Here is a 120,092-nt window from a genome sequence, read left to right as displayed (position 1 = left end):
TAAAATATATTTAAAAATAATAATAAGTTAAAGAAAACTAGGAAAATCTTCATATGTTCAACTAGAGGCCTGGTGCACAAAATTCATGCACGGGTATGTGTTTTCCTCAGCCCAGCCTGCACCTTCTCCACTCTGGGACTCCTCCAGGGATGTCCAACTGCCCATTTAGGCCCAGTTGGGGATATCCCTCTCGCAATCTAGGACTGCTAGCTCCCAACTGCTCTCCTGCCTGCTTTCTTGATTGCCTCTAACCACTTCTGCCTGCCAACCTGATCACCCCCTAACCACTCCCATGCCAGTTTGATTGATGTCTAACTGCTACCCTGCCAGCCTGTTTGCCCTCAACTTCCCTCCTCTGCCAGCTGGTCACCCCTAACTGCCCTCCTCTGCAGGGTTAATTGCCTCCCAACTGCCCTCCCCTGCTTGCCTGATCTCCCACAACTGCCCTCTTTTGCAGGGCTGGACCCTCCCAACTGCCTTCCCCTGCTGGCGATCTTGAGATGGCCATCTTGTGTCCACATTGGGGCAGGATCTTTGATCACATGGGGGCAGCCATCTTGTGTGTTGGAGTGATGGTCAATCTGCATATTACTCTCTTATTAGATAGGATAGAGGCCTGGTACATGGGTGGATGCTAGCTGGTTTGCCCTGAAGGATGTCCTGGATCAGGGTTGGGGTTCTCTTGGGGTGTGGGGTGGTCTGGACGAGGGGCCTGTGGTGGTTTGCAGGCCAGCCACAACCTCCAGAGACCCAAGTTGAGGCTCTGGTATCTGGAATTTATTTATCTTCTATAATTGAAACTTTGTAGCCTGGAGTGAAGGCCTGAGCTGGCTAAGGCTGCAGAAGCTTGGCTTCCTCTATCACCTGGGGCAATGCTAGCCTCCTGCTCTTCCAGCTCCTTGGCTGCTGCCATTTCTGTTGGAATTTACTTACCTTCTATAATTGAAACTTTGTACCCTTGAGTGGAGGCCTGGGCCTGCCAGGGTGTGTGGAAAGCTTGGCTTTCTCTATTGCCAGGGAAACCCAAGCCTCCCTCCTGCTCTTTGTAGCCACAACCATCTTGATTGGGGTTGATTTGCATGCTCACTCTGACTGGCTTGTGGACATGGCTTGTGGGCGTGGCTTTGGGTGTAGTGCAGTGATGGTTAATTTGCATATTACTATTTTATTAGATAGGATGACCCAGAAACACATTTTTAAGTACCTTGTAGGATAACAAAGACATATGAAAATGAGAAAATACTTCAAACTAAATAACTAATTTTTTATTATTATTGATTTTTTACAGAGAGGAAGGGAGAGGCATAGAGAGCTAGAAACATTGATGAGAGAGAAATACTGACCAGCTGCCTCCTGCACACCCCCTACTGGGGATGTGCCTGCAACCAATGTACATGCCCTTGACCAGAATCAAACCTGGGACCTTTCAGTCTGCAGGCTGACGCTCTATCCACTGAACCAAAGCGGTTTCGGATAAATAATTAAAATTTTAAGTGATATCATTATGACAGCATAAGATGTCCCCCTTTTTACCCCACTTTTTAAACAATGAATTAAATATCCATCCATGGACAAAATTGCCTTTGTGTGATTTGAAGTGTCCAGCACCACAGGGCATGGGAGGAGTCTTGCCCAACTTAGCTCTGCTACTAGATAGCCCTCAGTAATTCAGGATTGATTAAAGACATAAAAACATGACCTGGTACCATAATTCCTGGAAGCAAATTTAGGGAAGAAGCCCTTAACACTGGTCTCAGCAATGATTTTTTGGATGATACTAAAAGCAATAAAAGTAAAAATAACCTCAATCTATATTAAAATTTAAGGCTTCTTCACAGCAAAAAAATAAGCAACAAAATTAAAAAGCAATATTCAGGCCTCCCTGGCATGGCTCAGTGGTTGATCATCAACCTATGAAGTCACAGTTTGATTCCTGATTGGGACACATACCTGGGTTGTGGGCTCAGTCCCTAGTGTGGGGCTTGCAGGAGGTGGCCAATCAAGGATACTCTCTCATCATTGATATTTCTATCTCTCTCTCCCTCTCCCTTCTTCTCTGAAATCAATAAAATATATTTTTAAAAAGTAAAGTAGGAGTGGAGATCTAAAGAAAGATTATACCTAACTATACTCTGTTCTCCATGGAAATAGATTTCTGATATGTTTTCCTGCTATGCAATGTAAAGAATAAGAGTTATCTCACTGTGCTGCTTTATTGTGCAGCCTGTTTTCATTTTTGTTTTTATTAAGGTACATAGCTTTCCATTGCCCCCCCATGCCCATACATGCCCCCCCCATCAGAGTTTTTCGTCCATTGGTTTTGCTTATATGCATGCATACAAGTCCTTCGGCTGATCTCTTATATCCCCCATATCTCCCTATCCTCCCCGCTGTAATTTGACAGTCTGTTTGTGGCTTTACTGTCTCTGTATCTATCTTTTTGTTCATCAATTTATAATGTTCTTTATTATCCATAAATGAGTGAAGTTATGTGGTGTTTCTCTTTCATTGACTGGCTTATTTCACTCAGCAGGATGTTCTCCAATTCCATCCAGGTTGCTGCAAATAATAAGAATTCCTTCTTTTTGTGGCAGCATAGTATTCCATTGTGTAGATGTACCATAGTTTTTTTTATCCAATCATCTACTGACGCGCACCTAGGCTGTGCAGCCTGTTTTTAAAGTCACCTTTATTAAAGTATAATTTATGTACCACAAAACACACTCACCTTAACTGTACAGTTTAATGATCTTTGATAAATCTATACACCCATGTAACCAGCATTACAATCATGATATGGAAGATTTCTACCCCCCACCCAAAAAAAAAATTCCATGCCCTTTTACAGTCAATTCCCTTTGCATTGTCCCAGACATCCATCAATCTTCTCATCATAGGTTAATTTTGCCTATTTTAGAATTTCTGTAAGTGAAATTATGCAGTATGCATTCATTTATTTCTAGCTTGTTTTTGTTGTTCTAGTTTGTTTTTAAATACATTTTATTGATTTTTTACAGCCACGCCCACAAGCCATGTCCACAAGCCAATCAGAGTGAGCATGCAAATTAACCCCAATCAAGATGGCTGTGGCTATCTTGAGGAAGGGAGAGGCATAGAGAGCTAGAAACATTGATGAGAGAGAAACATCAATCGGCTGCCTCCTGCACACCTCCCACCGGGACATGCACTTGACCAGAATCGAACCTGGGACCCCTCAGTCCACAGACCAACACTTTACCCACTGAGCCAAACCAGTTTTGGTTCTCACTTGTTTTGATTGTCTATTTTATTTTCTGTAGAGTCTATTTATGTTTACATGTATGTACTGTTTTTACATTATGCTTTTTTGTTTGTTTTGTTAATCCTCACCAAGAGTATTTTTCCATTGATTTTTAAGGAGAGTGAAAGAGAGAGGAAAAGACAGAGAGAAACATCAATTTGAGAGAAACATATTGCCTCCTGCATGAGCCCCAGCCAAGGTCCAGGCCTGCAACCAAGGTACATGCCTTTGATCTGCAGGCTGGCGTTCTATCCACTGAGCAAAACCGGCTAGAGCTACTGAAAATAATAAAACAAATAGGACACATGAATAGTTCATACATTCCACTTATTATTACCTATTTCAGATGCAGTTAAACCATAAATGAGCTTAGTTTTTAATGTCTTTTTCCATATCTGAAAAAGCATAAAAACCCTCAGAATAACTTTTCATTATTGAGATGTATTTTTACAATTCACTGTGTCCCTTCAGAGAAGTTTCATTTCTAAAAGTAACTCCAGGAGGAACCTTGTTTACACTTTGACATCAGTTTGAATCATTTTTGTCACTTACACACAGCCCTTCTCTCCTCTTCTGAAAAAGTCCAATCTGTTTGTGTCTTATGGAACTCCAAAGTTCATCCCAAGCTGGAATGAAAAGTACCATGGAAATGTTTTGTCCTACAAGTGTAGGGAAACAGTGTTGAGAAGCCTGTCACACCAGATGTCCCCCCAGCTCAAAGTGTAGAGAATCAGGTTCCATAGGATTCAAGTCTCCTGCCACCTGATCATAGATTCCTCTTGGATCATCATATTTGTCCTCAGACCAGTGGAGGTCACAGGGGTCCTGACAAACAAAGGTGGAGTTAGAACCATTGAGAGATGCCTTATGGGTCATCATTGCAGCTCTGGAGGATACACTCATACTCAACTTCACAGAGAAAAAAAAAGTTTCACCTTCTAATTATGTGTGTGTGTGTGTGTGTGTGTGTGTGTGTGTGTTGGATTTAAACATAGAAAAAGATGAGAGTGATTATAATGAACTCCCACATACCATCACCTACCTTTGATAATATTAACCCTTTGTCAATCTTAATTTATCTATATCTCTATATTCTCATCCTCTACTCCCACTAACTGGATTATTTTTTAATATATTTTTTATTTATTTCAGAGAGGAAGAGAGAGATACAATAGAAACATCAATGATGAGAGAGAATCATGATTGGCTGCCTCCTGCATGCTCCACACTGGGGATTGAGTCCATAACCTGGGCATGTGCCCTGACCGGGAATTGAACCTCCTGGTTCATAGGTCTATGCTCGACCACTGAGCCACACCGGTGGACCTAACTGGATTATTTTTAAGCAAGACCATGATATGTCATGATTTCCAGTCAAAAAAAGTATTTTAATATAAGATTATGAAACTTTTAAAAGCCCATGATATTGGCTAAGGAAATTGTGAAGTGTGAGTCATGATTCTGTTAGTCCTATGAATTGCAAAACATTTCCTCACAAAATGGAAAAGAAAAAAGATCGTAAAGAGCTGTCCTTATGGGGGATGTGCTTTGCCCTAAGTTTGGGAGAAATGATTGTTTCAGCTCAGAAAACTTTACAGAAGATTTGCTAGGGGCCAAAGTATGGCCTCCTACCTGTTTTTGAACCATTCAAAAGCTAAGAACAGTTTTACATTTTTTGGTGGCTGGGAAAGTATCCAAGGAAGAATAATATTTATGACATATGAAATTCAAATTCAGTGTCCAAAAAAAGTTTTATTGGAACTTAGCTGCACTCATTTGTCTGTGTATTGTCTATGGATGATTTTACACTATAATGGCAGAGTTTCGTAGTTTTGAGGACAGAATGTCCTGCAAAGCCCAAAATATATATTATCAGGTCCTTTACTGAAAAAGTGATTCAGCACCATGGACAGCACTGTATACTAGTTTTATCCGCCCTGGTAGGGAGAACAGCGCCCATCTGGGACAATGCTACAGAGGGAGATCTTTGGCCCAGAGGTGCTGGGATTCACCAAGGCTACACCAAAAATCAGGTGTTCTGCCCCACCTCTTTTACTGTGAGGCAGTTAGTGGGGGTTAGTTGATGATAAAGTGCCTGTCTGTTGCTTTTGCCTGTCCTGCTACCATGCACACTTCTCCTGTTCCCTCTGCCACTCTCTCACTCTCAATCCAGTCCATTGAGTGGGGCTGGCTCCTACTCCCTAAAGCCATGCATTGATTCAGACCTGTCTAATTAGCATATTTCACCTCTTGCCTCTGTAGTTCAGTGATGAGTGTGTGACCCAGGCTAGATCAATGTCAGCATTGGGGCTTTGGAGCTAATGGAAAGAGGCATCCTTTTTCCTTGAAGGTTTCCGGTCTAATAGGATTCAAACCTGGATTTCTGGGGGACATGTTTAAGGAGGAAATTCTTGGTCCAGCTGTGTGGGTCTGAAGACAGTTCTATGCCTTGATATTTTGATTGAGTCAAATTTTTTCCCTCTGTATCTCTCTGATTAACCAGTGTAATGGTGATGGCTAACTATCCAACAAAATGCATACCTTTTTTCTTGCATAATAATATAACTGTAGTAAGACATAAAACTGCCAAGCTAGACTAGGTTTCTCAACCTCCTTTGTAGTTAGATTTAGCCATGTGACCATGTTTTCACCAGGGGAATGAGTAGAATGTGTAATTTCTGGGCCTGGACCATAAGGCATAGTTGATCCTCCATCACACTCTTTTCTTCTTCCACTGGTTGAAGCCCCCAGTGAACAGGCCCATCAATGCAAAGTTGGATGATGTGCTAGGGGATGGCAGAGGACCACAATGGAAAGAGCTTGGATTCTGTAACAGCCATGTGTAGTAGGGCCACTCATTTCTGACTACTGTGTAAGAAAAAAATAGACTGTCTTGTTTAGGGCACTGGGTTATTTCCAGGCCTGTTTGGTATAGCAGCTAGCTTACCCTAAGTAGCAGAATGTAAGTTTTGGGTACTAGCCAGGAAAGACTTCTGCAGCTACAAATCTCACCATCTGTACTTTATCGTACAGGGGTCCCCAGGCCCCAGAAGAGTCATACAGTCTTTCCACCTCATCATATAGGTGCCCAGGAAAAGCCATATTCTCCTCCTCAAGACCTGTGAAACCTGGAGTTGGAGTAGAAAGAAGGAATGTTCATGTACCCAGTCTAGATATCAGTGGTATCTATGAATGGAGGATTTCTGATGTGGTCATAACTCACCTCTGGGATAAGATACCTCCTCCAGTGTTGGTGGCAGCTGGGGATTGAAATCCTTCATGGAGTGATAATATGGCTCTACGTCTGTTGTGCTAACCTGTCAACACCACCAGTGCCCCACAAAAAAACAAAAAAACAAAAAACACAAGATAGTTTTTTTCATCCTTTGACTCCCTGGAAAGGTCAATAACTAAAGGTAATGGGATTTTAGTCACTGTCAGTGCCCTGTCACTGGGACTGTCAGGAGCATCCCCACTCACTGTGGAGCTTTGATTGTCTAGGTCTGTAGTCCGCTGGCTCTCTTCATATTCATTCCTGATTGGGCCCTCCTCCGACCTTCCAGGTTATAAGTACGGAGGGCAGTTGGGGGTTGACTCTTAGACACCCATCGCTCCCAAACCTCTTCCCTCAGAGCCTTTTTATAGAAAAACATTCCCACTTACTCTGCTTCTGTCTTTTCTGAGATGCCTGAGGGAAGTAAAAAAAAAGGGGGGGTTAGAGACACCCCCCTCCCTAAGCCCACCTGGCCCTGGAAGACCTTAAATATAGCTCCAGGGCTCCCCATCACCCTTGGGCCTCAATCCCAGCAGGGAAAGGGTCTCCTCACCCTCAGCAAGATGCCTCAGTCTCCGCTGCCAGAGAAATCCTCCCACACAGGAGGCATTAGAAAGCAACAGAAGACCCCCAACAGCAAACAGTACAGGCATCAGGGGCAGTTCTGTGGAGTCTGAGAGCAGAAGGGACCCCCCCTTAGTGAAATCAAAACAATGACTCTAAGTTCAGAGCAGAGTTCTCTGAGAAAAGCCATTCCTGACAAGGCAAAGCCCCTCTTCATAGGTCAGGGAAGCAGATGGACTGGGGTTTCCATGTCCTCTTCTTGCCACCCCAGGGCAGGTGGCTCCTTTCTCAAGTCAAACCATTAGCAGAGGGTCCTTTGTTTGCCTGAGCCCCATGTAGGAACTCAGACAAGAACTTCAGCTTCTTAGCTGGGGATTCAAGACCTTCTGTGATCTTGCCTCTTATAATATCTCCAGCCTTGTCGACCAACTATAAACCCTGGCATTAGACCCTCCAGCCACACAAACTAACCATGCTATTTCCATAAAAAACTTGAAATAGTCAATTGTCCATCATTAAATGTTCTTTCTTAACTTTTATTCACCCTTCCAACTCTATGCCAAATGACTTCCTCTTTGCACAAACTTACATCCTAGACACTATCAGACTCCTCTGCTATATCTCTGAGGACAAGACTAAGTCCTTCTAAGTAGGCATTTGTTCAGGATTCATTCCCCATCTTCTGCTAACAGCTCTCATTTTCCTTTGAGAAAATAGCCACTTCCCCGCTCTCATTTGGTATGGTTCTGTGGGACTTGTAGAGGACACATGGCCCAGCCTGGCCAAAAACAGTACTCATCCCTCTTTTCATAGTGATCAGTTCAGAGACCAGCATTTGACCCAAGGTAGATTTTTGCTCGAACATTTAGGACACTCCTCTGCAGACTGCTAAGAAGTAGAATGAAAGCCGGAGGAGTGAGACTTCTTTGTACCTGTGATGAAAGAACCTGAGAAGGAAGTCATCTTGAGATGAAGATAAAGTTGAGAGAGAGTGATAAATAGATTCTTGGTGAAAATTTTAAGGACCTGAATCCAGCCATACTTGGAATTTTTAACTTCATAAGCCAAGCAGTTCCTTTTATTACTGAGAACAGCCAAATTTCTGTCATTTGCAACCTTTTCCTCAAATTTTGAAGGGGATTATTTGCAAAATGGTCATAATTTTCCCTCTGTGTCCATACTCCTGAGTAGTCCCCTTTCACACTGATTTGGAGTTGAGCCAGGTCACTTGCTCAGCCACTGAGACAATACGAAATGTGATAGAATCAGAAACTTGAATCAGGTGCTTGTAAATCAGAGCTTGCCCTCTCTTGCTGTTCTTGAGACACCTGTGACCACCCCGTGTGAACAAACCAAGGAGAGATATGTGGCCCAGTTATCTCCATTGTCCCAACAAAGAACCATATTGTCAGATATGTGAAGAGGAGGTCATCCTGGACCAACCAGTCCCAGCTGCGCTGCCAACTGACTGAAGCCCAGACTACAACTGCTCAGCCACTCATAGAATCATGAGAAATGTTTGTTGCTCTAAGTGCCCATGTTTAGGGTCATTTTTTTATGCAGCAAAAGCCAACTGATATAGGTTATACATGGGGAATAAAATCAGGTAATTCTTTCAGGCAAGAATAAGAACTAAGGAAATGGTTTGGGGTCTCCTGAATAGCATTAAGAGACTGTATCTATAAGGCAGAGAAGACAGGGTTAGAGACCAGAAAGTTCTATTTTCAGGGGAGAGAGGGATTTGCAGGGGATTGAGGACTTACCTGCAGGCTGCTCTGTGGGCAGCTGGTAGTCAGGTTCTCCAGAAGGCTGGTCTAGACCTAGAGGGTGGATAAAAAGATTGTGAATTAACATTAAAAAATCTTGAATAAGCCTTAAATATCTCAGTTTCCTATTAAGCTTTTCATCCCATTTTGATACTCATGGGAACTGATGTATGGTTTCTCATGAATATTTCAATAAGAACTAAAAATTGCTGATAAGGATGATAATACTATTAATAACTATTCTAATGCCTACAATAATAATAATTGTTGCTTAGTGTTTTATGGTGTGCCAGGTTCTTTTAACATGAATTGACAGTTTTTCAGGTTAACTAAAAAACATGCTGGCTCTCAGGATCCCTTAATAGAGGTATAAATTCTAGATCAAGGGAGTTGAGTGCCATACTTTATGCTTTAGTTCTTAAAGGGAAGACTGGAATGGGGTGGGAGGCAGCAGAGAGAGCAGGGAGTATTTTAGAGATGGGAAAGGGTCCATACCTCTATGGGTAAAAGGCTGCTCTGTCAAAAAGGGGAAGACAGAAAGGGGGTGCTTTCATGGGGCAAGCACTTACTTTGTACAAGGCCTTGTTCTAAACACTTCAGATACATTTATTTATTTAATCCTCACAACTGTGTGAGATAAACCTTGCTTTCAGAACTAAGGCATACCTTATTTTGAGAAACTGTGGCTCAAAGAGGTTTAACTGAGGCTCAAAGAGGTAAAGTAACTTGCTTACGGTCTCACAACTAGGACTCAGCAGAGCTGGAGCTTGAACACAGGCTTGTCAGAATAAGACTGTGATTAGCCATTACACTACTGATTGGCCTTTCAGAGGCAAAAATGTTCTCATCAGTCATATTCAAAGAACTTGTCCATTTCATCAAAGTTGCTGAATTTATTGGACTAAATTTGTTCTCAACTAATACTTCCTTATTATTCCCTTAATGTAATGTCCTTTCTTTTATTCATGATATTGGTTAACTCATGTCTTTTCTCTTTTGCCTTGATTAACTTTATAAATGTTATTGACTTTTTCAAAGAAACAGCTTTTGGTTTCATTGATTTTCTTTTCTGTTTTTGAGTTCACAAATTTCTGTTCTTTTTAATATATATATATTTTATTGATTTTTTTACAGAGAGGAAGAGAGAGGGTTAGAGTTAGAAACATCAATCAGCTGCCTCTTGCACACCCCTACTGGGGATGTGCCTGCAACCAAGGTACATGCCCTTGACTGGAATCGAACCTGGGACCTTTCAGTCCGCAGGCCGAAGCTCTATCCACTGAGCCAAACCAGTTTCAGCAAATTTCTGTTCTTACCTTTATTATTTCATTCCTTTTGTTTACTCTTTGTTAATTCTGCTCTTCTTTTTCTAGTATTAATTTGAGACCATCTTTTTTTAAATCTAATATGAGCACTTAATGCTATAAATTTTCTGCAAAGCACTGATTTAACTGCATCTCACAATTTTCATTTTCATTCATTTCAAACTCTTTTCTAATTTTCTGGTGTCATTAGTTACATTCAGACAGTATAGTTCAGTAACTAAAATCTAGTCTCCGGAGATCATCTGCCTGAGTTTTAATTTCATCTCTACCTCATTCCAGCTGTGTGACTTTTTACAATATGCTAAGGTAGCTGTCAACATGCTCAGGTTAATCTCTCTGAGCCTCAGTTTCTTCATCTGTAAAAGGGCAATAATAGCACTGACTTCACTATGTCACCCTTTAAGTCCTCTGAAGAACTGCCCAAAACTGTCCCTTCTGACCTCGGGTGGTGATAGAGATCTGGGATCCTTTGTCAGTTAGTCCACTGTCTCCCAGCGCATTACTGGCCAGCAGCCAGATCTTGTATCGTGTAGAAGGCTGCAGCCCAGTCAGTGTGAAGGTGGTGGCCTGGGGTGGTAGGACATCTATGTAGAGGAACCCTGGGGTCTCCAGAGCCTCATACCTGCAAGAGGGAAAGAGGTCTGCTATTCAAGGGGGTGCCCCAGCTCTGTTGGCTGTCACCCATTCCTGTCTTTACAGGAACCAACCTGATTTGGAACCTCTGTGGCAAGCCCCCATCAAAGCCAGGCTTCCATTCCAGTCCCACCGAGTATGGGGTCATACTCACAACCTTTAATCCAGATGGAGGATCAGGGCGGCCTTTAAAGAAAAGGATGAGGAAAGTAGTCAGAGGATACAAAAGGATTCTGGAAGATTCCTTCCAGATTCTTCTTAAGAATTTTTTATTATTGATTTCAGGACAGGGAGAGAGAGATAGAAACATCAATGATGAGAGAGAATCATTGATTGGCTGCCTCCTGCATGCCCCCTCCTGGGGATCGAGCACAAAACCCTGGGCATGTGCCCTTGATGGGAATCAAACCTGGGACCGTTCAGTCCACAGGCCAATGTTCTATCCACTGAGCTAAACCAGCTAGGGCTTTCTAAGATATGTTCTATAAAGTTATTGTGGACACTGAATTAACAAATACCATATGATTGTTTCCAGGAGAAATGCAGGATTAGGTTCCTACAAAACTCTAGTCAAACATTTTTATTAAACAACCACAACATGATCTTGTTTGTGTTTTTCTGTTGAAAGACACCTTATTTAATATAGTTTGTTCTACCCATGCTTGAATGAAGCTTTTCCAACAGAAGTATTTTCTCCATATGGCACATCACAGCCTTCTTGCACTTATGAACAGCAGGTCGCAGTTTAACACTATGCTTGGAAGCTATTTTAAATAGCAAAGCCACTAATAAAGAGCACAAATAGACGTCAAAAAGGGCACTTATTTACATATGAAAGCTTAAACAAGAAGGAAGCCTGTGGCTTTGTTCTACCTGGCTGAGAATGTGCTCATTGGGTGACTCTTATTTCTGACCCATTCTGTACATGTCCCTGAATGACTGGATCAACTGTATAATATATATGTTTCTTGCAGTGGATTTTTTGTGTGTTTATCTCACATCCATTTCCCTTATTTCTTCTGGTTACAGAACCCTGAGTATCCTTTCGAGAAACATTTGCCCACATTCTCAGGCCATATGCTTCTGATAGAAGTGACTCCACTTATAGGATGGACATGTGACAGGGCCTGGACAAGAGTGTCACCTTCCCCAGATCACATGATTGGTTTATGGCTGGGAGCTCAGTAGAACCTATAAACCTTAATCCCAGTATTTTCAAACCACTATTCTCTTTGTTGTTGCTGTTTTTCATACACTATTAAGAGAAGAAAAAATTCTGTTTCCCTGGGAAATCTAACAGCCCACTATGAGAAGTCTTATAATAAAGCCAACAGAGAAAAGCAGTCCTGATAGACAGAGAGTTCCTGATGACAGCTGAACCTAGATTCAGTGACTCCTGAAAATTTACTTTTAAGTTACTTGGGCCAATAAGGCCCCTCCTTCTTTCTTTCTTTTCTTTTGGTTGTTGTGGGTTCCCTGCAGATCCAGTCTCTATTAGAATATTCAGGTCAGGCAAAAACTCCATTCTTACTAAAACACTGGTTTCAGAAACACTGCTAATATGGGACCAATTAGAGACTTGGGGTTTGACCCAAGAAGCACCTTCCCAAACCCTCACAGTCCTTTCCCAGCGTACTGATGCTGACGAGTTGAATGTTGGTGTGGTCTGAGCCAAGGGGGTTGGTGGCTGTGCATGTGAAGAGAGCATAATCCTGGGCTGCAGAAACGTTGGCAATCGTCAAGAGACTGCTATGGATTCCACCTTGGTGGTATGTGTGTTCTGTATACCTGGAGGGAGGTACAACAGAAACTCAGGGAGCGTGACTGGGGCTGGAGTGTTATCTGGCTGGGCCTGGGCTCACCTGGGATCCTGGAGATCCAGAGGGACCCCATTTTTAGTCCAAGTGAAGACAATGTTGGGGACACCTCGGGCACGACAGTGGAGGGTGGCGGAACTGGTGCTATCTCCAGCTGCAGCCACCTTAGTTAGAGGTGAGGGGTGTTCTACCTGGGGGGAAACTAGGAGAGGTTGGAGGTCAGCATGAAGTATTTGAAATACATGAGAGCTGTAGGTTTAGTGGCAGCCCTTGAAGTCAGAGTTATGGGTGTTACTTACATCTGACGATAAGTCGAACAAGCCCTCGGGCTGGAGGTGCCACACCATTGTCCACGATGCACTGGTAAGCACCTGCCTGGGCCAGCTTGGCATTGTGAATACGAAGATGCCCTGTGGACCCCTTTGATATCATCTCCATGTCATCTAGGCTCTGGTCCTCTTCCTCTTCTCCCTGGATGCCCAAGACTCAGAGAGATGGCCTCCAATCTTGCCCCAGTTCCATTATTCCCCAAACTGGGTCCCTTCTGTAGCCTCATTCTCTGAGCCACAATCATTTTTTATACAGATAGCAAAGAAAAAAATCCCCCTATCTACCATCCATCCATCCAACCATTCACTCATAGAGACATTTATCCACCTATCTATTGACTTAATCATGCACCTATTCATCCACTTGTCTACCAATCCATCCACCTTTCCTTCCACCCATTCATCCATTTGCCCATTCATTCATCTAACCATTTTTCCCCCTATATCTATTTATCTATTTGCCCTTTCATCTCTTCACCATTTGTTCTATCTATTCACTCATACATGCACACATTCATAAGTACATTCATCTGTTTATCAACACATCCATCTTTTCATCTCTTCATCCATTTATTTTATCATCCTTCCACAGACATATTTGTACAGATAGAGTATCCATCCATCTACTTTCTAATCTAATCCATTCATCTCCTCATTTCTCTGATTCGATTATCTAGCCATACATTTACCCTTTTATCCATCCATTCATTCACTTGTCCATTTATTTATCTGTTGTTCCATCACCTATTCAGCGACCCATTTACCTGTCAAACTACATATCCATCCACCTGCCCACCTGGTTATCTATCCGATTATCCATCATGCATATGCCATTCAACAGTTAGTTCTTGGAGAACACCTGCTCCCCCAAGAACTCTGGAGGGTTTGCAGAGGGAGGGGGCCATTGGGAGTCAAGATTGTTGTTAAGGTTTGGGACTGGGACAAATCTGAGGTCAAGTACAGGTGTACAGGTTTAAAATTGGGTTTGCAACTAGATTCAGTTGAACAAGTACAGAGTTAAGCTTGGAGATTAGTGGTTAGTCCCTGACATGTATACAGTCATTCAGGGTCATATAGATGTGATTCTTCTTCCCAAGGAGCTGACAGTTAAGAAACCACATTTCCCAGTCCCACCTCCATTTATCAAAGATTGGATCCTCACCAGTCTTTCCCAGTTGAACATCTCTGGAAGGATGGGATTGGCATCAGCGGTGCAGACTATATCTACAGAACCCCCAATATTCACCTCAGTGGGGTCCTGGAGAACTCGGATGGTGGGAGCATCTGGAAAAGGAGGCAGGAACTTGGGAAAAGCACTTGGACCCAGACAGGCCATGGCAGAAGAGGGTCCCAGGTGGGAGAGGTATCTTAGAGGTGTCAGTGGAAGTTATGGGTATGATACAATCTGCCTTTTATATGGAACACTTGGAGTAGTTCCCAGGATTAGTGAGGTTGTCCTGATTCTGTACTGTGCCTCTGTGGTGATGAGGGTGGACTTCCAGAATTGCATGGAGGTTGGGCTTCCACAATGGGCTTAACAGGTAGATCCATAATAGGTAGATCCCCTGTCTGGACAGAAATCGTATAGGATCTTTCTAGTGGGCAGTGTAGCCAAGGTGGGCATGGTCCCATTAAGGTTGGGGCTTTCAGAGTGAGAGGTTTCCAGGATGGGTGGATATCCCTGGGTGGGCAGAGCTTCCACAATAAGGAGACTCCACAGTGAGCAAGGTTCCTGGGTGGATGTCCTTTCCATAGTGGGTGGGGCTCCCTGAGCTGCCTATTTCCGAGGGTGATGGAGGAGGCTCACAGTGTACATCTAGCCGCACTAGAGCTTCAGCAGTGCCTTCCGAGTTCTGGCAGTGCAGCTGATAGAAGCCATCATCAGCACGGGTCACATTCCATAGCTGCAGAGCTCCACCAGGCAGGATGCGATGCCGGGGCCCACCAGCTGGGAGAGGTCAGGGTGAGGGGTTTGTCAGGTGGTCCCTTTCTGAAAACCTGTACCCCTTTTTGTGCCCATTCCTGCACCTGGGCTGAGGCGGTAACCACGGAAGGTCCAGTTGAAGGCTTCTGGGGCCGGGTTGGCAGACACTAACACAGGTAACAGTGCTTGGCCCTGCTCCACTGCAGTTACCACAAGCACCTGCTCCCCCAAGAACTCTGGAGGGTCTGCGGAGGGGGGACCATTGGGAGTCAAGATTGTTGTTAAGGTTTGGGACTGGGACAAATCTGAGGTCAGGTACAGGTGCACAGGTTTAAAATCGGGTTTGCAACTAGATTCAGTTGGACAAGTACAGAATTAAGCTTGGAGGTTAGTGGTTAGGATCCAGTTTAGGAAAGGGGTAGAGGGTAGTCAGGTTTAAGGATGGAGGGGGTGTTCAGAATGGGAATCACTGCCAGGAGTTATGAGAACAAAGGCAAGAGGGGTTTGGGCAGGAAAGGAGTTGATGCCTGGCTGTGATCAGGATAAAGGTCAGGAAAGTTTTAAGGTTCAGTATGGGGGACAAGGACAGTACCAAGGTGAAGACCTGAGTGATACGGGGTCAGGAGGGAATGGAGGGGTTCCAGGCCTTCAGGCCAGCACGCATACACAGCACGTTTAGTCGGTAGAAGGTGCTCAGGGTTTCCCGAAGCTGAATGCTGTGGGCACGACAGGTCATACGGTGGCCATGGTCACCGGATGACATCCTCAGAAGGATGCTCCTGGCGGCAGCAGAGCCTTTGAAAGGGGCGTTCCGGAGCGATGAGATCACGCCTTCCAGCCTGCGGACAGGGTGGGGCGGGGGTCACGTCAGGCAGGCGCGGGGGGAGGGGGGGGGGGAGGGGGGGGGGGGCGGGGGAAGAGCACAGGCAGAGGTGGGATGGCTACTGGGCAGGATGGCAGGCAGGCAGGAGCGGGACTCCGAAGGTACAGGGACTTGGCCAGAGTAAGGGAGGGGCGGGCCACTCGCACTCTCACTTCTCCCCTTCCTTGTCCCAGGACAAGTTGACCGGAGGGTTGCTGCTAACGCTGACGCACGTCAAATTCAAGGCATCCCCGGGGCGCAGCTCCGACGCGTTGGCCAGGATCGTCAGGTTAGTTGGGGGAACTTCGAGGACAGGTCAGAGGAGTGCGATTCAGGGGTAAAGAGGGGGCCCAGGCCCTGACACCAGGCTGAGCTCAGCCCTGCACCCCTCCTCCAGACCGGCTCTGGCCAAGCCCTCCCGATTAACCCGCCCCCTTACACTGCACCACAAGCTGCGTGGACGCGCTGAGCTGGCCCGCTTTGCACGTGAATTTGGCCTGGTTGTCCGACGGACCCGTGACGAGCACCAGCTCCCGGGAGAAGGTGCTCCCTGACTTCTCCACATTGCCCAGCTGCACCCGCCGCGGCTCCTGGGGCGGCCGCGGCTCGGTCACCGTGCGTGAGTCCTGAGGGCGGAGACTGACGGGAGGACCACGTAGTCCGGCCACTCCGCCCGGAACGCCCCACTGGGTTGGCAGCCACCAGCCCAGTAAAGCCTGTGTGAGGAGGAAAGGTGTGTGTGTGTCTCTCCCCCCCTTCCCCCCCCCCCCCCCCCCCCCCCCACCGCGGGCACCTTGCTAGGGCAGAGGAAGAGACTGGAGCTGATCACCCCCAAGCTGGAATCTCCCCTGACTAACCTGGGCCTCCCAAGCCCCGCTGTTTTGCGGTCCACCGCCTCGCCCATGTCCGCCTCCTCTTCTTCCCCGAGGCCTGCGATTGTTGGTGCCAACCCGTAGGCCTAGTCCTCAAAATCCACTCCAGCTACATTTACTAAACACCAAACTCCAGGAAACTCCCTTGGAATTCCCAAGCCTTTCCCAGAATTCCTTCATTTTTTCCTATCTTTGGTTCTTTTTCTTAGCATTCCCACTTACTCCCAAATTTCTTTTGATCATTCCCTTAATTCAATTGTCTTTCCACAGATTTCTGAATCCTTTCCCAATATTCTCTTATTATCCTCATCTTTTACTAAAATCCTTCGTGTGAACCAAAAGTCTTGGCATTTCCCCAAATTCCATCCAATTAAATGAAGTTACATTGCATTCCTATCATTTCTAGTTTTCCCCCTAGAATTTTCACTAGCTCCCTAAATTCCCAAGATCTTCCCAGAATTCTGTCAGACTTCCTTTTAATTTTACCAGAATTTTATTCACTTACCCCAAAATCCTAAGAATTTAATTTAATATTAATTTATGGACATTCAATGCTCTGTGGAATTACTTATCTTTCCCCAAATTTCTAGTCTTTAACCATCATTGTCTTTGTTCCTGGAATTTTTAGTCTTTCCCTAAAATTTCTGCCATTTCATCTGAATTCTGAGGTTTCACCAGATTTTCCTTGAATAAATTAATTGCCTTTTCTGTAGAATCCTGATCCAAAATTCCTTCATTTGAGATAAGATTCTCACTGATTTCCCAGAATTCCCAGGATTTCCCTTGGATTTAATTTAATTATTATGGTATTTGTCTGTGTCTTTTCCAATTCTCTGTCAAATCTCAAAATCTCCAGTATTTTTCAAGAAACTCAGTTTTTCCCCAAGATTTCCCAAAATTGAAGAGACAGGGCCTCATCCTTTCCCCACATTCCTGGCCACCTCAGCCCTTGCTTGGCACTGACCTTGTACCAGGTGAGGGAGGGGTCTGGGTTGCCTCCAATGGCCAAACACACCAGCTTCACCCGGGTTCCAGCCCGGAGGGCCTGCCCCTCTGGGGGCCCCTCGATCCACAGCTTCTGGGCAGGATCTGAGACAGAGAGAGTGGCTTTTCTCTTTGGGCTGAGGCCTGAGAGTAGGGTCTCTAAGCCAGGAGGCAGTCCCCTGCCTCCCCCTGGGTGAGGAGGGGCTCACATTTCACGTTCAGAGTGAGGGACTTTTTGAAGGTCTCCTTGGCGAAGGCCTCACTGAAGGCCTCGCAGGTGAGGGTCAGACCGTTGTCCTCCCGTCGTACCAGCAATGTCAGGTTGGACATGGAGATGTGGCCACCGTGAAGGCCCTGGCAGGGGAGAACTTCAAAACTAGGGACTAGAGCACCCTCATCAATGGACCAGAGGCCTGAGTCCACTCTATACCCTGGCAGTAACCCAGGAGGTCCAGGCCCCAGTCCATGTTCCCACGCCATTCTCTCCCAGATCCAAGAGATATGCCCTCAACTCCCTCCTCCCTCAGACCCAGGCCTGGCCCCTGCCTCACATCCATGACCGTCTCCTCTGTGGGCAGCAACTGCCGCCAGCCAAGCCACCACCGCAGCAGGACCCGTGGGCGACTGGACTTAGTGATGCAGGAGAGAGTCACATTCTTGTTCTCAGACTGGGATGCAGATCCCAGGATAGTAACAGCACTGGGAGGAACTGGAGGGAGAGAGACGCTAAGCAGAGCTGGATGCCTCACAGACAGCCCAGAAAGACAGGGAACTGGGTACAGGTGACAAGGTCTTTGGCATTAGACAGGCATGCTTTGGAGACACAAACAAATGGTTTCTCTGGTGCATGGACTGACAGATGGGCCCCTGGCACCAGGACTCACAGGTAACCTGCAGCGTGATCCCACGTTCCTGGATCTCTTTAGATACGCTGTTGTGGGCCTCACAGCTGAGCCTCACCCCATGATCTTCTGGCCGTATGACCATTACTAGCATGCTTCGGGCCACTGCCTGAGTATGCTCTGTGCCCCACGCTGTGGACATGGGCTGGCCATTCTGGAGACAGGTACAGACCTGGATCAGCTCAGGGCCAGCTCCTTATACCTGCCCTGCTCCCCACCCTCATGCCTGCTTCTGCCCTCACCTTCAGCCACTGCAGTGTAGCTGGTGGATTCCCTCCTCGGGCCATGCACAGCAGCTCCAAGCTCTGCCCTGCCCGCACATGCCCCTCTTCCAGACCTGGCCACTCAATCACAGGGGGTCCTGGGGGGACTGGAGAGCAGCAGTCACTTGGTGAGCCTGAGCAGCCCATCCACTCTTTCCAGACTCCCCAGTCTGAACCCTCATGTTTCTCTTTGAGAGTCAGAACCATTCATAATCCCTGTGTGCCCCCAGTACCTCCAATTCCTACTCCCTGTCCCCCGGCCACAGTCCACTCAGTTCCTCACTTACACAGAACATTCATGGTGATTGAAACCTTGATAGGGATATCCAAAGCTGGGCTGGACCCCTCACAGACCAGTAACTGCCCATTATCCGAGTTCTGGGGTGTCACCCTGGGGGGAGGGGGTTGGAGTTCTAAACTCAATCATTATCTTAAATCTGGGAACTTAGACCACACCTGGTCTAAGTCTCCATGCTGATTTCTTCTAGGATCTGGAGTTCCATGGAAGAGATTTGGGGGAATCAGGAATGAGAATTGGGTTCCCAGAGGCCCAAACATGGCCAAAATCTTTGTCCTTGATGCTCTGGGACTGAAATTCCCATGAAGAAGTTTTGTAGGGTCAGAGTGAAGAATTGGGTCCCAAATATTCACACCTGACCCAGGTTTCCATGCTTGAATCCCTGGGGCATGGGAATTTCATGGAGAAATTTGGGAGCCAGGCTAAGGGTAGGACATCCCAACTCCCATACCTGGCTGTGGCCTCTGTGATGAAGAGTTTCTCCTGGGATCCCTCATTCACGTCAGTAGTGATGTCGGAAATTATTTGTCCACCTTGGGGTAATAAGAAGGCAGAAGGGGTGCCAGGTTCTCCCCAAGGTGGGTCCTGGGGATCCTGGCCTGGAAGTCATAGGGTGGACATACTGCCCCCTCTCTCTCTTGGTTCTGGAGGAAAAACACTAGCTCCATTCCCTCCACATGTTCAGGACTTCCTGAATCCCAGAGTCCTCAGGGCTGGGCCCTGGGTCTCTTCCCTCTTTTCTCCTCCCTTCCCATTCCATCCTTGTTGGGTGTATCACCCACATCCATTACTCAGTTTTTCATTTTTGCACCAACGATGATACCACATCTCTATCTGGAGCCTCAACCTCTTCCCTGAGTCCCAGACCAGCAGCCCTGTGATCTCCTTGGTGCCTTTCCCTGGATTTCTCCTCCCATCCACCAGATTCAATGCTGGCCTCAGCATCTCCTCAAGCCAGTGTCCCCAACTCAGAAGTGTCATATTTTCTGGGGCCCCTATGAGGGCATGGGGTAGGCACACTACCTCCCAATTCTAGGGCCTCACACAATCCCTAGCAGTTCATCCACACTCACTTTGAAGGAAGGTGATGTCAGGTGCTGGCTTTGCATCCCCAGATACACAGCTGACCACGTACTCCTGCCCAGCTACCCACGTGACTGTGCTCCCTGCCTCAGGGGTCAGCTGAAGCGTCTTTGGGGGCACTGGTGAGAAAGGATCTGGGGTAAGCTGCCACCACCGAGAAGGATATGAAGGGTTTGGGCTTTTAGTCTCATTGCTCATGAAATCAGTTCTGCAACCTGGATCTGAGGAAGGAGAGGCTGGGAGCTTGTATTCTTGGGTCCTGGGGTAAGAGAGGACTAGAAGTCCAGACTCATGGGTTCTGGGGGAGGGGGTATCTCTCACACATACCCAGAATGGAGAGGATCACTCTGGGAGACACAAGCTCAGGCCCTGTCTCGGAGCGGCCAACCTGGCACTCATACTCTGCATCGTCACTGAGATCACATGCTTCGATATGCAGGTGGAATTCACCTGCAGGTAGGACCCAAGGTCAGGGCCACAGTCAGTCTCTGCTAACGGCTCAGGGTCTCAGGCTCTGATCCCTTACCTCTAGTAGGGTTGCCTTCCAGGTGGTAGCGCGGGAAGCCAGGGATCCTAGGGTCAGGACCTAGGAGCAGTCCATCTTTGGCCCATTGCACAACACTGCCAGGGGCACTGACCCCACATTGAAGCTCAGCGGCAGCCCCCTCCACCACCGTCGTGTTTTCAGGCAGAGCCCAGAAGCCTCTGGAGGCTGAGGCAGGGATCTGCACCTGGGCCAGGCCTGGGGACACAGAAATGTCAGCAGGAGAGGACAGAGGGTCTGTCTGGAGAACGTGAGTGGGAAATTAGGGCCTCTTAACACTAGATTATAAGGCCAGGATCCCACTTACCTGTGGCCAGCATTCCCATGAGGATCAAGGGAGCCCGGATGGGTATCCTCAGGGCCATTCCATGCCCTCTGTCTGTGGCTCCTGCAGTGCCCACTGCCTGCCTCCTGTGTCTGCCCCTGGCTTTCTCTGGGTCCCTCTTCCTATGTCTCTGTCTCTTGCTTTTCTCTTTGTCTCTCTTTTGCCATCTGTCTCCTTCTCTTTCTCTGTTTTTCCTTCTTCCCATGAGTCCATCTCTCCTTCTCATACTCTCTCCCTCTCTTTTCCTTTCTGTCTTTCTATCTCTCTCCATGCCCTGAGTACCTTCCCCTGTACCTTCTCCTGTCTTTCTCTCTATTTCTCTCTCCCTAAGATGCACACTCATTCTCTCTGAGCTTCTCTCCCCTTCCCCATAAGTCTCTATTTGTCTTTCTTATCTCCTGCCACCCCAATCCCTGCTTTCCTTTCACTACTCCCAGCCCTATAGAGAAGACCTGCTGTCAGAGTCCAGCAGGCCCTATGAGCCAAGGAGAGCAATGAGGCCGATAAGGTCAGTAGCAGAGCTGAGCCTTATTCTGGGAACCAGCCTGATCTTGTCCTTGCCTTGCTACCTTCCTGAGACACCCTCTCAAGTCTCCAGCTCCAGACCTATGTCCAGCAGGCTCCTCCCAGCCAGCTGGAGCATGAAATCCCCTGTCAGCACATGCCAGGCATATTCCTTGGTGCCTCCCCAGCCCCCATGACCCCATGAGGGAGTGCAAGTCAGACCCAGGCGTTCCCAGCTCAGCATGGAGAGCAGAGAGCTGGGCCTGGTTCTTCCCTGCCCTGGTACATGACCTTGGCAAATCCCTTCCTTCCCTGAGTAAACATTACCCCCTCAGTGATATTAGGGATGTCTGCTGGGGAGTGTGCAAGAGTGTATATATGAGAGACTGGGAGAGTGCAGATATCTTTCCCCTTTTGTGCACATGTATTGAAGTTCATTGTGAGTGAGCATTCGTGTGAATGTGGGGAAGGTGAGAATGAACTGTGATCTGTGAAAGCATGTGCAGAGTGTGTGAGTGTATATGAGTATCTAAGGTGCAAGTGTGCAGGGGACAAGGCAGCCAGAGTGGGTGGGAGTGAAGGGTAGTGTCTAAGATAACTAGCCCCAACTGTGGGCATAGCACTGAGCCCAGCTAGGGACCCTGTGGCAAGGGCCTTGTGAGTTATTTCTAGTTCACGTAACTTTCCTTTGCCTTTCCCTGTCTCTTCTGTGCTGTCTCTCTCCCTCCATCTATCCATCTCAATTTATCTTTCTATTTTTATTGATACTTTTTTTTAGAGAGAGAGAGAGAAACATCAATGTGAGAGTGAAACATCAGATTGGCTGCCTCCTGCACTGCCCCTACTAGGAATTGAGCCCACCACCTGTGCATATGCTTTGACTAGAAATTGAACTGGCAACAGTACAATATTGTGCACAGGACAATATACACCCAACTGAGCCACACTGGTCAGTGCTTGATTTATCTTTCTATCTTTCTCTCTCTGAGTTTCTTCTGTCTCCATGTCTTTCTCTATTCTCCTCTCTCTCCATTAGGTGGTTAATCTCAGTCAACCTTTAACTATGCCATAGTCTCTCTCTATATATGCCTCTATGTATCTCTACTTTTCTGTCTCTGATCTCATTTCTATTTCTCCCCTACCCCAACCTCATACTCTCTCTCACACACCAGGAGCTCAATAAATATTTGTTCTCAGTCATCCTTTCACTACACTTTGTTTCATTTGTTTCTCCTGATTGCCACATCTTTGAATTTTATAACCGGATGTTGGTTGGTCTGCCCTGCCCACTCCAGTGTGCTCATACATGCTCACATAGGATAAGCTTCTTCAGCCTGATTATCTCCTGCAGGAATTGGAACCCCGGCTGTGACTCCCTATGTGATCCTCCTCCAGGAACAAAATGAGGCATCTGGGCTGAACCCCTACAGTTTCGTCTTTCTTCTTCCCTCCCATATTAAATCTGTGCACTCCCACATTTTCTCTCCCCACTGCCCACACCCCTGGGAAATAAGCTGGATGCAGAGTGGGAGGTTCTGTCATAGGGCTCCTCACCAGATGGTGTTCATCGAGGCCAGGGTGTAGAGCTGTCAGTTGCTGGGGCCTTTAATTAGCACAAATCTTCCACACTCTACTTCAGCTGTTTTCCTTCTCTGCATGCTCCTGGGACCTCAGGCTCTCCATCTTTCCATGCCCTGTGCCCCAGAGAGTCAGGAAAGGGAAATGATATCAGATGTCTAGAAAAACAGCCTTACTGCCTGACTTCTTCCCTATGCTTTGAGAACGCTGGCTCCAAACTCATCCTGTTTTAAAATCCAGGTGCTGGATCCCCAAAACAGAAGCCAGGAGTTCAGGCCTCCAGACCCAGAGTCTGGGCCAGGACTCACAAGTCTGGGCCTCAAGGATCCAGGACTCAGGAGTTCAGGCCTAAAGTCCCTTCTCCCCACATTACCAAGAGGTAAATCCTCGCCCACCCCCCGAATTTAGAGCAGATGTTCACTGTCTATTGATTTTCAAGTCCTTCCCCTGGGTCTGTGTAGGGAGTAGGAGAGAAATAGTAGGTGCTTAAATCCACTGACTCTAAGACTTAAGACCAGATTTCTAACCCTGTCATCCTCTCCCAACTGCACCCTGCTGCAGGCAGAGGACCTAGTTGAGTCCCCAACTTCTCAGTCAACAGAGATCTGCACGGCCAGTCTTAGAATCCTGGAAGTCCAAGTCCCTGCTACTTAGGGGAAAACTCAATCTGAGCTCAGGAACAATACACAACCTGAATATGGGACCCCCACTCCCCCAGTCCCAACAGGCTCAGGAACGTCAGACCAAGCGTCCCAAGCCCACTGTCGCCCAGAAGCCGACTGGGGTCCCACCCCCCTTCGCGGTAGCTGCGAAGAGAACACCCCAGTGTGAGAACACCCCAGCTGGGCTGCAGGCAGCCGTCAGGACAAGCTGCGAGGTTCCCAGCCTCCCTGCCAGCCCCCACCAGGACCGCCGCCTCCCAGCTGTCGCCCAGCAACCACAGCTGAGTGGCGCGAAGGGCTGAGCCCGGACTGCAGGGTCTTGGGAAAGGAGGGGTTGTGAGCCTGGATTCCTAGATCTTAAGATGTGCTATGGTTTGTGGCAGTCACTAGGCAGGCAAAGGGTTATTTTGAATAGGGGGTTTGAGGCGGGGAGAGCAGAAGCCCCCTCTTCTAGGGGGTCCCAGCTGTCCCCCTCCTCCCCAGCCACGCTGGAGCCCTCTTTCTGACCTGTAGGCTCAGAGGAGCCCCAGCCCCGCCTCCCCAGGGCGCAGAAACTAGCGAGGCCCCAGGGGTTCCCATTTATAGCTCGATTTCCACTCAGCGCGGTCCCTCCAGGACCTGGGCTGAGCAACTTTCTTCCACTCCTCCCTCACTTCTCCTCACCCCCGCGGCCCTGCAACCCCGGCAGGTGCAGGTGTCCAACCTGGCCGACACCCCTCCCTCGGTCCAGGTTTTCCGGCTCCCAGAACCCAATAGGGGTGGGGCGCCCGCCCAAGAGGAAAGCCCTGTTCACCGGCTTCGGTCGCGGAGTTTCTTAATGGAAAGGGGGCGGGGCGTGCCGGTGCCCTGGCGAGTGAGATCAGCCCCAGGGTCTCAGAGAGGCAGCGAGCGGAATCCGCCTGTCTTTCAGAGCATCGGAGCCGGAGCCAGCGGCTGAGCAGATTTGGGACACTCCAGGCCAGGGACAAGGGTACGCCTCGCCTGGGGTGAATAAAGAGTCGGGCTCGAAGAAGGCTCCGCGCCTGAGTGGTGGGAGGTGTGCGGTCCGGGAAGCAGTTGGCAGGAAGTCTGCTGCATCTTGGGGACACACACTCAGTATGCTGGTCCCCGCCCTCCTCGTCCTCTTATTCTGCCTCAGAGGGCATGCAGGTACCTCCAAGGGCGGGGAAGGTGGTAAATATGGGGGTTGTTTGCCAGCCCCCGCTTTTACTAGGGTGAATGGGGCTGAGGGCCGGGACTCCTGGATCTGAGGGAGCAGAAGTCTGGGAGCCTGGGCTTCTGGGTCTGCGGGAAGAGGGGTTTGGGGACTGAAGTCCTAGGTTCTGAATGAGAGAACTCTTGAATTTGCTTTACTCAGCTCTGCTCCCTTCTTCATTCTCCTAGGCCTGTCACCCCACTTTCTGCAACAGCCCAAGGACCTGATGGTCCTGCTAGGGGACGAGGCCCGGCTGCCCTGTGCCCTGGGCACATACTCGGGAGTGGTCCAGTGGACTAAGGATGGGCTGGCTCTAGGGGGTGAGAGGGACCTGCCAGGTGAGGCTGTTCTCAGTACTGGGGGTGGGGTGGGGGGGGGGGGGGGGGGGCTGGCATCAGCTCCAGGAGATGCTGGGTGGAGGCTGTAACTGAAGTATCTATTCTGACATTTTTAAGTTTGGAAAATTAATGGGTTCAGGTAAACATTTGGGTGTCCTAAAAATTTTTGTTGTTGATCCTCACCAGAGGATACTTTTTCATTGATTTTTCGAGTGGAAGGGAGACAGGGACTGAGAGAGAGAGAAAAACAACAATTGGTTGTCTCTGGAGTTGCTCCCTGCTTGGGTGGGGGATCAAACCTACAACCAGGGTACATGCCCTTGACCAGGAGTTGAACCTGTGACCTTTTGGTTCAACACTAACCATGTCAGCCAGGGCTGTCTTGAATTTTTAGTTTATACTTTGGGGAAGATCCATGGGGTTTGAAGATTTTTATTTTTATTGTAAAATATTACTTAAAAACAGAAAAGTGTATAAAACATAAGTGGAAGATTTGCCAAGTAACTATAAAATAGATGCCCATGTAACCATTACTCAGGCCCAGAAGTCCTTCTTATTCCTTTCCCCTATCATAACTCCCTCCTCTTTACCCCAGAGATAGCATCTAATCTGACTTTTATGGCAATTGTTTTGTGGCTTTTTTCTCTCTGAATTTATCACCCCCCAAGTTTGAAGTGACTCTGGATTGGGAGAGGGTTAGTGTCTCTCAGCTCAGCACCCACTTTTGGGATTGGGACAGGAACTCAGAGCAGTGGTGTGACTGCCTCTTTCTTGATTCCAGGGTGGTCCAGGTACTGGATATCAGGGGATGCAGCCAGAGGCCAGCACGACCTCCACATTAGGCCTGTGGAACTAGAGGATCAAGCATCATATGAGTGTCAAGCTACACAGGCAGGCCTCCGCTCTCGACCAGCTCAGTTGCATGTGCTGGGTGAGGTTCCAGCCCACCTTCCCAGGGGTGCCCAGAGGGATAGCCAGTCCTAGCTTGTAGTATCAGAGTCCAGGGAGCACTGAGGAGTGGTCAAATAGAGCTGGGAAGATCTGGATCTCTGGGCCCAGAATCCAGCTCTGACCCCTGATCCATCCACAGTACCCCCAGAAGCCCCTCAGGTGCTGGGCAGCCCCTCTGTGTCTCTGGTTGCTGGGGTTCCTGCAAATCTGACCTGTCGGAGCCGTGGGGACGCCCGTCCCACCCCTGAGCTGCTGTGGTTTCGTGATGAGGTCCAGCTGGATGGGGCTACTTCCTATCAGGTCAGATGCAAGTCCCTGTGCCAGCCCTTATTTATTCAGGCAAATGTGGAGATTCACTAAGACCACAGGCTCATCTAGAGAAGAAAAGGGCATGGGATGGCAGGGGTTAAAGGGTTGGGACCTTTGGTGTATGATTAAGGGTGAGGACTCTAGGTCTGGATTACCTGGCTCAGTCACTCCTTAGTTGATTGGTCTTGGTAAATAACTTAACCTCTTATGTCCCTCAGCTTTCTTCTCTGTCCAATGAGGATAATAGTAGTATGTACCTCATAAAGTAATTGTGAGGATTAAATAAAGCAATACTTCTAAGTGCTTAGAAGAGAGCCTGACACATAGTAAGCACTGTATTAGGGGTAGATGAAATCATTATTATTATTCATAACCTCCAGACCCTGCTGAAGAAAGGGACCATTGAGTCCGTGGAGAGCATCTTATCCTTTACCCCTTCCAGCCATGATGATGGAGCCACCTTGGTCTGCCGGGCCCGAAGCCAGGCCTTGCCTGCAGGAAAGGACACAGCTATCACACTGAGCCTGCAGTGTAAGTGCAGTTGGATGCTGGTCCATGAGCCTGAAGTCCTTGGTGAAATGGGGGCCTGGGACCTGGACTCCAGGATATGAGGAAGGAGGGAGCTGTGGATCTGTGGTTTCTGAGGGAATACAGAACTGGACTCCTACTCAAAGGAAAGAGGGAACTGGAGATCCACACCTGGGGTGGAGGGGCTGGGAGTTGGACTCCTAGGTCATCCGTGGAGGTCCTTGACCATTCCTGATTATTGGCCCACCTCCACAGACTCTCCAGTGGTGACTCTGTCTGCAGAACCACAGACTGTGCAGGAGGGAGAGAAGGTCACTTTCCTATGCCAGGCCAGGGCCCAGCCTCCTGTTACAGGCTATCGGTGAGGATGATCACCTCTTCCAAGCCCAAAGCACTAGCTTGGGAAGGGTTGGAGCTGGGACATGAGTAGGTGTACCTGGGGAGCAGAGACAATACTAACAATCCCACCACATCCACAGGTGGGCAAAAGGGGGCTCCCCAGTGCCCGGGGCCCGAGGACCAATGTTGGAGGTGGTGGCCGACACCTCATTCCTAACTGCGCCAGTGTCCTGCGAAGTCAGCAACGCTGTGGGTAGTGCCAACTGCAGCACCGCACTGGATGTACAGTGTGAGCCAGGGCAGGACCATTATGTGGGCAAAGTGGGACCTGCTGAAATGGGCAGGTGGGGCGGGGGGTGGACTGAGTGGGGCATGGTTGCAATGGGCTGAGGAACGAGGAGGGGCATAAAATGTAGGCAGAGTTTGACTGTGCTGGGTGAATGCCAAATTGGAGCAGGGGCAGGTCAAGTAAGCAGAGTTATGGGCCAGGGGCCTAGACTTGGGCCCTTGAGGTTGCCATTTCTTTCTCTCTCTCTCTTTTTAAAAATAAGAATTCTTTTTTCTTTAAATATATTTTATTTTATTTAAAAGAGGAAGGGAGAGGGGAAGAGAGAAAGAAAGGACCATTAATAACAAAAGAGAATCATAAATTGATTACCTCCTGCACACCTCCCAGTGGGATTGAGCCCCGCAAACCAGGCATGTGCTCTAACCAGGAATCGAACTGTGACCTCTAGTCCATAGATCTACACTCAACTACTGAACCACGCAGGGCTGGTGAGGTTGCCAGATCTGAGTGGCTGACTCCAGGTCAGAAGGTGCAGCCCTCCCGGTCATGTGACCCTATCTTTCCTCTAGTCGGACCGATTCTACAGGCAAAGCCAGAGCCTATGTCTGTAGACCAGGGGGAAGAAGCTTCCTTTAGCTGTGCCTGGCACGGGAACCCGCTCCCACGGGTAACTTGGACACGCCACGGGGGTGCACAGGTAAGGCCCGTGTCTGGCTAGTACTGGTGGCAGGCAGCGGACGGAGCTTCCTCCCAAGGTTCTGCCCCTGACGCCCCTTCGTATCCCAGGTGCTGGGCTACGGGCCCACGCTGCGCCTTCCCTCGGTCGGGCCAGAGGATGCAGGCGACTATGTGTGCAGGGCTGAGACGGGGCCCTCTGGCCTAGGAGGCGGCGCTGCAGAGGTTAGGTTGACTGTGAACGGTGAGAAAACGGGACTTCTTAAAGGCCTGGGATGGGCAGAGCTATAAAGCTTTCTAGAAGCGGGGCCTGGGGGTACCAGTGGGAGGCAGCGAAGGCGAGTCTCCGAGAGGTTTGGGGTTTGTGGCCTGGTTGGTTGGGGTTAGTGAGGAGTTAGGCCCGGCCTTATGGAAACAGGCTTTGGTTGGGAGGGCGGGGCCTCTACTCTGATTGAACCACAATCTCCAAACAAGCTCCCCCAGTAGTGACCGCCCTGCATTCATCGACTGCCTTTCTGAGGGGTCCCGCCCGCCTCCAGTGTCTAGTCTTCGCCTCCCCCGCCCCAGAAGCCGTGGTAAGGAAATGTCCTTGCCTTCATGACCCACCCAGCTATGATCCCTGAATTCCCAGCCAAACTCCCTGAACTGCATGACTACCTCTGATTCTCCCAACACCCTGGCTGTTTCCCTCCCTCCTTCCCAGTCTCCTCTGATCTCCTTTTGTGCCCCAAGGTCTGGTCTTGGGATGAGGGCTTCCTGGAGAAGGGTTCCAGGGGTCGGTTCCTGGTGGAGACTTTCCCAGCCCCTGAGGGCCGAATTGGACAGGGTCCAGGCCTGATCTCCGTGCTACACATTTCGGGAACCCAGGAGTCTGACTTTAGCCGCGGCTTCAACTGCAGTGCTCGTAACCGGCTGGGCGAGGGAGACACCTGGATCAGCCTGGGCCGAAGAGGTGAGACCTGAAGCTTGAAGACCCACAAATCTGAGGGCCCCAACCCCCAAAGTCTACAATCCACAAACTGAGGGCCTCCAAATGCAAAGACCCCCTAAACCTTGAGAGCCTCAAAACTATAAGTCCATTGACTCCTGAGACACCCCCAAAATAAATTACATCAAATACAGAATCCTAAACAGAGACACCCCTCACATTCTGGTGCCCCCAAAATGGGACTCTCCAAAGTTAAATTTCTCAAATTCTAAGACTCCCTAAAGCCAGAGAGTTTACTTATGAAACCCCAATTTCATAAGCCCTTAACCCCCGGGTATTATGAACCTTGGGTATCTCTAAATTTGGCAACTTTTGAACCCAGAGACCCCAACCCAAGCCCTGATGCTGTTCCCCAGTTCCTCCTCAGACCATTCCTCTTCTCCTTGCAGAAGTGCTGCCTACTATACGAGTTGTGGCTGGGGTGGCCTCTTTGGCCACCTCTCTCATTATAGTCATCACTGGGGTGGCCCTCTGCTGCTGGTGCCAAGGCAAGGGTTAGTACCTGAGCTCTACTCCAATACCCTCCTTCCCCCTCCCAAAAAAAATCCCCCACACTTGCCCTGCTCACTGACAGGCCCTCAAATACAGAATCCTAAAAGCCTGGCCTTGGGACCTGGCCCAGTGCTGCCTCTCTATCCCCTGGTGGACATTGGCTCACCTTCAGGCCCTGGTGCCTTCCTGAAGCCTTAACTCCACTTCCTCAAGGTCAATACTACTTGTCCTCCCAGACCAGGACTCTCAGTGGTTCCTAACCTCGTATCCTAATCCTCCAAGTCCTCTACGTTCCTGCTCATTGGTCTCCACAAACTGTGACCCTACCCCATTGCTTAGCTCTGCCTCCGTCCTCCCACCCTCACCCACTGTTCTTGGCCTCAGCCTCTTTCTCCAAGCAAAAGAACCAGGTTCACATACCAGGAAGCAGCCATGGTTCCAGTTTGCGGGGCCCTGAGGAAGAGGAGACAGGCAGCAGTGAGAACCAGGTAGGAAGCCAGGGACCCCAGATCAAATTGTACCTCTAGACCCAAATTGTGACCTAGTGTTAACTGGGCCCCTAAACTCAAATTGGGCCCTAGTCCCAACATTGACCCCAGACCCAAATGTCCCTCAGATTCAAATATGCCCCTGACCAAGTTATTCCCTAGATCCAATATTTCCCCAGGGCCCTTTGTTTTCCTGAGCCTAGACCCCAGCTGGGATAGGAGGATCCTATGGCCACTCCTTCTCACTAAGCATCCTACTCCAGGGCTCCATCATGCACATGGACAGCAGTGACCTGGTTCTGGATGAAGAGGGAGCTCTGGAGACTAAGGTGAGTGTTGGAAGGGAAAGGACTCCCTTCTCTGTGTCTCCAACTCTTTCACTACTTCTGTCCCTTCCTTTATTATTCTGTTGCCCACAGCGCAGGGATCTAGCCCCCTGTCCTCCTTTTCATGCCTCCTGGTCTGTCTCACCCACCTTCACACTCTAGTTTGCATATCTGCTGTCTCTGCCCACATATGTGTCCTAGCCTTGCACTCCATCTTTAGCCCCAGGTCAAGGTTCACTCTGTCTGTGCTTTCCCTATCATACTCATGTTTCGGGCCTCCTGGTTGCCTCACCTTGGTTGCCTCCCTAGGCCCCTTTCACTTTCCAGGTCCCACACTTGCCTCACATCTCCCCAGACTTGCTCCACCTTTAGGTTCCCTTTTCTTTCTCCTCTGTACCTAGCACATGCTATTCTGCTATTCTTTTGGCCTAAACCCCTCATAACTTCCTTCCCATACCTACCTAATTCTCTCCTCCAATTCCTCTAGTCTCAATTCATACATTTCTGGTTCTAGAAAACCCATGCTTCCTTCCTCCCTCCCTCCCTCCCTCCCTCCTCTGGTCATTCTGTCCATGTTTCAATGCTCACAACCAGGACCACTCTGATCTTGGCTTCTCCTGATCTCTGTGCTTAAGGTTCCCCCATCACAACCTTAATCATCTTACCTGTGCTCCTCCATAAAGTTCCATAATCACAGTCCCAGCCACTCTGCCTTACTTCCCCCAGTACAGTGCTGACTCCTTTGGGCTCTGTCTGGTCATCTGTCACTTCTCCTTTGGCCTAGTATCTCCATGAGGACAGGGCCAGGTCTATCCAGCAGCTGCACAGGGCATGACACAAAATCAAAGCCATGGGGCTGATGGACAGATGTGTGAATAAATATCTTGGTCTCATTCTCTCTCTTGCTCCCTCTGTACCTTCTTCCATACCATCATCCTTCAGCAGGACTATATCCTTCTGTCTCTGCCCATATCTTTCTGTTCCTTTCTTTCTTGTCACTGTGTTTGTCTTATTTGGTCTTCCCACCAGTCTATATGTCTGTCTTTCTGTCTCTGCCTGCTCCTATTTTTATCTTTTGCCTCTCACTAGCTCTGACTCAATCTCCATCAGTGGTCCTCACCCCCCTATACATTCACATACTCACAAATCTCATTTGTCTCCTCAGGACCCAACCAATGGTTACTACAAGGTTCAAGGAGTCAGTGTGAGCCTGAGCATTGGCAAAACCCCTGGAGATGGCCTCTTCCTGCCACCCTCTTCTCCCCTTGGACCTCTGGGTACCCCTCCTTTCTATGACTTCAACTCACACCTAGGCATGCCTCGCCCCTGCAAACTATCTAGAGCCCAGGCAGGTTATCTCACCACACCCCATTCTCGAGCTTTTACCAGCTACATCAAACCCACATCCTTTGGGCCCCCAGATAGGGCCCCTAGGACTCCCCCGTTCCCATATGCTTCCTTCCCCACACCTAGCCACTGTCGTCTCCAAACACATGTGTAGCATCTCTCCAACTCAAAAATGCTGGGATCTTCAACTTGCCATACAGATTGTCCTGATTTCTAAAGAACCAGAACACGTTAGTGAACCTACTTCTCCAAAACTAAACATTGAGGAGAGTGATAGATCATTACTATTGCCTGGATTATTGATGGACAGTTTGCTCAGCTAAAAGGAATGCACTAAGTGGGAGCAAGATGGCCACTATGTCCACCTATTCCCCTGTATACAAGAGATTCAAGATGTCAAATGGTCCCTTCACAGAGGACTAGAGACAGGGAGTGATGGGAATTAGAGGCAGATGTAGAAGTTGTTTTCAGACACTGAAAGAAGATATTTCAAGATGACCACTTGCACTGAGAAGAAAAATAACATAGGGAAGATTAAGATAGAGCCCTAGCTGGTTTGGCTCAGTGGATAGTGTCAATCTGCAGTCTAAAGGGTCCCAGGTTCAATTTCAGTGAAGGGCACATGCCTGGGTTGTAGGCTTGATTTCCAGTAGGTGATATGCAGGAGGCAGCCAATCAATGATTCTCTCTTGTCATCTCTTTTCCCTTCCTCTTTCTTCCTTTCTGAAATCAATAAAGATAAATATATACCCTGTTTCCCCGAAAATAAGACAGTGTCTTATATTAATTTTTGCTCCCAAAGATGCGCTAGGTCTTATTTTCAGGGGATGTCTTATTTTTCCATGAAGAAGTATAAAGTACACATTTATTGTTAAATGAAAATAAAGGAAATTTATTACCTGTATATGGTACGGTAGTACGGTAGTTGTCAACACAAACCAAACAAACTGTGAATCCTACAGTATCAAGAATTTATTCATTTATTCAATGACAATCATGTCATCATCTTCTGGAACATCATAATAACAATCCAATTCCTGAATTTCCTGGTGAATTTCTTGTGACTCCATTTCTTTCAGAATCAGTGGACTAAATCTCTCATGTTTAGCAATAACACTGTCTTTTAAATGAGCAATTCTTGTCAAGGTAGCCTGCTCGCAGTACATTTGCAATGCAACTGTCAGTGATTTTCTCCCATGAATTTTTCACCCAAGTCACAACTTCTTGCAGTTTAGGTTTCACAAAGTTTCTGAGACAGAGCCTAGGGGGGGGCCTTATTTTCAGGGGGATGCCTTATATTTCACTCAGAAGGAAACCTGTAAGTAGGTCTTATTTTCAGAGGATGTCTTATTTTCGGGGAAACACAGTATAAAGATAGAGGCCCACTAGGCCCTGTCCTGGCTCTCCCTGAGGCACACTTTGCTTGGCTAATGGAAGTGAAGCCAAGATGGCAGTTCACTCCTTGGGAACCCAAGATAGCCACCATCTTGGTCCTTTCCACCTTCCTTAAAGGCCTGAAAGAATTGGGTCCAAGGAGTGAGGACAGGGTGAGATTGTCACTGGAGGGGGTGGGGGTGGAATCTGGGGATGAGAGATATATGTGTAATTTTAAAAATTAAAATTTGTCTTCAGGATTCTCTTGGCATTAAGGCCCTTCCTCTACCCTAGGCTCTGAAGTGACTCTAGGAGCAATCCAGGACCCACACCCAAGCCCCTTGATACCCGCTTAATGCTTTGGGCACTTTTAATATACATCTACACAAACATACATGCACAGATGCACACTCATGACATGGCTACTCCACTGGGCTTGGAAAAGACAGGATTCTACATGTCATTGCAGGAGACAACACAGTAAACCCTGAAGGGGAGGCTGGGAGGGAGCGGCTAGAGGTGAAGAAACAGAAATTCCCTGGCCCTGCGGTGCTGAGTACCTGACTTGTATCATATTTTAAAAAGGGGCCTGGGAACCTTGTGACATGGATCCTTGAGCAAGGAGTTCAAGTTCCAGACACCTGGGACCCTTGAGAAGCAGAGCAGAAGGTCTGGGACTCTTGGGTCTTAGGGGGAAAGGGCTGCTGTGCTCTTGATTGGGGAAATTTTGGAGGACTACATTCCTGGCAACTCAAGAAAAGAAATTTGGTTGGGGGCGGTAGGAGGGTGAGGAGATGTGTATTGTCTTCAAAGCTGATAATTCCTGGAAGCTGATTTTGAGTCCGAAGAAGGACACTAAATCCATAACCCCAGAGTCCATGACCCAGACCTCCGGCTGGATCCTGGCATGGGGTGGAACATCTGGAATCTTAAGGGAGTGGGGGCTTGACGCAGGCTCCCACGTGGCTTTCGGAGCTGCTCCCGCCAGCGCCGGGCGGGCATGCTATTGTCCTGGTAGGGAGGCGGGGCGGCGCGGGGCGGGGCTGGAGGAGCCGGCGCAGCCGAGGGGCGGCGGGAGGAGGTGGCCGTGGAGCTGGGAGCTCCTGTCACCGCTGGGGCCGGGCTGGGCGGGAGTGCTGGGGACGTGAGGGCGTGAGAGCCCAGACATGGGGCACATAAGCCCCACCGTTCGCGGTCTGGGCTGCCGCCGGGCCCCGCCACCACTGCCGCTGCTGCTGCCACTATTGCTGCTGCTTCTGCGCGCGCAGCTCGCCGTCGGGAGCCTGGCCGGTGGGAGCCCCGGCGCGGCGGAGGTGAGGACTGGGGGGTGGGGGAAGGGGCGGGACCCGACCTCGACCCAGCTCGGACGTGTCCGGGGCGGAAAGTGCCGTCTTTCCAGCCAGGTGGCCGCCCCCGGGTCCCCTAATGGCACCAGGCCCCAGCTCCTCATCTTGTGTCGTCCCGGCCACCTCCCACCCACCCACCCCCAGCATTGGAACTGACTTTTCCAGAGCGTCTGGTCCCAGAAATCCAGCCTCTCAGATCCTGTCGACCTAAATGATTCAGCCCAGTCCCTACCCACCTGAACATATGACCCACCAAGCAACAAGACCCTTAGATCCAAGAATCTGGGTCCCTTTCCATCCTCTGGGCCCATATGAGGGCTCCACAGCCTCCCAGGACCCAGGAGGTAGCTCTCTAGCCCTCAGGGGTCGGTGTCCAGGCCTGCAGGCCTGAAGCCAGGCCCTGTCTGTCATCTTTGTACCCAAGAATGGGAGCCTGAGCTGGGGATAGAGGGAGGAGGGGCCAGAACGTCGGGGTTCTGACCTCCTCCCCAGGGATTCAGGTTTAACCCCTTCCGCCTCTAGTACCGCTGCGCCGGGGTGGGCGAGAGTTTGCCTCGGCCACCGCCAAGCCCTGAGAATCCTGGGGGACCCGCGTCTCCATAGCAACAGGAGAGCTGGGATGCCCCGCCCAGTAGTAACTGTATCCCGGGAAACGGTACCTCTACCGAGGCGGTGCTTGGTGCTTGGTGTAGGGGCGGGTCTGGGATCTAAACATCTGAGTCCTAGAAAGCAAAGGACTAAGGGACCGTCCCCACTGACCCCTTCGCCCACATACCCAGGCCCCGGGGTCGGCTCAGGTGGCTGGACTATGCGGGCGCCCAACCCTGCATCGGGACCTGCGCACTGGCCGCTGGGAACCGGACGCACAGCTCTCCCGGCGCTGCCTCCGCGACCCGCAGCGCGCGCTGGAGTACTGCAGACAGGTGGGCGTGGCCTGGGGGAGGCAGGGTGGGCGGAGTCTAGCCAGACTGGCCCTTTGTTGTTGTTTGTTTCCAGCCAGACTCCTAAGGCAGTGGTTGGCAAGCTCATTAGTCAACAGAGCCAAATATCACCAAGTACAATGATTGAAATTTCTTTTGAGAGTTAAAATTTTTAAACCTAAACTTCTAACGCCACTTCTTCAAAATAGACTCGCCTAGGCCATGGTATTTTGTGGAAGAGCGACACTCAAGGGGCCAAAGAGCTGCATGTGGCTCTTGAGCCGCAGTTTGCCAACCATGGTCCTAAGGCCAGGAGACCTTGGATCTAAGGCCAGGAAGCCAGGGGGCGTGGCCAGAGGTGAAGTTAGGATAGGGCGGAACCTATTTTTGAGAAAAGGTCACAAAACAAAAAAGAAAAGAAAGAAAGAAAAAAGAAAGAAACTACGTCAGGAAAGAGGAGAACCGTGCAAAGACCGGCTAAGGAAGGTGACCCAGTGAGTGGTGGGCTCCTTAAAGAGTAGGTACATAGGAAGGCGTGGCCAAAGGAGAAGGTAGTCTGACAAAAAGTCCTTAGGGACCTAGAAGATAGGAAATCTCCCATCTTCTAGCTTTCCACTCTTTAGTGAATCCCAATTAAAGAGTGGAAAGCTAGGAGGCCTGGCTATGAAAAGGAAGGTCTATTACAAAGAGACACTGAGAAGACAAACAGGGAAAGAGGCGAGACTTAAGGGTTGGTGGAATCTATGGAGAGATGAACCTGATTGGGGAAGGGCGGCAAGGTGACCAGAAGAGAGGAGGGCGTAGAAGAATTGGTTTATGGGTTTATGGAGAGACCTTTGTAAAGGAACTGGCCAGGTAAAGGGGAGAGGCCTAAGGACAACGGGGGAGGAGAGAGGGAGGGGGAAGGGGAAGTTACTAGGGGCGTGGCCAATGGACTTAGGGGACTCAGGTACCTCTAAGACCGGTTTTATGAAGAAGCAGGGCCTAAGGAGAAGAATGCCTTATGAACGAACACTGGAGTCTTGAAAAGGGACATGGCCAGAAGAAAAGCATGACTACTTGGGTTCTAACAGTGGGTTGATTGCCCCACCCGGTGCCCACAGATGTACCCGGAGCTGCAGATTGCACGTGTGGAACAGGAGACACAGGCCATCCCCATGGAGCGCTGGTGCGGGGGTGCCCAAGGCGGCCGCTGTACTCACTCTCACCACCATGTTGTGCCTTTCCGATGCCTGCGTGAGTCATAAGCTGGGGGAGGGAAATGGAGGTAGGAGTCTGAGGGGTGAGATCCTGGGCTTTGGTCTCAAGGCTCACATTAGAGAGCTAGATGCTTGAGTCTTGAGGGGGGCAGAGAAACCTCTGAGGATAATAAACCTGGATTCTAAGGAGGGTAAGGCTAGTGGCTATGAGAGGATCTCACTCTGGTGCCCCCTTCCCCAGCGGGTGAATTCGTGAGTGAGGCCCTGCTGGTGCCTGAAGGCTGCCGGTTCTTGCATCAGGAGCGCATGGACCAGTGTGAGAGTTCAACCCTGAGGCATCAGGAAGCACAGGAGGTCAGGACCCTGGTACATCCATCCTCACACCCAGAACACCCCCCTCCTGCAACACCCAGGAGTCTGGGCCTCTGTCCCCTCTTCCCATCAGGACAGAACCCGGAATTCAAGCTCCCAGCCCCATCAGCCTCCAACACTCAGGCATGCAGGCCCCCCTCACTTACCCTCTCCCACCCCACAATCCTGGTATCTGGACCCATTTTTCCTACAGGCCTGTAGCTCCCAGGGCTTCATCCTGCATGGCTCCGGCATGCTTTTGCCCTGTGGCATGGATCGGTTCCGAGGTGTGGAGTATGTGTGCTGTCCCCCTCCAGTGACCCCTGACCCATCTAGGACAGAAGTTGGGTGAGTGAGAGAGAATCTTCCTTGCCCATCCCAAGGCTTCTTGAGGCAGGAGGTGGAAGACTGAGACCTGGGCCCAGGTTCTTATTGCCTTGTGTTTTCTGCTCCCTCAGCGACCCCTCCACCCGGTCCTGGCCCCTGAGGAGCAAAATAGAAGGGAATGAGGATGAGAAAGAGGAGGAATCCTTCCTACAGCCAGTAGACGATTACTTTGTGGAGCCCCCACAGGCTGAAGAGGAAGAAGAGGAGCAAAGAGTCCCACCTTCAAGCTCCCATCCTCCTGCAAGGGTCAGCAAAGGTGAGGCCATTTCTGAATTCCTAGTTTCCTCCACCCTGGAGGGAGGATGATTTGGGGAGTCTTGGTGTAGGAACATCTTTGGGAGGGACCTATAGGAGAGATGTTTGCTTGGGAGGAATGAAAGGGATGAGAGCAGTTTTGGATAAAGTAGAGGTGGCAGGACTTTCCTGTGAAGGATGAAAAGAATGGTTGGAGGTACCTGGAAGGGGAGGAGCCATTTGGTAAGCCCACATGGTTATTTTGGGTTAGACTCAGAGGATGGTGTAATGGATTCTTATGCTTTGCAAGAACATTTCAGAACTGTTGCCTAGTCTGAACTACATTTCCCATGATGCTAGGCAGAAGCTATGGCTAAAGTGGACATATGGTGGTTTCCAGTGCACTCTAGGAAATGTAGTTCTCTGAGTAGAAAAGGCGACCTGGAGATGGGGTTCAGGCTGACCATCTGATTCCTGACATTGCAGTGACTTCCACCCCGAGGCCCACAGATGGTGTGGATGTGTACTTTGGCATGCCTGGAGAAATCAGTGAGCATGAGGGTTTCCTGAGGGCCAAGATGGACCTGGAGGAGCGAAGGATGCGCCAGATTAATGAGGTAATGATAGTGGGGGTCCCAGAATCACCCATAACATAGAGCTCCATAAATATAAGGAAATTTCTTGGGAACAAGTTGGGACTATTTCCAAAAACTCCCAAGCCCCTGTCAATTCCTAGTCCTCAATGCCACCCCTAAAATGACCAGGTATCCCTAACCCATAGAATCCCATTGAGATGCCAACAGATTCTAAGGACTCTCTGGTGGATGGTATTCTTCCACCTTAAATTTCTTCTGAGTTTTTTCTCTTGGGAACCCAAGAACCAATGGGACTTAAGGGATCTATCTGGAGTCTCCGAAGTTTTGAAGAAGGATTGGGGAACTCACTGGGTGGAGCAGGGTGGATTCTAGAATCCTGAAGTTCCCCTGCTCTCAGGTGATGCGTGAATGGGCAATGGCGGACAACCAGTCCAAGAATCTGCCTAAAGCTGACAGACAGGCCCTGAATGAGGTAGGACAACTTCCAGTGGGTCCTACTCACTCATGTCTGTCCACTACCTGCGGTACATTCAGTCTCAGCCTGGCTTATGCCTTGTCCCACCAGCCTCATCCAGTTCCACCCCTTCCTACTTATATCAGCCTCTCTTTGCTCCACCCCTACATTTAGCTCCACCCCTCTTGCCTATGTTGGACCTGACATTGTTCTTCTCTGGCCGCATTTTGCCCTATTTTAATCTGATTTTTATCTCTGAGGACTGGCACTGGAGTCCTCTTCCATGCTGACCCCCTGCAGGTCCAACTAGATCCTTCTCAACCTCTCTTTGATGCATTCCTATCCCGATTAGACCAGGCCCTCTGACTTTGGTTCTGCCCCTCTAATCTCATTTTTACTCAGTCCCTCCTCAGTAGGCCCAGCCTCATGTTCTTCATCCCACCTCTTTCAACTTCACCTTGGTACAGACATACTTCCTATAGTCCCCACTCAGGCTCCATCCCCTGATTCTTGCTCCCTACACACATTAGTCTCATTTAGGCATAGTCTGTCTTTCATTTTACCTACCCAGGCCTAGAGCTCTACCTTTATTAAAAATACTTGCTCCCTTTGACCTTAACATAGGCAAACTCTGTTCCTAGATTGTTCATTCCCAGTACAGTTTATACCTCCAGTTTGGCTCCCTATATCCCCACCCTTTCCTGTGATCTAGTCCCAACTCCAGGTTGACTCTGCCCAGACCTACCGGTAGATCTACTGCACCCACACTGCTTGACCCTATAGCCCTGCCTTTCCAGAATGCCACTGACCTAGGCTTTCACCCATATTACCTCTGCTGACCTTGTGTCCACTCCTTTGATAGCACTTTCAGTCCATTCTGCAGACCCTGGAGGAACAGGTGTCTGGTGAGCGACAGCGCCTGGTGGAGACCCATGCCACCCGAGTCATCGCCCTAATCAACGACCAACGCCGGGCTGCCTTGGAAGGTTTCCTGGCAGCACTGCAGGGAGATCCGCCTCAGGTGTGGGAGCTGTGGGAGCAGAGGGCAGAGGATGGAAAGGGCTGGGGTGGGCGTAGGCAGCCTTCATCCCTTCCACAGCCAGAGCGTGTCCTGCTGGCCCTGCGGCGCTACCTGCGTGCAGAGCAGAAGGAGCAAAGGCACACATTGCGACACTACCAGCACGTGGCTGCCGTGGAGCCCGAGAAGGCCCAGCAGATGAGCCTCCAGGTGCCCAAATTCTTCTAGCTCTCTAATACCCTGCTATCTCTGAGACCCCATACTCAGGCTTTTTCTTGTCCCTCAGACCCTCTTTGGACCACTTCCTATCTCTGGAACCCCTCTTTTGTGCCTTGGGACATTTTCTGGTCCCTTGGATCCTGAATCTTTGACACTATTCTTATCCCTTGGATTTCTTCCTTTCCCAGAACCCCCTTCCTGTGCCTTGAACCCTGTTCCTGTCCTTTCATTCTTCTTTCTCCCTAACCCTACTTGTTTTCCCTGGAACCCCTGTTCTGTGCCTTCAGATTCTAATTTCTGTTTCTTGGATGTTCTCTTCCTGCTCCTGAGCTCCAATTCTTGCCCTTGAACCACATCATTTCTATATGACACTCCAATGCTACTTCCTTTTCTGCACCTCCCTCAAACCTCACTTTCTATTTTTCAGATCCTACTTTCTGCCTCTCCACTTGCCACCATTTCCTATCTTCTATACCATATTCATTGTTTCCTATTCTTACTGTGTCTCCTGTGCCCCATTTTCAACTACTCCTTTCCCTTCCACCTTAGTCCTTTTTCCAAGCCTCTCACTTCCTGTCTTCTCTACATCTTTTCATTTTCTTTGTATTCTGCTTCTCCTCCTTCAACTCCTTCTTCCTATGGTCCATTCCTGGTTCTTGTACACTACTTCTGTATATTGTATGTACTATTTTTTTTCCCTTTAATTCTACTGCTCTTCCTTCACCCTACCTCAGTTTCCCCATTTCTAGCCTACATTTCCCAGTTCATCCTTCATAATCACTCCCCCACAGGTGCAGACCCACCTTCAAGTAATTGAGGAAAGGATGAATCAGAGCCTGGGGCTGCTTGATCAGAACCCCCACCTGGCTCAGGAGCTGCGGCCCCAGATCCGTGAGTACATATGATCCCTGCTTCCCATTCCAGATCTCTAAGGGCAGATCCTAACCCCCAATCTTTGACAACTTCCCCCACCCCTCTGTCCCCACACACACTTTAGTTATCTCTTCCTGTGTGACAAAACACCAGAACTTAAATTAACCCTCTTCTTTATTCATGTTTCTGCCATCTGGTCTGGGTTCTACTGGGTGCTTCTTGTCAGTAGTCAAGCATGTAGCTTCATTCAGCTAGCAGATCAGCTAGGAGTTGGAACTTTGGCACAGTTGGGCCTCTCTTCTCCATGTAGGCTCAAAGCCTTTCTTCTCCAGAGAGACCCTCCATGTTGTCTGTACACAGGGTGCCTGAACTTTCTACGTGATGGTTCAGGCTCCCAAACATTAAAGTGGAAGCTTCCAAGTCATCTAAGACATGGACTCACATTCTCTTGGTTAAAACAAACTACAACCTCAGTCCAGATACAAGGGGAAGGGCCTACACAAGAGCGGGAATACCAGTATGACTTATCACACACCCCCAGATCTATTGTGACTTCCTTTGCTTGTCCCACATCGAACCATAATTTTTCTGCTCTTTAAGCCCATTGCACCTTCAGCCTCTATCCTGCCAGGGGTGCCTCTTACCAGCTCCCCTCTTTCCCAGATCACACTTGTGACAACCCCCAATCACTTTGTGTATGGTGTGTGTGTGTGTGTGTGTGTGTGTGTGTGTGTGTGATGTCCCTATGCTCACAACCTCAACCTCCTTTCTATGTGTTCCCCTCAGAGGAATTCCTCCACTCGGAACACCTGAGTCCCAGTGAATTGGAAGTCCCTGTCCTCGGGAATAGCAGTGAGGACAAGGGTGGGCTGCAGCCTCTGGATTCCAATGATGGTGAGATAACCCAACTGTAGATAACCTCAGACTTTGGGAAATAGGTCTTCAACCTAATTTCTAATTTCCCAAGTCTAGGGGTGTCTCAGCTACCACAGTAAGTGGGAGAGAATGGGGAGGAATGTCTAAGGTTGTGAAGGCCTCTGTAGAATCCCTAATTCTCCTGCCTTGGACCCTGGGAGGGTATTTCTCCATTCTTTCTTCAATGAAGCCCTCCCTCTCTTCACTGTTCCCTTTGCGTCCTCTGGCTGCCAACAGACATCCCCATGGCCCTTCCAAAAGGTATCTCACAGAGTAGACTCCTGCCACCAAATCCCACTAAGTCTCTGAGCCCAAAATGGAAAGGGTCCATATACTGGGAACCCCAAACTCCTGTGTGGAGTCCGGTATCCCTCTGACCTCTCCTCAGCGGGGAGGGACAACACCACTCTAGACTCTTAGGAATGAACTAAGAACTGGGGGGTAGGGTCCACAGAACAAGATGCTGCACCCCCTGGGAAAAAGAAGCTGTCCCCCCTGGAACAGTATGAGCGGAAGGTAAGTTAGCCCTGTGGGTTCTGAGGGAGGCCTGGGGGTGGGGCCTAGACTCAAAGGTCTGAAGGAGGAGGGTGCCATGGGGTTGGATTCCTTAACTAAGGGAAGAGGTAGCTGAGGACATGGACTTCAGGAATCTAGGGAAGTGGGGGGCTGGGAGATGCCCACTCTGGCACTAGGGGAACAGGAGGCCGGGGCCCATTTGCCTGGGTCCCTAACACCTCCTGCTCCCCCAGGTGAATGTGTCTGTTCCAAGGGGTTTTCCTTCCCACTCATCGGAGATTCAGAGAGATGAGCTGGTAAGAGGGGGGAAATTTTGGGTACCTATGGGGAAAGGTCAGAGGCCAGTGGCTAGGCTGTGACTTCCAAAGCTACACTGGCCTCTGGTGAGCCTCAAAGATGAGCCCTGCCCATCTCCTTCCCTACAGGTACCAGCTGGGACAGGAGTGTCTCGAGAGGCCGTGTCCGGTTTGCTGATCATGGGAGCAGGTGGGGGCTCCCTGATCGTCCTCTCCTTGCTGCTCTTGCGCAGGAAGAAACCCTACGGGGCTATCAGCCATGGAGTGGTGGAGGTGAGAGACTTAAAGACGTGGTAGGGGAGGAGTTCCAGAGCTTGGGCATGGAGGAGCTGTAAGATCAGGTCAGGTCACAATGCCCCACTCTCCCTCTACTGCCTTGCTGCAGGTGGACCCCATGCTGACCCTGGAGGAGCAGCAGCTGCGGGAACTGCAGCATCATGGCTATGAGAACCCCACTTACCGCTTTCTGGAGGAACGACCCTGAACCAGCCCCCTTCATCCCTTTGGCTGAACCCAGACCTTTTCTCTTCTTGGAATCCCAGAACCCCAGACTGGAGGAAGGGTTTTGAAAAAGTTAATTTCATACCCTGGTGAGAGGGCTGGAAATTCTTATTTCCCCTTTCCAATTACTAATGCCATCCCTTAGAAATCCCCAGGTATTCCCAGCTGCCTCTCTGCTTGGGACCTCCTCACCTTAATTTATTTTGTAAATTAATTTATTGTTCTTTAAGGTGACCACCAGCTTGGTCCCTGGAATTCACCCTCCCACGTGTTGGCCACTAACATCCCAATAAAGTTCTCTTCCCTACCCGGCCATCCTGCATCTCTGTGGGGGAATCAGTAAGTAATCATAACTTTGGACACTGCTTGAATCCCTGCCCAGGGATCTTCAAATCTCGGCGAAGCTCTTGTGCCCACCCTGGAGCTTTCCTGCGTGCTGAATGGCTGGTACTTCTAGACCTCTATCTGCTGGGTTCCAGGGTGAACTCTGGAGGCGGGGCTCTGAAAGTATCCCCTGCGTCCTGCTCTCCTACACAATCACTCACACACAGCCTTCAACCGCAGAGCCTGATGAGGAATCTTAAACCATTCTTCTCATTTCCAAGTCTTCATGTCTCCTTGGGGAGATAACAGGAATCCTCCTGGGCAAGGGAATTTTATTCACACATCCCAGAGAGGGTTTTGTGGTGTCTGCAAGTGCCTATTTTGTGACATGTTTTAGTTATACCTCTACATATGTGTTACCTGTCACAAGAGGGTTGCTATGAGAATTAAAAGAGCTAATATAGCCCCAGCCAGTTTGGCTCAGTGGATAGAGTGTCAGCCTGAAGACTGAAGGGTTCCGGGTTCAATTCTGATCAAGAGCATGTATCTCGGTTGCAGGCTCCAGGGTGACTGCAGGAGGCAACTAATCGATGTTTCTCTCACATTGATATTTCTCTCTCTCTTCCACTCTCTCTAAAAAGCAATGGAAAAATACCCTCAGGTGAGGATTTTAAAAAATGTTGAAAAACAAACATATAAATATTAAAATAATTTTTAAAAGGGTTAATATATTTGGAGACATTAGAACAGTGCCTGCTACTTCACAAATATTTGTTGAATAGATTTTAAAATATTATGGCAACAAACATTCATACGGCACTCGTGCCAGGCATTGCTCTAAGGAATTTATATGTATTGGCACACTTCATTATTACTTGTACCTATGAAGTAGGTATTATAATAATCCTCATTCATAAATAAGGAAATAGAAACAAGGAGAAGTTTTATCACTTTTCTAAGGTCACCGTCCAAGAAAGGTTGGAGCTAGGAATTCAACCTTGGCAACCTGGCTCCCACACCATATTCTTGGTCATTTTGATAATCTACTGTCTAATAATTTGTGGCAGTTCCACATGGTATTCAGGTTGTGCATTGCAAAATTCCAATTGATACTATTCACCTTCTGGACATTATAGTAGTATTTTAACCACAACTTACCAGTAGGTGACAGTAATGTGCCATGTTCTAATGTCAGCATAACACTCGACAGATGGCTTAGGGAGGGAGTAACTATTTCTATTTATCCCAAAGGTCCTCTATGAACTCACAGTGGCTCTTCATAATATACACATGTAAATGCGAGTCATATATATCCTATATAATAAAAGCCTAATATTCAAATTGTCCCCTTGACCGGGAGTTCAACCACAGGGCGGGGCCACTGGTGGTAGCAGGTGGCTGCGGTGGCATCGGCAGGTGGCAGAGGGAAGGGAGGCACCACCAGCCAGCAGCTGCTAGGGACTCTCTGTGCAAAAATTTCATGCACTGGGCCTCTAGTTAAATATATACCCTGTAGGTATTGGAAGAAAGATGCCTAAGTGATGCAAGTTGGATACAATACCACCACTTCATTAGCAAACCCAATTTGCAATATCATTCTGACACTGGTTATAACTTCTGTTATCATTAGCAACTCTAGCAGAAATCTGTAACTAGCACCACAAGTAAGGTGAAAGTGCCTTTATGGTTTGACAGACAAGGGTAAGCAATAGGCAAACAGCAAATAAGGAGCTCTAATTGGGTGGGATAGGAAATGAAAGGCCACCTTGCTCAATATGCTCAGAGCCTGATTCCTAATTGTGTTTAAATTTTAATGGCATTATTGTAATTCCTGTTATTATTGTAATTCCATCAGGAAAAATAATTTCATGTTCTTGTGCCTCTAAGCCACCCTTGTTTTCCTATTGAAAATAATACAATTCTGTTTTTTAATAAGGCAAGATTTCTTTGAGACATGTCAGTGGTATGTGTGTGTTCATACATGTCAGGCTATACATGTTATATGTCAACAGAATCTAAGGTGCTATTGATGATAGGAAATACCATTATTTCATGTAACACAAAGGGAAAATAATGAAGAAATTAAACTGCCACATGATTGATAGTAAGATGAATTCCAATTAAGTTTTTCTTAGAATCAATGAAATACAACATATTAGGAATTCATGGGTTAATTGTCAATATGTGAGTACTCAGAAGAGTATTTGTATGCTGGTACATGGGAGCTGATGTAGGAAACTTACACTGGCAGTCCCTGATTTCATCTCTCAATATTCATACCCTAGAGTAGTGCCTCCCTCCCAACTAATTCTGGGGCTGGTCATGTGACTGACTTTGACCAATAGGATGTCAGCATGCATGATGCAAGCAGGAGCTTCTTTTGGAACACTTCCTTTTGGAGCCACCTGGGCTCCAGCCATCTCAGCTAAGCTATCATACATGTAAGGGAAGTTGTCCAGCACATTTAGGCCTCCACCTGACTACAGCAAGATAATGGAACTGCCCAACTGAGCTCAGCCTAGATTTTGGAATCATGAATAAACGGTGGTTTTTTTTAAGCATCCAGTTTTGTGGTGGAGACATTGGCACATGTGTGCTTGGTTTATTGTCCATGAAAGACTCTGAACAGTGGGAGGCTATGGTGAGTCAAAAGGCTTTCTGGGGAGTGACATCAGCAGCATAGTGGCATGAGAGGATCTCCAGATCTCTCCCCTTGAAGTTTCAAGTGGAGAGCTGTAATTCAGCAAAGGGCTCCCTGCTGAACACACAAACATGTCTGAGAGTTCCATGCATTGAGACATCTGAGGGCAGGCATATGGAGTGAACAGGAGAGATAGGACAACGGAAGGACAGGAGTGAGCAGGGAAGACAGAACAAAAGGACAGAGACAGCTGCAGACAATTAAGCACTGGCTGCAGTCCCAGCAGATGTAAGAAGTGAAGCGGTGCAAACCTCACTGGGAAAACGGAAGAGGGGCAGGGGCAGAGAAGTAGTGCAAAGGGTGGCAGTATTCCACAACCTGCCATCACTGGACAATGGAAGTGGTAGACTTAGGAACCCACCCATCCTCCTATGGCCTGCCTGGCAGTAAAATTCTCACTCGGCTGATTGTGAAAGACACAGATGACTTGTTAGCATAAGTAGTCTGTACTATGTGGCTAAACCCACTAGAAAAATCAGAGCTGCAGACACGTGAACTGCTTCCCCCTGCCGGCCCCTCCTCTCCGCATCACAAGGGAGTTTGGTGGAACAGTTGTGTCACTTCAGACAGAGTAGCTCCGCCAGTGGCTTCGGACTACAGGAGGGCAGGGCCAGGAACACACAGGCCAGGAGATCCATATATGGCCATATCCCACTATAGAGGTGACAGGGTTGTGAAGGAGATACCCACCTCTCTTGGAGAGAGAGAGAGAGATATAAGAGGAAAACATTGATCAGTTGCTTCCCATATGCATCCCAACTGAGACTAAACCCACAACCTAGGTATGTGCCCTGACCAAGAATCAAACCTGCAACCTTTCAACTGTACAGGATGGTGTTCCAACCTGGTCAGGGCTATTGTTCTTTTTTTTTTTTTTTTTTTTTTTTTTTTAATCATTTTTTTTCTTCTTCTTAGAGGAGATTCTTTAACATTTCATAAAATACTGTTTGGTTATGATGAACTCCTTCAGCTTTCTCTTGTCTTGGAACTCTTTATCTGACCTTCAATTCTAAATGATAGCTTTGCTGGGTAGAGTAATCTTGGTTGTTGCTCCTTGTTTTTCATCACTTTGAATATTTTGTGCCAAATCTTTCTGGCATGTAATGTTTCTGTTGAGAAATCAGCTAACAGTCTATGGGAACTCCCTTACTGCTTTTAAGATTCTCTCATTGTCTTTAACCTTTACCATTTTAATTATGCTGTCTCTTGGTGTGGGCCTCTTTGGATTCATCTTGATTGGAATTTTCTGTGCTTCCTGGACTTGTATGTTTATTTCCTTCACCAGGTTCGGGAAGTTCTCCATCATTATTGTTTTACATAGGATTTCAATTTCTTGCTCTCTCCCTTCTTCTGGAACCCCATGATGTGAATGTTGGTATGCTTGAAGTTGTCCCAGAGATTCCTTACATTATCCTCATTTAAAAATATATATTTTTTTTATTTATTTTTTACAGAGAGGAAGGGAGAGAGATAGTTAGAAACATGGAAGAGAGAGAAACATCTGATCAGCTGCCTCCTGCACACCCCCTACTGGGGATGTGCCCGCAACCAAGGTACATGCCCTTGACCGGAATCGAACCTGGAACCCTTCAGTCCGCAGGCTGACACTCTATCCACTAGCAAAACCAGTTAGGGCTGTTTTCTGTTTTCTTATCTTCCAAGTCTTTGATTTGATGTTCTACTTCATCTACTCTACTGTTAATTCCTTGTAAAGTATTTTTCATATCAGTTAATGTGTTCTTCATTTCTGACTGGTTCTTTCTTATGTTCTTTTTTTAGTTTTATTTTTATTGAAGTCCTCACTAAGTTTATCTACTTTTCTCCTAAGTTCATTGAGTATCCTTATACCTAGTGTTTTGAACTCTACATCTGATAGATTGCTTATCTCCATTTTGTTTAGTTATTTTCGGGAGTTTTGTTTTATTCTTTCATTCGGGACACATTTCTTTGTCTCCTCATTTTGTCAGCCTCCTTGTGTTTCTTTCTGTGTATTAAATAGAGCTACTTCTGGGCTTGATAGAATGGCCTTATATAATAGCCGTGAGCGAAAAAGGGCCACATGCTAACCTGACTAGCTCAGGGAAGGCCTTGCAAATTCAGAGACCTAAAGCAACCACAAAGGATGGTCTAAAATGAAAACTTTATTTAAAAAACTTTAATATTATTATTGTAAGGTTTGAGGTGCAGGAAACTGACCGCCAAGATATTTTATTTTATTTTTTATTTTTTAAAATATATTTTATTGATTTTTTTACAGAGAGGAAGGGAGAGAGAGAGAGCTAGAAACATTGATGAGAGCGAAACATCGACCAGTTGCCTTTTGCACACCCCCTACCGGGGATGTGCCCGCAATCAATGTACATGCCCTTGACCGGAATCGAACCCGGAACCTTTCAGTCCACAGACCGAAGCTCAAACCGGCTTTGGCTCGCCAAGATATCAATATTTTAAAATAAAGTTTATTCCCTAGTAATGAGCGGGACTCATTACAGAAGTACCCGTGTTTCCCCCGAAAATAAGACCTAGCGCGTGGAAAGATAAGACATCCCCGGAAAATAAGACCTAGCACAACTTTGGGGGGGGAAAATTAAGACTCTGTCTTATTTTCAGGGAAACAGGGTAGAGAAATCAGAATTGAAGGAGTGGAAAGGGGGGATGGACCCAGCCGGGCTGCCGCCTGGGCAAGGGGGTCTTTTTAAGGGGAGGAACAGGAGAGGGCTGGACCCAGGGCAGAACAGGAAGGGGTGGGCTCCAGGACACTTTGGCAAGCACTGATTGGTGGCTCAATGTCTTGGGGATGTTTCTGTGACAGATGCCAGTAATGCCATAACTCCACCCATCAGTTGGGAGGAGGGAGAACCTTATAATTATTATTATTTTTAATCCTCACCTGAGGGTATTTTTCCATTGGTTTTTTAGAAAGAGCGGAAGAGATAGGGAAAGACAGAGAGAAATATCGATGTGAGAGAAACACGTCGATTGGTTGTCTCCTGCACCAGTCCTAACCAGGGCCTGGGCCGGGGAAGAGCCTGTAACCGAGGATGTGCCCTTGACCAGAATCAAACCTGGGGCCATTTGGTCTGCAGGCCAATATGCTATCCACTGAGCCAAATTGGCTTGGGCTGAACTGAAATTTTTAAAAAAATATATTTTATTGATTTTGTACAGAGAGGAAGGGAGAGAGATAGTTAGAAACATCAATGAGAGAGAGACATTGATCAGCTGCCTCTTGCACACCCCCTACTGAGGATATGCCCGCAACCAAGGTACATGCCCTTGACTGGAATTGAACCCGGGACCCTTCAGTCCCCAAGCCGACACTCTATCCGTTGAGCCAAACTGGTTTCGGCTGAACTGAAAAATTTTTAATTTATAAAGCAGTTTATAGAGGATGGTCATGTCCTAGACTATTGTTTTCCCTGTCAAAGGTCAATCTTTACCTTAACTGAGCCTATTATCTTTTTTGCATTTACAATAACATATATCATTGGAATGTTAAGGTAATTTTTCTTTTTCTAGACCTCTCAAAGCACAGACACTGCTATGCAGAGACCACAAATCCCATCATTGTTATTGAGTTAACTGTTACCTATCCTGCATCTACCTAAGTAAAAGATGTATTAACGAAAAAAATCATTGAAACCTGTAAAGAATTTTACTGAGTATATTTGAGCCAAACTGTTGAGATATGCCGGGAAGCAGAACCTCAACGGATTGAGATAATGCTCTGGAGAATGGCGGGTTACATTTCTATATTTATACATTGCAATTAAAGGAAAGGGACGTAGGTGAGTTACATGAAATTCATTGATGATAGATTAGGGAGGTGGGACAGAGCGAAGCTGGGAAACCTCTGGGATAGGGTAAAAGGTTAAATGATGGACATGAGCTTCTTTTACAGAGATGGATATAGGATACTCTAAACTAAGGTAATTAACAGTTGACAATTAACTTGATAACAATAACAATGAGGGAATGTCTTCAGGCCATTTGTTGTGCCCTGAGGGGGTCGGGGTAAAAAGGAAGTTACAAGTTACCTAGATATCTCACAGATAAGTTATCTTAGAGGCTGGAAGGCAGACGGGCTCAGGTGAAATATCTGGGACAAGACTACCCACTATAACCTGTTTGTAGTTAGATATTAAATTTTCAAACCATCTTTTGTGGTTATCTTAGGTCTCTGGGTTTGCAAGACTGCCACACAGGCCTTCCCTGAGCTTTCAGGTTAGCATGTGGCTCTTTTCTTTCACAGATGTGTCTATCATTGTACTTTTTATCTAGTCCCAGAGGTTTCCCCACTTTGCTTTCTCCCACCTCCCTAATCTATCACCAATGGATTTCATATAACCCACTTATATCTCCTCTTTTTATTGTAATGTATAGAACGGTGCAAAACTGCCATTCTCTGGAGCATTATCTCAATCCATCGAGATTTTGCTTCTCAGTAATTATTGACAATTTGGCTCAAATAAACTCACAAAAAAATTCTTCACAGCTTTGAATGTTTCTTACATTAACACAGGTATCTTGTAGAGTTCAGTGGCATAGCCTTCCCATTCAACTAAACTGAGCATGCCAGAGAGACCCCCACCCCCAACCCAATATGGGTTGTGTGCATGCTCCTGTTGTAGTTGAGCCTTGGTTGCTCTTGGCATATCAATGGGAGGAATTTACCCCCAGGCTGATTGCAAGAACTGGCTATGAATATGTGCAGAGGCCCTACCTTGAGTATGTTGCTTATAGAGTGTAAGGTATGAGGCACAGGAAACTGACCAAGGAGTTTTAAAGTAAAGTTTATTCCCCAGTAATGAGCGAGACTCATTATGGAGGTAGAGAAATCAGAATTGAAGGAGTTGGGAGGGCAGATGGACCAACCTGGGCTGCCACCTGGACATGGAGGATCAGCAGCACGTGGCTGGTCTGGGGGTCTTTTTAAGGGGAGGAACAGGAGAGGGTTGGACCCAGGGCAGAATAGGAAGGGGTGGGCTCCAGGACACTTTGGAAGGCGCTGATTGATGGCTCAATGTCTTGGAGATGTCTCTATGACAGGTGCCAGTAATGTCATAACTCCGCCCACCAGTTGGGAGGAGGGAGAACCTTATATAGAGGTTGTTGAATGGTGCTTTGATGTGGTTTGAAGGTGTCTACTGGGTGCACTGGTTCTGGGGCCTCCTGGGAGGTGTAGTCAAAAAATCAACTGCCACCTGTGTTCTGACCAAGGCCAACCAGCATGAGCCACAAAGTGATCTTCAAATGATTGCTATTTGTGCTGGGCTGGGAGGTGCCCAAGAGAGGCCAAGCTGCAAACTTAGGCCAGCTGCCACTAGTGCCAGCCTGGGGACACTTAGAAAGAGGTATGGGGTACACAAAGGCCAGGTGCTGTTTGTTTGAGAGATTTTAAAAAAGTCTGAAAGATGAGCCAAGATGGGCCAATTGTATGGAAAAGCCACTGGAAACAGCTTGGGTGGGCCCACAAGTTGGGTGAGGAGAGTCTCAGGGAATCACTAGGGAAGGGCAGTTAAGTGTGACAGTTGGCCCAGTCTGCCCAAGAGATAAGGACTCTGGAGACAGACCAGGCCAGGGGGGAAAAGTTTAAAAAAATAAAGTCAGTCGTAAAGCAGTGCTGGGAGTTCCTTTGGGGTGGGACATGCAGACCTCCCTCCGGATCTAGCTGGGAAATTGGGGTCATAAAAAACCGCAGCATCCTGCACTCCCGTTGGGAGTCAGAACAGACATTCTGTTTGAAGCAAAACAGGCCAGGTTGTGTAAATCACCTAAGGAACAGCTAAAGACAGGCCAGGTTGTGTAAATCACCTAAGGAACAGCTAAAGACAGCCAGTTCTTTGTCCTGAGGGGCCAATCAGAGAGTGACAGACCAACAGTGGGATGAGATGGAAAAAAGAGGTATAAGAGGAGGGACTGCCCCTCCATCGGGGCTCTCATCTGGGTGTTTGCCGGCTGCTGCGTCAGCCAAGGTTTGAGCCCAGATTCGAATCTGTAATAAACTCTAGCATGCTTAATCAAATTGGCTCCTGGTGGTTCATCTCTTAGGGACTCGCTTCGTAATAGTAAGAGCCAGGTTGATGGAGACTCAGATATGGTGCCTGCGTGCAGACTGTTGGGGGAGGGCTCAGAAAAGGAACAATGGCCTCTGCCAGCACTTCAGTCTGGGAGAAAGCTGCCCTCCAGCTCTTGCCATGATGCCAGGCAATTTAGTTCCTCCCTGTATGTCCCTGGTTCCTTTCAAGCTGCTGCCCCAGCGCTGGAGCTCAGAACAAGTGAGTCTGAGTAAGTCCGTATGCAGACCCATAAAGAAAACAAGAAAAAAAAAAAAAAGAAAAAAAAATATATATATAGTCTTAAAGAGAAACACCAGGGACTCCAGCAGTCCTGCCTCACACAGCCATAATCCCCACTGGTTTTTACAACCAGAAGTAATGAGGACTTCTATTCCTGGTACTGGAGCCTAAGGCTGGAGATCTGGTGTTGGGCTGGGACCTCTTGCTCCTCAAGGGTACCTCCACAGCTGAGATATCCCTCCCAATTCTTAATCACAATGTGGGTGTGGGACCAACCTGTTCTGGGTCTCAGCCCCTCCTACTAATCTTGAGGTGGCTTCTTCTTTATATCCTTAGCTATAGGACTGTTCAGCTAGATTTCAGGCAATTTTGAATGATAGTTTTTCTATAGTTTAGTTGTAAATTTGATGTGCATGTGAGAGGATGTGAATACCGCATTTACCTATGCCACCATCTTGCCTGGAAGCCCTGTATATGATTGTCTAACCACTATGCTATACACCTGAAACTAATACAAAATAATATTGTGTAAATTGTAATTTAGAAATAAAAATTTTAAAATAATAGTTATAACAGATGGAGAAGAGAGGGAGAAAGGAAGAGAGTGTCTATTCAAATAAATAATTGACATTAAACTCATCAAACTTATGGAAAGAACTGAACCTCAAGACAAAGAAGCTAACAGAACACCTAATTATCACAATATAAAAAGGCCTTCTGCAAAGCACATTATAGCAAAGCTGTCAAAAATTAATGACAAAGAAAGAATTCTCAAGGCAGTCAGAGAAAAGATGGAAACCTATAAAGGAAACCCAATTAGATTATCATCAAAATTTTCAGCAGAAACTCTACAAGCTAGGAGAGAATGGAATCAAATATTCAAAATATTGAAAGAGAAATCACCAGCCAAGAAAAATATATCTAGCAAATTATCCTTTAGATCTGAAGGAGAAATACTTTCCCAGACAAACAGAAGCTGAGGGAATTTACTTGCATTACAAGTAATGCTAAAAGGTGCTGATTTACCTGAAAACAAAAGGACAGAAGGACATAAAACTGTAAGATGACTAACAGACAGAAGCAGGAAACTGCAACTCTTGCTCACAATAGGATATTAAACTCTTAAATATAACATAAATGTTAAAAGAGGTAAAAGTATTAAAATAAAGGACAATTGCTACTGCAATTTGGAAATAAATGCACAGCATAAAAAAGGATAATTTATGGTAACAAAAACATGAAAGTCACTGGCTGAGGGCTGTTAAGAGTGGGAAGTTGCATGAATTCCCTGGCACTGAAGGCTTGCCATGTTCATATCTGGGGCATTGCAGGCACCAAGGGTCGGAGAATGCCCAGGCAAAGCTTCATGTGCTGGCACTGGTACTCAAACCACCATGTATTGACAGGGAGTGGGTGATGAGACATGGACTTGGCACCCACAGTATCTGCTACATGCAGCCACACAGGCACATTCACCCGAACACTACTTCTCAGCTAGGCACTCCCAACACCAGTGCCTCCGGAGATGAGATGACAACAGTTCTAGTCCAAATTGAGTTTAAATCTGTTTTTATTTAATTTTTAGAGAGGGAGACAGAGAGATAGAAACATCAATGATAAATATCATTCATCGGCTGCCTCCTACAGGCCCTCTACTGGGGACCCTGACCAGGAATCAAAGTGGTGACCTCTTGGTTCATAGGTCAAGGCTCAATCACTGAGCCAAACCAGCCGGGCCCAAATTGAGTTTAATAGGGAGTTTCATAAAGAGATTCATTGGAAATGCAAAGGTCTGAGATAGGGGTTTGGTTGAATTCTGAATTAGAAAGCAGTAGGACCTAAGGTTAAAGACCTGAAGAGGTTGGGGGTTCATCTTAAGAACTCTTTTGGGATAATACTGGGAGTTGTTTTGGGATGCCCCAAGTACCATGTAGGGGAATTGCATCTCAGGTTCCGGGTGTGAAGAGCTAAGTGAGGATAGGGGTAGGTGTTCAGGGTGTTTCACAGAAACAATCAAGGGGCTTCAATTTCACAGAAATCATCAAGGGGGCTCCTTATGGGTGGGAGAGGGATAGTACATCACCCCAAATATTGGGGACTGTTTACTCCCACCACAGCAGCCACTTTGAGGTTTTAATGTAAAACCCCAATGGCAGGACATTCCACATACATTATCATGGATTTGCAACATTAGCATACGCTGGCTGTCCCACAGGACGGTGGGGACTGGAAAATCAGTCCAGGTTCTGGGTTTTGAGTCCTAAGAGGACAGGCCTTGGGGTGCCACGCGGCTCCTCTTCAACAGCTGCCGGAGCTGTGAACAAGACAAGGCAGAAGGAGGTGACTTGGAGGTTGCAAGGGGGAGGCACAGCTGGTGAAGTTGGAGTGGGGTCATTTGGGTTTGACATTCAGAGGTTCAGTCAAGATTTGGAATTGAGGGTAAAAAGGCTCAGAGCCAGAGCTGGGGATAAAGGGAAGCTGTTGCTGATTGGACTTCCCTCCTTTGGGTTTGCATAGAGGGCTGGGAGTTGAAGGGTAGGGACATGGGGCCAGAGGTCCCATTTGGGGGTCAGGAGTCCCACTTTGATATCAGGATTCAGGATTATGGGCAAGGGATTGGAGGTCATACTTGCGAATCAAAGGTTATTCCCTGAGGTCAGCATTCAGGGTTATAAGTAGAAGTCATATTTTGAGGTCAGGGTTGGTTAAGATCACCTCTGAGATTTCCTCTAAGATCATGAATGTGTAGGGTCAGGGGTTACCCAGTTAGGTCAGAGGTCACTCAATGCTCACCCCCTCAGGGCCCGGCCCAGGCCGCAACAAGTGGATGGGCTGCTCATTCTCCAGGTTTCTCAATGCTGGATCTGCCCCGGCTGCCAACAGGTGACGCACTATGGCCTCCTGGTGTGGCCCAGGAGGCAGGGCAGCTGCCATGTGGAGGGCTGTGTTCCCATGGGCCTGGGGACAGTGAGGGGAGGACTAATAAGGATTCAGACTCAGCCAACCTGAGCCCTCAAAACCACATTCTGCAACATCCACAGTGCACATTTCTCCCTTCACATAGACATCCCAAACACCACTTTCACATTCCAGAACCTACAATGTTCCCCCTGCAGTCACAGCCCAGAGGACCCCCAACATCCCACTGCCGTCTCTGTCATTTCTTAATCTCCACATTCTTGACTAGAACCCTACCTTCATGTTGACAAAGGCCCTCAGGTCTCCTTGTGGCAGCTCCAGCAGCAGCTGAACTAGGATGGTGTTGGCAGCCTGCACAGCCAAATGCAGAACAGTCTTGTTGCTCTTGATCTCCTGTGGGGAGGGGTATAGGTGAGGTCAGTCCAGTCCTCACACTCAGGCCCCCTATCAGAGCCCAAGAGCCTGTAGACATCCTGCCTCTCCTCTGTATAAGGGCTGCCTTATACAGTTGTATGGACTGTGCACTATTTAAAAGTTTAAGGGAGTGCCATTCATATCACACAAATCACAGAACCTTACATTTATTAAGATAAATTTCCAACCCAAGTGTCTAACAAAAGGCTTCTTTCTAATCCTCCAAGGTGTTCTCTCGGCTAGCAGCTTTCTTGGCCACCCCACATTCTTTTAGGCATAGTAAATTGTACCTAAATCTTATATGGGTGGCACTTTATCTATTACAAGGATGGGAGTTGAGCAACATTACTTAGTGGACTAAACTAAGCCTTTACCCATTTCCATATTAAGCTATTCTCACTTTTGAAGTAAAGTAAGCCTTTTTCCACAAGAAACTTTAATATGTGCCTTTAAAGAGTGATAATAAACATTAAAAATGTTAGGTATTTATACAGAGCAAAACAACCTAGTTGGCTCACCAAATAAATTATGAAGAGAAAACAGAGATGGAGGGGGAAGCTCTCTATTAAGAGTGACTTAAAAGGCATTATCATTGCTTCCTGGCTGGTGTGACTCAGTTGGTTGAGCACCATCCTGTGCACCAAATGGTTGCCGGTTGCCCAGTGGGAGGCAACCAACTGATGTTTCTATCTTCCTTCCTTTCTCTAAAATCAATTAAAAATAAATTCAAACAAACATATTGCAATATGTGAGCTTTATTTTGATCTATGTGTCTTTTAATGAAAAAAAATGTATGTTACTTTAGAGACAAACGAAATTTGAATGAAGCTAGAATAATTGACATGAAATAAAAATAAAAATAATTGTTCATTATTTTTAAGGTGGAATAATGATTTTAAAGATACAAAAATATTTATAGATAAACTTGCTTGGATTTGCTTAAAAGTAATATAGCTAAGTGGAGGAATAGATGGGGCAGACTGGCTATGAGTTGCATATTACTGATGTTTGTTTGGTACTTTAAGTTCATTATATTATTTTCTGTATTTATCTATGTTAAAATTTAACAACAACAACAACAATAAAAAACAACTCCAAAAGTATATGTGGATGTTTAATTATCTCAGCTAGCTCATAAAGTGAGAGGATAATATAACAATTAAGAGCTCAATTCTGGGATCAGACTTCCTGGGTCTAATCTCTCTGACACTCACAAGCTATAAGATTTTTGACATCTTGCCGAAACCGGTTTGGCTCAGTGGTAGAGCGTCGGTCTGTGGACTGAAGGTTCCCGGGTTCGATTCCGGTCAAGGGCATGTACCTGAGTTGTGGGCACATCCCCAGTGGGGGGTGTGCAGGAGGCAGCTGGTTGATGTTTCTCTCTCACTGACGTTTCTAGCTCTCTATATCTCTCCCTTCCTCTCTGTAAAAAAATCAATAAAATATTTAAAAAGGAAAAAAAAAAAGATTCTTGACATCTTGTGCTTCAGTCTCTTTATCAGTAAAATAGAGAAATAACAGCACATGCATTAAACGGGGTTTGTGAGAATTCAATGCCCTATGAAATTCAGTGCATGATAAATATAAGCTCAGGTCAACATCACTTCCAGTTGACAACTGGGCGCAAAGAAATGAAGTAATGTGCTCCCAGACATGGACACGCAGCTGGGAAGAGATAACACCAGTGTTTGTTTGGAGCCCCTGGGCATCCAAATGCCCTCATCCCCCAAGTCCTCCTAGGGACTGGCTTCCCATAACCCAGCTCACCTGGCTGGTGTGGTCAGCACCCATATGCAGCAACATTTGGACGCAAGACAGCCGGTCTCGGGCCTGAATACTCAGCACCCGGGGACAGGGGTCAGGTGAGACCATAGCAACGTTGAGAGCCAGGATGGCTGTATGGAGGGGGGTGAGTCCTGTGGAATAGAGACAGTGAGGGCTTGGCATCTGGAGCACCCACCCTGCCCCAACTGCTGCACCCGCCCTGCCCACAACCCAACTTACCCTCAAAGTCTCTGGCTTCCAAGTCAACCCGAACCCCTGAGTTAATCACAGCCTGGGAAGAGAATGAGGAACTAGATTAGGATCTCCCCAGACCTCCCAGTCCTAGAAGCCATAATATGGGCAATCAATGACCCCATCCACCACAGCCATACCGAGAGGACTCCTGGGAGGCCATAGGTAGCAGCCACATGCAAGACAGAACGTCCCTGATGGTCAGTAGCATTAGGCTCCGCTCCCAGGTTCAGTAGATCCTCCACAATCAGAGGCTGGTTGGCAGCAGCAGCCACCAGGAGAGGAGTCTGCAAGTGAAATGAGATGTCAGACTGAGCCCGGCCCCTTCCAAAGGATCCAGGTCCCCGGACCCTCCGCCCTCAGATTCAGTAATCCAAGCCCTTGGCCCTCACCTTGCCCTTATGCTCACGAATGTCCAGATGTCTGTACTTTTGGAGCACCTCAGCTGCAGCGTATGCTGCCCAACGCAGCCCCCGAGCTGCGAACAGGTGCAGGAACCTGAGGACAGGTGGGAACAGTGGTTAGTACAGATGCCCAGCCAGGCCATGACCCACAGACTCTATCCTCTTATACTCACGTGTCTCCCTCCTCGTCTTGGGCCAGTAGCCGCTGTGGCCCCAAGGCCAGCATATGAGCACGAGCTGTGTCCAGGGATGGTCCAGTGACCAAAGAGGGTAACTGAGGGGGTCGCGAAGGGAGTCCAGAACCTTTCCAGGATCCCACCTGTGGCAGGGAAGGTTCTGCATAAAGCTGGGTATCCAGGGGGTCCTGAAGGGGGCAGGTGGTGAGGAGAGGCAGTCAGCTGAGGATTCCCTCTTCCCAACCCATCCCACCACACACAAACTCATTCAGAGAACCAGGTAAAGGGGCTGCGTGTCCCATCTGTGCCAAGTGAACTTAGACCTTTGGGCCTTAGTTTTGCCTATCTGAGGAACTGGATCTTAACCCAGGCCCAGACAACTCAGAATACTGCATGAAGGTAACCGGGAACTTTGGGGGCCCTTCAGCATTCTGTTCCCACTCTGTATCTCACCTCCATCCCCAGGAGAAATGGATATGGCTGCCCTGGGTCCGAGAATGGGCAGAAGTCAGAAGTCAGGAAACTTTCAGCAGCAGAAGTAGGATAAGAGTAGGCACTGTCTGTGTAGGCAGCATGGGTGTTGGGGCTCCAGTCTGGAAGGCCTGTGGTCGGGGCCAGGCTGCCAAGTCCAGAACCTACAGCCTCCTGGTGGCCTGGGAAGTGAGTATGGCCTGCAGGTGAGAGGAGGAGCAGGGGCGGGTCTGGTTACCAAAGTTAGGAAAGTCATAGCCAAGACTGGAGGACCTGTGTGAGGACCTGGAATCTCCCAAGGTACTGAAAGTACCTTGTACTTCTGGGCTTAGAATTCTGGGACACCAAGGGGTTGGAAGGCTGGACTTCTGGGACCTGGACTCCTAGGATGCTGAGGGGTTGAGCGTCTAGACTCCCAGAAAGGCTGGGAGGCCCCTGGGCACCAAAGGACTGTATGCTTAGACTACTGGGCTGCAGAAAATCTCTGGAAGATCAAACTTCCCCTGGGTCCTGGCAAGAATCAGGGCCTGACTCCTAAAGTTCCCCCAAGTTCTAAGAGTGGGGATGTGAGTCCCAGAAGAAGCTGGAGCTGGGAGCTGAAGGAAGCAGGTGAGTTTCCAGACTTACCAACCTCCCCCTCGTTCACAGATGGGATCAGGGGCTGGGCCAGGGGAGGGGGGAACTGTCCCTGTAGAGACATAAGGAAAAAGGAACATGGTTGAATTTCTCTGGAGATTCTTCAACATCTGCTCCCCAGCTCCAGAATGTCTAAGGCAGGACTGCATCTCATCATTCCTGAGGGCCCAGCAAGCCACAAGCCCCCGCCCAATAGGACAGGGCCTCCCGAGAGCAGTGGATAGGGCTTCATGGGCCTCACCGGTGCCCCACCGGCGTCAGGCTGCTGCTGGCGGCGCCTCTGTTCTTCCAGGAGCTTTTTCACCGTCTGCGATGGGCAGTGGCTGCGCTCATGACGGCTCACTGCGGGGAGGAGGGGAGGGTGAAGGGGTGTAGAGGGGAGAGAAGTCATCAGAACACAAGTTGGGGTCTGGGGATTTGAGCCGCTCCTCGCTGTCCCGCACGGGAGAACTGGCACACTGATGTCACCCGAGAACTCCAAAACCAATCTACGGTTTCGGGTGCGGCGCCCACCCCCGCTGTTTCCTTCCTTTTGCTCCGCACTTTCCCCTCTGAGCCAACTTTCCACCAGCGTCGTGGAAACTGAGGACGGGGGAGGAGGATGCCCTCTGCCACCCCCCCACGACTTCCGCAAAAAATTCCCCCCTCCAGACCTCCAGGTCCTGAGGCCTCGGGGGTTGTCTGGCATCACAGCCCGGGCCCAGGTTCCCAACGTCTCCTCCCAACAAGCCGCCCTGATCCTCCGCGGGAAACCAGGCCTCCCAGCGCTCTCCGGGGTCACCGCCAGCCACTGTCCCCAGCTCCTGGGAGGCCGAGGGGCAGGCCCGCCCCCTCAGCCTCGGGAAAACCCAGGAGTTCCGCACCCTCCCTCCGGGTTCCAGCCGAGGAAGGGTTAAGAGAGCGGGGGCGGCCGGACTCGGAAGCCGCTCGGGGGCGACGCTCTGACGCCGCGACGCGCTGACGCCACGGCGCACACGCAAGGGAACCTTCCGCTTCCCCTTCCCGCCGCGGAGCCAGGTGTCCGCTCGGAGGCGGGGCGGGCGGCCGAGCTTGGCGCCCGCGGAATCCCCACGCGAGGGGAATTCCCCTCCAGCCTCGGTGCCGGGACGGAGGGGGTAGGCCGACTGGGAAGTCTCGGGTGGGGGAGGGGGCGCAGGCATCGCCCGCACAGACCCTGCGGCCGGGCGCGACCTTTCCCACCGAGACCCGTGGCTGAATTAAACCACCACGCCCCCAGGCGCCCATTCCGCCAGGGATTTCTAGGGGAAGGAATCCGGCCGCCAGCCCCTCTCCCCCGGCGCCCAGAAGCCCTGATCCCGGTCCCCTCCCCCCGCGCCCAGGAGCCCTGATCCCGGTCCCCTCCCCCCGCGCCGAGGAGCCCTGATCCCGGTCCCCTCCCCCCGCGCCCAGGAGCCCTGATCCCAGTCCCCTCCCCCCGCGCCCAGGAGCCCTGATCCCAGTCCCCTCCCCCCGCGCCCAGGAGCCCTGATCCCGGTCCCCTCCCCCCGCGCCCAGGAGCCCTGATCCCGGTCCCCTTCCCCCGCGCCCAGGAGCCCTGATCCCAGTCCCCTCCCCCCGCGCCCAGGAGCCCTGATCCCGGTCCCCTTCCCCCGCGCCCAGGAGCCCTGATCCCAGTCCCCTCCCCCCGCGCGCTGGAGTCCAGAAGCGCAAGCGCTCCTCTAGCTCGACCCCGGAATGCCGGCCCAGTCTCCCCTCCAAACACCGGGCACCCTCAGTCTCAGGACCCAGGGTTTCGAGTCCGACTCCCAGCCCCTCACTCCTCCACCCTCCATTACCTCTGGGGTTCCGCTGGGCGGACTGCGGGCCCCCAGGGCCCCGGCCTCGGCGCTGCGCCAGCCTCGCTGTTACCCGCGCAGCCACCGCCGCTGGGTCCCCGATCCTGGGTCCCGCTAGCCTCGAGTGTTTAAATGGGGTCTGGCGCCGCCCGTCCTGGTGGCCCCGCCCACAGCCCGGGAGTCCCCGCGTCTCGCTCTGGCAAACACAGGCCCTGAAGGGGCTGTGCTGACCTTGAGCCCCGACCCCAACGTATCCAGAGAGTGGGGCTCCATACCCTGGTCTGAGGAAAAAAGGGGCTGGGATTTTGGACTCCTGACGGAGGGCCTTGGAGGCCTGGACTTCGTCTCTGACCTGGGGGTGCTGGAGACCGCGACTTTTAGGCTGGGCCGCGGTGGGGCTGTAGTACTGGGTCCTGGGGGAGGAGAGGCCTGGGGGTCCGGACTTCCTGGTCTCCAGGGAGGAAATGTCTGCAGGTAATAGTGATAAAGGTAGACTCAAATCCCCCCCCCCCCCCTCTTTTTCAGAGGTCAGTTCTCATACATTCATTTAAAATAACGTATTACCGCAGGGGAAGCACTTTGCCGGGTGCTGTGTTCAGCTGTGAACTAAGGCCGCAATTCCCCCGCGCAAGCTGACTGACTCCAGGGAGAGGCTTTCTCAGCTCCCAGCTTGGTGCTTGTTCACAGCACTGATGGACAATGTTAACTGCCTGGCTCCCCTGCTTTCATGCTCTGCTGGGGTTCTCCATTTGCTGCTCCTCAGTTTCCTTGGCTGTTTCTTCCTCTTTAGCATTTTTGGAGGGGTGGGGGAGATGTGTGAGTGTTGGGAGGTCTCCATCTGTACTCACTTCCTTGACAATCTTATCCAATCTGGTGACTTTAAAACCATTCATAAGCCATCAACCCCCAAATTTACATCTACAGGTGAGATTCAGCCCCTGAGGCATCTGTGGTCATTCAATTTCTCCACAGGAAGATCTATCAGGCATTTCCAACTCAGTGTACTCTAACCTCCAATACTTACCTTCCCCCTGCCCCCATAACTGCTTCCCCTCCCCCATCCTGTCAAAGGATGCTCCACCTTTTCAGTTGCTTAAGCCATAAGCTTTGGTCATCCTGGATATCTCTCTCTCTCTCTCTCTCTCTCTCTCTCTCTCTCTCTCTCTCTCTCTCTCTCTCTTTCTCTCTCTCTCTCTCACACACACACACAACCTTATCTACTCCATCTACAAGTTTTGTTGGCTCTACCTCCCAAATCTTTCCACAGTCCAGTGCCCACACCCTGGCCAACCTGTTACCTCCCACCTGGACAATCATAACTTCCCTAGTCTCTGTCTCTCCCCCCAGTTTGTCCCCAAAGGCAGTCAGAAGGACCCACCACTTCTTCCCTCCCTTCATTTCCCCCCTCCCCCGCCTGCCTCCACCCCCACAGGAAGCAGCAGTTGGCCTTGCTACCAGCAGGGTGACATCCGCTTTTGCTGTCTCTCTACTCCCCCACTCTTCCTCAGAACCTCTCTGGACCAAATCCCTTCCAGCCCCCAACCATGCTCCTTCCAGGCAACATCCTGCTCCTGCTTTTGCTCCCAGGTGAAGCCAGCAGTTATCGGTGGGGCTGGGGGTGGGGGTGGGGTGGGGGAGTGACTATTGGTGAAAGAAGTGGCTGGGGTGGCATCTGAAGGGAGGGGTGCTGAGAGCAGATCCTTCTCCCAGTGCCCCTTCTTTTCTGGGAGATCCATTTGGCTTCTGGGCTTGGTTCTTTGGGGAGGGAAGCTGAGTTCTGGAGTGCCTACCTATTAATCTCCCCCTCTCACTGCTGGATCTCTGCTTCTGATTTCCTGTCTCTGCTTTTCTGGGAGCTCCCCTACCATTTGGCCGCTCTTTCTCATTTGATCTTTTGGAGTGGAGCTTCTCAGCACATCACCTTTCCCTGCACTCTATTTTGGGGACCACCTCTCCCACCGATTATGTTCTCTCTCTTCCCACAGTGGCTGCAGCTCAGATAGCTCCAGGTGAGAAATCAAAACTCCTTCCCCTTTGCCATGCTACATCAGGTACTGTTTCCATCCCTAAATTATAGCTTGAGGATCCTGGAATACCCGCAGTGGCTCTCCAGATTCCCATCTCTGCAGCAATTCGAAGCCCCAGGGACTTGGCCAACCCCAGCCTCTCTTCGGGAGTGCCCACTATGCCCAAAGCCTCGCATATGTCTCAATATGCTTGAATACCCTCTCTCTGGATCTCCATCTCCCCCCCCCCCCCCATGTGCAACCCCAGGGAATTGGTCACCCATCAGGGGCTTCTGCCCATATGCCCACAGCATAGCCCTCAAAGCCTGGAATCCCCCTCAGCCACCTTATTTTGACCCCCACCCTCCAGGTTCCTGTTCCGGATGTGGTCCCCTCCCCCTGCCACTCCTGGCAGGCCTTGTGGCTGCTGATGCTGTGGTGTCTCTGCTAATCGTGGTGGTGGTGTTTATATGTGCCAGACCACGTGACAGGCCCACCCAAGGTGAGGGCAGGGCCTGGACTGGGGGTGGTGTCCCTAGGGAAGAGGTCCCCATTGAGGGGTCCCCTGGGGGAAGCCCTAGAGGTGCTGCTGGGGAAACCCTGGGGGCCCTGCTGGGGGAACTCCTGAGGAAACCCCTGAAGCAGGAGGTCCCCGAGGAGGTGGAGGTGTGGGTGGGTGGTGGGTGGTCAGGCCTCATGCTTTCTTTTCCCCACCTCCAGAAGATGGCAAAGTCTACATCAACATGCCTGGTAGGGGCTGACCTCCTGTAACTGGGACCTCTGACTTCTGGAATACCCGCAGTATTTTTCAGAGGTCCTGGATTGTGCGTGGTGGCACAGGAAACCTATTCAACGTCAATAAAGCAACCAAAATACCTCTACTTCTAATTCTTCCTCAAAGAACCCAGGATCCCCAAAGCCTCCCTCCCATTTAACTGTTTCTGGGTCCATGACCTACCCTCCCAGAACCAAATATCCCCATCCCCTCAGCCCAGAGAACTGCAATAACTCAATAGTGTTTTGTGTTCCATGTTTATTTGGGGGCAGGGGGTAGGGGACAGGGAAAGTCTGATATCTCAGAGAGGCTACTCTGTAGATTGGTACTTTGTGGGAGTAGGAATAGGGTGCTGAGCAGGCATCAGGAATGGCTGGATCCAGACATTGGGTTGTTGACTGCCATGGTTTGGGCTCATTTGTAATACTGCCTCTGTGTGTTGAGGTCACTGTAGACGTCTGACCTCTGACCTTGGAGCTCCTAAAGGTTTGGACAGGGTGGCAACCATTAGTGGAAGGGGTCTGCCAAATGAACTTAAAACAAAATCCAACCTTCTCCCAGTGGCCTGCAAGACCCCGGTGACTTCTTTAACCTTGCAGCCATGTTAGAAATCTAGGTTTTATTCAGATATCTTCAAAGTTCCCCTTTCCCCTCTGCCTCATCATTAGGCCCCAGCCTCAGAGCTATTGCACATACTGTTTCTCTGCTTAGAATACTGGTCCCCTAAGTATTCCCATGGATGATTCCATCCTCCCCTTCAAGTCTTAGCTCATAGCACTTCCTCAGAAAGGCATTTCTTGATTTCTTCATCTGTAGTTTCTTCCCCCCACACCCCAAGTGATCTTATTTATTTGCTTCAAGTCTGTTTCCCCAACTAGGATGTAAGCTCTGCAGCTATGTCTTCAGTATCTAATTCGTGTAGGCACTCAACAAATAAAGTGAAGCAATGCTTTGCCTAATATTTCACTGCTCCCAGTAACTGGAAAGCTCCTTCAGTCTTATGGACCTCACAGAGCGAGACTCAAGATCTTACACTTTACAAAGAGACTTTTTATCACAAGTGAGGCAAGGCAAAGCTGGTTGTAGACAAGTAAAAAATTTTACAGACTAGGGCTCACAGTTACTGAGGGAGGGTCTTTGGCCCCAAAAGGCAAGCATCATATCTGCATATGGCCAGTCTGGGTGTGCATCTTTCTGGAGAGGGGTATGTTTGGCTTCGTTAGATTCATAGAAGAGCTCATGACCCCTTAGAGGTTAAGAACGATGTTGAGAGGCAGGAATGGAAAGATGCCTCTATTTATATTACAGTTCTTAAAAAAAGGGTTTCAAGGATATGATCTTATTTGCACCACTCCTAGATTATATGCACAATTTTATATTTTTTTGTATGGATTATTCTAAAGAGTCTCCAAATTTCATTAGCTTTTCAAAGGGATGCAGGATCCCAACCCCCAAGCTCCCAACCCCAAAGTCTTTAGAGTTACCAAGCTAAGGCTGAATTATAAGCTTTGGTGAGAGCTTCTGCAAATTAGCCTGTCCTGGTCCAGGCTTTTCCAGAACAATTTGGAGACTGCCTTCTGGCTAAGGCCTGCATTTGCCTTTGCAGACAAACCATCCCTAGACGTTTCTCTCCACACATTTTAAGCTGAGCATAAAAGTTCATGATTGATCATTGAAATTAGTTTTGGACAGATGCCCCATTAGTCTTCAAGGGTTTGAGAAGCTGCTGAGAAACTGGCTTTAGGGTCTAGGTGCTAGAGGGACTTGGGTGGGAGTTGTTTACGACTGACATGCACAGGGCAGGAATGAGACAGAAGGAAGAGAAGCTGGTTTCCTCACCTGGTAAGGTGACTCTGTCTCAGTGATGCGCTGTTTCCGGTTCACTGCTGGGGGTGGAGAGTGGCACAGGTGCAGAGGCACACAAGGTGGTAAATTGGGATTATTTAGTTGATGTGAAACCATCACCATCCCCTTGGATAATTGTGACTTGGGAGCTTACCCCTCCCCTCCAGGCAAGTCCTCAGCATCCCATCCCCATCCAGTCCCACTCACCCTCCACAGCCCCTCGCCCCCGAGGGACCAGCCGGCCCAGAGAGTATACAGCCAGAGCGATGAGGAGGGTAAGTACCAGGTCCCCCAGCACAATACCAGCCAGCACACCAGGGCTCACCACAGAGCAGTTGCAATCTGGGGATGTATATGGACAGGAGTCAGAGGAGGTCAATGGGAGTAGGGAATTGGGAGGTGGTGTCAGGGGGAGTTGGAAGAGATTGGGAAGAAATGGGGAGCCTTTCAGAAATAGGAAGGGGTATTTCAGGGTCTAGGCCTACCGCTCTGGGACTGGACAGGGCTGAGACCTGAAGAAAGAAAAAGAAAGTAAACTGAGTTGTCATAGAAGCTGGGAGGGTGGGTCCTGACAGCCAGGGAGCTAGGGTAGAGAGCAACTTCTGGTAAGACCTGTGGCTGACTTATCCTTCTACACTGACTTATCCTTTTACACCACCCTCTGCGGCCCCTCTGCTGGCTTCTACTAGAAGCCAAATATTGGAGTTTCAGGTGCTTGGAGAGACCCATAGGGTTTTGGGAGCTGGGGACCACTCCTGTCCCTTCCCCTTTGGTTCTCTTTCCACCCTGTTCCCTGCCTTGCCCCAAGATGAGCCCAGGGGCTCAGAAGGCAGCTTCAGAAGCCCCCAACTCACCACCCACAGTCAGAAGGAGAGGCAGGATCAGAAGCCTGTTGAAGAGTCTAAGGCCACCCATGATGCAGGCGGCACTGCTGGATACTACAGTCTGAGGGTCAGTAGGATGTGGCCAACCAAGTGAAGGAGGAAGTCTGAGGTGGGTGGTGGCAGGAGGAGGAGGGGACAGTAGGGAGGGAGGGACAGAGATAGATAACACCGGAAAGAATCAGGCCCAGACATCCCAGGGGCAATGCTATAGCCCCCATTGGCTGGACATGAAGGGAAAGGGTACATACTAGTATATCAACTCAACCTCCTTCCCAGTCAAGGGTCAGACATTGTAACAGGAGGATCAGTGGCTGACTATGGTTGAAGCCAGTTCTGCCTCTTCCTGGCTGGGCAATCTTGAGCAAGTCATTCAGTCTCTCGGCCTGTTTCCTCATTTATACAAGTAAAATGGGGAGTATATAGTACCTACTTTGAGGGTAATTGTGGGATCAAATGAATTAATGTTTCTAGAACAGGGACTGACACTTGTCAGCATTTTATAAGCACCAGCTGTAATCATTAGACAATTCGAACCTTGTGATATTCAGAGCATATTAAAAAAGAGCCATCAGGACATGGGCACTAATGTGCAGGCACTCTGCCCAAGTGTTAACTCACTTAACCCCCACAATACCCTTCGGACATAGATGCTCTTATTATTCCCATTTTACGGAATAACCAAGATACTTGCCCAAGGTCACACAACAAAAAAAGGTGGAAATGGAACCCAGAAACCAAAGACAGATATTTGACCCACAGAGAGAAAGCAAAAAGAACCAAGATAAAAGATAGAGGACCCCTAGCCAGTTGGGCTCAGTGGATAGAGCATTGGCCTGTGGACCAAAGGGTCTTGGGTTCCATTCCGGTCAAGGCGCATGCCCAGGTTTCAGATTTGATCCCCAGTAGGAAGCAGCCGATCAATGATGCTCTCTCATTATTAATGTTTCTATCTCTCTCTTCCTCTCCCTTCTTCTCCGAAATCAATTATATATATTATATGATTGAGGAGAAAATGATGGTAAAAGAGAAAGAGGGAGAGGAACAGACAGTGAGACAGACACACACATCACAGACACAAGATTAGAGGTTGGGATGAGGCAGGCCCAATGGGCTGGGTTGGGCTGCTCTACCAAATAAGTAAGTGGCCAGAAGTGAAGACTGAGGTAGAAGACAAAAACTCTTATTTACTCACTAGAGGCCTGATGCAGGAGGGCTGGGGCTGGGGCTGGGGAAGGAGGAACCTGAGGTTAGGGCCTTGGGGGGATGGGCCAGCGGCAGGAAGCTCCCCTCCTCCATCACACCCCACAGCTCCTTGGGCTAAGGAGAGAAAAGGGGAACCTGGATGCTAGTCATGGGACAGACTCGGAGTGGCCTGTTGCTAGGGGTGGAGATGGTGGGGGGAGGGGGCAATTCCGAGTCTGGAGGAGAGAGTCTGGGCCCAGCCCAGACAGCACTGGCTGCTGATTAGGAGAAAATTCTGAGACATCCTAAATTAAATTCCAGCAGGCTTGTGGGTGGAAGGAAGAGACAAGAGAAGTTTATCAGTTAACTACTGAATGGCAAAGACAACGAAAGACTGCTCACATTCCTGAATGAATGTTGAATTACCTGGGCAGACTCTGCTGTCTTTTTATTTACTCACTAGAGGCCTGATGCAATAAATTCATGCAAGGGCCTTCATCCCACCACTGACTGCTGCCACCTATGCCTTGCCCTCTGCCCCCCCACTCCCCACTCACCAACCGCCTCAGCCCCTGCCCACCACCATCACAACTAAGGGGCTTCTGCCTCGGCTTTGTCTGGAAGGATGGGTCTAATTAGCATATTACACTTTTATTATTATAGATGAACTTTTTGAACTTTTGTCCACAACCAATCCAAAGGAGCAAATATTTCTTCCTTATGGACAATGCACCCATCCCAGAACTAGCCCTGCCTCAACTTCCCCCAAACTCTTCATCTGTGACTAATGTAAATTCTCTAAAAACAGCTTACATTTTTTCCCTCCAAACTCATTGTTTAAAAATTCCTGGCCAGAAATAAAGGGCCTGGAAGCCGGAGCCTAACCTGTGTTCTGGGGCCTGAGCAGCCCAGGGAGAGATGTACCAGTGGCTGTGGGAGCTTTAAGTCGCTAGTGAGGTCACCGCTCATGGCCCATCTAATGCTGGGGTTAGTAATTGAGATTATAACTTAAAACTGAGTCATTATAAGGTGATCCAGTTAAGGAACTTCGAAAATCTCTTGTGTTCCCAGAGAAGCAAGAAGGAAGTTGAAATGGATTATAAGGAAACATGTATTCAAGAACTTATACTAAGTATCAGTAAGAACAGCAGATCTGTGCCATCTGATCTACGCCCCCCACCCTCCATGCCCACCACCCACTCCAGCTCTGTATGAGGAAAGTAACATTATGAGTGGACCGAGCCAAAAAGATAGGTTCCCCTTCTCCCGGCTCCCAGTCAAGGACTATAGGGAGCATCACTTCCAGTGGGAAAGGCTGCCAGCCTTACTCAACCCCGCAGGTCCACGGGTCAGAGGGTAATTTCAGGGAGGTGTGATTGACAGGTTAGGGACTTTTCCCTCCATGTAGATGTCACACATCGGTTCCAGGCTCCCCCCAGCGATAACAGGCTCAGAATACTGGGCTCTCTGTCACTTTTGCCCCAGCTTGTTTGTAGTGAAGATTTTCCATGTTGGGAGAAGCAATTCATGAAGGCCAGGGTCTACTAACCCCTGCCCAGTGCCCTGTTTAGAAAGCAGAGGGGGCATTGTGAGGAAAGCCCTCCACTGTCCTTGCCTCCAGTTCTCAAGCTGGTGGCTCAGAGACAAGATAAGAACAGAGCTTTGCTTGGCCGGTGTGGTTCAGAGGTTGAATGGTGACCCATGCACCAGGAGGTCACCAGTTCCATTCCCAGTCAGGGCACATGCCTGGGTTTCAGGTTCTGTCCCCAGCAGAGGGTATGCAGGAGGCAGCTGATGTTGATGTTTCTCTCTCATTGATGTTCTACCTCTCTCCTTCTCCCTTCCTCCCTCTCTCTCTCTCTCTCTCAAAAAAAAAAAAAAAAAAATCAATCAATAAAAACACATTAAAAAGTGGGGAGGGGGTATAAAGGGTCCTAATATAAGGTGACGAGAAGATTTAACTTTGGATGGTGGGCACATGGTGCCATAGACAGATCTTGTAACATAGGAACCCACACCTAAAACCTATTATGTCATGTTGACCAATGTCACCCCAATCAATTTAATAAATATAAAAATATTTTTAAAAAGAAAAAATAATAATAAAAATAAAAATTCCTGGCCAACATGTCATCTCCTTCTCGCCCTGCCACTGGTGGCTTAGATTGCATGCCCCAGGACCTGGTTCTTTCTTGGCTAGCATTTGACTCAGCAAAATCTTTCAGAAGAGCTTTTGGCTGTAAAAGCTTTTTGTTAACACTGCTAATGGCTGCCATTGCCCAGGCTTGGCTGAGTCCTATCACTAAAGAACCATCTCCCCACCACCAGGTCTGGAGTGAACACGGTGAGAGCAGGCCCTATAGGCCCTGCTGGCACCTCAGATCTCTCAAGGTGGCTGCAGAAGAGTCATTCAGGGACAATCAGAGACCAGAGGAGACTCTGAGCCAGGAAGACCCTGATCTGATAACAGTGTTTATTGGCTCCCTCTAGCGTGACATGGGGAACAGACTTTGGGGTGCAGGAAGGGGAGAAGGAGGCTGCAACGGTCTCGTTTATTGTGAGGACTTGTGAGGTTTATCAGAATAATGCCTGCCTGGCATACTCTATATGCTCAATGAATGTTAATTATTATCATTACTAGAGGCCCAGTGCACAAAATTCATGCACGGGTGGGGTCTCTAGGCCCTGCTGGCAATCAGGGCCAGTCCAATCAGGGCCCAAAGGCCCTGGTGGGATCAGGAGAGGAGGCAACCATTGCTGGGCTGGGCGCAGAAGGAATGGACACCAGATGCTGATCCCGTTCAGCACCCCGCCATTATGTGGTTCCCCGCCTCACCCTCTCCTCCTCCCTTGCTGCAGCACTACCCCTGTGGCAGCCAGGCGGTGGGCCAATTGGGACCTGCTGGCTGGGGTGAGGAACAAGGCATGGGAGGTAGGCCGCTGGCCCCAAGGAGGGAGCTGGCCCTCAGCCCCCCTGAGAAAAGGGTCACATCTGCTACTAACCAATCCTGGTTCACTGTCCCAGCCTGGGGCCCAAAGGTGGAGTCAGGAGCCTGGTCATCGGGCCAGGCAAAAAAGGAATGGATGCCGACACCACATCAACACCCTGCCACCACTCTGTTTCCCCCCTCCCCCTCTCCTCCTTCCCTCTCTTAGCGACTGGTCAATTGGTTGTTCTGGTCATTCCAATTGTTTGGTCGTAACAGTCACTTGGCCTGGTGCACAAAATTTGTCCACAGGGGTGGGGGTGTCCCTCAGCCCGGCATGTGCCCTCTCCAATCTGGGATCCTTCTTGCAATCTGGGACCGTTGGCTCCTAACCTCTCACCTGCCTGCCTGCCTGATCGCTCCTAACACTCTGCCTGTCAGACTACTTGCCACCAACTGCCCCCCTGTCAGCCTTTTTGCCCCCCACTACCTCCCCACTGACCTGCTCACCCCCAGGCTCTTTCCTCCTGGCCTGATCACTCCTAACAGCCTCTGCCTCAGCTCCGCCACCATGGCTTTGTCCGGAAGGTCTCCGGGTCAATTAGCATATTATAATAGACTAGAGGCCCGGTGTAAAAAATTCATGCTAGGGGCTTGGCCCTCGCAGCTGCGGTGGCTTCCCTCAGCACTGCAGCTCCTCGGCTTTGTATGGAAGGTCATCCAGAAGGATGTCCTGAAGGTCTTTCAGCTATCTCGTCTAATTAGCATATTATTCTTTTATTATTATGGATAGATTGTTAGAATACTTCAAATCTCCAGCTCTGGGTCCACCTTGATGGAAATCCTTCCTCAATCCCTCAGCCTCAGCCTCAGCCTCAGCTTTAGCCTTCTGATCTGATCCTCCCAGCTCCAGCTAGTCTAGCTATACCCAGAATTCAGTCTAATAGCTGGCATACCAGGCACCACCCAATTAGAAGAGGTGTGGCTATAGGCCTGGATCAGAGACCTGAGGCCCCCACCCCTTTAGTTGCTGAGATGTGGGGAAGTCCAAGGTGTCCCAAGGGAATGGACTGAGGAGGTGACAGATATCTGTGGGAGGTTGGGTAAAGACTTTTTACCAACCAAAAGAGAAGTGTCTTAATATATTAGCAACCAGTTTAACTGTACTAGTGCAGACACAGAATGCTAGCCTGTGCAGATCTCTGCTCATGGTCTCCACTCCATCAGGTAAAGAAAGAGGCTGAGATGGAGGTGCACTCAGCAGACTGGGTGCCACCCACCCCACCAGCCTCCAGGAAGAAAGGCTATCTCCCCTCCCCACAGGAGATTTTGCAATCTCTCCTGGCAGCAGCCCAAGAGTTAGAAAAGGCCAAACCTGACTTTTCCAGAAAACAGACAATGTATTGAGCCCATGATAAACTTGCCTCTGTGTAAGTGACAGCCCTCCTTACTCTCCTTGCTTTTATGTTTGCCTCCTCAGCCCATCCTGCTCATAGTAACAAGAGGAAGCTTTCTGAAAAAAATCAGAGGAAGAATCCAATTTAAAAAATATATATATTTTATTGATTTTTTACAGAGAGGAATAGAGAGAGATAGAGAGTTAGAAACATCGATGAGAGACAATCATCAATCAGCTGCGTCTGGTACACCCCCTACTGGAGATGTGCCTGCAACCAAGATACATGCCCTTGACTGGAATCGAACTCGGGACCTTTCAGTCCTCAGACCAAACCGGTTTCGGCAAGAATCCAATTTTTTTAAGTGGCCAAAAGATTTAGCACACACCACAAAAGAAGAGATACCAATGGCAAATAAGCATGTGAAAGAGTACTCAACATCATTAGTTACTAGTGAAATACAAATTAAAACCACAATGGCTCTCTTCCTCTTCCCAAAAGCAGCCAGATGTGACCTCTGAAAAATAGTTCACTATACTTGACCCAGAAAACCCCACAAAATCATGCAAATCAAGAGGTTCAAACCTTCCTGCTCACTTTAAGAACACTCATGAAACTGCCCAGGCTGTCAGGGTATGCATAATCGAAAAGCCACCACCTATCTGAAGGATGTCACTTTACAGAAGCAGTGTGTGCCATTCTGTCATTACAATGGTGGAGTTGGTAGGTGTGCCCAGAGTAAACAGTGGCCCAAAAACAGTGCTCAATTTTTGCTGCAATGCTTAAAAATGCAGAGAGCAATGCAGAGAGCAGAGAACTCAAGGGTTTGGATGTACATCCTCTGGTTATTGACCACATCCAGGTGAACAAAGCTCCCAAGATACAGCGCAGTCCATACAGAGCTCATGGCAGATTAACCCACTCATGAGCTCTCCCTGGTCATGGAGATGATCTTTACTGGAAAAGAGCTGGTTGTTCCTAACCCAGAAGAGAAGTCTGCACAGAAGAAAAAGATATTCCAGAAGAAACTGAAGAAATAGCAACTATGGCATGGGGGTAAATTGACATAAAATAAATACTAATAAAAGCGAAAGTAGAAAACACACACACACACACACACACACACACACACACACACACACACACACAATGAAGTACCACTACACACCCACTAGAATTAAAGACGAATCCTATCAGCAGAAATGTGGAGCAACTGGAAATCTCATGCACTGCTGGTAGAAATGTAAACTAGAACCACCACTTTGAAAAAGAGTTTGGTAGTTCTTATAAAGATAAAGATTCAGCTCCGCAAAGATTCAGCCATTCTATAGAAGCAGGTTTTTTCACTCCCTGTAGGGGTGTCGAACTCAATCAGAGAAGGGGCCAAAATCTAAAATCCAGCCTAAATCGCGGGCCGAATGGTTTACTGAACAGTCATAAACTGTCATTGTGATGGAAACGCAGCGGAGTGCAGTGATGACAGCGCGGTGCGGGCCACATTGCAAGGCCTGGCGGGACGGATTTGGCCCGCAAGCCTTGTGTTTGACACATGTGCCCTAGAGAGTGAAGTTGCACAAAGAAGCCCTAGAGAATGAGACATGGTGTCGAAAGGAGTTTTTAGGGGTAAAACAGGCAGCTTTAGGGAGTTTAGAAATAAAGGAGGGTGCATGGGGGAGAACTGCAAAGCTGGGGGCTGGGAGCTGCCAAAGAGCATACATTCACAAAGAACTGAAGGTGCCACAGCCTAAAGGGAGAGAAAAATACCTCGTTCACAGAAGAAAAGAGGAAAGCCTGAGACCAGTAAAGAAATGTTCCTATGGTTGAGAGCAAACATGGGGTTGAGGGTCATTACCATGGTGGTAAGTATGATTAAACCCACCCAGCATCCTTATCTGCGACTGACCTTATGCAGTAAGGCAACCTCTCACTCCTGGCTTGCAAGTGAGAGCTCTCTGTGCCCTTGGCTGGGAAGGGGGTTGCCCCACCAGCAAGCCAGAGTCACAAAGGCATCTTGGCTGGAAGGAGGGACTTCCCCCTGGCAATGGAGAGTCACAAAGGATGCTAGACGTGCTTTCACATATCTTAAGAGGGGATGTTGGACATCCTTTCAGGTGTTCTCCTACAGATGGGAAGTGTGTCATCCACACTGAGTAAAGACAGCCCCCTAGGATGCATGCTTAAGAATTGGGATAATTTTGACCCACAAGCAATGAAGAAAAAATACCTGATTTAGTTTTGTAGCCTTGGGCCAATCTTAACTTGTCCCAAAGCAGATGGAGGGTCTGATCCTACTTTAGTACATCCCCTTCCTTCTCACTCTGGGACATGAGACAAATTAAAAGTAATTTAGGAAAGTTCTAGGAAGACTCTGACAAATATATTGAAGTCTTCCTGTTGTAGAAGACCAAAGAAACTCAAGCGACACTCAGAGAAATGGAGATACACAGCTTTATTACACCACCAGTCTCAGAGAAATTGCCTCCAAAGTCTGAGCAAACCAATATGGTGGAAGCCCTTCTTTTATCCCCTTTTGGTTTCTTTGTTCCCCAAATATGAATGGTGATGCCCGGACATTTTATGGGCTTTGCATAAAGCCCCGTGGGTTGGGATGGGAGTCTTAAGATCATACATAAGAGCCTGGCCTTGTGCCAGTGCTGATAACCCCCTCTGGGGGTTGTGTACTGCTCATGGTTCATGGCCTCTGTAAAAGGTGAGCATTTAGGTAACAGGTCTTACAAGACCAGGTTGTGGGAGAAAGAGGCAGTGACTTAATTATAGGTTATCAAGAATGTATATTTTTCTTGACCAGTTTGGCTCAGCATTGCCCTGTGAACTGGAGGGTCCCAGGTTCTATTCTGGTCAAGGACATGTACTTTGGTTGCAAGCATATCCCCAGTCTGGAGTGGGTGGGTAGGGGGGTGCTTGAGGCAGCAGCTGACCATGTTTCTCTCTCATTGATATTTCTAACTCTCTATCCCTCTCCCTTCCTCTCTGTAAAAAATCAATTATATATATATATATATATATATATATATATATATATATATATATATATATTTTTTTTTTTTTTTTTTTTTTTTTTTTTAAGAATGTACAATACATTAGGCCGAAACCAGTTTGATTCAGTGGATAGAACGTTGGCTTGTGGACTGAAAGGTCCCAAGTTCAATTCTGGTCAAGGGCATGTACCTTGGTTGTGGGCACATCCCTACTAGGGTGTGTGCAAGAGGAAGCTGATCAATGATTCTCTCTCATCGATGTTTCTAACTCTCTATCCCTCTTTCTTCCTATCTAAAAAAATCAATAAAATATATTTTTTAAAAACGAATGTACATTAGGTTACTGTACAGATTCAGATTACTAGCCCCCCCCCCCAAAAAAAAAAAAATCAGGGTTACATTGGAATTACCCCTTTAGCCTTCTCATTGCTCCTGCTTGTCCCCCAAGCTTCTCTTAGCCTCGTGGTACAATGACTACAGGATGTTGTGATGAACAGGGACAATGACTGCTCTTAGCTGCTTCCTGCTGATAAGGGGAATGATAACCAAGGGGTTAGTATCCCATTTCTTCATCTCAGAGGGGTTTGTAGGAAATTCTTCTGGTTTGTAGGACCATCTGAAGTTTAAAGGCATCTAGGTGAGATGAGATAACGTAAGTTAAGAAATTTAGAAGACATGGTCCTAGTGTTACAGCTATGAGTAGCATTAACAGTGCCAATGGGAGAAGCCTTTTACAGACACCCCCCTCCCCGAAACAGCCCAGGGGTTGGATAGCTCCTGTCTTTTTTTGTTGTTGTTGCTCGTTCAATTAGATCCTTAGCCTTATCCCTGACAATGCCTGACTGGTTGGGGTAAAGGCAGCACTTTTCTAAGAAGAGGCGGATTCCACCTTTCTCTGCTGTTAGTAAGTCTAATCCCCTTCTAGTCTATAGTACTACTGTGGCTATGGAATCAACTTGATCCTGTAAGGCAATTAGGGTCTCAGCTACTCTTTCTATGTCTTCTAAAAATTCTTGGGTCAAAACATGATAAGAGAAGACAAAATGAGCTATTCCTCCTATCCGGCTCCTATGCTACCCACAATTCTGAGCACTATTAGAAAGGGGATTACTTGCAGAGCTCTCTTATATCTAGTTACTGCTTTAAGGGGGTCTCAAGGGATTGGTTGTTGGGTATAATAGATATATCTGGGGTTAAGTAGGCAGGAGAGGTAGAGGTAAGCAGCAGTCCCACACACATAGAATGTTCCTGCTGGGAGGCACCAGGGGTAGGTGGTGTTTTCATCCTTGAGGGTAGAGTTGCATCTGGGAGGTGATCTATTGGGTGTTGGCCCTGGGTACTGTTGAAGCAAATAGGGACAACGTTAGTTAGCTGCACATTGGCCGTGATAGGTCCTATTATTTCTTCCTTTAAGTTCCCTGGTTTAATTATGTTTACTGGAGTAGTCATTAATAGGAGAGGTCCCAAGGGTAGAAAAAGCCAGCAGTCCTTAGCTAAATAAGCATTGGTAATATTGAGGAGGTGGTATAAAGCCAGGGGTCTAGATCATATTGCTTCTACAGCTGAGTCCTCAGCTTAGGTAATCTGGGTGCTTTATGTTCAAGCAGTTGCCTGGTAGTCTTTTTAATATCTGCCTCTTGGGCTTGGTCCTAGACCACCCACCCTCCACCCCAGCCCATCAGAATAGCCAACATGGGTATGGTGACTCCACTAAGTTACTGAGTCTGGCTTCCCTTGACAGATGCATCCTGCCCATTTTTGTCTGGGTTTAATTCTTCCCATCCTATACAATTCCTCCCCTGCCCCCACATGCATTTGGAAGTCATAACATGCCGCAGGCTGATAAATATACCCTGTTTCCCCGAAAATAAGACAGTGTCTTATATCAATTTTTGCTCCCAAAGATGTGCTAGATCTTATTTTCAGGGGAAGTCTTATTCTTCCATGTGCTAGGTCTTATTTTCGGAGGATGTCTTATTTTCCGGGAAACACGTAGTAACAAAAATCTGGCTTGATTGGGTTCTCCCATACACTACCTGGCCTAGCATATTTGGATAGCAAGTCTCTAAGCAAGGACACGTGGTAGTGGGATATGCCTCAGCCCAGCCTGAAAAGGTGCAAAGACTAGTAGGTATTTATTTCCTCAGCTAGGCCCTATTTCTGTAAAATCTACTTCGAAGTCCTCAAAGGGAGCTTGCCTACAGCGCTGAACTCCTATCGGTCCTGCAGGACCCTATTTGGCATTGTTCTCCACACAGAGGAGGCAACGCTGAGAGACTGAGGCACACAAGGAGGGAAGACAGGCAATTAGGTAGCTTCTAGGGCGTCTTCCCTAAGTGAGTGAGTTCATGCTGCTAGAGCACTACCTTATGGACTCACTGTTCTGAGACATAGACCCTATGATCTGGGAGTATCTCCTTCTTGCTGGGCACATTCCTCTTTCTGAGGAGTGTATTTCAGAGGTTCAAGTAATTGGGGGGCCAACATGATCCGTGACGGTGCCGCTTGTTCTTTAATAGCCAGCTTGGCTGTGGCATCAGCACATTGGGTTCCTTCTGACACTGAGTCTTTCCCCTTCTGGGAAATCTTTACAATGGACGGACGACGGCTATTACCTTGGGGTCCGAGATTGCTTCTAGTAACTTTAAGATCTCATTCTGATTTTTTATTTCTTTTCCTCCAGTCATCAGGAGCCCCCTTTCCTTGTATAAACCCCATGGATATGCAGGGTAGTGAAGACATAGCACGAGTCAGTGTAGATGTTGGCACGCTTATTCTCACTGAGTTCTAGGTCTCTGACTAGGGCCCAAAGTTCTGCCCTCTGTGCTGACCACCCTGTACCTCAATTGTCTCAAAGTCTGATACCACTGCATATCCAGCTCATCTTTTTTCTTCATCTAAGAAGCTACTGTCGTCCAGAATTGGATATTTCTTCATCTAAGAAGCTAGCAATACTAAGTCCGGATTCATAGGGGCCTGTCAGATCTCGTCAGCTGGAGGAAACCTCCTCTAGGACTTCTAGGCAATCATGCTCAGGGGCTCCCTCAGCAATGGGTAAAAAGGTGGCAGGATTAAGAGTTCTCACTGCTTCTATTGTAGTTGCACCCTTTGGATTTTCACATGGGAGCCCCAGATGCTGGGTCATCCAAGCAATGAGTCAGCCAGTGCTGCCCCCTAGCTTCCATTAGGGTAACAACAGAATGAGGTACTTTTACATTTAAGTTTTATCTCAGGGTAAGCTTTCTTTGACTAATAATGTCAAGGGCCCTGAGAGACGGGGACCACCCAGAGGCAACTGGGTCGATCCGCTTGGAAAGATAAGCTACTGGTCTCTGGCAGGGTCCAAACTCCTGGTTTTAGAACTCCTAGGGCTATCCCACTGTTCTCGTGAACAAAAAGATTAAAGTCTCATGTCACATCTGGTAGCCCCAGTGCTGAGGCCTCAGTGAGCTTTGCCTTTATGGTGATGAAGGCTTTCTCCTGTTCCGGATCCCAGTTGATGGGTGCCTTCTCTTCCCCTTTTAAAGCTTCATAGAGAGGCTTAGCCAGGTCTGAAAACGCTGGGATCCAAATTCAACAGAACCCTGCTGCTCCCAGGAATTCCCACATCTGCCGCCGGGTGCTAGGGACTGGGATGGCACATACTGACTGCTTTCTTTCAGTCCCCAGCCTTTGTTTCCCTTGGGTGATTCAGAAGCCTAGATAGATTACTTCTTTATGACAAATCTGTGCCTTTTCTTGAATACCCAGTAACCTGTTTTAGGTAAGAATCCCAGAAGGGCTTACATTCCTTCCCAGGACTGAATTGACATGGAGCTAGCCTGTAGGAGGCCATCTATATATTGAAATAGAATGCATCCCAAGTCCTGTCCTGAGAACTTAGATCAGATGCTAGTACTCCACTAAAAAGAATAGGGAAGTTCTTGAATCCTTCTGGCAGTCTGGTCCAGTGAACTGCTTCTTGGCCCCCATAGTTGGGTTTTCCCACTCAAAGGTGAATAGGGGCTGACTGGAGGGTGCCAGTTGAAGGCAGAAAAAGGCATCTTTCAGATCTAGATATGTAAACCATTCACCTCTGACGGAATGAGTCCCAGAAGAGGGTAGGGGTTTGGTAGCATTGAATGCAAGGTTATAACAGCCTCATTAACAGCCTGCAGGTCCTGCAGGTCCTGTAGTGTAGGTAATCACTAGTCCCATGGTTTTTAACAGGCAAGAGAGGAGTGTTCCATGGTGACTGGCATTGTTTAAGAAGTCCCCACTGGAGCAGCCAGTCTAAGTGGACCTGGATCCCTAGGCATGCTTCCCTTGGAATTGGATATTAGTGGATTTTAACATCTGTGCCCCAGGCTTTAAGTCGAATAGCATGGGGGCATGGTCCTTAGTCAGGCCTGGGAGATTCCCTTCTGCCCAGACGATCAGAAATTCTTTCTCTAATTCAGGTTCTAATGGTGAGGTCTTTGACTCGGGAGCATAAAGTCTCCATTCTTCCTCCCTCGGTACTGTGAAGGACAGGATCATTGGGGAGGTCTCCTTACTTAGGCGAAGCTGTGCTGAGCCATCTGGAGCAAAAGTGACCTCTGCCCCCATCTTGGCTAAAAGGTCTCCACCTATCAGAGGTACTGGACAATCTGGAAAGTACAGGAATTCATGAATTACTTGGTGGCCACCAAGTTGGCATTGATGAGGGCATAAGAATGGTCTATAGGTCTGGTTCTCAGTAGCTTTGATAATGGTGACCTTCTTTCCTGAGAGAGGTGCTACTTTTTGAGTGACTACTGAGTGCTCAGCTCCCATATCAACCATAAAGTTCATAGTTTGCCCCCCCTATTTTCATTCTGACCATGGGTTCGTGGGGGCCCAACTGAAAAGAGCCTGGTCTGTACTAATTGGAATCAGCCATTGCTAGCCCAATGAGATATGCTTCAGGTGGCTCTGGTTGACAGTGACTGAGTGGAAAAGGGGGCCCAGTCTTTTTACTTTGCCGTTTGGGACATTCATTCTTCCAGTGTCCTGTCTCTTTACAATAGGCACACTGGTCTCATTCAGGCTCCCCCCCATCCCCCAATCTGTATTCTTGCTTCCCTTTCTGATCTGTCTGAGAGCCTGAGCCTCTAAAAGCCACCACTATTATATTGGCCCTTCTTTGTATCCTCTTTTCTTCCTCCCTCCTTGCCATACTGTCTCAGTTGATGAAAACCTTGCTTGTGATTTCTAGCAGTTCAGTAGTGTTTTTGTGTGTGTTTTTCTGCAAATCCATCTAGCTTCTGTAGCTTTCTTCTTATGTCAGGCTGGACTTGGCCCACAAAGACCACATTTACCATAGTTTAATTTCCCAGGGCCTCAGGGTTAAAGGGGGTGTAGACCCGGTATGCCTCACATAGTCTCTCATAGAAAGCCGGTGGACTTTCATCAGGCTTCTAGAAGACGTTGGAGATTTTAGCCATATTGTTGGGCTTCTTGGCTTCAGTCCTGACCCCCTGGAGTAAGGCCAGCTCATATCTTTCTAGCCTGGCCCTTACATCTTCTGAGTTCAGGATCTAATTGGGTTTCTCATCTGAGAAGGCCTTCCTGGCCCACCTGTCTGTATCTAATATCCCTGCTTAGGGCCTGGGTCTGGAGCCTCTTCAGAGCCTCTGTTACTACTCTCATGTGCTCATCAGTGTTAAAGAATGTGAAAAGGAGCTGCTTGCAGTCCACCCAGGTGGGTTTCTGGGTCTGGAATATCATTTCTTGGTCGTCTATCATGGCCTGAAGTTTTTCAGAATAAGCTGGGTGTGATGTTTTCAATTCAGGATGTTACTTGTGGTAAAGGGCTGATAATAATATATGGGCCCTCCCTCCTACAAGGTCCCATCTTCATCAAGTACTTGGGCACCCCGAATCTCCCCGAGAGGCATCTGACATGCTGGTTGTGGTTTGGGCCCTTGGTCAGCTGAATGCAAGTGCCACCGAATGGCTCTGGAGAGCCCAGTTGAGGAGAGACAGAGGCAGGCAGTGTTTCTAAACCTTCCAGACCTTCCAGAATAGCTGGGAAAGCACTAGGTGCTGCCTGTGGCACATATAGAGGTGGTAAAACTGGCAGGGCTCCCACAGAAGGTTCTTGCAGAACAGAGGGTTATGTCCCCTTTTTCTCTGGTGCCTGTCCCCCTCTTACTATTACTAAAACCTTATACTGTCCATTTTTATTGACACAGAACCTGACCCAAGGCAGCAAGGTTTGAGCAATTTCTAACCAGTTGTCTAGGTAGGGAAGCTGATCTGGGTGTCCAGGGTCTCCCATGACTACATTCCAGACCACCCTGAACAGTCCTTCAACTAAAGAGTCTTCTGAGGGCCAGCCAACCCCTAAGGTTTGCCATTCTAATCCACAGAATTTTCTCAGTGTTCTGGGATCCATTTTAATACCATAATCTCCATTGAAACCCTTTTTAAAAATTTTCAACATGCAATTGAGGACAGTAGGTTTTCTTTGTCCTGACTGCATGATGATCGATGGCGAGAGACAGACAAGGGAGGGGATGACCTGTTTTCACAGATCCACTCAGATGCCCATCTGGCTGCATCCCTCGTGGGAGCTTTGATTCATCTTAGCTAAGCTACACCCATATAAACCCTGGGCCTGGTCTCCTCCAAAATGGGGGAGGGTTACCGTTATGCTTTATGACAAATCATGGAACTTGGACTCCATAACTGAGGTAGTGGAGCCACACAATGGATAGGAGAGTGTAAGCCTTCTTCTTCCACACTCAGACACTTTCACCACACATTTACTCAGAGGTTAAACAGCCCACCCAATTCCTGACTAATTTACCTGATGAAGTCGTATGACTTCCTGGGAGGTGATCAAGCTCCCCTTTCACTTGCTCTGAGTTGGCCTAACTGTGTAGGCCACATGTGTCAAACACAAGGCCCTCGGGCCAAATCCCGCCAGGCCTTGCAATGTGGCCCGCACCGCGCTGTCATCACTGCACTCCGCTGCGTTTCCATCACAATGACAGTTTATGACTGTTCAGTAAACCATTTGGCCCGCGATTTAGGCTGAATTTTAGATTTTGGCCCCTTCTCTGATTGAGTTCGACACCCCTAGTGTAGGCCCCTTCTGCAGACAGGTCCAGAGGTATCCGTCCACTTTCTCCAGATGCTGGCCGGGTCCTAGGTTCAGGTCCAGGAGTGCCCAGAGTTCCCCGGTTCAATTCTGCTAAAATCAGCAGGGCATGCCTCCTGGAGGCCTGTCCAGCACCCTAGGGCCCCAAATCCACTTACCAGAGGCCAAAAAGACCAGGAGCAGTTGGGCTTCTCAGTTAGAGAACCAGATGTTGTAGAAGACCGAAGAAACCCAAGCAACACTCAGAGAAATGGAGATACACAGCCTCCAAAGTCTGAGCAAACCAATATGGTGGAAGCCCTTCTTTTATCCCCTTTGGTTTCTTTGCCCCCAAATATGGATGGGGATGTCCAGACATTTCATGGGCTTTGCAAAAAGCCCCATAGGTTGGCATGGGGTCTTAAGATCATATAGAAGAGCCTGGCCTGGCACCAGAGCTGATAACCTACTACGGGTGTTGTGTATTGTTCATGTGAACATTTAGGTAACAGGTCTTATAGGACCAGATTGTGGAAGAAAGGGGCAGTGGCTTAATTATAGGTTATTAAGAATGTACATTAGGTTACTGCACAGACCCAGATTGCTAGCCCCCCAAACATCGGGGTTACATTGGAATTAGCCTTTTAGCCTTCTCATTCCAAAGCCTCATTCAAATGTTTGATCTTTCTTATAGAGATGTCATGCTCATATTAAACCTTACCCTCTCAGCCACTTAAAAGCAAGCTGTATTAGAAAAAACAAGAGAATCTGGGAATAAAATTTTGTTCTTTATGCTGGGGGAATAGATGACTCTGAGGGAAGGTGTAGGGATTTCTTAATAGGACAAGAGGCAGTCTCTCTTCTAGACCCTCAAAGGAATCCTGAAACTGAGAGGTGGAAGATAAACCACTGCCAGTTCTGTATTATGGAAGGCCTCAGATGTAGTAAAATAAAGCCTGTTAATTACAGTAAGCTAACCACCATTAATCAAAGGGCTAATGAAAACCCCTCAGGTTTTATAGAGAAGCTCAGGGAAGCATTGGTTAAGCACACCAATATAACCCAGATACAAAATTGGGACAGTTCATTTTAAAGGACAAATTCGGCACTCAGACAGCCCCGGACATCAGGAGAAGGTTACAAAAATTGGCTATTGGTCTCAAGAATACCTTAGAGAATCTCCTGAAAGTTACCACCTCTGTGTTCTGTTGTAAAGACCAGAAGGAGGAAAAGAGGAGAACATGAGAGACCAGGCCAAAGCTGCAGAAATAAAGATCATAGAGGCATGCTCCAGGAGGCTACTAATAGCCTCCAGTGAGGACCTGGAGGTAGGCTGTCAGCCTCAGTCAACAGTTGCAACTATAGACAGGTTGGACTCATACGCTGAGTTGCCCCTAGGGGTGGGGTGGACCCCCAAAGCCATGTCCTGTCTGTCAAGGAAACCACTGGAAGTATCACTGTCCCCACAGACAGCTGGACTGATGGGGCCCAGGATCTCCCAACCCGGCTCCTTAGAGGATTGTTGTTTCCACCCAGGAGCCTCAGGTAAGCCTGACTGTTGAGGGCAAGGCAATTAATTTCCTCCTGGATACTGGAGCCACTTTCTCTGTACTCCTCTCAGACCCTGGTAAATCACCCTCAGAGGCTGTAGCTGTTACAGCTGTGTCTGGGAAGCCAACAAAGAAATATTTTTATAGAAGCCTTTAGGGTACAGGTGGGGTAAGCTGTTCCTTTCGCATGCCTTCCTGATCATGCAGAAAGCCTCATATCCACGTCAGAGGCAATATCCTCTCAAGCCTGAGGCTTGAGAATGACTCAATTATAATAGGCAATCTATAATATTTTAGAAGCCCAAGGTTTATTGAAACCATGTTATAGTCCTTACAATACTCCCATCTCAGGGGTACAAGAACCTAATAGGAAATGAAGACTAGTTCAGGACTGGTGACTATAAGTGAAGGGGTGATTGCCATTCACACCATTGTCAGCTATGGAGAAATAACACGTTCTTTTTACCAGCTAACCAAGGAGGCCCAAAAGGACAGCCTCTCTGTTTTAGGCTGGGAACCTGAGACTGAGCAAGCTTTTACACAACTGAAGAGGGCCCTTTTATGGGCCTCAGCTTTATACCTCCCAATAGGTCCCCAGCATCAACTCCTAAATCCACCTGTCTCAAGCAAGCCACAGGAGGAGGACAAAGCTGTATTGGCATCAACTAAACACTGGACTCCTACTTGTGTGAGCCTCTGGAGGGCCTGAAACTTCTCTTTCTAAAGAATCCTGGAGAGTCAACAAGATAAGTAAAATGCTCTGATATTACTGGATAATCATTGTTTTTATTTTTTTTCTAATAGTTTTTATTCTGTCTTTTCATGAGTGTCACCAGAATCCTAGGCTGGTACCTGGAGGACACCTTTTCTGCCCTTGCTGGAACCCAGAAACACCATAAGTAGCTCCTACTGATAGTCCTTTTCTGTATCCCTGGTATAGCAGGGGACTGGGAGTCTAGTGTCCTAATGAATCTCTCAGCATACTGGCTCCCCAAATCCCTGCTGGGTGTGCTATTAGCAGCCCAGTTCAGGGTCAGATAATCTGCCATATCCCTCTCAGAGTAAAATGCGCTGGATCTTGTACCACAGGACAGCTTAGACTGAACCAGACCATCACAAAGTTCTCAATAATTCCATCATTCAGTAACAATTCTCCTCCCACACATCAGGTGGTCTAATCCAACATGTACGGAAGTCTATTACTCTCATGGTTCTAGGAGTAATGGCTCTAGTGACTATTATAGTTAGATTGACAGTGGGGTTCACTTTAATGCCATCACAGTTACCAACATAACCACAGCCATTTCTCAAGTCTCTGAGGAACAACAACTGGAATTTTCCAACAAGCAGCTTGGCTAAAGGAAAGGGCTCACAATTTCTTGTCCCAGACGCCTGGACACAAATTAAGGATATGATTCCATCCCTAAGAAGTTGGCTGGCTCCATCTTGGACCTCTGTTTACGCTGTTTTTATTACTCATTGTTGGCCCTTGCATATTTGACCTTTTGGTACATTTTGTATCCTCCCATTTAGAAGTCCTAAAACTAAAAATGGTCCCCCAAATGGAACCGCAGATGGAGGCTGCTATATGGAACCCTGACTGCTGCCCCTATTGACGTCCATTTGTCAGCAGGAAGTAGCTGGAAAGACTGGTAACCCCTGTCTGTTGGAGTTTCCTAATTGGAACTGAAAGGAATTTTTAGGGGTAAAATAGGCAGGTTTAGGGAGTTTAGAAATATAGGAGGCTCCATGGGGGAGAACTGCAAAGCTGGGGGGGGCTGGGAGCTGCCAAAAGGCATACATTCACTAAGAACTAAAGGCCCCATAGCCTAAAGGGAGAGGAAGATACCCATTCACGGAAGATAGGGGAAAGCCACAGGGAGTAGAAAGACAAAAGGGAGAAAGAGGAAAACAGATTTTCACAGGGAATAGAGTTCTACCACAGGAAGGAGAGAAAAAAAGGGGGACCCCAGGTGGGGTTTGAGCTCAGAGGGGATATCAGGACACAGAGAACTGCAGCCTTTATAGCCCTGAGGAAAAGGGGCTTTGCGGGCTACCCCTTTGGAACTCCCTCCCCACTTGGGAGTCTGTGCTTGCTTCCCAATAAATGTCCACCTTTTCCTATACCACCTGTTATCTGCGGCTCCAATCTTCAAATCCACCTGGACAAGGACCAAGGAAAGAAGTCACCTTTGCATCTGAAAGGGCAGGGCGGGGCGAGGATGAGCTCCCCATAGGGCGGAGTTATCCCTAGCCCTCAAAACGCCTGGACCGGAAGAAATTCGCTCTCTTCCGCCATGCTGCCGGCATGAGTGGGAGGAGCCCATTGCTAGCATGGTACAGGCTCTTTTGTTTATTGCATCGGACTCGGCTCCCTGGTGGTCCTTGGGGATCACGAAGTCTGGGCATAACAGATGGGGGAATTCGTCCGGGATCCCCGGGACCATTAGGGAAAACCCGATCCGGAGAGTCTGACTGGCCGCGGTAGGTGTGTGCGCGCTCTGGAGGGACATAAAACCCCTCATGGAATTGGTGCCCGAAGACGCCTGGTGGACGCACCATGAAGGCTACGGGCAGGAGGATCAGAAGACGTTCTGACCTCCCGGGAGGGCCCGAGAGGGACCCTCATATGGGGAGAGGAATGGCGTGAGCCGTTGCCTCACCTGCGGAAAGTGAACCTTTCCCAGGTCTGAGTTTGGTATCTGTGGGCGGCATGGCGCCCCGGGATGGAGTCAGCGAAGTGTGGCCGGCGTGGCGGTACGGGGCCCCTTGGCGGCGTTGGGTCGGAGGGGGGGCTCCCGCGGGGCTCAGTCTGTGCGTCGGAGCGCGGCTGGGCAGTGGTGGCCTCGCTCTGGGAGCAGGCACCTGGGCTAATTTGCTGGCTGCCTGGGGAAGGGGAGGCGGAGCCGGGAAGCCGCTGGGGCGACCTGCGCTTCCTCCTCCGGCCGCCTGAGTAGCGTGGCTGGGGCTGCGGCCGAAGCAGCCTCACTCAGGGGGCCTGGGCCCGAGGGGCCTGAGCCGGGTGAAGGCATCTGGTGTGGCGACATCCGGTAATGGAGAAGAGCTCAAGGGCAAATCTCTGTGCTCAGTAAAGAGAAAAGGCCAGTTCAAAACGAGTGCGCATAGTTTTGGGCTGTTCTTAAAAACACTTTTCTGGGTACAGAATAAGTTTTAAAAGTGGAGGAGATAACTGGGAGATAAATTAAAACTGGTTTCCCAAGTCATTGTAAGCAGCTCTTGAAATTCCCCGCCATGAGGCGGAAACTAGATGGTAATGATAACAAGTTTAGGTGAATGGTGGTGAATGGCCGTGAATGGCCAGGAGTCTTTAGGTAAAGAATGTGTTCATTTGCATTTGAATGCTGCTCCAGCTTCAGGAGTGGCAGGTGATTGGTGGTGAAGCAGCCCACAATGGTTAGTCTTCCTTGTCATTGGTATCAGCTAAGCAGAGTCAAATAGCTACTTAAGTATGAATTGTGATTGACCTATGATTTTCTGACATTGTCTTAAATCCTAGTAAACTGCCTCTGGTGTGAAGAGGTCTAGGGGAGGCCGGAGAGCACAAGACTATTAGCTCTCCTACAAAGAGATTATTCAGTGCTTTGTTTGAACTTCAGAAAAAAAATTTTTGAGATCTGAAAAAACTGTATGATTAGATCTGTTGCTGAAACTTTACCCTAAGTAGGATATATTAAAAATGTAATGTTATTAATCTAAGAAATGCCAAATTTATTTGACTTGCCAGCTTTAAAAGTTCAAAGTATAAGTTGAATTAGGAAAAGTTAATTGCAGTAACTAGATGCCTAGAATATGGCAGGCTAAACTGTATTATATATGTTAAGAATAAGCAGTAATGATCAAAGATCTCAAGGATTGATTTATTCTCATTTGTCAGATGAAAAAGTATGTAATGCTTACACTTAAAAATTATTTTAAGTCAGTGATGCAGTATTTTTTTAAGTCAGTTTTTCTAAAGTAATGTTTAATGTAACATATGATATTTGATTTGTTTTGTTTTGCTTTTCTCATATGCCATTGTTGTTGGATTTGGGCTTGTACCTGCATCTTGTATTTTGTTTAAACTTTGGGAATCATTTTTGTTTTCAGTCATGTGTATCTACTTTATAGATTTAAGTAGACTTCATCACAAAGGTTTATAATTTATTTAGAATTGTGTTAAAACTGAAAGGGCAGGGCGGGGCGAGGATGAGCTCCCAACTCCGCCCCATAGGGCGGAGTTATCCCTAGCCCTCAAAACCCCAGGACCGGAAGAGATTCGCTCTCTTCCGCCATGCTGCCGGCATGAGTGGGGGAGCACATGCTAGCATGGTGAAGGCTCTCTTGCTTATTGCATCGGACTTGGCTCCCTGGTGGTCCTTGGGGATCACGAAGTCTGGGCATTACAAAAACAATGTGAAAACAATTGTTTGTATGATTTAACCCCCTGCGACTGCTTGGACAATTTTCACCGATGTTCTGCAGGGGGGAGTAGAGGGGCTTAGAAATGTAGATAGATCTGTATCTGTAGGAAAAATGTGGCATTTTAAATTTAAAACTGCTGGAGGCCTGGGAACAGGTACTGGACCTGCTTCCTCCTCCCTTGCCTTTTCTTTAAAATTTGAGGCATGGTTATGTATTTTTGGAAGATAAGATTTTTATAGAAATTATAAAGAGTATGTCCTGACAGGTTAGCTAGGAGAGGCAAGCCTGTTAGTTTCCTGATGGGCATGGGGGCACCCTATTTAGTCTTGAGAGAGCCAATAGGACCCGTACATCAGCCCAGGAAGCCACCGGACAAACTGCCTGTTTTCCTTGGACATCAAGAAGGACTGTGGTCCTCAGAAGGAACACGTACTGGGGGGATGCAGCTGTTGAACTGGTCCAAAGTGGAACAACGGATCTTTGAGGAGCTAAAGAAGGCTCTCATCTCAGCAGCTGCCCTAGCCTTGCTGGACGACGCGGAGCCTTTCCACCTCTACGTGAGTGAGGTAAGAGGCATTGCCAAAGGGGTTCTCACTCAGACTCTAGGTCCCTGGAAGGGACCTGTTGCCTATCTGTCTAAGAGACAGGACCCTGTGGCAGCCACAGCATTGTTGGTGAAGGAGGCAGATAAGTGGACTCTGGACCAGGAGCTAACCTGGATGGGCCAGGCTTTTCTCCTGGACCAGCCCTGTGTCCAGATTCAGAAAACTCTGGCCATCAACCCTGCCAGCCTGCTTCCAGATGATGATGATGGAACCCATTCATGACTGCACAGAGGTAACAGACGACAAGGTACTGTTCACGGATGGGAGCAGTTATGTTCAGGATGGGACCTGATATGCAGGGGCAGTGGTAGTCACCTTGGACCACACCATTTGGGCACAGTTCCAGAACTTTTGGCCTTAATCCAGGCCCTTTGATAGAGACACTGTGCCATCCACAAAGAAAAGAGGGTTACCAACTGCAGCCAGAAGGAATTGGCTGACCAGAAGCAAGCCACTGAAGGACCAGATGGTTGATGGACCCTCCAGATGACAAGACTGTTGGTCCCAGAGGCTCTAGGTCAGAGTTGCCCGGTGATACCAGGTTAAGTGTCACCAAGACTTCTGAACTTCTGTGAGGCAGAGTTGCTAGAAGTACTGTCTGTGCACAGGTAAATGCTAAGCAAGGTAAGGGGATCCCCCCTGGGAATTCAGGTCCCAGGGAACCTCCCCAGGAGAGCATTGGTAGGTGGATTTCAGAGATTAAACCACCAGCATTAAGGTCTAGTTTTTATAGACACTTCAGATTAGGTTGAGGTATACCCCACTATCAGATAACAGCCCTCCCCTTGGTAGCTAAGGTATCTCATAGCTCTAGCCTTAGGACAGGTGAGACTCTTGAAAAGGGGGTTTAACTAAATGTGTCTTAGATTCGGTGAAAATTGGACCAACCCCCTGTCCTTTGCCCTCTTGAGGGCCAGGTGTACCCCTTATTGGGACAAGTTTCCCCTTTTTGGGAGGGGATCATGTATGGTAACCATTTCCTTGCTCAAGTCCTTACAGGCTCTGCAGTTTGCTTGTTCCAGATGCACTGCCAGTGCCCACCGCAGACCCTGTAGCCCTGGAACTCAATGTGGGTAAAGAAATTTGCTGCCCAAGGACTCAAAGGGATGCTGCACTGTTATCCTGAGCACGCCCACTGCTGTTGAAGTAGATGGCACCCAGACCTGACTACATGACTCCCAGCTCCTGCATGGCCTGGATCCTGGCAACTACAGGCCAGGAGGAGAACTGATGCCTTCAGGAGGGGAACTGGACTTCAGTGAGGACAATACTGATGGGAACTGTGGTACTAAGGGTCTTGATAACTGTATTTGTTGTTTATGCTGAAAGGAAGTAGGCTGCTGAGTCAATGATTTGACTAGGCACATTAGACAAGGGGGGAATGAAAGGGCAGGGCGGGGCGAGGATGAGCTCCCCATAGGGCGGAGTTATCCCTAGCCCTCAAAACGCCTGGACCGGGAGAAATTCGCTCTCTTCCGCCATGCTGCCGGCATGAGTGGGAGGAGCCCATTGCTAGCATGGTACAGGCTCTTTTGTTTATTGCATCGGACTCGGCTCCCTGGTGGTCCTTGGGGATCACGAAGTCTGGGCATAACAGCATCCTGCCCAGAGGAAAACCACGCGTTTCAGTTTAATTTCCATCTTTCAGTGTGAGAGAGAGGCCATACAGAGGAGAATCAAGGAGAACTCCAGTCAATATCAAGTGCCAAGGCTCCAGGCAGGTGAAAGAAGTCATTTTGGATATTCCACGCCATGCCAGCCACCAGCCAAACAGCCACTGAGTGACCCCAGGCAACACCATTAGAACAGAGGAATCACCCAATCAGCTCACAGAATCATGAGAACTAATAAATCATTGCTTTAAGCCATAACATTTTGGGATGGACTGTTACAAAGCAATAGACAATGCAAATAGCGTTATTATTTGGGGTACTTTGTTACTATAGCCAAATCTATATCCTCTCTGTCATAGTTTCAAATGCCCAGCCTGCACTAGGTTCAGAAGGTGAAGATCGTGAGGATTTGGAGGTTAACCCAAACATTAAAAAAAAAATTTTTTTTTAAATATATTATATTTTATTGAATTTTTACAGAGAGAAAGAGAGAGGGATAGATAATTAGAAACATCGATGAGAGAGAAGCATCGTTCAGCTGCCTCTTGTACACCCCCTACTGGGGATGTGCCCTCAACCAAGGTACATGTCCTTGACCGGAATCGAACCCGGGACCTTTCGGTCCGCAGGCCAACACTCTATCCACTGAGCCAAACTGGTTTTGGCAAGCCAAACATTTTCTAAGGGAAACCTGACACCTAAATATCAGAGGAAAGGGGGTGATGGATCTTCAGACAGATCTGGACTGACTCCAGGACTCTCTCCTGTGCTTCTCTGCTCCAGCTTTTGTCCAGCTCTCTCTGTTCCTTATGGAAACACAGTTTCTGCCATCAATAGCTCACCCGTGCTGGCCCCATGATAAAAAATATTAATCCTGGGAAAGGGTTAAGATGAACTCAGCATGGACTACCTGTCTATCCCCAAATCAATCTTATCTGGGCAGGCGTGGGAGATGAACTCTAAAAAAACAAAAACAAAAAATAAACAAACAAACAAATAAAACAGGATCCAAGAGAACACTGAGATGAAGCAGGAGGGAGGAACGATCCCTAGAAGCAGGATGTTGGGATGCTGTTGGCTGTACCCATATTCCTTCAGCATTTACCACCTGCAAGTACACTCCCAGCTCCCAAAAGCCTGCTTACTGTGACTGTCTTCTCCACTGCTAGAACCCACCCTGCCCAAGCTAGAAAGGACCAGGGAATTAATGCTGCTGGGAGCAGCCCTCTACCAGTAAGTGATGGGAGTTGACCCATAAATACCGTGTTTCCCTGAAAATAAGACATCCTCCGAAAATAAGACCTACTTACAGGTTTCCTTCTGAGTGAAATATAAGGCATCCCCCTGAAAATAAGGCCCTCCTAGGCTCTGTCTCAGAATGCTATTGCTAAACATGAGAGATTTGGTCCACTGATTCTGAAAGAAATGGAGTCACAAGAAATTCACCAGGAAATTCAGGAATTGGATTGTTATTATGATGTTCCAGAAGATGATGACATGACTGTCATTGAATAAATGAGTAAATTCTTGATACTGTAGGATTCACAGTCTGTCTGGTTTGTGTTGACAACTACCGTACTACCGTACCATATACAGGTAATAAATGGGAGGAATTGATCTCCAAGCCAATTGTCTGTGAGGACCTGCTGTGTCTATAAAGGAAGAACTGCTGTGCTGGAGAAAGGGGGTGATGGATCTGTGCTGAAACGGTTTGTTTCAGTGGGGCTTTGGTGCTTACTGAGTCCGTCTCCTGAATGTGTCACTTATGGGTGTGAGTGGTTGAAATTGACTTCTAGGAACACTGGCTTCTGGATCTCTGATGGGATTCAGTTCAGCTACTGTCTGAAGCCACCCTGCAGGAGCTACAGTGAGAACTAGTTTTCTCCTGTTTGCTTGGGATTTGGCGGTTTTGTTGCTGGAGCTGCAGTTTATATGGTTAAGCTGCCACAATACAGGCCATTCATATGTAAAAGCAGCTGTGTGGTGCCTGCGCGGGTCGGTAGAATGTGTGGGCGGGGCCTCAGGGCAGGTTCTCAGGGCAGGGTCTCAGGGCAGGGTGGGGCCTTAGGGTGAGGCCGTGTCTCAGGACCTCACTAGGTTGGGGTGGGGATAACAGCAATGGCTGTCCCTGTCCTTCTGTGTTTCCAAGTCCCTGCTTCCCTGCGATACAGCGCAATAAACAATGATTGCTGCGCTTACCGCTGTAAGAGTCGCCCTCACTTCGGACCAATGGCCAACAGACCAGCTTCTCCCCGTAGGCGTCTGGGTCCCCCACGGGACTCCAGAAACTGGATTTCAAAGTGATCAGGAGCTTGCTTCCTTTCGGGTTGAAAAGAAAAGCCACGCGCCTAATCGCCCGCCACCAGCCCGATTCACGTGCCTCCGTACCTAGGCTCCTCAGCTTTTCAGCGCTTGTGCTCCTTTCTCTTTCAGCCAGCCTTCCCGTGGTTTTGTATGATAGATGTCCTTTGTATTAGTTTTAATTTTTAAGTTGTTGTGCGAGCGGCAGACCAGTTGTTTACCTATGCCGCCATCTTGGTTTTCTCTCCCTACAAGGAAACTTTATAAAAGATATTTTTTGGAGTGCAGCCTAGAGACGCTGACAAAGGACCGAACAAGCAGTTGCAGCTGCTTTCCTTGGAGCCGGGTTTTCCGAGATTGCCAAAATGCTTTGGAATTTTTAACTGACTTTAAGGAAAGTCCAAAATAGAGTCAAGACTGTGAAAACAGAAGCTGCAGCAAGGGGGATTCAGTGCCAATGCATCAACAAAAAAGACAACTGGAGTTAGTGAAAGGAAATCTTCCTGTTTTTGTGTTTCCCACAGAACTAATGTTTTATGCAGATGACCAGTCAACACACAAGCAAATTCTGACTTTATATAATCCCTATGAGTTTGCCTTAAAGTTCAAAGTTTTGTGTACTACTCCAAATAAGTATGTTGTGGTTGATGCTGCAGGTGCAGTAAAGCCTCTGTGTTGTGTGAATATTGTGATTCATCATAAAGATGTTCAATCCTGTCACTATGGAGTAATAGACAAATTCCGTCTCCAAGTTTCCGAACAAAGAGAGAGAAAGGCTTTAGGAAAGAAGGTTGTGGCTTCTCTTCTCCCTTCTGCAAAAGAGCAACAAAAGGAAGAAGAGGAAAAAAGTATAAATGAACCATTAAGTGATAGCTTATTTTTTGAGCAGTCTTTTCAACCAGAAAACAGAACTGTCTCCTCAGGACCTAGTTTACTGTCTTCCTGGCAGTGGTGTGCATTGCAGCTCTGATGCTTCCTACACTGGGGGATGTGGAATTACTGGTGCCTCTCTACCTCCACTTAAGTGTGAATCAAAAGTTAGTGGCTGCTTACATCTTAGGTCTTATCACAATGGCTATATTTAGAACATGAGCAAGGAATTCAATTGACTTCTGAAGTAAATTTATCTTGAAAATATGAATGTGGACTGCCTTTTATCTCTATTTCACTCCATTAATATGCTATAAACTATAATATATATTTTAAATCACTTTATAATTTTATTCAAAGGACTCCAGCACATTATGTTATAAAAAACAACAACAACAACAACACACACACACACACACACACACACACCAGGATGCTTCTGAGTAACACTGAAGAAATTCTTTGAGGAAATTCTTTTTATATCTAAACCTATTGTGCATAAAATAACTTTAATGAAAACATTTCTTATTTTCTCATCTTTTTGCTTATTCGCTTTAAATTTAATTGTTAGGCTCATCTGTCCTTCAAAGTTAATTAAAGGCCTAAAACAGCAAATTGACTAGCCTAAAAATAAAATTACATTTATTTCCTTGCTACAAACATCAACATTATTATGTAAATTATACCTTGGCTTCTATTATAAACAGTTGCCATGGTGTTTCTGAAATAAGAGTTTTACAGTTAATGTGTGGAGGTTTTTTTTTTTTATAAAGCACAAAGTATTGAGGAATCATTCTTATCCTAGGGCTCACAGAAGACAGGACATATTTAATGCATCTTCTGAATTACAGAATACTTTGTGGTCCAGATACTAAACATGTGGGGTTATTTTAAACCTCATAAAAGTAGGCTGACCTCTCTTATTTGGCCTAAGAAATCTAAAGGAAGATAGGCATGTGTTTACTTAGTGGTTCACCTTGGCTTTACCTCTGGATAACAGGAGGAAAAATTTGTTTTTCTCCCCAGCCTTTTGCCTGACTGTAAGAGAGTAGGCCAGGTTGGGATTAGCAGCTACCAGATGGTTTATGTGGAGATGATTTTTCACCTTTAAACCCTAAGCCAAGTATATAAAATCCTTGATACCTGTGTCTATTTTATATCAGTCACAGAGACATTTTTTAAGTTTATATTTATTATTAAAACAACTGTATGTAAAAGTTCCTGAAGCACAACTATTTGCATTTCTTTATAACATCTTCTGATCTCTAACACATATATGCAGTTTTAATTGTTACTGTCATACTTAGGACTTTTATCTGAGAGCACAATGCATTAAGAGTCTCAATTCTTTTTTTCATATCTTTTTACAGAATGAACTTACACACTGCTACTCTCAAGTATATGTAAACACAAAAATGTATGCCTGAGGTTGGTTTTAGCAAGAAACAGTTTTTTGAGTCTAACCTAAAAGCTTTTATATACACTGTTTCAGAGAAATTCCTGATTGGTTTAACTATTTGGGGAGCATAAATCATTAAATGGATCATGTCTACACATTGTATAATGAATGGAAAGCATATAAATGAATATGTAATCTATTTTGAACTTTGTAAAAAAAACCTGTTTGGAGGCTATCCTTGTTTTTCTGTTCATCTTAAATCCTGTGTGTGTGTGTGTGTGTGTGTGTGTGTGAATATGTGTGCACATGCATGTGCACGCATGTGTGTGTATATGATAACACATTGTAATAAAAATAAGGTACTTAAAAAATAAAAGAAAATGGAGACACCACTTTCACATTGATTTACACATTTTATTTTGGTTATTCTGAGGAACTCAAAAGTTTTAGCTCTCCTAATTCCTAATCTATCTCCTATTCCTGTGGATTAAATAGAAAAAAAATGAGCAAAACATGTGAGCTTAAATATCTTAAATTTTTTAATTTACCAAAGCAGCTAATATATATTTTTAAATATATTTTATTGATTTTGTACAGAGAGGAAGGGAGACAGATAGAGAGTTAGAAACATCAATGAGAGAGAGTCATCGATCAGCTGCCTCTTTTTTTAAAAAAATCAATCTTTATTGTTCATATTATTACAAAGATTCCTCATTTCTTCCCCCTTCCACCAGGTTCCCACCCCACCCTCCGCCCCCTCCCCATCCCCCATTGTCCTCATCCATAGGTGCACAGTTTATGTTCAGTCTCTTCCTCCCTCCCTTTCCCCGATAGTAAATCCCTTTTCAGATTGTAAATCCGTTACTTAGCATTTTCTCATATCAATAATACCTCCACATGCCCAAAGATACACTTCACACAAAAGACATTTCCAGATAGGTCAACCAACCTCATCCAGGCCCCACACAAGGCACTCACAGATCAAAACCCCAGCGCTATACTAACTCAACACATCCAGATCTAAGCCTTCATCACTTGATTCAGCAGACCCTCAAGTTCCCGCAAAAGTTTCCAGCCATGTCTGAGAAGCAGCCCTGGGGCAGGGGCAGGTGAGGAGCGAGCTGTTCCGGGCCTGGCTGCTCCAGGCCTGGCCTCTGTTGCTCTGGTCCGTTCCACAACCAGCTGTTCCGGGTCTGGCCACTGCCGCTCCCGACCTGGTTGCTCTGGACTTGGCTGTTGCTGCTCTGGGCCCGGCCACTCCGGGCCCTGCTGCTTCGGGCCTGGCCCCACCTGACCCGGCTGCTCCGGGCCCGACTGCTCCGGGCCTGGCCACTCCCAGCCTGGAGATCAGCTGCCTCTTGCACACTCCCTACTGGGGATATGCCTGCAACCAAGGTACATGCCCTTGACCGGAATCGAACCTGGGACCCTTCAGTCCCGAAGCCAACGCTCTATCCATTGAGCCAAACTGGTTTCAGCTCAAAGCAGCTAATATTTTTAATTATTGAAAAAGTAATGGTTCTGTGCTTCAAACAACAACAACAACAACAACAAAACTAAAAAGGTAAAAAAAAAAAAAAAAAAAAAAAAAAAAAAAGAGATTTTTTGGAGAAACCAAGATGGTGGGATAGGTAAACACCTAAACTGCTGCCTTGCACAACTTGAAAACTACAACTAAAAGACAAAACAACTATCACCCAGAACGACAGGGAAGCTGGCTGAGTGGAAGTTCTACAACTAGAAGACAAGAGAAAAAAGCAAGGACACAGGCATAAGCACGGAAAAGCTGAAGTACGGAGGCTCGCAAATTGGGCTGGTGGCGGGCAACTGGGTGTGCTGCTTTTTTCAACCTGAAGGGAGACAAGCTCCCAATTACTCTGAACTCTAGTTTCTGGGGAGACGCTGGGGATCCAAACTCCTACAGGGAGAAGGTGGACTGTCTGCCATCGGGTAGGAAAGTGAGGGTGGCTTTCTTGCAGAGGTGTGCGCAGCAATCATTGTTCACTGCTGGGGCAAGAGACACAGGGACGCAGAGACGGCTGACTGCCACACCTTAGCCTAGTGACTCCCTAAGACCCCCACCCTGCACAATCTACAAACCCACCCAAACTCCATGCATATAAACGGCCTTCCTTATTGCAGCTTAACATAACAAACTGCAGCCCTGGTCAGACAGCTCCAAAACCTCCAAACTCCAAGCAAAGAGTAGAAAACTTCAGATCTCACTGTAGCTCCTGCTGGGTGGCCTCAGACAGTAGCTGACCTGCACCCCACTGGAGATCCAGAAGCCAGTGTACCTAGTGGTCAGTGTGAGACCACACCGATTTCAACTCCTCACATTCATTAGTGACACATTCAAGAGGTAGACTCAGTGAGCACCAAAGCCCCACTGAAACAAGTCCTGCCCCACAAGTGTGTCTCTAGCACAGCAGTTCTTCCATTATAGTATACAGCGGGTCCTCACAGCCAATTGGCCTGGAGGTCAATTCCTCATAGTGTACCAACAGCAATCAAGGCTTAACTACACCAAGACTTTTCACTCAGCCCACAATGGGATGCACCAAGAGTGTCTACCTCAGGTGATGGGGGAGGCTGAACCACTGGGCCGTGTAGGTAACCTACCACAGAAAACCACTCCATCAACACAGGGAAGCAGAAAAATGTGGAGATAAAGAAACATGTCACGAATGAAAGAAATGGAGGAGAGCAAACTATTGGAAATAGAGTTCAAAACCTCATTTTAAAGGTTACTAAAGAATCTTCTAAAAACCACTGAGAAACTTGATGAGACCTCTGAGGAGCTTAGTGAGACCTTCAAGGACCTTAATGAGAATGAAAAAAAATTTTTTTTAAATTTGAAACAAACAGTCAGAAATTAAGCATACACTGTCTGAAATAAAGAATATAAGGAAATTCAACTGTAGATCAAAAGACCCCAAGAATCAAACCAAAGATCTGAAATATGAGGAAACAAAAAAACATCCAACCAGAAAAAAAGAAAAGAAAAAAGAATCAAAAAATATGAAGACAGTGTAAGGAGCCTCTGGGACAACTTCAAGCATACCAACATCTGAATTATTGGGGTGCCAGAAGAAGAGAGAGAGCAAAATATTGAAAACCTATTAGAAAAAATAATGACAGAAAACTTTCCCTATCTGGTAAAAGAAATAGACTTACAAGTCCAGGAACCCCAAACAAGAGGAATCCAAAGAGGAACACACCAATACACATCATAATTAAAATGGCAAGGGCAAAAGACAAATAGAGAATATTAAAATCAGCAAGAGAAAAGAAGTTAGTTACCTACAAGGGAGCACCCATACAATTGTCAGCTGATTTCTCAACAAAAACTGTGCAGGCCAGATGGGAATGGCAAGAAATATTCAAAGTAATGAACAGCAAGAACCTATAACCAAGAGTACTCTCTCCAGCAAAGCTATCATTCAGAATTGAAGGTCAGATAAAAAGCTTCACAGACAAGAAAAAGCTAAAGCAGTTCATCACCACCAAGCTAGGATTATATGAAATGCTGAAGGGTATTCTTTAAGAAGAGGAAGAAGAAGAAGAAGAAGAAGAAGAAGAAGAAGAAGAAGAAGAAGAAGAAGAAGAAGAAGAAGAAGAAGGTGGTAAAGATAAAAATTATGAACAACAAAATGACAACAAATACATACCTACCAACAAGTGAATCTAAAAATCAAGTGAATAAAAAATCTGATGAACAGAATGGACTGGTGAATAAAATAGAATAAGGGACATAGAAAAGGAGTGGACTGACCATCTCAGGGGGAAGGGGGGGTTGAGGGATGTAGGAAGAGATTGGACAAAAGTCTTACACCTATGGATGAAGAGAGTGGTCAGGTGTAAGGGCATGGGTGGGATGGGAAATCAGGTGGAGGGAAGCTAGTGCAGGGGGGGGGACACACCTGTAATAATCTGAACAATAAAGATTTATTTAAAAAAAACTTTAGATAAATGAGATATATATATAAGAAAATATATTTTTCAAATAAATGGTTTTATTGGGTGGATACCAGTTTTCCATTGGATTTGCAATCAATTCATTTGTAATCTAAATTCTAAAATTATTTTCCTGTGAAACTTGTAGGTAGATCCTAAATTTTATACAGATATATAAAAAGCCAAGTAGATCCAGCCTGTGTGGTTCATGGTTGAGTGTTGGCCTATGAACCAGGAGGTCATGGTTCAATTCCCAGTCAGGGCACCTGCCAGAGTTTCAGGCTCAGTCCAGTGTGGGGTGTGCAGGAGCCAGCCTACCCATGTTTCTTTTCTCATTGATGTTCCTATCTCTCTCTCTCCCTTCTCCCTCTCCCTTCCTCTTTCTCTAAAAATCAATGAAAACATATATTTTTTAGAAAGAACTCATTTTTAAAAAAATCAATCTTTATTGTTCATATTATTACAAAGGTTCCTCATTTCTTCCCCCCTCCACCAGGTTCCCACCCCACCCTCCGTCCCCTCCCCATCCCCCATTGTCCTCATCCATAGGTGCACAGTTTATGTTCAGTCTCTTCCTCCCTCCCTTTCCCCGATAGTAAATCCCTTTTCAGATAGTAAATCTGTTACTTAGCATTTTCTCATATCAATAATACCTCCACATGCCCAATGATACACTTCACACAAAAAACATTTCCAAATAGGTCAACCAGCCTCATCCAGGCCCCACACAAGGCACTCACAGATCAACACCCCAGCGCTATACTAACTCAACACATCCAGATCTAAGCCTTCATCACTTGATTCAGCAGACCCTCAAGTTCCCGCAAAAGTTTCCAGCCATGTCTGAGAGGCAGCCATGGGGGAGGGGCAGGTGAGAAGCAAGCTGTTCCAGGCCTGGCTGCTCCGGGCCTGGCCTCTGTTGCTCTGGTTCGTTCCACAACCAGCTGTTCCGGGTCTGGTCACTGCAGCTCCCAACCTACTTGCTCTGGACTTGGCTGTTGCTGCTCCAGGCCTGGCTGCACCCGACCCAGCTGCTCTGGGCCTGGTTGCTCCGGGCCGGGCCTCTCCGGGCCTGGCCGCTCCCAGCCTGGCAGCTGCTGCTCCGGGCCTGGCCGCACCAGACCCGGCTGCTCCGGGCCCGGCCGCTCCGAGCCTGGTCGCTCCCGGCCTGGATGCTCTGGGCTTGGCTACTGCTGTTCTGGGCCTGGCTGCTCCCAACCCGGCTGCTCCGGGCCCGGCTACTCTGGGCTCGGCCACTCCGGGTCTGGGTGTTCCTGGACTGGCCACCCTGGTCTTGGCCACCTCTGCCTCAGGCCTGGCTGCCACTGCCCCAGGTCTGGCTGCTCCAGTGCTGGCCGTTGATGCTCTGGTTCTGGCCGCTGCTGCTCTGGGGCCTGGCCGATGCTGCTCCGGATCCAGCTGCCACTGCCTTGTGCCTGGCCACTCTAGGCCTGGTAGCCACTGTTCCAACATTCTGTCCCTTTTTCTTTTCTTTTTTTCTTTTTTTTTTTTTTTAAAACGCATTTATGTTGCAATGTTGGCTGGTGAGTTGAGTTCTGACTTAGTCTTTGATTTTTCAAGATCTTCTTTGTATTCTTTCTTAAGTAATTTTACTATCTTTTGCTCTCACTTGATTTCTTCACATTGAGAACTTCTTTGGTTTCTTTCTCCTTGTCCTGGGAGCTCAGCAGGATGGCCTGTGGCACCCCTTTGTTGTCTGCGGGCTCCTGCACTGCTTCAGCCTGTTGCTGGGGTCGGTGCCGCCCAGGAAGCAGCCCCCGTCCTTGGCTCCGTTGCCCGCGCTCAGCGGTTGAAGGCTCAGGGGCATCCCCCCCCGGGGGCCCCGTCACCTGGCTCCTTGCTGGTGCCCAGCTGGCCGGTGTCCGGCAGGGGCTCCTGCTCCTCGTCGCGTTCCTCCAGTCTGGAGCTTTCTAGAAAGAACTTATTTAAAAAAATAAAAAAAAAAAAAAAAAAAAAAAAAAAAAAAAAAAAAAAAAAAAAAAAACAATAGAAGAAAAATGAGCAAAACTTTCAAGCAAACACTTAATAAAAAGGAAGTTCCAAATGACAATAAAGGTATGAAAAGGTACTCCACTTCAGTGAAAAATGCAAGTTACAACATGAGGGCAAAACTGCTTCACATTTTGCCTAATATCCCCCCCAAATGGCAAAAATCTCAAAATCTGACAATATCCAAGTATAGTGAAAATGTGGAGCAACAGAAACTCACACTACTGAAGGAGTAAAAGTGGTTTATCCACACTGAGAACAGTTCAGTATTATCTCTCCGGGTTACTCAGAATTTCTGGCTTTTTATCTGTATCTTAAAGAGACTGGTGGATAGGCACCAGGAAGCCTGTATAAAAGCTCCTCTCAGCTGCCCTCTGTAAAGCCCTTCAGAGGAATCTCTGTTACAGGAGAACAAGTACACTCAGTGTCACATACTCACACAATGGAGTATTATGTAATAATAAGAATAAATATATTAGACACATAGCATACAGTAGATACTAATACTTGTCACACATGAATTTATCTCACAAAACAAATGTTGACTGAAAGAAAAAAGCCATATACAAAAAAAGTGTATACAATATAATTCCCATTTACCTAAATTTTAAAAATAGTCCAGATTAGACCATATTGTTTAGACACATACATAGGTGGCAAAACTACTGTACAAAGCAAGAAAAGGAACTCAGAAAAATGGTGAGTACCCGTCAGAAAAGAGCAAGCTTTGCAAATGAAAAGGACAAAGCATTTTCTAGAATGCATCTGTGACCTCTTTCTGTGGAGGTGTTCACCAGTGATTCATTATGCCGTGCATTTGCTTTTCATTTTTGGATATTTTTGGCCCATTTGGTTGAGTGTCATCCTGTTCATGGAAAGGTCGCTGGTTTATTTCCTGGTCAATCAGGACATGTACTGAAGACAACCAATTGATATCTTTCTCTCTCTCTCTCTCTCTCTCTCCCCCTTCTGCTCTCTAAGCATGTCCTCAAGTAGGAATTAAAAATATACACTGAGTGGCCAGATTACAATCTCTGAATGCATAATAATCTGGCCACTCAGTGTATATCTTATATTAAAAAGGCTAATATGCAAATTGTCCCCTCGACCAGGAGTTTGACTAGCAGGCAGGCCGGCCAACCATCCATGTCCCCTCTCCCTGGCCAGGCTGGCTAGACCCCACCCATACACGAAACCCATGCATGAATTCATGCACCAGGCCTCCAATATACATTATATACACACACACACACACACACACACACACACACACACACACACATATATATGGCCCAGTGCACAAAATTTGTGCATGGAGGGGGTGCCCCTCAGCCCAGCCTGTACCCTCTCCAATCTGACATCCCTCTCACAATCCAGGACTGCTGGCTCTCAACTGCTTGCCTGCCTGCCTTTCTGATTGCCCCTAACTGCTTCTGCCTGCAAGCCAGATCACCCCCTAAGCACTCTGCTGCCAGCCTGATTGATGCCTAACTGCTTCCCTTCCCCTAACTGCCCTCCCCTTCAGGCCTGGTCACCCTTAACTGCCCTCCCCTGAAGGCCTGGTCCCCTCCAACTGCTCTCCCCTGCAGGCATGGGTCCCTACCAACTGCCCTTCCCTGCAGACCTAGTCACCCCCAACTTCCCTCCTCTGCCAGCCTGGTCACCCCTAACTGCCCTCTCCTGCAGACTTGATTGCCCCCAACTGCTCTCCCTTTAATGCCTGGTCCCTCCCAACTGCCCTCCCCTGCTGGCCATCTTGTGGTGGCCTTCTCATGTCCACATTGGGGCAGGATCTTTGACCACATGGGGGCAGCCATCTTGTGTGTTGGAGTGATGGTCAATCTGCATATTACTCTTTTATTAGATAGGATAGAAGCCTAGTGCATAGGTGAGGGCTGGCTGGTTTGCCCTGAAGGGTGTCCCAGATCAGCATGGGGGTTCCCTTGGGGTGTGGTGTGGCTTAAGCGAGGGGCCTGAGGTGGTTTGCAGGCTGGCCACGTCCCTTGGCAACCCAAGAAGAGGCCCTGATAACTGGGATTTATATATCTTCTACATTTGAAACTTTGTAGCCTGGAGCGGAGCCAAGCCTCCAGGCTACAAATTCTGTTGGAATTTGTTTACCTTCTATAATTGAAATTTTGTAGCCTGGAGTGGAGGCTTAGGCCTGCAAGGGCAAGCAGAAAGCTTGGCTTCCTCCATTGCTGGGAAACCCAAGCCTCCCTCCTGCTCTCTGTGGCTGTAGCCATTTTGGTTGGGTTTATTTGTATACTTGCTCTGATTGGCTGGTGGGCGTGGCTGGTGGGAGTAGTGGGGATATGGTCAATTTACATACTTATATATATAATTTTATAATTTTGCATATATTTTTATAATTTTATAAAATTTGCATATATATATATGGAGAGAGAGAGAGAGAGAGAGAGAGAGAGTTCTAACAAAATAAAAATAAAAGATCTAATGATGCTTGCTAATTATTAAAAATTGAAAAAAAAACACAGGAAAATACAAAAAGAAAAAAGAAAATTTGCCTGCTGTGGGAACCATGCCAGAATCCCCAGATAGTCTAGGCCAATGGGAGCACAGAAGCCTTCTTGTCACCAGAATACACCAAATTGGCCAAGGCTGCCCTGAGCATGAGCCTAATTGGGGTGTCCAAGGCCAAGACACCATGAACACGTGCAAGGACACCATGAACACTGTGCCTTCTGTAACCCCAATGATTGATGCCACTGTTGGCAGCTAGCCTTCTTTGTCCATCTGGAGCACATGTGTCAAACACAAGGCCCGCGGGCCAAATCCGTCCCGCCAGGCCTTGCAATGTGGCCTGCACCACGCTGTCATCACTGCACTCCGCTGCGTTTCCATCACAATGACAGTTTATGACTGTTCAGTAAACCATTCGGCCCGCGATTTAGGCTGGATTTTAGATTTTGGCCCCTTCTCTGATTGAGTTCGACACCCCTAATCTGGAGTAATAGACAGGTTGCTGACCAGAGAGAGGCTAGAGAGCTTAGAGAGGCAGAGGCGGTGAAGACGGAGAATGTAGCTCCTGTGTGTGCAGTGTGAAGATGAAGCTGGAGAGAGCAGCTAGGAAGGGAAAGGCTAGAGAACTCAGATATACAATAGCTACCATGTGAACCAGCCAGTGTGCTGGGCAAGGAAGGCAGGAGAAGCTGCTGAGCCAGAGGCTGGAGAAACTGCTAAGGCAGGGAGCTTAGGTACCGCTGTGATGTGAGGCCGAGAGTCAGAGACAGTATGCAGCTGCTCAGGTAACTGGGCAAAGAGACCGATGCTGCTTTATGAGAAAGATGTGACCAGCTCCCTGCCTTTATGGACTTTGTTGTAAATAACTGTCTTGTCAGATGGCTATATGGCCACTGGCTTCTGCAATAAAGACTCATTCTTTAAAAAAAAAAAAACTATAGTTTTATTAAAACAAAAACTGATTGTGTTGTATGAAGTTTACATTTAAACAAAGTTTTCACAGAAATCTAACACACTCCTAAAAGGATTTACAATGAAGTTCTAGATGTAGGTCTGGATTTTGTCAAGGACTGACAGATTTTCTGAGTCAAGACAGCATTTTGAGTATTAGTTAATTCTTGGGATATAAAAAAAGAATTTTTGTTTCATGTGTTAAAGTGAACATTTAATCTTCTTCTGAGACCAGGGTTTTTGAAATAATTCAACTCCTGAAGTGTTTCAATGAACTTGTGCTGTCAGTGACTGAAACCTGCCACCAGTGGTTTCAGAGTTCAAAGTTAAAAAAATAGAGAGGCTCCAAGAGTTTTTCCATCCTAAAAATATAGGCCCTTCTCTCTACTGTCACACCTCCTATACCATCCTCTTCACCTCCCTCCAAATAGCCAGGAGCTTGGATGAACAAGCTAATACCTATCTTACCTAATAATAGACAAACATGTGAATTGTCTGTGCCTCCGCCATGCCACCAGCCAATCAGGAGTGATATGCAAATTAACCCAACAAAGATTGTGGTTAATTTGCATACACAGGCGCCCAGTGATGGGGGCAGGATGCTTGCGTTGTCACCATGGCAACAATGCAGGCGTTCTGCCCCACTCCAGGTCTCTCAGGGCCTCTGGGCAGTGTGGGAAGGCAGGGCCTGAGCAGAAAGGGACTGGAAAGGTGGTGCCGGCAGCTAGGAAAGGAAAGCCAATTCTAGTACAAATCTTTGTGCATCAGGCTTCTAGTAGCTTCATAATTAGAAAAGAAAGGGTCTTGTCAATTTCAAGAATAGCACCTCTAAGACAGAATGATCTGCCTATATATATGCTCCAATAAAATACTTTCCTTTCTCAACTAATTTCCACCCCCCCACCCCCACCCCAAATGGCAGCTTTGGTAACTTATCAACTGGCTTAGTCCTTTGTTGGGAACAGAAATAATCTCAGACAGGCAACACCTTGGCCTATAAATTTCAGGCATTTACAGCTTTTAAACAGTCTCTCAGAGTTGTTGATTAGATTACCAATTATATATATATATTTTTTTAAGAAAATATTCTGGACACAAAACCAAATCATTAGCAGTTTCTTCTTTTCATTGTTTCACCATTTCCCCAATCAGGTCCCAAATTTTAATAAAAACAATCCTACTCATCTCCCTTCCTACCCCATCCCTCCCACCCCCAAATAATTCAGCAGTAATAGCCAAAAACTACACACATGCTACGCTGTAAAAATGCAGTTAACACTATTGAGAAGAAGGCTGTGTCTTGTGGAGATGCTCTTTGAAGATCTACAGTAACTTTTTGCTCTCACACATACCCATTCTACAAGTATTTGACCCTCATAGATGGCCCTTTGCTTTTCTCACAAAGTGCAGAATGAATGGCCTTGAAACACTTATCCTCCTCCACATGGATGGGTGTGCAAACTATACAGCATGGAATGGCTTTAAAGCACTTGGGCTGCTGTAGGGCACAGAAACTATATTGGCTCTCAAAGGACATCTTCCCAAGCCACTTCTATGGTATCAAGATAAGTAGAACTCCTTGTCTTGATACCATAGATCCACACCCCACTTGAAACCCACAGTCAGATGTGACAGGGGCTGGTACTTAGGAGAGTTAATTCTTGTCTTTTTTGTCATCCTTCTCTGAGGGATAGGAGAGCCACACCAGCCTTTCCTCTAGAGGATATGACAACCTGGGGCACTGGACCAGATTTCTGTGGGGCACTGCCTCTAGGATTTACCCTAAGAGAGAGACCTGAAAGGGAGGCCTGTGCCTTAGAAAATGTCGTAGTTTGAGCGAAGTCTGTCTCATAAGCTCTCACCAGCTCTAGCTCGAGTACTCTAGGTAACTAGGAATTTTTGTGGGATTACCTAAGGAAAAATTTCCTCTAGGGCATGAAGCAGTTTTATAGGGATATCCACCACATTTGGCTCATCTAGAGATGTGTAAATAAAGACTGGTTTTCCCTGGAAGTTTGTTTAGACTCCCCAGATCTCAATATTAACATTAAACTGTGCTGCCAAGGCCAACAGCCCAGGACAGTCAGCCTCCCATTAATACTAAGATGTCCAGAATTAGGATCCTTCTAAATTAATCTTTTTGTGTGCACAATTAATAAAAGTTGGCTATAAAAGTAGGCAGAATGAATGGAAAATCTATTTACTTGGTCTCTCAAAGCTTCATAAAGAGGATTTTTATAAATATATCAATCTATGATGTTATTTAGATGTCAACTCAATTCTTTGAAGTATTAAAAATGGTTGCTCGCCTGGCCTGCATGGAACCAAGAGGTCATAGTTCAATTCCTGTCAAAGCACATGCCTGGGTTACCTGCTCCATGTAGGAGGCTAGCAGGGGACAGTGAATCAGTGATTCTCATCATAGCTGTTTCTCTCTCTCGCTCCCTCTCCCTTCCTCTCTGAAATCAATTTAAAAAATACATATTTTCTAAATGATTGCCCTACATTTTTACTTGATTTTGAGAAAGAGAGAAAGGGGGAGAGAGAAAGAGAAACATCTATTTGTTCCATTTATTTATGCAGTCATTGTTTGATTCTTGTATGTGCCCTGACCAGGGATCAAATCCATAGCCTTGGTGTATCAGAATGATGCTCTAACCAAATTAGCTACCCTGCCAAGTCTTGGATGCCCTTATTTTAAGAGGGAAGGTCATTTGGAACTTGACTTGTCAACCACAGATATGAATTGTAAATGTCTCTAGGGAAAAATAGGGGTCCAACTGTTCTTTTATAAACTAGTGAGTTTTTATCACAGCTAGAAGGTCTCTGTGTAGCTCTGGACATGTGCCTATATATATAATGTTGTAAATGTGAGATAATTTTGTACCTCAGAATAGTATTATTAAAATTAATTTAAAGGCACAAGCTTGTAACAATATAGGGTATTCTAAAATTCTTGGAAATGCAGAAACTAACACAAATGTTTTTCAAGTTCATATGATCTAAGATTACTCATTAGTAAATAAAAACTAGTTTAAGTTTGTGGTTTAAGTAGAACAGATATGTCTTTCAGGTTGTTGGTATTATATTACATTTTAACCAGCTTTACCAAAATAAATCCATGTTAATAACCAACCTTTGATGTCTATCCTATATAATAAAAGCCTAATATGCAAATTGTTTGACCGGGAGTTTGACTGCTTGCTATGACGTGCACTGACCACCAGGAGGTGACTAGTGACACAGTGCTGGCAGCGGATGGCATTGGAAGCGTTGCCAGCCCAAGGAGAGCAGGACCATGGTGGGATGGTAGAACAGGTGAGCAGGCAGCGCCAGGCCAAGGCAGGTGCAAGCAGGGTCCAATTGCCTCACAGGCAGTGACCAGCAGCAGCAGCAGCAGAGGGCAGGGCTATCGTCTAGCTCCCAAGCATTGAGGGAGCAGGGTGGGGAGGCAGGAGGCGTTGGGAGGGGGCAGCCCCAATCAATCACCCTGCAGATGGGATGGTGGAGCAGGGGCTGTGGGGCTGTGAGCCTGGGGTGTGAGCTGGGGCCCGATTCCCACAGACCACCCCAAGGGTTCCCACCCCTGCACGAATTTGTGCACTGGGCCTCTAGTTAAATATGTTTATAGAGGTTATAAAATGCTTTCATAAATTCTACTTCTTAGTTTTCATTAAAAATTGAGGTTTCGCCGAAACTGGTTTGGCTCAGTGGATAGAACGTCAGTCTGCGGACTGAAGGATCCCAGGTTTGATTCTGGTCAAGGGCATGTACATTGGTTGTGGTCACATCCCCTGGGGGGGGGGGGGGTGCAGGAGGCAGCTGGTTGATGTTTCTCTCTCATCAATGTTTCTAGCTCTCTATCCCTCTCTCTTCCTCTCTGTAAAAAATCAATAAAATATATTTTTTTAAAAAGAAAGAAATTGAGGTTTCAAAATCTCAATCTATGTGGGAGCAACTTTGTGGTGCTCCAGAAGGGCCCCTGAAACACCTCAAAAGACTTGTATTTTACGTTGAATTGCTTGGGAAACATTATAAAATAAGCGATGGAAAACTTTTTTTTTAATTTACACAATGGGTGTAAATTAAACAAATAGTCAGGGTTATGGGAAACCCAAGATGGCCACTTTGGTAAAATTCCATTTTTTAGTTTTCCTTTCCCTCTTGCATCATAATTTAAGCTATAATTAGAAAGAATTTATTAATTGACATTATTGAAAGGAGATATCTTACACTATTGCCAAGATTTCATAGTCACTTCAAAAAAATGCCAAATTGGTAACCCTTTCCTTTCACAGTGAACACAAAAACTCTAGAGATCATTGACTGCCACCTGGAGATTTTGTTTATTGGGAAGGACATAAAATAGAATACACTGTCCATCCTCATTGGAAGGGATCTTATTAGGAACCTAGCATCTCTGACACTTGCTTTTGACTACAACAGACATCAAAGACTCCTCAAGGATGAGAAGTTGCTGACACCAGAGGCAGACAGCTTCCTTAAGACATCAACATGCCGAAACCAGTTTGGCTCAGTGGATAGAGTGTCATGAGGAACTGTATTAAAGGGTCTTGGCATTAGAAATGTTTGATAGATTAAATAGAGAAGGTAGACCGGAGACCGGGATGGCAGGACACACACAGGCTGTATTGGAGGGAAGGGTATCCCTGCCGGCTGCTTCCACGGAGAGGAGCAGAAGAGAGCGAGCGAGGGCGTACAAGCACCTTTAAGGATAGGGGGCGGGGCTTAGGGCACTCAGCACACGCTGATTGATTAGGGATCTAGGGATTTAGGAATGGGGGCTTAGGGTATTTGGCAGGTGCTGATTGGTGGTTCAGAGCTCAGGAATGTCTGGCCGCAGGTGGGGTTTATGTCTGTCCATCAACTGCAGGAAAGGAGGATCTATCAATGTTGAGAACCGCTGCTCTAGGGCAACAGAATTGCATTTCTAATGTTGACCTAAAAAGAAGTCCCTATTTTACCAGCAAAAATGGGTTTATTAGGGGACAGCAAAGAATTGCAAATTGGGATATGTGAGCTGAGAAAAAACCTTCAGCAAATCTGGAGAACAAAGGAGAGGAACTGTTCTATAGAGGAAAAGGAGGAGGTGGGAGGAGCTGTGAGTCCATTGAAAGAAACTGGGAGTTCAAATGTTTCATTGGTTGAGTTGTGACAATTCGTTTTTAAAAAATTTTTAATTTAATTTAATTTAATTTTAAATAAATCTTTATTGTTCAGATTATTACAAATGTGTTCCTCTTCCCCCCTTCAATCGCTCCCCTCCACCAGGTTCCCACCCCACCCTCTGTCCTTTCCCCATCCCCCAATGTCCTCATCCATAAGTGCACAGTTTTTGTTCAGTCTTTTCCCACACCCCCACTCCCCTTTTCCCCGAGAATCATCAATCCACTCCCCTTTCATACCTCTGATTCTATTATATTCACCAGTTAATACTGTTCATCAGATTTTTTAATTCCCTTGGTTTTTAGATTCACTTGTTGATAGTTATGTATTTGTTGTTCATAATTTTTATCTTTATTTTCTTCCTCTTCCTAAAGAATCCCCTTCAGCAATTCATATAATTCTGGTTTGGCGGTGATGAACTCTTTTAGCTTTTTTTTATTTGTGAACCTCTTTATCTAGCCTTCAATTCTGAGTGTTAGCTTTGCTGGGTAGAGTATTTTTGGCTGTAGGTTCTTGCTATTCATCACCTTGAATATTTCTTGCCATTCCCGTCTGGCCTGCATGCTTTCTGTTGAGAAATCAGCTGACAATCGTATGGGTGCTCCTTTATAGGTAACTACCTGCTTTTCTCTCGCTGCTTTTAATATTCTCTCTTTGTCTTTTGCTCTTGGAATTTTAATTATTATCTGTCTTGGTGTGGTCCTCCTTGGATTCCTTTTGTTTGGGGTTCTGTGGGCTTCCTGGACTTATAAATCTATTTCTTTCCCCAGGTGGGGGAAGTTTTCTGTCCCTATTTCTTCCAGTATTCTTTCGGTATCTTGCTCTCTCTCTCCTTCTGGAATCCCCATAATTCTGATGTTGGTTTGTTTGAAATTGTCCCAGAGGTTTCTTACACTATCTTCAACTTTCTGGATTCTCTTATCTTCTCCCTTCTGCAGAGGAGTATCCTCTGGCTCTTTGTGTTCTAAATCTTTGTCTTGATTCTTGCGATCTTCCCGTGTTTTTAGGACTCTGTGTAATATTTTTTATTTCAGACAATGTTTTCTTTATTTCTAGTTGATCCCTTTTCATATCCTCATAGGTCTCATTTATTTTATCGGCCTTTTTTTTAGGATATTCTTGAATAACCTTATAACTGTAGTTTTGAACTCAATGTCCAATCTTTTCTTTTCCTCCATCTCCTTCCTTTGTGTCCTTCCTCTTGTCTGCATTTTAGTTGTTTTTCCCTGATTTGATGGAATAGCTTTGTGTGCTAGGTGTTCTGGTAGAGCCCAGTAGCACAGCCTTCCCAGTTACATGCGGTGGACAGACTTGGTGTAGCCCTTGTTTGTTAAGCCTTGCTTATTGTTGGTTTCACTGGGAAGTGTTATCTCCAATTGGCTGTGAGGATCAGCAGTGTCTCAGCTAGGAGGGCTTCTGTACACCGCTTGGATAGGGTGGGGTCTCGGGGTGGCACAGACAATCTTTGGTTCCCTGTCAGTCTCGCCTTAGAATAGAAAAGTCCTATTCGCGGAGAGTTTCGGAAGATTGGTTGCAGGCGCACACACCTCTTTGGTAAAGGCACAGACAAACTTTGGCTTCCAGCCAGACCCTCCTTAGAGAAAGCCAGCCGCTGGGAGAGCTTCTGTGCTCAGCCACAGGTAGGGCGGAGTCTCGGGTTGGTGCAGACAAACTTTGTTTTCCCTTAGGCTCCTGCCCAAGTCCCGCAGTAATGGCCTTTGGCTTCACACACCTCTGAGAGATCTCTGCCCACTGCCTGACAGTCTGGCCTCTCCCTGTCTGGGGCCATCTATCAGAGCAATAGGCTGATTCTGTTTTCTTCTCAAACAAGAAAGCCAGCAGTGCATTAGCTGTCCGCCCTCTCTGCGAGCCGGGAGTAAGCCAGTAGCGAACTCAGCCCAGCCCGCCCTCTCTGCGTGCAGGGAGTAAGCCAGTAGCAATCTAGGTCCAGCCCTTCCTCTCCGCGTGCCTGGAGTAAGCCAGCGCTTTTTCGCGCACACAGTTCTCCGTACCTTCACAGTTCCTGAGGTTCAGCGTGCCTTCTCTCTCCTTCCCAGATGGCAGTGCCTCCTCTCAGCTAGCCATCCGGCGCTTCAGGGCAATGCCTCCCCTGTTTTCCAGTTCTAAATTCAAATTTGTTGTGGTAGGCTGCATTTGGGTGTCTACCCTATGCCGCCATCTTCGTTTCTCCTCCAGTTGTGACAATTCTTATTGGTTGAGTGTTGCTCAGCTAGGAGAAAAAAATCTTTCTTCCTCTTGCTCAGGTAGTAAAGTAGAAAACATCTTCCTGTTGGAGATGCAAGGTATGTCTCTTCCTGTTTGGGGCAATTAACCACGAGGGTGACAGAGTTCCCCTACAGGCCATCATGACTACAATTTTAGTTGAATTTCCCTTTAAGTTTCACACTAATAAGTCATGTTGTTACACTTTGAAAATCCAGGTCTAGAACAACACTTTTAAACAGAAATATAATGAGATATAATGTGGACCACATATGAGACTTTAAATGTTCTAGTAGCCACATTTTTAGCTGTGATAAAGGTGCTATTTTTTTAAGACCCTTAGATCTTAGAGATACTAGTATATATGTATAAATACTAGTATATATGTATAAGTATGGGTGAAATTATATGATGTCTGGGATTTGGCTTTAAACTAATTCAGTGAGGGATGGCAAGGCAGAAAAAATTAAACAAGATTGGCCATATGTTGATAATTGTTGAAAATTAGTGATGGGTACCTGGAGAATCATTATTCTATTCTATTTTATTTTTATTTTTTGACGATTTAACATTATCATGATGTTGTTGTTTTTTAAACGGTGAGAGAGGGAGGGGAGAGAGAGAGAGAGAGAGAGAGAGAGAGAGAGAGAGAGAGAGAGAGAGAGAGAGAGAGAGAGAGAGAGAGAGAAAGGGATTTTTTAAAAGACTGGAGCGCTGACAAAGGATGGTGGAGATGCAGAACAGGAAGGCGGCAGACCTGGGCCAGGGAAGGTATACACAGTGTGGGGGCCTCCCTCTTCCTGGAATAAAGGACTGCGCAGACTCGACCGCTGCACTAACTTGAACTGCGGTGGTTGCATCTCCTGGGCCAGAACGTGTGTCCCTACCCACCTGCGGATGCGGCAGACCGCCCACGCCTGCGCAGCATCGCCCTCCTTCGCGCGCAGGGGTCAGTCCCTCCACCACATTAAGTCTCGAAGTAATTCTGGAGGCCCGCTTGAGAGGTGAGCTAGAGAGTATCGCCTGGCCTTCTGGGAATTGCAGTTCACGTGCAAGACTGGAGCTACCGCTTAACGCTTCCTGGAGACTACGTAACCCACAATGCACGGCGCGTGCAGCGCCCGAGTCGGGTATTGCTGCCCCCACGCGGCACCGCTGAGAGGGGCGGGGGCGGGACTGGGAATGCTGAGGTTCACCCTAGGAACTTCTAGGAAGTCTTTCTAGGAGTGAGCTCCCAGACCTGGGCCAGGGAAGGGTGGGAGCAGTGAAGAAATTGGACGTAGCGCCCGCTATGAGGATTAAACGAAATCAGTACAATATTAGCCTTATCACTAGAGGTCAGATGGCAGAAATGTGTGCATGGGTAGGGTCCCCAGGCCTGGCCAGTGATCAGGGCCAATCTGTGGGGCGATTGGGGGAGGGAGAGGGGGAGGACGCTGGCACCCGCCTTGGCCGGCTGGCCCCAGCCTGTCGCCTCCCTCTGCCTGGCTACCCGGGAGCTCCTTCTTTGAGCGTCTGCCCCCTGGTGGTCATGCGCATCATAGCGACCATCATTTTACTGATGGTTCTGCCATTTGGTCAATTTGTACACTAGGCTTTTATTATGTAGGATTATTACAGCTAGTACTTAATACAGTAAACACTTATGTGCCAGGCACTGTTCCCAGCTCTTTACATGTATTGTCTCGTTTAATCCTCCCAGCTGTCATTTGAAATACTATCAGCCCCCTTCACCTCTTTAGAGGAATGAAGCTGAGGCCAGAGAAAGGATAATTTGTCCAAAGCCACTCAGCTGCTCAGTGGCAGAGCTGGGATTTAAACCAAGGCTCTCAGGCTTCAGAGTCTGTGTTCTTCCTCACTGAATAAAACACTCTTTGATCACTCTATTAATTTATCCCAAGGTTGTATTTAGTACATGAACCAATTCAAGATGGCAATTAGCATGTGGATCTCTGGTTGGTGATTATCTCACACATTCCTGCCCAAGTTTGTGATTTAGCCCAACTCCAAGACTGAGTTGATGATTGCATAAATTTATAATTAGCACATGAATCAGCAGTGTTAGGAGTTGGAATCATTAGGTTTTAATTAGTATCTGTGTTTGCACACAGCCAATATGTCCATGCCTAGAAAGCCCTATCCCCTTTTGGTAGAGGTCAGTGGTCGGCAAACCTCGGCTCACAAGCCACATGCGGCTCTTTGGCCCCTTGAGTGAGGCTCTTCCACAAAATACGATGGCCTGGAGGAGTCTATTTTGAAGAAGTGACGTTAGAAGAAGTTTAAGTTTAAAAAATTTGGCTCTCAAAAGAAATTTCAATCGTTGTACTGGTGATATTTGGCTCTGTTGACTAATGATCCGGGTGATCACCTCCTCAAATGTTGCCCCATCCCTTCCATGAGCCCCACCCCACCATCACCTGGCTAGCAGACTTTGTGGCTTCCTTGCCCCTCTTCTGTCCCTCATTTTGTTCACAATGGGACATTCTCAGGTTCAGAAATTATCTGTTCTCTTTCTGTCTTATGAGGAGACACAATTCCAAAGCCTGAACTGTATCTAATTCACAGGTATGTTCCCGGCATTGGGCCTGCAACACAGTGAGGGCTCAATAAATGCTTAGCGGAAAAGCACTGTACATGCACTATCATCCTTCTGCAATGACCTAAGGACTTACCAAATCAAGCCAGACCCACTCTGCCCTCAAAGGGGCCAAATTTGTGATCACCCACCCAAAGTCAAGTACCACGTTAGGTGTGTGGGTGGTTGGGGGGGGAGGGGCACTAGGAACTTTTCCCTGCAGAGGATTTGGTCAAGTGGATGAAACAAGGTTCCATGGCCTCTTCCTTCTGCTTCCCCTGAGACTGTGAATTTGGTGGAGATTGAGGTTGAGTCCATTGTCATTCACACTCTCTTTAAATAATTGTGCCTGAGAGGAGCTGCCCAGCCTGGGAATGCGTTCCAGTGCCCCTTCCGTCCAGGATAACCACATAACTGAAATATGGGCAGAAAGGAACTTTGTAGGTCACTTTTGGGCCATGTTTTAAAAGAAGTCGATGAATTTTTCACATCCCATCTCCTTCCATTTGCCAGGTGGAAGCAGATAATTCTGAGCCCCATAAAATAATTGAGGCACAAAACTGACAAGTCTGTGTATGAATCACCAGATGGAAGACAGCTGCAACCAAGCAGGACACCTGTGGTGAAAAACAAACTGTCACTGAAATCCAGAGGGTTATTTGTTATAGCAGCTAGAATTATGCTTACTAATACACCAGACTTTCCTCCCTGGGCCTTTGATATCAGTAAAGCTTGAGCACTAGTCATTCTGTAAAACATGCCTCTAACCTCCCATTGTGGTGGTCAGGCTTTTATTTTATTTTATTTATTTATCTATTTAAATATTTTATTGATTTTGTACAGAGAGGAAGGGAGAGAGAGAGAGAGTTAGAAACATCGATGAGAGAGAGTCATTGATCAGCTGTCTCTTGCATACCCCCTACTGGGGATATGCCCGCAACCAAGGTACATGCCCTTGACCCGAATCGAACCTGGGACTTTTCAGTCCCCAAGCCGACGCTCTATCCATTGAGCCAAACCAGTTTCGGCTACATGGCAGGTCTACACAGTGGCCTAAAGTCTCTGTTTATTATTTAAAGTTGTCAGTAGCTGAAACCAGTTTGGCTCAGTGGATAGAGCATTGGTTTGTGGACTGAAAGATCCCAGGTTCAATTCCTGTCAAGGGCATGTACATTGGTTGCGGGCATATCCCTGGTAGGGGGTGTGCAGGAGGCAGCTGGTTGGTGTTTCTCTCTCATTGATGTTTCTAGCTCTCTCTCCCCCTCCCTTCCTCTCTGTAAAAAACAATCAAATAATATACATATATATATATGTATATTAAAGTTGTCAGTATATAATATATCCCTCCATTCTTTGCATAAATATAAACTTTTCTTCATATTCTTATGGAAGTTTTATTCTATGTTGATAGCAGACCCTGAAAGTTGTCATAGGTCTTCCACTGTAAGAACCTCATGCATAGGGTCTTGGGAGAAGCTGATGCTTGCCTGGGACCCATCAGTCTGATTTAGGGTTAGTGTATGTGTATGGGGAGGGTTAGGGGAGGAGAGAGGGTGTACTAACCTTTCTGCTTCTCTCTTTTGACCTTCCAAATGGGGCTGCACCTTGGGGCCTGATTTTTTTATTCATTTTTAATTTGGGAGAGGAGTGAGGGAGAGGGAAAGAAATATCAATTTGTTGTTCCTCTTATTTATGCAGTCAATGGTTGATTTTTGTATGTGTCCTGATAGGGGATCAACCCTGCAACCTCTAACCAACTGAGCTACACAGCCAGGAACAGGTTTGAACTTTATTTATTTATTTATTTATTTACTTATTTATTTTTAAATATATTTTTATTGATTTTTTTTACAGAAAGGAGGGGAGAGGGAGAGAGAGCTAGAAACATCGATCAGCTGCCTCCTGCACATTACCTACTGGGGATGTGCCCACAACCAAGGTATATGCTCTTGACCGAAATTGAACCTGGGACCCTTGAGTCCACAGGCCAACGCTCTATCCAATGAGCCAAACCGACTAGGGCAAGTTTGTTTATTTTTAAAGTGACTTTATTTTGGCAGACAGAATGACTTCATTAATTTGGTTGTACTTATGCACACATGAGCATGTGTGTATATGTGTATCCATCACTTGTAATTGTTTGACTCTCTAAATACAGGGTTAGGCAGAAGTAGATTTACAGATATTCATATGGAAAATAATACAACAATTAGTAAAAATAATACAAGAATAAACTGTTTCACATACTCACAACTGTAAACCTATGTTTGTCCCACCCTGTATGTTTCTTGCATGTATGTGTGGATGTATCATTTACACATGTCTACAAGAAAGAATCTGTGTGCAGAATGTTTCTGCACATGTGTCTTCTCACATGTCTGTGAGTCTGTGTATGTGTTTCAGAAGTGTGTGTTTCTAAGTATGCACTTGTGTATGTCTCTTAAATTCGAACATGAGTCTAGGTGTATGTTTGTTCCATGTCCCTGTTGTGTCCATGTGTGTTCTGGTGAGCCTCTGAGTATTTGACGTGCGTGTGTGAATATGGATATGTCCTCTCTGTGTGTCTGGGTATATTCGAGCAGACTCTGCATATGGATACTAGTAGTCCTTTTCCCACTTAGGTCCCCTCAGCTCCCAGGCAGTTTAATCTCATTCTTCCTCCTGTGGCTGTTTCCATTGCTTCTGTCCCCTCTCCAAATGTTGAAATTAAGCAAAGGCAGCAATTAAGTGGAGTTCCCCAGACAACCATCCTACCAGGATTCCCTTCTGGGAGCTAAATGAGCACATGCACACCCAGGCATAATACTATCCAGGCACGGCAGAGCCCCGAGGCTGCATATGCTCTGGCATGAAGGCACCACTGAGCTGCACACAAAGCATAGGAGGGTTCTTTGTCCACTTGCTTGATTTGTACCATCCTTCAGGTTTCAGCATGAAGGTCCCCTCCTGCAGGAAGCAACGTTAACTCCCTAGAGCCTGCTTCTGGGGTCCCCACCCGTTTGGTCCCCATCAGAGGCCAGACTAGTCTGAGCTGTCTGGGGATGTGTCTTTCCCTCTTTTGGAATGTGAGTTCAGGGAAGGCAGGACCTAATGCTCTTAGACCTACTTTTGCTGCAGTGTCATCTAGCCCACAAATCTACAGTAAATACAGAACTAGCATCTTTGCCTCTGCCTGTCTCTGTTTCCAAACACCTCTTTATGTCTTCAAGTACTTTGGTCTCTTTGGCACATACTTGGGTTGCTATATCCTCTCAGTCCACCAGGTTTTTTCATAGCTGTAGTGGGCAGTTCCATGCACATTGCAGATATTCCCTGTTCACTCCAGTGGTTCTCAAAGTGTGGTTCCTGGACCAACAGCATTAGCATCACCAGGAACTTGTTAGAGATGCAAATATTTGGACTCCACCTCAGACTTACTGAATCAGAAACTCTGGGTTTGGGGCCTGAAGGTCTATGGTTAACAAATCCTTCAAGTAATTCCAATGCAGCTAGTGTGTGAGGATTACTGGTCTAGCTCACACAAGACATCTCTCCCTCCTTTTCTGCCTCAGATTGTTAGGGGCAGAAATAGAATATTGGAAATAAATTATAATTATAAGAAATATTAATCATGCTCTGAAAACCAAGATGGTTCTGTTCTGATTACAAAGCACATTTTCACTTGGCTGCGATGGAAGCTAACATTGACATGCAGTCCATTCTCCTTCTGAGAACTGCCTGTCATTAAGGAAAGATTTACAACCTGATGGCTGAGACAATCTAGTCCTAGAGGCACCTGCTCTTGACAACCCCCAGCCCTATTGCCTGTAATCTGGTCCCAGGATTCCTAAGGCACTTACCCGCTGTGACTCCCCCCAGCCCAGCCCCAGGCTGTATGGCTTGTATCCTGTAATGATTATCCTGTGGCTACTTTCCCATTCCTCTAATTCCCACTTTCCCATGTAACCTTTGTCCTTCAACCCAATATAAGCAGCTGGCTTAATGGTGGAGTGCAGGGCAGATTTTTGTTGATAACCTGCTGCTCCCCTGTAATGCCAGCATCATTGGAGTAAACACTGATATATGATTCAACCTGGTCTCTGCTTAATTGGCTGAAGTATTATAGAAACTGGCAGCCTGGACCCCTTGATTGTCCGGTTACAGGATTGGGATGGTTCTCAGTACTAACCCTTCCCCACAAAGGGACAATCATCACCCAAAGTGGTAAGAATGGGTGGATAAATGCCCAGACTCTCTGAATTTTGCAGGTGGGAGGAAGGGGGAAACAGTCTATGTTCTACACGGTTCCTTAATGTTCCCCAGAAGAATGGACCCCTAGTTGCCCAGAAAGGTAACTTGCTTTTCTTCTTTCTCTGTTTCACTCTGTTTCCTCCCTTACCCATTTCCTGGGTCTACCCTCCCCCCAACCCCTGCCCCGCCAAATAAACCAGTTCCACTGAATTCTAATCCCACTCTTGGCATTATCTCCGGGTGTTTCCCTCTGTCTCCCCTCATCTTCACCACTTCTGTAGCATCCCTAGAACTGTCCTTTTTCTGAGTGTCTACAAACCCGTATCCACTGTGCTGGGCAGAGCATGATGAACTTTGCTAGTGATTTGGAAAGATGGGCCCTTGAGCTGAGTTTATTTAGCTCAATACACATAAGTGGAAAGAGTCTAAAGTCTGTTTTGGAACCTTCAGCAAAGCTAGGGCTGACAAAATGAGTGACCCTGTCCCCAAGAAGGTTGTTTTATTCCTCCCCTCAGATGAGGGTTCCCACAGGTGCTTTATGACCATCCAGGTTCCACCAGGCTAGGGCCATGGCCATTGGCCAAGGCTGTGTTCCATTCAGACCAGCGCTCTCAAAAGATCAGGTCCTCCTTGTTACCATAACCAAGTCTCCAGGTCAGGCTTGTAGACTACTTCCCACATGCCTCTTCCTGCAACACCATCACCATGAGACACATGGGACACCCCAAATTACTCTGCCCTATCCTCTCACAGCATCAGGATAAGCAGACACCATTTCTGCTGAGTTATGTGTTGGTACAATTCCAATAGGTCTGCTGGGGCCGTGGATGTGAGTGGAGAGGGGAACTCAATGGATAGACTTCTCTGGGTCAACCTAGCAAGATCCTGCCTCTGCCCCACTTCCTATCTCCTTCTCCTTCCATGGGATATCTGGTTAATGTACCTTTTTTTATTTGTTTTTTGTTAATCCTCACCTGGAGATATTTTTTCCAGTGCTTTTCAGAGAGAGAGAGTAGAAGGGAAGGAGGGAGTGGGAGATGAAAGAGAAAGAGAGAAAGAGAGAGAGAGATTTGAGAGACACATTGACTGGTTGCCTCCTTTGTGTGTTGCCATCAAGGGCTGGGAGCAAACCTGCAACCGAGGTACATGCCCTTGGCCAGGAATTGAATCTAGGACCCTTATATGTATAGGCCAACACTCTAACCAC

The 120,092-nt window shown here is 47.4% G+C and overlaps 6 protein-coding genes and 1 pseudogene across 20 annotated transcripts; 4 read left to right on the top strand and 3 right to left on the bottom strand.

Annotated features, from left to right (window-relative positions):
- Positions 1-3,588: 3,588 nt before the first annotated feature.
- NPHS1 (NPHS1 adhesion molecule, nephrin) lies at positions 3,589-21,649 on the bottom strand. 4 transcript variants are annotated; one of them, XM_045582511.1, is made up of 29 exons: positions 21,028-21,649; positions 20,703-20,918; positions 20,504-20,626; positions 20,167-20,295; positions 19,545-19,626; positions 19,083-19,186; positions 18,775-18,902; positions 18,515-18,686; positions 18,182-18,339; positions 17,840-17,984; positions 17,611-17,735; positions 16,214-16,400; positions 15,948-16,077; positions 15,579-15,751; positions 15,017-15,157; positions 14,796-14,936; positions 14,151-14,272; positions 12,959-13,130; positions 12,705-12,861; positions 12,479-12,630; positions 10,917-11,028; positions 10,650-10,831; positions 8,882-8,938; positions 7,108-7,227; positions 6,944-6,968; positions 6,761-6,836; positions 6,504-6,555; positions 6,293-6,408; positions 3,589-4,105 (listed from the first exon to the last, which is right to left on the bottom strand). In XM_045582511.1, exons 1-29 carry the CDS (start codon positions 21,386-21,388, stop codon positions 3,974-3,976), a joined length of 3,990 nt encoding a protein of 1,329 aa, XP_045438467.1. In that variant the 5' UTR covers positions 21,389-21,649; the 3' UTR covers positions 3,589-3,973. The 4 variants fall into 4 exon arrangements, with proteins under 4 accessions (XP_045438467.1, XP_036296616.2, XP_045438468.1 ...); XM_036440723.2 differs by having other exon boundaries at positions 6,504-6,597; positions 21,028-21,648; XM_045582512.1 differs by having other exon boundaries at positions 6,504-6,540; positions 21,028-21,648.
- A 2,729-nt stretch (positions 21,650-24,378) lies between these two features.
- Positions 24,379-32,690, top strand: KIRREL2 (kirre like nephrin family adhesion molecule 2). 4 transcript variants are annotated; one of them, XM_036441095.2, is made up of 16 exons: positions 24,379-24,938; positions 25,173-25,322; positions 26,104-26,253; positions 26,413-26,573; positions 26,963-27,113; positions 27,366-27,471; positions 27,590-27,738; positions 28,308-28,435; positions 28,525-28,657; positions 28,888-28,988; positions 29,146-29,365; positions 29,791-29,895; positions 30,278-30,381; positions 30,645-30,710; positions 31,873-31,911; positions 32,181-32,690. In XM_036441095.2, exons 1-16 carry the CDS (start codon positions 24,887-24,889, stop codon positions 32,262-32,264), a joined length of 1,899 nt encoding a protein of 632 aa, XP_036296988.1. In that variant the 5' UTR covers positions 24,379-24,886; the 3' UTR covers positions 32,265-32,690. The 4 variants fall into 4 exon arrangements, with proteins under 4 accessions (XP_036296988.1, XP_036296987.1, XP_045438466.1 ...); XM_036441094.2 differs by having other exon boundaries at positions 24,383-24,938; positions 30,317-30,381; positions 31,873-32,690; XM_036441093.2 differs by having other exon boundaries at positions 24,385-24,938; positions 31,873-32,690.
- Positions 32,691-34,485: 1,795 nt separating this feature from the next.
- APLP1 (amyloid beta precursor like protein 1) lies at positions 34,486-43,566 on the top strand. 2 transcript variants are annotated; one of them, XM_036440581.2, is made up of 16 exons: positions 34,487-34,741; positions 35,554-35,697; positions 36,798-36,930; positions 37,135-37,247; positions 37,459-37,592; positions 37,703-37,887; positions 38,352-38,482; positions 38,859-38,933; positions 39,778-39,936; positions 40,015-40,143; positions 40,944-41,043; positions 41,812-41,919; positions 42,386-42,456; positions 42,690-42,752; positions 42,882-43,025; positions 43,138-43,566. In XM_036440581.2, exons 1-16 carry the CDS (start codon positions 34,595-34,597, stop codon positions 43,234-43,236), a joined length of 1,935 nt encoding a protein of 644 aa, XP_036296474.1. In that variant the 5' UTR covers positions 34,487-34,594; the 3' UTR covers positions 43,237-43,566. The 2 variants fall into 2 exon arrangements, with proteins under 2 accessions (XP_036296477.1, XP_036296474.1); XM_036440584.2 differs by lacking the exons at positions 39,778-39,936; positions 40,015-40,143 and having other exon boundaries at positions 34,486-34,741.
- Positions 43,567-54,306: 10,740 nt separating this feature from the next.
- NFKBID (NFKB inhibitor delta) lies at positions 54,307-61,861 on the bottom strand. 4 transcript variants are annotated; one of them, XM_045582508.1, is made up of 12 exons: positions 61,410-61,861; positions 59,855-59,955; positions 59,605-59,665; positions 58,960-59,177; positions 58,504-58,694; positions 58,319-58,424; positions 58,067-58,213; positions 57,915-57,966; positions 57,678-57,826; positions 55,773-55,889; positions 55,371-55,535; positions 54,307-54,891 (listed from the first exon to the last, which is right to left on the bottom strand). In XM_045582508.1, the coding sequence occupies exons 4-12, from the start codon at positions 58,963-58,965 to the stop codon at positions 54,838-54,840; spliced, it is 987 nt and encodes a 328-aa protein (XP_045438464.1). In that variant the 5' UTR covers positions 58,966-59,177; positions 59,605-59,665; positions 59,855-59,955; positions 61,410-61,861; the 3' UTR covers positions 54,307-54,837. The 4 variants fall into 4 exon arrangements, with proteins under 4 accessions (XP_045438464.1, XP_045438465.1, XP_045438463.1 ...); XM_045582509.1 differs by lacking the exon at positions 61,410-61,861 and adding an exon at positions 60,267-60,299; XM_045582507.1 differs by lacking the exon at positions 61,410-61,861 and having other exon boundaries at positions 58,504-58,649; positions 59,855-60,979.
- Positions 61,862-62,819: 958 nt separating this feature from the next.
- HCST (hematopoietic cell signal transducer) lies at positions 62,820-64,292 on the top strand. Of its 2 annotated transcripts, none has more exons than XM_036440596.2 (4): positions 62,820-62,996; positions 63,395-63,418; positions 63,786-63,917; positions 64,139-64,292. In XM_036440596.2, the coding sequence occupies exons 1-4, from the start codon at positions 62,954-62,956 to the stop codon at positions 64,174-64,176; spliced, it is 237 nt and encodes a 78-aa protein (XP_036296489.1). In that variant the 5' UTR covers positions 62,820-62,953; the 3' UTR covers positions 64,177-64,292. The 2 variants fall into 2 exon arrangements, with proteins under 2 accessions (XP_036296489.1, XP_036296487.1); XM_036440594.2 differs by having other exon boundaries at positions 62,842-62,996; positions 64,136-64,292.
- Positions 64,293-64,433: 141 nt separating this feature from the next.
- LOC118720539 (transmembrane immune signaling adaptor TYROBP) lies at positions 64,434-67,044 on the bottom strand. 4 transcript variants are annotated; one of them, XM_036440590.2, is made up of 5 exons: positions 66,890-67,044; positions 66,521-66,547; positions 66,243-66,377; positions 66,030-66,073; positions 64,434-64,670 (listed from the first exon to the last, which is right to left on the bottom strand). In XM_036440590.2, the coding sequence occupies exons 1-5, from the start codon at positions 66,948-66,950 to the stop codon at positions 64,605-64,607; spliced, it is 333 nt and encodes a 110-aa protein (XP_036296483.1). In that variant the 5' UTR covers positions 66,951-67,044; the 3' UTR covers positions 64,434-64,604. The 4 variants fall into 4 exon arrangements, with proteins under 4 accessions (XP_036296483.1, XP_036296482.1, XP_036296486.1 ...); XM_036440589.2 differs by having other exon boundaries at positions 66,030-66,076; positions 66,890-67,042; XM_036440593.2 differs by lacking the exon at positions 66,521-66,547 and having other exon boundaries at positions 66,890-67,036.
- Positions 67,045-93,284: 26,240 nt separating this feature from the next.
- LOC118720549 lies at positions 93,285-94,134 on the top strand (annotated as a pseudogene).
- Positions 94,135-120,092: the final 25,958 nt, after the last annotated feature.

Source organism: Pipistrellus kuhlii, unplaced genomic scaffold (assembly GCF_014108245.1).
Source record: "Pipistrellus kuhlii isolate mPipKuh1 unplaced genomic scaffold, mPipKuh1.p scaffold_m20_p_17, whole genome shotgun sequence".
Classification (NCBI taxonomy): Eukaryota; Metazoa; Chordata; class Mammalia; order Chiroptera; family Vespertilionidae; genus Pipistrellus; species Pipistrellus kuhlii.
This window is presented reverse-complemented; position numbering and strand designations above follow the sequence as displayed.

What these genes read in the sequence shown, in the direction of transcription:
- APLP1 (XM_036440581.2), top strand. Translation starts at nt 34,595, where the DNA reads ATGGGGCACATAAGCCCCACCGTTCGCGGTCTGGGCTGCCGCCGGGCC. An exon ending in ACAGACAGGCCCTGAATGAG is followed by an intron (nt 38,934 to 39,777) that starts GTAGGACAACTT and finishes CTCCTTTGATAG; the next exon opens with CACTTTCAGTCCATTCTGCA. An exon ending in TGCAGGGAGATCCGCCTCAG is followed by an intron (nt 39,937 to 40,014) that starts GTGTGGGAGCTG and finishes TCCCTTCCACAG; the next exon opens with CCAGAGCGTGTCCTGCTGGC.
- KIRREL2 (XM_036441093.2), top strand. Translation starts at nt 24,887, where the DNA reads ATGCTGGTCCCCGCCCTCCTCGTCCTCTTATTCTGCCTCAGAGGGCAT. An exon ending in CCCCCGCCCCAGAAGCCGTG is followed by an intron (nt 28,989 to 29,145) that starts GTAAGGAAATGT and finishes TTGTGCCCCAAG; the next exon opens with GTCTGGTCTTGGGATGAGGG. An exon ending in GATCAGCCTGGGCCGAAGAG is followed by an intron (nt 29,366 to 29,790) that starts GTGAGACCTGAA and finishes TTCTCCTTGCAG; the next exon opens with AAGTGCTGCCTACTATACGA.
- NPHS1 (XM_036440723.2), bottom strand. Translation starts at nt 21,388, where the DNA reads ATGAGTGTGCATCTTAGGGAGAGAGAAATAGAGAGAAAGACAGGAGAA. An exon ending in CTGGATCTCCAGGATCCCAG is followed by an intron (nt 12,631 to 12,704) that starts GTGAGCCCAGGC and finishes ACCTCCCTCCAG; the next exon opens with GTATACAGAACACACATACC. An exon ending in GCCCACAGAGCAGCCTGCAG is followed by an intron (nt 7,228 to 8,881) that starts GTAAGTCCTCAA and finishes TTCTGCTCTCAG; the next exon opens with ACTCCACAGAACTGCCCCTG.
- LOC118720539 (XM_036440589.2), bottom strand. Translation starts at nt 66,950, where the DNA reads ATGGGTGGCCTTAGACTCTTCAACAGGCTTCTGATCCTGCCTCTCCTT. An exon ending in CCCTGTCCAGTCCCAGAGCG is followed by an intron (nt 66,378 to 66,520) that starts GTAGGCCTAGAC and finishes ATACATCCCCAG; the next exon opens with ATTGCAACTGCTCTGTGGTG. An exon ending in AGACAGAGTCACCTTACCAG is followed by an intron (nt 64,671 to 66,029) that starts GTGAGGAAACCA and finishes CCAAACCTTTAG; the next exon opens with GAGCTCCAAGGTCAGAGGTC.
- NFKBID (XM_045582506.1), bottom strand. Translation starts at nt 60,301, where the DNA reads ATGCCAGACAACCCCCGAGGCCTCAGGACCTGGAGGTCTGGAGGGGGG. An exon ending in CAAGACGAGGAGGGAGACAC is followed by an intron (nt 58,425 to 58,503) that starts GTGAGTATAAGA and finishes ACCTGTCCTCAG; the next exon opens with GTTCCTGCACCTGTTCGCAG. An exon ending in GTGCTGACCACACCAGCCAG is followed by an intron (nt 55,890 to 57,677) that starts GTGAGCTGGGTT and finishes CCCTCCCCACAG; the next exon opens with GAGATCAAGAGCAACAAGAC.
- HCST (XM_036440594.2), top strand. Translation starts at nt 62,954, where the DNA reads ATGCTCCTTCCAGGCAACATCCTGCTCCTGCTTTTGCTCCCAG. An exon ending in GCTCCTGCTTTTGCTCCCAG is followed by an intron (nt 62,997 to 63,394) that starts GTGAAGCCAGCA and finishes CTCTTCCCACAG; the next exon opens with TGGCTGCAGCTCAGATAGCT. An exon ending in TGCAGCTCAGATAGCTCCAG is followed by an intron (nt 63,419 to 63,785) that starts GTGAGAAATCAA and finishes CCCACCCTCCAG; the next exon opens with GTTCCTGTTCCGGATGTGGT.